At 37.0% G+C, this 144179-nt stretch overlaps 2 protein-coding genes and 1 pseudogene across 2 annotated transcripts in view; 1 reads left to right on the top strand and 2 right to left on the bottom strand.

The window, feature by feature from the left end:
• Positions 1 to 38185: 38185 nt before the first annotated feature.
• FAM171B (family with sequence similarity 171 member B) lies at positions 38186 to 102614 on the bottom strand. Its single transcript, XM_049615374.1, has 8 exons — positions 102278 to 102614; positions 62943 to 63176; positions 56950 to 57042; positions 53398 to 53556; positions 49372 to 49542; positions 45919 to 46035; positions 40368 to 40491; positions 38186 to 40107 (listed from the first exon to the last, which is right to left on the bottom strand). The coding sequence occupies exons 1-8, from the start codon at positions 102489 to 102491 to the stop codon at positions 38763 to 38765; spliced, it is 2457 nt and encodes an 818-aa protein (XP_049471331.1). The 5' UTR covers positions 102492 to 102614; the 3' UTR covers positions 38186 to 38762.
• Positions 102615 to 112181: 9567 nt separating this feature from the next.
• LOC125911387 (tRNA selenocysteine 1-associated protein 1-like) lies at positions 112182 to 113056 on the top strand (annotated as a pseudogene).
• Positions 113057 to 119815: 6759 nt separating this feature from the next.
• Positions 119816 to 144179, bottom strand: part of ITGAV (integrin subunit alpha V) — a 97646-nt gene continuing 73282 nt past the window's right edge. The window contains exons 17-30 of the mRNA XM_049615373.1: positions 143404 to 143558; positions 141556 to 141693; positions 137622 to 137689; positions 135660 to 135807; positions 135039 to 135131; positions 132644 to 132723; positions 132185 to 132265; positions 131370 to 131475; positions 130594 to 130752; positions 129788 to 129898; positions 125231 to 125344; positions 125022 to 125129; positions 124302 to 124424; positions 119816 to 123576 (exon numbers count right to left, since the gene is read on the bottom strand). Of these exons, the coding sequence (XP_049471330.1) occupies positions 123481 to 123576; positions 124302 to 124424; positions 125022 to 125129; positions 125231 to 125344; positions 129788 to 129898; positions 130594 to 130752; positions 131370 to 131475; positions 132185 to 132265; positions 132644 to 132723; positions 135039 to 135131; positions 135660 to 135807; positions 137622 to 137689; positions 141556 to 141693; positions 143404 to 143558 (1580 nt within the window). The 3' untranslated portion in view covers positions 119816 to 123480. The remainder of the gene's footprint in view (positions 123577 to 124301; positions 124425 to 125021; positions 125130 to 125230; positions 125345 to 129787; positions 129899 to 130593; positions 130753 to 131369; positions 131476 to 132184; positions 132266 to 132643; positions 132724 to 135038; positions 135132 to 135659; positions 135808 to 137621; positions 137690 to 141555; positions 141694 to 143403; positions 143559 to 144179) is intronic.

Raw genomic sequence — 144179 nt, forward strand, 5'->3', positions numbered from 1 at the left:
AGCACTGCTATAAACATTGGGTTACAAGTGCCTCTATTAATCAACACTCCTGTATCCTTTGAATAAATTCCTAGTAGTGGTATTGCTGGGTCGTAGGGTAGTTCTATTTTTAATTTTTTGAGGAACCTCTACACTGTTTCCAGAGCAGCTGCACCAGGTTGCATTCCCACCAACAGTGCAAGAGGTTCACGTTTCTCTACATCCTTGCCAACATCCATTGTTTCCTGAGTTGTTAATTTTAGCCACTCTGACTGGTGTGAGGTGGTATCTCAGTGTGGTTTTGATTTGTATTTCCCTGGTGATGAGTGATGTTGAGCATCTTTTCATGTGTCTGTTGGCCATCTGGATGTCTTCTTTAGAAAAGGATCTATTCATGTCTTCTGCCCATGTCTTCACTGGATTATTTGTTTTTCTGGTGTTGAGTTTGGTAATTTATAGATTTTGGATACTAACCCTTTATCCAACATGCCATTTGCAAATATCTTCTTCCATTCTGTCCGTTGCCTTTTAGTTTTGTTGATTGTTTCCTTTGCTATGCAGAAGCTTATTTTGATGAGGTCCCAATAGTTCATTTTTACTTTTATTTCCGTTGCCTTTAGAGATGTGTCAAGCAAGAAATCGCTGTGGCTAAGGTCAAAGAGGTTGTTGCCTGTTTTCTCTTCTAGAGTTTTGGTGGTTTCCTGTCTCACATATAGGTCTTTCTTCCATTTTGAGTTTATTTTTGTGTTTGGTGTAATAAAGTGGTCCAGTTTCATTCTTTATGTTGCTGTCCAGTTCTCCCAGCACCATTTGGTAAAGAGACTGTCTTTTTTCCATTGGATACTCTTTCCTGCTTTGTCAGAGATTAGTTGGCCATACATTTGTGGGTCCAATTCTGGGTTCTCTATTCTACTCCATTGGTCTATGTGTCTGTTTTTGTGCCAATACCATATTGTCTTGATGATTACAGCTTTGTAGTAGAAGCTAAAGTCCGGAATTGTGATGCCTCCCACTTTGGTTTTCTTTTTCAACATTACTTTGGCTATTTGGGGTCTTTTCTGGTTCCATACAAAATTTAAGATTGTTAGTTCTAGCTTTAAAAAGAATGTCGGTGCAATTTTGATTGGGATTGCATTGAATGTGTAGATTGCTTTGGGTAATATGGACATTTTAACAATATTTGTTCTTCCAATCCATGAGTATGGAATGTTTTTCCATTTCTTTGTGTATTCTTTAATTTCTTTCATAAGCTTTCTATAGTTGTCAGCATACAGATCGTTTACATCTTTGATTAAGTTTATTCCTAGGTATTTTATGGTTCTTGGTGCAATTGTAAATGTGATCTATTTCTTGATTTCTATTTCTATTGCTTCATTATTGGCGTATAGAAATGCAACCAATTTCTGTACATTGATTTTGTATCCTGTGACTTTGCTGAATTCATGGATCAGTTCTAGAAGCTATTTGGTGCAAATCTTTCAGGTTTATTATGTAGAGTATCATGTCATCTGCAAAAAGTGAAAGTTTGACTTCTTCTTTGCCGATTTGGATGCCTCTTATTTCATTTTGTTGTCTGATTTCTGAGGCTAGGACTTCTAACACTATGTTAAACAACAGTGGTGAGAGCGGACATCCCCGCTGTGTTCCTGATCTCAGGGGGAAAGATCTCAGTTTTTCCCCATTGAAGATGATATTAGCTATGAGCTTTCCACATATGGCTTTTATGGTGTTTAAGTATGTTCCTTCTATCCCAACTTTCTTGAGGGTTTTTATTAAGAAAGGATGCGGAATTTTGTCAAATACTTTTTCTGCATCTATTGACAGGATCATATGGTTCTTATTCTTTCTTCTGTTATTGTGATGTATCACATTGATTTGAAAATATTGAACCAGCACTGCAGCCCAGGAATGAATCTCACTTGATTGTGGTGAATAATTCTTTTGATATACTGTTGAATTATATTTGCTAGTCCCTTGTTGAGAATTTTCGCATCCATGTTCATCAGGGATATTGGCCTGTAATTCTCCTTTTTTGTGGGGTCTCTGTCTAGTTTGGGAATCAAGGTAATTCTGGTTTCATAGAATGAGTCCAGAATTTTTCCTTCATCTTCTAGTTTTTGGAACAGCTTGAGAAAGATAGATATTAACTCTGCTTTAAATGTCTCGTAGAATTCCCCTGGGAAGACATCTAGCCCAGGACTCTTATTTGTTGGGAGACTTTTGATAACTGATTCACTTTCTTCACTGGTTATGGGTCTGTTCAAATTTTCTATTTCTTCCCATTTGAGTTTTGGTAGTGTGTGGGTGTCTAGGAATTTGTCTATTTTCTCCAAGTTGTCCAGTTTGTTGGCATATATTTTTTCATAGTATTCTCTGATAATTGTTTGTATTTCTGTGATATTGGTTGGGATATCTCCTCTTTCATTTGTGATTTTTATCTATTCAGGTCCTCTCTCTTTTGTTTTTGAGAAGTCTGGCTAGGGGTTTATCAATTTTGTTTACTTTTTCAAAAAAACAGCTCTTAGGTTCAATGGTCTGTTCTACTGTTTTTTTTTTTAATTCTATATGTTTTATTTCTGTTCTAATCTCTATTATTTCCCTTCTTCTTGCTTTGGGGCTTCTTTGCTGTTCTACTTCTATTTCCTTTAAGTGTGCGGTTAGGTTTTGTATTTGGGATTTTTCTTGTTTCTTGAGATAGGCCTGGATTGCAATGTATTTCCACTTAGGACTACCTTTGCTGCATCCCAAAAGGTTTGGACTGTCATGTTTTCATTTTCATTTTGTTTTCATATATTTTTTAATTTCTTCTTTAACTACCTGGTTGACCCATTAATTCTTTAGTAGGATGTTCTTTAACCTCCATGCATTTGTAGGCTTTCCAAATTTTTTCTTATGGTTGATTTCAAGTTTCATAGCATTATTATCTGAAAGTGTGCATGGTATGATCTCAATTCTTTTGAGGGCTCAAAAGGTTTTGAGCCCTCAATTTATTGAGGGCTGTTATGTGATCTATCTTGGAGAATGTTCCATGTGCACTCGAGAGAATGTGTATTCTACTGCTTTTGGATGAAAAGTTCTGAATATGTCTGTCAAGTCCATCTGGTACAGTGTATCATTCAAGGCCATTGTTTCTTTATTGATTTTCTGCCTAGATGATCTGTCCATTGTTGTAAGTGGAGTATTAAAGTCCCCTGCAATTACCGTATTTTTGCCAATAAGATTGCTTATGTTTGTGATTAATTTATATATTTGGGTATACCAAGTTGGAGGCATAAACATTTACAATTGTTAGCTCTTCTTGGTGGATAGATCCTGTAATTATGATATAATGCCCTTCTCCATCTCTTGTTACAGCCTTTGGTTTAAAATCTAGTTTGTCTGGTAGAAGTATGGCTACTCCAGCTTTCTTTTGACTTCCAGCAGCATGATAGATGGTTCTCCATTCCCTCACTTTCAATCTGAAGGTGTCCTCAGGTCTAAAATGAGTCTCTTGTATGTAGCATACAGATGGATCTTGGGTTTTTTTGTTTTTATTTTTTTTAATTCATTCTGATACCCTGTGTCTTTTGATTGGAACACTCAATCCATTTACATTCAGATTATTATTGAAAGATATGGGTTTAGAGTCATTGTGATGTCTGTAGGTTTCATGCTTGTGGTGATGTCTCTGGTCGTTTGTATTCTTTTCAGCATTCTACTCACAGAGTCCCCGTTAGGATTTCTTGCAGGGTTGGTTTAGTGGTCATAAACTCCTTCAGTTTTTATTTGTCTGGGAAAGTCTTTATCTCTCCTTCTATTTTGAATGACAACTTTGCTGGGTAAAGGATTCTTGGCTGAATATTTTTCCTATTCATCACATTGAATATTTCCTGCCACTCCCTTTGGCCTGCCAAGTTTCAGGTCTGCTACTACCCTTATGTGTGTACCCTTGTAGGTTAAGGCCTGTTTGTCTCTAGCTGCTTTCAGAATTCTCTTTATCTTTGTATTTTGCCAGTTTCACCATGATATGCCATGGAGAATACCTATTGTTGTTAAATCTGAAGATGGCGTTTTCTGTGCCTCCTGGATTTGGATGTTTGTCCCTTCCTCAAATTAGAGAAGTTCTCAACTATAATTTGTTCAAATAAATCTTCTGCCCCTTTCTCTCTCTCTGAGAGTTCTTCTGGAACTCCTATGATATGGATATTATTACATTTCATTGAATCACTTAATTCTCTAATTCTCCCCTCGTGGTCTAGTATTTTCTTATCTCTTTTTTCTTGGCTTCATTGTTTTCCATAATTGTATCTTCTATTTCATTCATTCTGTCCTCTGCCTCCTCTATCTTTGATGTCACTGCATCTAGTTTATTTTATACCTCATTTACAACATTTCTTAATTCATCGTGGCTATTTCTCAGTTCCTTGATCTCTGTAGCATTAGATTCTCTGCTGTCTTCTATGCTTTATCCAAGCCCAGCTATTAATCTTATGATTATTATTCTAAATTCTTGCTCATATATATTGTTTATATTTTTTAAAGCAATTCTCTGGTTGTCATTTCTTCCTGGAATTTCTTTTGGGGAGAATTCTTCCATTTCATCATTTTGGCTAGTTTTCTGTCCCTTGTGTGTTTTACTAGCTTATTGTGTGTACTGCACCTGCGAGCACTATTATATTAAAAAGGGGTCATACACTGTCCAGGGCGTGGCCCCTCAAGAGGTGTTTTTGGAGTGTGTTGCATGCTCTTTGATGTTGTGACTCTGGTTCTTTATCTCCCTACTCGTAGTGGTGGTTTGGGCCTTCAACCAGGTGTGCTTTGATTTGTTCTTTGAAGTAACCATTGAAAAAAAATTTTTTACGTTGGGGGGGAGAGTGGTAGAAGAAGCCTTATCCCGTACAAAGAGAGAAATGGCAGGGGTGGGGAAAAAGGGAAGAAAAAAATTCACCAGGCAGAAAATCAGAAAATCTATACAGTTTAATCCAGAGAGAGAGTGGGAAAAATAAAGAAGGAGATACAGAAGAGGTATAAAAAGAATAGATTAAAAATATCTGCTTAAACAAACCAACACTCAGAATAACCAGAACATAGAAAGGGAGGAAGAGGAGGAAGAGGAGGAGGAGGAGGAAGAAGAGGAGGAGGAGGAAGAAAATATATATATTTGTATATATATATAAGAACTGACCAAGAATCAAATCAGAAAATGCAAAACCACTGGACTGATACCTGATGGTGCCTTGGAACCAGTGGCTGTGCTGGTCTGGAGGAGGGGCTGTCTGGCTTGGCCGGTTTCTATCTTGCTCTGGTAGATATGCAGTTACCAGGTGTGGGGGGCGTGGTTTGGTGTAGTGGGTCCTCCCTGCACTGTAGGCCCTTTGTCCATTCCCTGAAGCCCCACCTTGTTGGTGATGGGGAGAAAAATGGTGACACCCAGTCTCTCCCCCGCCAGACCGGGTGTCCCACACCACTGTTCAGGGAGTCAGTCCTCACAGTGCTGTGTGGACGCAACAGTGCTGGCTTGTTCTGTTCCACAGTCTATGGTGCCTCCCAGGTACTCAGCTGAGATTCAAACCCTGATGTCTTAAAGGGTCCCGCTCCACATGCCCCAGTTCTGGGGAAGTGCCATTCCACGCAGCCCACTAAGAGTCTCTGGCTGGTGGGCATCTGCAAGGTCTTCTGTCCTTGAAGGCTATGTGCTTCTTCCCACAGCACTCAAGGGAGAGAACTGCTCTTTCCAACTGTACCTCTGAGCTGCCTACCAAGCCCAGAGCTGGCTCCCCACCTCCCCACCTCCCCAGGCATGGGACCAGGGTGGCTGGGCCCAGTCTGGAGAAAGCCCCACAACCCTAGAATGAGGTAGAAATTGGTTCTTTCTCCATTTTTTCTGTTCCCCGGTCCATGGTTTTTCTCTTGTCCAAATTCAGTCCTACACTTCCATAGCCTCTCTTTCTTTTCCTTTTTTCTCTCCACAGAAGGGGATCCTTCCCCTCTGTGCCTACACTGCCTGTTTTATCTTTCCCAGTTCACAGTCACACACCTATGGCCCAACAAGTTGTCCCCATGGGCCCCTGGAGATGTTTCACTCTGTAACTGTGATTGCTGAAATTCCAAGTCTTCTGGCCTCAATCCTGCTGTGTTTGAGGGATGAGGGAAATTCAGGTCCCCCTACTTCTCTACCATGTTGACTCCACACCCTTTAGGGTTTTTTTTATGTTTATTTATTCTTAAGAGAGAGACAGCATGAGCAAGGGAGGGGCAGAGAGAGAGGGAGACACAGAATCTGAAGCAGGCTCCAGGCTCTGAGCTGTCAGCACAGAGCTTGACATGGGGCTCAAACCCACAAACCGTGAGATCATGACCTGAGCTAAAGTCGGATGCTTAACCAGCTGAGCCACATGGGCACCTGAATTTTACTTCAGTTTTAATTGTGATGCATTTTTTCTTGCCAGATTTCTCTGTATAGGACTTCCAGTACTATGTTAAATAGCAGGGGTGAGAGTAGGCATCTTTGTCTTGTTCCTGATCTTTGAGGGAAACTTTTCAACCTTTCACCACTGAGTATGTTAGCTGTGGGCTTGTCATATATGACTTCTGTTATATTGAGGTACATTCCTTCTATATGTATATTTAAATGTTTTCTCCATGAATTGGTTGGATTTTGTCGAATGCTTTTTCTGCCTCTACTGAAAGGTTCATATGATATTTTCTTTTATTCTATTAATTTTTTTGAGCATTTTTACATCCATATACATCAAGGATATTGGGTGTAGTTTTCTGGTGGTGCTCTTTTCTGGCTTTGGCATCAGAGTAATGCTTGCTTCATAAAATGAGTTTTGAAGTGCTTCTTCGTCTTTAATTTTTTTGAAAGAGTTTGAGATGGATTGTTGCTAATTCCTTAAATGTTTTATAAAACTCACCAGTAAATCATTGGGAGATTTTTTTATTACTAATTCAATCTTCTTACTAGTAATTGGTCTATTCAGATTTTCTATTTCTTCCTTTTTCAGTCTAAGAATTTTTCCATTTATTCTAAGTTGTTCAATTCATTGTTGTATAGTTTTTCATAGTAGCTTCTTATGATCCTTTATATTTCTGTGATATCAGTTTGTAATGTCTCCATTTTATTTGTAATATTTTTGAGTCCTCTGTTTTTTCCATGGTTAGTGTAGCTAAAAGTCTGTCATTTTTTTTTATCTTTTCAAAGAATCACATCACATTGTAGTTTTATGTTTTCTATTTTTTTCTTGTTCTTTATATTGTTTTTTGCTCTAATCTGTATTACTTCTCTCTGCTAACTTAGGGCTATTTTGTTTTATTTTTTTACTCTTTTTCTAGTTTCTTAAATGTTGAGTTATGTTGTTTGAAATCTTATTTGTTTCTTAAGTAGGTGTTTATTGCTATAAACCTCCCTCTTAGAACTACTTTTGCTGCATTCCATAGTTTTGGCATGTTGTATTTTTATTTTCATTTGTCTCAAGATACTTTTTTACTTTTTTTTACATTTTTTCTCCATTTGTTATTCATGAGAATGTTATTTAATTACATGTATTTGTGACTTTTCCAGTTTTCCTCCTGTTAATTTCCAGTTTCTTATCATTGTGGTCAGAAAAGAGATTTGGTATGATTTCAATCTTCTTTTTTTCCCAGTTTTACTGAAAAACTATTGACACACATCACTGTATAAATTTAAGGCATACAGCATAATGGTTTGACTTCCATATACTGTGAAATGATAAACACAGTAGCTTCAGCTAACTTCCAGTCTCATCTAGAGACAATGAAAAGAAAGAACAAGGAAAAAAAATTTCCCTTTGTAATGAGAACTCAGGATTTAATCTCTAAACAACTTTCCTATATATCATACAGCAATGTTAGCTATAATCATTATGTACATGACATCACAAATACTTATAACTAGGAGTTTGTACTTTTGAGAACCCTCCTCCACCTCCCCCTTTCCCACTGCCTGCCTCTGTCAACCACAAGTCTAATCTTTTCTTCTATGTGTTTGGGGTGGGATTTTTTTGGGTTTTTTGTTTGTTTGTTTTTGTTCGTTTTTAGATTCCACATATGAGTGAAACCATACAGTATTTGTCTTTCTCTAACTTATTTCACTAAGCATAGTGCCCTCAAGCTCCTTCCATGTGGTTGCCAATGGTAGGAATTTTTCATTTTTGTGGTTGAATAATATTCCATTGTATATATATACAAAAACTTCCTTATCCATTCATTCATTGAGGGAAGCTTAGATTGTTTCCTTGTTTGAGCTATTGTAAATAATGTTTCTATGAACATGGAAGGACAGATATCTTTTTAAATTAGTGTTTTTGTTACATTTGCCTATATTCTTAGAAGTAGAATTGCTTGGATTCTGTTTTTAATTACAGTTCTGTTTTTAATTTTTTGAGGATCCTCCATATTTTTTTTCATATTTTTTCACAAAAATCATTTTTTTTCACATTTTTAATATACATTTCTGCAAACAGAGCACAAGTGTTCCTTTTTCCACAACCATGTAAGCATTTGTCATCTCTTGTCCTTTTGGTGGTGTCCATTCCAACAGGCATAAGGCGATATCTCATAGTAGGTTTTTGGTTTAATTTTGTTTTGTTTTATTTTATTATTAAAGCTTATTTATTTATTTATTTTGATAGAGAATAAGCTGGGGAGGGGTGGGGAGGGGGGACAAAGGATCCAAAATGGGCTCCATGCTGACAGCAGAGAGCCCAATGTGGGGCTCAGACTCACAAACCCTGAGATCATGACCTGAGCTGAAGTCAGATGCTTAACTGACTGAGCCATCCAGCACCCCGATTTTATTTTATTTATTTATTTTTTAATTTTAGATTGATGACTTTGCTATTGGTATGCTTTAACTTCTTTATCATGTTCTTTTGTGTAATTACTACAAATTTTTTCCTTGTCGTTTCCATGAGGACTATATAAAATATCTTAAAATTGGGGGTGCCTGGGTGGCTTAGTTGGTTAAGTGCCCAACTTCAGCTCAGGTCATGGTCTCATGACTTGTGAGTTCGAGCCCCACATTGGGCTGAGAGCTGAGAGCCCTGGAGCCTGCTTTGGATCTGTGTCTCCCTCTCTTTCTGCTCCTTCCCCACCCCCTCTCAAAAATAAACATTAAAATTTTTTTTTAATTTAAGAATTTAAAAATATATATCTTAAAATTGTAACACCCTACTTTAAACTGATAACAACTTAAATTCAATACAGTGCCTGAACTTGACACTTTTACTTCTCCTCCAGCTCACATTTTAGGTTGTTGATATTACAGTTTCTATATTTTTTATATTGTGTAACAACAGATTATTGTAGCTAGGGTTATTTTTACTACATTTGTTCCTTACCTTTTAAACTAGAGTTTTAAGTGAACTGCACACCACCCTTACTATATTAGAGAATTTAATGTCGACTATATATTTACCATTACCAGTATATTTTGCACTACTTTCTTAAGTTTTTGTGATGTGACTTAGCATACTTTTACTTCCACTCAAAGAAGTTCCTTTAGTGTTTCTTATAAGACAAGTCTAGTGGTATAAACTTCTTCAGCTTTTGTTTGTTCAAGAAAGTCTTTATCTCTTCTTCATTCCTGGATAACAGCTTTAATGGTATAGAATCCATATTGATAGGGGCGCCTGGGTGGCTCAGTCGGTTAAGTGTTCAACTTCGGCTCAGGTCTTGATCTCACAATACATGGGTTTGAGCCCTGCCTAGGGCACTATGCTGACAGCTCAGAGCCTGGAACCTGCTTTGGATTCTGTGTCTCCCTCTCTCTCTGCTCCTCCCCTACTCGCAATCTTTCTCTTTCTCAAAAATAAATAAACATTAAAAAAATTTAGAATCTATATTGATTGTTGTTTTCAAAATTTTGAACTTCTCATCACAATCTCTTCTAGACTGAAACATCTCTGTTGAGAAACCCACTGATTGTCTTATGTGGGTTTCCTTGTGTGTAATTACTTTTTTTCTTACTACTTTCAAAATTCTGTCCTTGTCTTTGACTTTTAACAATTTAATTATAACATGTCTCAGTGTAGCCCTTTTTGGGTGCAACATATTTGAGGTCATTTTTGCATCATGGATCCAGACAGATGTCTATCTCTCTCCCTAGGTTAGGTAAATTTTCAGCATTAAACATATTTCTGTCTCTTTCTCTTCTCCTGGAATTAATAATGTGGATATTGCTTCTTTTAATTGTGCCCCATATGTCTCATTGGCTTTCTTCATTCTTTTTCATACTTTTTTCTTTTTGCTCCTTTGACTAGATAATTTCAGGTATCTTCTAGATTATTGATTCTTCTGCAGGTTGAGTCCCCATATGAAGCTCTACGGAATTCTTCCTTTCAATCGTTGTATTTTTCAGCTCAAGAATGTGTGCTTCTTTGCTTTTGATCCTCTTTCTTTGGTGAACTCATTTCTGTCTATGCATTGTTTTCCTTATTTTGTTTAGTTCTTGCCTTTCACTAAACTTCTTTAAAAGGATTATTCTAAATTTTTTGACAGTTCACAGATCTCCATTTCTTTAGGGTCAGTTATTGGAGCTTTATTGGTTTTTTTTTAGTGCTCATGTTTACCAGATATTTCATGGTACTTGACTCCTTACATTAGTATCTGCCTATATGAGTAAGTGGTCTTCTCATCCAGACTTTACAAGTTCACGGTGGCAGAGACAGTTCTTCATCAGTCAGCTCAGTGTGGGTTTCTGGATATACCTGCTAATAATATCCTTGGTCACGTGGGGCTTGCTAATCTGGGTATATTTGGGAACAAGGTAACTGTCCAAGTTCTGAGGTTGGAGGAGTACCACTGGCCTAGAGCAGTTGAACACTTTCCAGACTATGTGAGGCTATAGGATAGGCTCTGTCATTGCCTGGGTTCTTTAAATTCCCTACCAGCATCACTGACTTTGGGCTGCATTATCAGCTCTGCCTGCTGGGCTCTGTTTCAAGTTTGCTAGGCTATGTAACTTTCTAGGCATTGTGGTCAGGCTTTCTGGTTGGGTGGGGCTATGAATTAGCTTCTTCACCTGGGTGGGGCTGAGAAATTCTCCATGCCTGCCACTGGCTTATTCCTGATCAGCTCTGCCTACCATACTCTACTTGAGGTTTGCTTGGCTATGCTGCTTCCAGATGTTCTTGCTTGCCTTTCTAGTTAATTAAGGCTGGGAGCTTTACTCAGCAGTATATGGAGTTATGATTCAGCTCCTCTGTGTGTGCTGGAGCAGACCAGGCTACAGGAACAACAAAACTCTTCATTTGAGGATCTGATTCAGGGAGAACTGTATTCAACTATTCTCTGGTCAAACTGTGCTACCAACTTGGTTCTGCTGATAAGCAAAGCTGCTGGTTATGAGTACTACTTGGGTGCTGTAGGTAGGAATTCAGTCTACCAAGATCTGAGTGCTGGTTACTGCAAGCCCCTTCCCTTTCTCCATCACAATCGGTGTTTAAGCCCTGCAGACTCCTCTACATTCTCTGTGGAGGAGATCAGAATTGGGACTCCCAAGAAGTAAACAACAATGCTGAAGGATCTAGTCCACCATGAAATCCCTTTTCTCAGAGGAGATCTCTCAGGGTGTTGCTGCACCAGCCTGGGGAAAAGGAATGTAGTCAGCATGTAGCCACTTCCCTTGCCTTTCTAATGCAGTCTGTCTTGGTCTTTGTGGTACAGGGAGGTGCTTCAGCCTCACCTTTGTGTTCTAAGATTCTCTTGGTGTTTCGTCCATGAATAGTTATTAGTTGTTCTTGTGAGGGTGGATGAAGTTAGGAACAACCTATTTTGCCATCTTGGTGACAGCACTTTCCTGTTGAGGATTTTTTTATCAGTGTTCGTTAGGGATATTGGCCCGTAATTTTCTTTCTTGTGGGATCCTTGACTGGCTTTTGTAACAGGGTATTGCTGGCCTGGTAAAATGAGTTTGGAAGTATTTCTTTCTCCTCTATGTTTTGAAAAAGTTTGAGAAGAATTGGCTTTGTTTCTTCTTTGAATGTTTGGTAGAATTTACCAGTGAAGCTGTCTGATCCTGGACTTTTGTTTGTTTTGGAGGTTTTCAGTTACTAATTAAATCTCCTTACTGGAAATCAGACTGTTCAGATTTTCTAGTATTTCATGATGTAGTCTTATGGCTGTATGTTTCTAATAATTTGTTCATTTCTTTTAGGTTGCCCAGTTAGTTGGTGTATATTTGTTCATTGTAGTCTCTTATGATCCTTTGTATATCTATGTTATCAGTTATAAATTCTTCTTTTTTTTTTTTAATTTTTTTTAACGTTTATTTTTGAGACAGAGAGAGACAGAGCATGAATGGGGGAGGGTCAGATAGAGAGGGAGACACAGAATCTGAAACAGGCTCCAGGCTCTGAGCTGTCAGCACAGAGCCCGACGCGGGGCTCAAACTCACGGACCGCGAGATCATGACCTGAGCCGAAGTCGGACGCTTAACCAACTGAGCCACCCAGGCACCCCAGTTATAAATTCTTTAACTACTAAGTTTATTTATTTCAGTCATCTCTCTCTCTCTCTTTTTTTTATCTTGGTAAGAGTAGCTAAAAATGTTTCTATTTTGTTTATCTTTTCAAAAACCCAGCTCTATTTAGTCTTTTAGTCTATTTCATTTATTTCCACTCTGATATTTGCTATTTCCTTCCCGCTACTAACATTGGGCTTAGTTGGGTCTTTTTCTAGTTCTTTGAGGTGAAAAGTTGTTTATTTGAGATGCTTCTTGTGTCTTAATGTAGGCATTTATCACTACAAACTTTGCTCTTAGAACTGCTTTTACTGGATCCCGTAAGTTTTGGTATGTTGCCTTTCCATTTTCATTTCTCTCAAGGTATTTTTTTTTCACTTCTCTTGTGATTTTTCTTTGGCCCATTCATTGGTTGTTCAGTGGCATGTTGCTTAATCTCCACATACTTGTGAGTTTTCAATTTTTTTTTCATGTAAGCGATTTCTAGTTTCATACCACTATTGTCAGAAAAGAAGGTTGATATGATTCCAATCTTCTTAAATAATATGTTTTGTGGCCGAACATATGATCTAACCTGGAGATCCCACCATGTGTACTTGAGAAGAATATATGTTCTGCTCCTGTTGAATAGAATGTTCTATAAATGACTATTAAGTCCATCTGGTCTAATATGTCATTTAAGTCTGATATTTTCTCATTGATTTTTTTGGCTTGTTTGGATAAACTGTCCATTGATAAAAGTATGGAATTAAAGTCCCCTACTATAATTGTATTACTGTCTATTTCTGACTCCTACTGTGTTAATATTTGCTTAATATATTTAGGTTCTCCTGTGTTGGGTGCATAAATGTATATAAGTATTGTATACTTTTATTGGATTGACATGTATTTATCATTGTATATTGACCTTCTTTATCTCTTATAAAAATTTTTGACAGGTAGTCTATTGCATCTAATATATATATCTTTTCTTTAGGTTCCCATTTGCATAAACTATCTTTTTACTTTTACTTTTTTCTTTTACTTTTTACTTTCACTTGTGTGTTCTTAAAGCTGAAGTGAGTCTCTTGTAGGCAGCAAATAGTTTTGTTTTTTTTTTTTAATCCATTCAGCTGCTCTATGCCTTTGGATTGGAGAATTTAGTCCTGTTTAAAATAATTATTAAGAGGTATGGACTTACTATTGCCATTTAAAGTTGTTTTCTGGCTGTTTTATAATTAATTTTTTCATTTTCCTTTCTTGATCTCTTTCTCTGGGATTTAATGATTTTGTGGTTATATGCTTAGATTCCTTTCTCTTCACATTTTGTGTATCAATTATAGGTTTTTGCTTTGTGATTGCCATGAGGCTTTTGTAAAGCATTTTATAACATTTTGTGTGTCTATTATAGGTTTTTGCTTTGTGATTGCCATGAGGCTTATGTAAAACATTTTATAACAGTCAATTTTAAGGGGATAAAAACTAAATTTTAAAGGGATACTAAAGCTCTACATTTTTCACTCCTCACATTTTGTTTTCAATGTCACATTTTACATGTTTTTAGCTTGTTTAACATTAACAAATTATTGTAGTTATTTGTAATGATTTTGTCTTTTAACCTTTATACCTGAGTTATAAGTGATTTATCCATCATCATTATATCATTGCACTATTCTGAATTTAACTGTATATTTTCCTCTACTAGTGAGATTTATTCTGTTCTGTGTTTTCCTGCTACTAATATTCTTCCTTCAGCTTGAAAAACTCCCTTTAACATTTCTTCTAAATCTAGTTTAGTGATGGTGAACTCCTTCTACTCTTGCTTCTGGAAAACTTCTTATCTCTCCTTCAATTCTGAATGACAGCTTTTCCAGGCAAAATATTCTTGGTTGACAGTTGTTTTTTTTTCCTTTTAGCACTATGAATATGTCATGTCACTCCTTTTTTGCAAAATTTCTGCAGAAAACTCTTCTGATAGTCTTATGGGGTTTTCCCTTGTACATAGGTTTTTCTCTTTGATTTTGATATTCTTTCCTTGCCTTTAATGTTTGACAGTTTAAATATAACCTGTTTTGGTATGAGTCTCTAGATTCATCTTTTTGGATTTCTATTGGCTTTATAAATCTGGATATCTGTTTCATTCCCAGATTAAGGATGATTTCAGCCACTATTTCTTTAAATAAATTTTCTGCCCCTTTCTCTCATTTCTTCTTCATCTTGGATCCCTATAATGAAAATACTGTTCCTCTTGATGTTGTCCCATAAAGTCCCTCCCTCCCTCCCTTTTATTCTTTTTTCTTTTCACTGCTCTGACTGTATGAATTCCACTGCCCTGTATTCAAGTTCACTGACCTCCTTCTTCTGCTTTATCTAGCTTGATGTTGGACACCTCTATTGAATTTTTCAGTTCAATCATTGAATACTTCAGCTGAGTGATTTCTGTTTGGTGCTTGTCTTATATTTGCTTTTTATTGAAATCCTCATTTTGTTCATGCATTGTTTCCTGAGCTCTGTAAGCATAGCTTTATGACTGTTATTTGAACTCTATCAGATATATCACTGTCTCCATTTCACTAAGGTCTGTTTCTATAGTTTTAGCTTGTTCTCTTGTTTGGAACATATTCCTCTGTTTATTCATTTTCCTTGAATCTCTGTGTTGGTTTCTGCACATTAAATAACATAGTCACATTTCCCAGTTTTGAGGAGTAGTCCTGAGTGTAAGATGAAACTTATTGTTCGCCTGTGTCTGAGCTCTTGGCTGTCTCTCAATTTTTTTGTGATTGTTCAGGTTGCTTCTTTGTTCTTAGTGGCTCACAGTACTTGACAGTGTACCAAGACTGTCAGTGTCCCAAAGGAGAGGATCACAGCACCTGAATGAAACCTGTTGGCAGCAGGACCCTCAGAGAGCAGCTGGGAAAGTATGTCATGGGGTGACCTCCATGGAGAAACTAAGGGATGGGTTTTTTATCTGCTCCCTCCCTTATCTATACCTTGGGGTATAGCTGTGGGGGGCGGAGAATGCTCCTACACCCATTAAGAACTGTTTCATTGTTTGCTACTGTCCTGTAGGTTTGTGAATGCAACCCCTGGGAGAACAGTCAGTTAAGAACTATTTCTTTGCTATAGTCAGGTGTGAATCCTCATGAATATAAGCCTTCTTGGCCACAAGAGTCAGATGATCTAGGTGTCTGTCCCTTGGTTAGCAGCCCCAACAGCTGGGGTACTAGACATGTGTGCAAGTTCCTTCCTTGGAGATATTGGTTACTTGGAGTGGGCTAGAGGAAGAGGTCAGGGGAAATATCCATGGACTTCCCTGGCTGTGGGGGAGGATCACACATCATCCTCTATATGAATGTTAAATTAGAAGTCTGAACTTTGGCAGCAACTTTCAAGGTTATACAAATAGGCCTCTGTCAGGGAAAGATGCAAGTGGCATTTTTTGCCCACTGCCTCTGTGCTGAGTCCCGGGGGAATAGCCACAGTGAATTCTTGTGAGTTCCTTAAGAACTATTTCTTTGCTTGCTACAGTCTTATTGATCCTTCTGGATGTGTGCCTCATTGGTTTTCAGAGCTAGTTATCTTGGGGCCTGTCCCACAGTTGGAACTCTTAAAATTTGGAGCATCATATTTGGAGTCCAAACATTTTGCTTCTCAGAGAGAAGCTGGGAGTTGGGAGTTCCTTCCTGATTGCATGGCTCTATGCTAGTAGTGAAGTTCATGATAAAAGTGTGTCTCCGCCTTGCCTGCCCATTTCAGTGTAGGTGATGTGGGTATTTTCTTGTTTTCCTGAATATAGGATTCACTCAACGAGTCTCTGGATTTCCTTCAGAGGGACTTGCCCCATGTGTAACTGTTGATTCAGTTGTGTGCTTGGGAGAAGGTTAATTCACAAGGCTTCTATGTTACCATCTTGGATCAAAAATCTAAGAAGTTTTTGTCTCCTTTTTTTAAGACTTTATTTTCTTAGGCAGTTTCAATTTTACAATAAAACTGAGAGACAGATACAGAGTACCATATGCCTCTTGCTCCCATACATGTATAGCCTCCACCATTATCAACATCACTCACCAGAATGGTTCCTGTTTTACCAGAGGTGAATCTATATTGACACATCATAAGCACCCAAAGTCCACAAATCACCAAAACCAATAAAGAGTGAACTTTAGGGTTCATTCTTAGTAGTGTATAGTCTTTGGGTTTGGACAAATGTAATAACATATATCCATTATTATCATACAGAATATTTTCACTGCCCTAAAATCTTCTGTGCTCTGCATGTTTATCCCCCCCACCACAACTGATATTTTTACTGTCTCCATAGTTTTGCCTTTTCTAGAAGGCCATATTGTTGGAATCGTATGTAGCATTTTTAGATTGGAATCTCATTTAGTAATGTGCATTTAAGTTTCTGTCATGTCTTTTCATGTCCTGATAGCTCCTTTCATTTTCGCTCTGAATAATATTCGATTGTATGGATATACCACAAGTTTATCCATTCCCCTACTGAAGCCATGTAGGATATCTTGGTTGCTTCCCAAACTTCCACTTTATGGGAGGAGATATTTCCAAGGATTATTTTAATTACAAAATGGGTTATGTATGTTTACTTTGTTTCTTTTAATTTTACAAAATTTTTGTTGTGGTTAGTCCCCTACTATAAATTCTGAAAGTTTAAAGAGTTCCTCTACTACAAATATTATTCCATTGAGGATCTATTCTCTTTTTCTTTTGAAAAGTCAACTTAAATCAGAAGAAATATTTCTTTTCAAAAATGATTCTTATTCAATATATCTCCCTGAGATCCTATGTTTTTGACACTGAGAACCCAAAAGACTGTGTGTGTGTGTGTGTGTGTGTGTGTGTGTGTGTGTGTATACACAGATATGTATCTTTTGAAAACTTTACTTTGAGCTCTCAGGAAATTATTAATTTCAAAAAGTAAATGAATATAGAACAATTCAAATTTGACATAATTGTTCAGAAAATAAATAAACTACTCGCCATATTATGGAATCTCTATTTCAAGGGACAGAGCAGGTCCTTATCCTCCAGAAGCTTAATATCTACCAGGGAAGGGAGAGAAGTATGATGAGGAGCATAAGGCAGACTGAGGGAAAAGTATAAGCTAGCACACCCCCCCCCCACCAGGTGGGATATATATGATATTCCTTGGACACTCCAGGCTCCCCCAAAACAGAAGGGGACCAAAAAAAATGGTTAAGTTGATAAGAGTCTTCACCAGTTTACAAGAAAAAGCCAATCCCATCAATAGCCTAAATCCAGGAACTCCCTACTGTCTTAATGTTAATGCCTTGCAAAAGAGAAAAACAACTTTAGCTTGACAATAGCTAGGCCTCCAGTAATCTATGAGTCTTTAGCATTTGAAAATCTCTTTGGAAACTTCCCTTTTGACTTTACCTCTTCCAAGTCCATGGTATATTACCAGTCATTCTTTACAACCCCAGTGCCCATGGGTCCCATCCCCATGCTTTAATAAAATCATCTTTTTTTGCACCAAAGATGTCTTCAAGAATTCTTTCTTGGCCATCAGCTCCAAACCCCACCATCACACCAAAACTTCATCAAGTAGACAACCTAGGTAATTTCAAACAGTGAGAATGAACAGAAAGCATAAGAGCAAGATAATATGATAGGGAATGTCTAGGGATTAGGGGTCAGAAGCCAATTTAGACAGGGTGGGAGGAGGTCTAAGGAATTCATCAGAGACCTTAATAACAACAATCAGAAATAGGCAGGAGCATTCCAAAGAGGGAAGGGCAAATGCAACATCCCAAGCCCAGAAATATCTTAGAAATTTCAAGGACTTAGAAAAATAAAAACAAAAACCAGTGGGTTTAGAATGCACTGTTCCAGTAGAAAGAAATGTTTTTGTATATGGGCCAAAGAAAGAATGGACCAGGGGGTTTTCCTGATAGTCCGTGAGATTTCCATAGCATGTAAGTCAGATCCTAAAAGACTTTACTTGCAGAGATGAGGATTAGAGTTGTGCTTCTCAAACTGTATTGCCCACAAATCACTTGGGAGATCTTACTAAAATCTGAATGTGAATGAAATGTGTGTGGGAGCAGCCCCTAAGAGTCTGCATTTGTAACAAGTTCACAGGTGATGCTGATATTGCTGGTCTAAGGACCACATTTACATTAGAAAAGTATTAGGTATTAGATTTACAAATCTTGCTCATCATCAAAATCACCTGTTTATCTTCTAGTAAATATATTTTGTTGTGGGCCGACCTACTTGGAATTTCTGGAAATAGGACCCAAGAATGTTAAAACAAAAACAAAGCACCTTAGGTGGCACAGCTACCAAGTTTGAAGAGTACTGACAAAACACTACAGGCCAGGGAAATAAAATATGGGAAGTAGGAAGGTGTAATCTGTAAATATAAGTTAGCTACTCTTTCTTGTTTAGAAAGATATTTTACTTTTATGAACTTCAGAAAATATTGTGTAGTTGGAATCAATTAAAGATTACTTTAAAGTGAGATAACATAATGATCTCTGGATTAAAAGATCAAGAGAGAAGGAGTTCAAGTTGCTGGGAGAAAGAAAGAATAAAGTAGGACTGAAACTAGGGACTTTTGATCCCTATAAGATTTCAGCTTCTAATGGGTTTTGTGGCCTGGTGTCAACCACTGGAACTCTCTAACTCACACTTCTCATAAATAAGATCTCTGAAGTTTTTTTAGTCCTTACACCCTAGGCCTCTTTGGTAAAGGAGTAATTCTTCCCACCTGATCAGAATCACAATGCCATTTCCCCTAATGCTCTTTCCCCACTTGTACTAGGACAGGGCAGGAATCCTTTTGTAATCAAACTAATCTGGGTTTACTCCTTGGTGAGTTACTGTCAGGGAGTAGGAATTCCTGTCCCCTCAAAGATCCTTCTAGCTGGACTAAGAATCAAGTTGACATGAGACAGATTAACAGGAGAAAATCAAATTTAATAGCATATGTACAGGGAATCTGCACAGACTTGGGAATTCTAAAAATAGGCAAAATGAGGTATATATGTCATCCTGAACTAAGGAGAAGAGGGTGGGGGTCTGGGACTTCAGAGGAAAGGAATGCAATTCACAGGGTAATAAGAAGAGCAAATGTTTGGTAATTAGATGTTTGCCCTGCCATACACATGGGTCATTCAGATAAAATTTATCTCTGTTAATAACCCTTATTCTGGGGAAGGCCACCAGTTTAGCTGTTTCTGTATGGTTAAGGGAGGGACAAAAGTTTCTTTTGAGCCCATAGAGATTCAACTGCTTTCAGCTCAAAATACTTCATATGCCAAAGTGGCACATTCGCAGCAGGGGGAGGAGGGAGATGGGAAGAGGAAGGGAGAGCTGTCCTGAACCCAGTCATTACAGATAGAGACTGCACCAGGTGGAGGTGTCAAACAAAGGAAACTTTATTTGCAGCAAATAAGGCGATAACACGGAATAACTTCCAAAGCCATGACTCCCCATGTGGGAATGAGTGGATTTCTTTTATTTAGGTAGGATGAATATTCAGAAAGGGGAGTTTTGTCATCATATGTAGAGGTGGGCATAAGGTTGCACAGGCATACTTAGAAAACATACCTAGGCATGCATCCTATGTTAACGAAGCTTGTGTCTCTCACTGGGTGGAGATTCTAACATTATAAAGAGGTAGAAGTAACTGCTAGACACTCCAGGGTCCATCTGCATAGTTGTGAGTTGCTGGTCAGGCTCAAACTGGTTTGGGCCAGCAGGGGCTCTTCCTGTTTGACTCTAAAAGATAAGGTTAATATTCCTGTGAAGAAAAAGGGAGATCAGGGGGGTTCTTGCTGGTGATTGTTTTAGTCTCATTAACCCTCTGGGGCACATTTTCACTATCACGGGAAAAGGTATCTATGTCCCCTTATTGTGGAAACCCCCAAACTTCACCAGTGACCTTCTTATTCCCCACCCAAGGTTCTGGAAGAAATACCACTAAGGTGTTCTCTTCACCACCATAGAAGGTGAGGTGAAGGGGATAGCTCCCTTTATAAACACGCCTCTCCAGAAAAGGTACTTCTCAGCTTCCTGGTGTTCCTCCTACATTAATAAGATGGGGGTAGGAAATGTGAAGTGAGTACCAGTTCTGCAAAAGGGTAGGTCTCAATAAACCCTTTGAAGAAATGGTTGGCCTGATAACTGAGCATTCTCTATACTTAAAACACATTTTTCTTCTATGGACTTGAGTCTTCAGGCTAAGGGGAAATTTCCTATATTTTGGTATGGTCTCTTAAAAGTTTAGAATATATTCAAACTATGAGTGAAAAGATCAAGAAAAAAAACTTTTCTAAAAGCATTTTTTTCTGAAGAAAACTGTATAATTAAATACTTTAAAATTGTGTTACTTATACTTTGACTTAATAAAAAATTACAGAAAAATACTGAGGTGGCAGATGTTAAAAATAAGCCATTTTCCTTCAATTCATGAATCACTGAATAACAGGCCCATTAAAACATTCTTCGTAATGCCTTTTCAACAGTTATTGCTAAATCATTCTAGATAGCTGAGCAATTATTACAGTTATATGAGATTTAGTATGAAGTATGGGAAGCAAACTATGCATGAGAGCATCTGAGCTGTATTACCCCATCCTATTAAATCCCCTAATTGACCTACAATATTATATTAGTTTCAGGTATGTAACACAGTGATTCGTATTTTTATACATTATGAAATGATCACCACCACAGGCCCAGTTACTATTTGCCACTATACAAAGTTGCTACAATATTATTGACTATATTCCCTATGCTATATATTACATCCATGAGACTTAATTTATTTTGTAACTGGAAGTTTGTACCTATAATCCTCTTCACCTATTTTGCCCATTCCCTGAACCCCCCTCCCCTCTGGCAACTGTAAGTTTATTCTCTGTATCTATGAACTGCTTCTATTCTGTTTGTTTTATTTTTTAGATTCCAAGTATAAATCAAAGCATATGGTATTTGTCTTATTTCACTTAGTATAATACCCTTTAGGTTCATTCGTGTTATCACAAATGGCAAGATTTGATTCTTTTTTATGGCTGAGTAATATATCACACACACACACACACACACACACACACACACACATATGTCTCACATCTTCTTTATTCATTCACCTATTGATGGACAAAGATTGCTTTCATATCATGGCTATTGAAAAAAATGCTGCAAAGAACATGGGGTGCATATATCTTTTTGAATTATTATTTTCATTTTTGTTGAATAAACACCCAAAAGTAGAATTTCTGGATCATATGGTATTTCTATTTTAAAATTTTGAGGATCCTCCATACCGTTTTCCAAGTGACTGCACCAATTTACATTCCCACCTACAGTGCACAAGTGTTCCATTTTCTGCACATCATCAGCACTTGTTATATCTTGTTCTTTTGATAATAGCCATTTTGATTGGTATGAGGTAATATCTCATTATAGTTTTGATTTGCATTTCTCTGATGATTATTGATGTTGAGCATCTTTTCATGTGCCTATTGGCCATCCATATGTCTACTTTGGAAAATGCCTATTCAGGTCTTCTGCCCGTGTTTTAATTGTGTTCATTTTTTGTTGTTATTGAAGTGTATGAGTTCTTTATATATTTTGGATATCGACCCTTATTGGATATATCATTTACAAATATCTCTTCCCATTCCATAGGTTGCTTTTTGAGTTTGTTGATTTTTTTTCCTCTGCTTTTTATTTTTGGCATAGTCCCATTTGTTTATTTTTGCTATTGTTGCACTTGCCTGAGAAGACCTGTCCAAAAAAAATATTGCTGTGAACAGTGTTCTATAGCTTACCCTCTATGTTTTCTTCTAGGAGCTTTATGTCTCATATTTAGGTCTTTAATCCATTTTGAGTTTATTTTTGTGTATAGTATAAGAAAGTGGTCCAGTTTCATGCTTTTCTAGGTAGCTGTCCAGTTTTCCCAGCCTCATTTGCAGAGACTATCTTTTCCCCATTTTATATTCTTGCCTCCTCTGTCATAGATTAATTGACCATATAAGTGGGGGGTTATTTCTGGTCTCTCTATTCTGTTTCATTGGTCTGTGTGTCTGTTTTTGTGCCAATACCATGATTAGTACAGCTAATTTGATCAGTGCAGCTTTTATAGTGTATCTTGAAATCTGTGATGGTAATACTTCCAGCTTTGTTTTTTTCATCATGATTGCTTTGTCTATTGGGATCTTTTGTGGTTCCATGTAAACTTTAGGATTATATGTTCTAATTCTGTAAAACATGTTGGCACTTTGACAGGGATTACGTTAAATCTGTAGATTACCTTGGGTATTGTAAACATTAAAAATATTATTTTTTCCAAACCGTGAGTATAGAATATCTTTCCATTCACTTGTGTTGTCTTCAATTTCTTTCATCAGTATCTTATGGATTTCAGAGTACAGGTCTTTCACCTCTTTGGTTAAATGTATTCATAAGTATTCTATTCTTTATGATTCAATTGTAAATTTGATTGTTTTCTTAATTTCTTTCTCATAGTTGATTATTGGTGTATAAAAACAGATTCCTATGTATTATTTTTATATCCTGAAATTTTATTGAATTCATTTATTCTGACAGTTTTTTGGTAGGATCTTTAGGGTTTTCTATATATAGTATCATGTCATCTGCAAATAGTGACAGATTTACTACCTTTTTTTTCAAATTGGATGACTTTTGTTTTTTTTATTGTTTGGGGATTTTTTTGTTTCATTTTGTTTTGGTTTGCTTTTGGCTTTGGTTTTGGGTTTTGTTTGTTTGTTGTGTTTGTTTTTGTTTTTGCCTAATTGCTCTGGTTAGGACTTCCAGTACTATTGAATAAAAGTGGCAAGAGTGGGCATCCTTTCCTTGTTCCTTATCTTAGAGGAAACGCTTTCAGTTTTTCACCATTGCATATGATATTACCTGTGGGTTTGTCCTATACAACCTTGATTATGTTGAGATATATTCTCTCTAAATGCTCTTTGTTGAGAGTTTTTATCATAAGTGGATGCTGAATTTTGTCAAATGTTTTTTCTGCATCTACTGAAATGATCATATGACTTTTATTTCTCATTGTGGTAAGTGGTACATTGTGTTGATTGATTTGTGGTGTTAAACCATTCTTCCATCCTTGAAGTGAATCCCACTTGGTTATGGTATATGATGTTCTTTAATGTGTTGTTGAGGATTTGTATTTATGTTTATCGGGGATATCAGCCTGTAATTTTCTTTCTTTTTTCTTTTTGGAGTGTCTTTGTCTGGTTTTAATCATAGGGTAATGTTGGCCTTGTAAAATGAATTTGGTAGCATTCTTTCCTCTTCAATTTTTGGAATAATTTGAGGAGTTTAGGTATTAACTAATCTTTAAATATTTGGTAGAAATCACTTGTAAAGCCACCTGGACCTGGACTTTTGTCTGGGGGAAGTTTTTGATTAATGTCTCAATTCCATTCCTAGTAGTCAGTCTGTTCAGATTTTCTATTTCTTCATGATTCAGTCTTTGAAGACTGTATGTTTCTAGGGATTTATCCATTTTTTCTAGATTGTCTAATTTGTTAGCATATAATTATTTATAATATTTTTATGATTTGTATTTCTGTGGTATTGGTTGTAATTTCTCCTTTTTTGTTTCTGATTTTATTTACTTGACTCCATTCTCATTTTTTTGTGATGAGTCTAGCTAAAGCTTTGTCAATTTTATCTTTTCAAAGAACCAGCCCTTGGTTTCACTGATCTTTTCTATTTTATTTTTTAGTCTCTATTTATTTCTGTTCTGATCTTTATTATTTTCTTCCTTCTACTCACCTTGGGTTTTCTTTGTTCTTTTTTTAGACCCTTTTGGCATAAGGTTAGATTGAGATTTTTCTTGTTTCTTGAGGTAGGCCTATATCACTATATAAATTTACCTCTTAGAACTGCTTTAACTGCCTCCTACAGATTTAGACCACTGTTTCATTTCCATTCATTTCTACATATTTTTTTAAATTTCCTCTTCGATTTCTTCATTGACCCATTGGTTGCTCAGTTGCATGTTGTTTATCCTCCATATGTTTGTGTTTTTGCCAGTCTTTTTTCTTATGATTGATTTCTAGTTTCATAAGGTTATAGTTAGAAAAGATGCATGATAGGGATCCCTGGATGGCTCAGCCAGTTAAGCAACCAACTTTGGCCCAGGTCATGATCTCATGGTTCATGAGTTCGAGCCTCACGCCAGGCTCTGTGCTAACAGCTCAGATCCTGGAGCCTGCTTCAGATTCTGTGTCTCCCTGTCTCTCTGCCCCTCCCCTGCTCACACTCGTACACTCTCTCTTTCAAAACTAAATAAACTTTAAAAAAATTTTTTAAAGGTAAACATTTTTTAAAAATTAAAAAAAAAAAGATGAATGATATTATTTCAGTTTTCTTAAATTTATTGGGAATTGTTTTGTGGCCTAACATATGATCTATGCTGGAGAATGTTTCATGTGCCCTTGAAAAGAATGTATATTCTGCTGATTTTGAATGGAATGTTCTGCATGTATGTTAAGTCTATCTAGTCTAACGGAGTGTTCAAAGACCCTGTTTTCTTTAATTTTTTAATGTTTTTATTTATTTTTGAGACAGAGGGAGACAGAGCATGAGCAGGGGAGGGACAGAGAGAGAGGGAGACACAGAATCTGAAGCAGGCTCCAGGCTCTGAGCTGTCAGCACAGAGCCCGGCATGGGGCTCAAACTCATGGAGTGTGAGATTATGACCTGAGCTGAAGTTGGATGCTCAACTGACTGAGCTACCCAGGCGCCCAAAAGACACTGTTTTCTTACTGATTTTCTGCCTAGATGATTTATCCGTTGATGTAAGTGGGGTGTTAAAGTCCCCTACTATTATTTTATAACTGTCAATTTCTCCCTTTATGTCTGTTAATATTTACTTTATGTATTTAGATGCTTTCACGCTGGGTGCATAGATATTTACAATTGTTATACCTTCTTGTTGAATTGATTCCTTCTTTTTCTCATATTACAGCCTGCTTTAAAGTCTTATTTTTTTCTGATATAAGTATTGCTACCCAGCTTCTTTTTTTTCCTTCCATTTTTATGGAATATCTTTTTCCATCCTTTATTTTCAGTCTGTGAGTCTGAAGTGAGTCTCTTATAGGCAGCATATTAGATGGGTCTCATTTATTTATTCATTCACCAACCTATATTTTTTGATTATTTAGATCATTTATTGATTACTGATAGATATACAGTTATTGCCAGTTTTAAAATTTGTTTTCTGGTTGTTTCTGTGGTTCTTCTCTGTCCTTTTCTTCTTGCCCTCTTTTTTTTGTAATTGATGACTTTCTGTAATGTTATGTTTTTCTTTCTTTCTCTTTTTTGTATATTTGTTAAAAGTTTTGGGTTTGTGGTTACCATGAGGTGCATATATAACATCCTAAGTGTATAACTGTCTATATTATGATCACTTATGTTTGAGCACATTCTTAAAAATCTTTTTTATTCCCTCCATCATGTTTTATATATATGTTGTCATATTTTACATCTTTTTATTCATAATTTTCTTCTAATTATGTTATTTTCACTTAAGGAAGTCCTTTTAACATTTCTTATAAGACTGTTTAGTAATGATGACCTCCTTTAACTTTTGTTTGCCTGGGAAACTATCTCTCCTTCCATTTTGAATGACAGTCTTGCTGAATAGAGTATTCTCAGTTGTGGGCCTTTTTCTGTTAGCAATTGGAATGGATTATGGTATTCCCTTTTGGACTGTAAAGTTTCTGATGAAAAATCAGGTGATAGCCTTATGGGGTTTCCTGTATATAAACTTTTGCTTCTCTCTTGCTTCTTTTCACCTCTATCTTAAATCTTTGACATTTTAATTATGTGTCACAGTGTGGACCTCCTTGGGTTCACCTTGTTTGGAGCTCTATCTGCTTCCTGAAACTGGATTTCTGTTTTCTTCCCCATGTTAGAGAAGTTTTCAATTATTATTTTTTTCAAATAAGTTTTCTGCTTCTTTCTCTTTTGATCATTTCAGTTGTGTTCTTCAACTCTAATTGCTTCTTTTTTATATTTTCTATCTCTCTGTTGAAGTTCTCACTGAGTTCTTCTATTCTTCTCTCCAGCCCAGTAAGCATCATTATGATCATTACTTTAAACTATCTATCAGGCATATTTCTTATCTCCATTTCATTTAGTTACTTTTCTAACATTTTATCTTGTTCTTTTATTTGCAGCATATTCCTCTGTCTCATTTTTCTTGACTTTCTGTGTTTATTTCTATCAATTAGGTAAAACAGCCACTTCTCCTAAATTTGAAGAAATGGTTTCCTGTATGGTCACCCCTGTGTGTAGAGTGTGTGCCTGGGGACTTTGGCTGGCTGGCTGGCTGGTGCTGTGGCTGATGTGGACAGGATGTCCCAGAGCACTCCATGCTGGGGTTGCTGTGGCAGGATGGCTGGAGCTGAAGTAGACATGTCCCAGGTGATGCTGGGGCTCTTTGCATAGAAAATGCCCTATTAGTACAGCTAAAGCTAAATTTGGAGGCAAATTTTTGATGCAAGCCAGAGGGCCTTAGGGTGTTCCACACAGGGAGTAGACTGGCAGAGTGGCGGGAGCCAAGCTGGGGTGCAGGCCAGGGGGTGACAGAGTGCTCTGTGCAGGGGTTGCTCTGGTATGGTAGCTGGAGCCTAGGTGGGGCTCTTGTAAGACAGCTCTAGCTGAAGTGGGTGCAAGGCAGGGTATCCCGGGGTACTCTGTGCAGGGGGTGCCTTGACACAGCAGCTGGAGCCAAGGTGGAGTGTGGACCAGGGTGTCCCAAAATGCTCTATGCAGGGCATGCTCTGGTGGGACAGTTGGAACAGAGCACAGGCTGTGGTTCATGGGGTGATCCATGCAAGAAGCACCCTGGCAAGGTAGCTGGATCCCAAACAGGCATGAACTAGAAGGGCTCAAAGGACTCTGCACTGGGGGTGCCCTAGGAGCCAAATTGGGGTGGGCCTGGAGTGTTCCAGGGTGATTGGCACCCGTGTCACCTTGGCAAGATGCCTGGAGCTGTATTGTCCCGGTGCATGCCATGCTGAAGTCACCTTGTGGGGCTCACCAAGGCAGCAAGCCAGCTCGAACATCTGGACCCTGTTTCTGTCCATACTATCAAGGTAGAGAGGGAACATAAACTATGGTATTTGCCAACCTCTCTGACCTGGAAAGAGTTCCAGCAACTCCCTTGCCATTTGAGAGGGTTCTAGGGGCTAGTTCCTTTATATTCTAGGTGTTTAAACCATGGCTATTTTTTTTCCTGTAGCCAGGGCATCCAGGGCCAGAGTAGACTAGGGTCCCAAGGCTCACTGAGGCACCAGGCCAGCTATGGTTCCCATCTGTGCTATCAAGATGGAGGGGGCGTATAAACCATGGCTCACCAGCCCCTTGAACCTGGAGAGTTCTAGCAGCAACCCCACTGTTTGGCAGGGTTTTAGAGCTGGTTTCTTTATATTCTAGTTGCCTTTTTAGACCATTGCTTTTTTTCTGTGTTCCAGAGCAAATGAATCTGTTCATGGTCCTGTAGTACTATTTCTCCCCACTGTAGTTCACAGCAGGAGGTTGGTTTTTTTCCTTACTGTGTCTTTGTCTTTCTTGCCATTCTCTATCTCTGTGTGGTCTGTATTTTGTTGTGCAGAAACTGTCCAGTCAGTCCTCAGTTCTTCTTCAAGAGGAATTATTCTATAAACAGGTGTAGATTTGGTATGTCCAGTGGGGAGGTGAGTTCAGGGTCTTCCTACATCACCATCTTGGATTGGAACCCACATCTTGTATCTTTTATTTTATGGACTTCATGTATTCCTTAATTATTATACAGTAAAACCTTGGATTGTGAGTAACTTGTTCTGCAAATGTTCTACAAGACAAACATTTGTAATAAATTTTAACATGATAATCGAGTGATGTCTTGCAATACAAGTAGAACGTGACACTGAATGTCACATGATCACAAGTAAGAAATTCGCTTTGATATATGAGTCCTTTGAATTTCAAGCATGTTTCCAGAACAAATTATGCTTGCAAGCCAACTTTTTAGCTTTTACTGCATTTTTTTAAAATTAATTTTACTACTATCTTTTATCCTTCATACTTTTATAAGTAGTTGATCTACCACCTTTATTTATAAACCTCTTATGGTGACACATCTAGTCTCCTATATTTTCTTATTATTTATTAGTGCCTTTTCTTTTTAGCTCAGAGAGGTCCCTTTAACATTTCTTGCAAGGCTGGTTTAGTGGTGAAGAACTTTGGCTTTTGCTTGTCTGGACAATTCTTAATCTCTCCTTCAATTCTGAATGATAACCTTGCCTCCATAGAGATTTCTTGGTTGGTGGTTATTCCCTCTCAACACTTTGGATATCTCATGCCACTACCTTCTGGCCTGTAAATTTTCTGAGACATCTGCTGACACCCATATGAAAATTCTTTTATCCATATGTTGCTTATCTCTTGCTGATTTTAAGATTCTCTTTATCCTTAAATTTTATCATTTTAACTACAATGTGTTTCAATGTGTTTCTCTTTGGGTTCATCTTGTTTGGAATTCTCTGGGCTTCCTGGATCTGGATGTCTGTTTCCTTCCCCAGGTTAGGGAAATTTTCAGGTATTATTTCTTCAAATAATTTTTCTGGCACTTTTTTTCTCTCTTCCTTCTGAGATATCTATAATGTGAAAGTTATTTCCCTTTGATGTTGTCCCTGAGCTCCCTTAAGTTATCCTCACTTTTTTTTTAACTCTTTTTTTCATTCTGCTGCTCTGTGTGGATGTTTTCTGTTGCTTTGTCTTCCAGCTTCTTGATTTGTGCTTCTATTTCATCAATAATGCTGCTGTACCCCAATAGTGTATTTTTCAGTCCAGTTATGACTTTTGTTTGGTACTTTCTTTTATTTTCTAACGCGTTGTTGAAGTTCTTGCTGTCTGTGTTCATCTAATTCTCCCAAGTTCAGTGAGTGTCTTCATGACCATTACTTTGAATTCTGTATTACATAGGTTGCTTGTCTCCATTTTATTACAGTCTTTTTCTGGGGACTTGCCATGTTTTTATCTTGGAACATTTTCCTCTGTCTCATTTTGCCTGTTTGTTTGTCTATGTGTATTAGGCAAAACAGCTACCTCCCTTAGTCTCGAAGGACTGGTCTTGTATAGGAGCTGTTCCATGTGGGCCAGAAGTACAATCTCCCTTGGTAACCAGAACTAGGCTTGGTCACCAGAGCCAGGAACTATATGAGCATCCCTCATATAGGCTATTGCCCAGCAGCTGTGATAGGGCTACAGCTGCTGTGCAAAGCCCAGGGCACTCATCCAACCCACTTCTGTGCAGAATAGCCATGGTTCAGGGTGCTCACCTAACCCAGTTGTATCTTAGGTGCTGAATAGGGAGGGAAGGGCTCAGGGTACTCCCTTGGCCAGTTGTAGCTTGGTATCTGTGAGGGCTGGGCAGGACCTGATGCTCTAACTCAGTCTGTCTCTCCACTGCTGAGCAAGGAGCATGGGGCTCAGAACTCTGACTTGGCCCTGTTGGGGGTTGGGTGTTATGATTTATGAGTGGGGTCTTGATTCTCACCCAGTTCAGTTATGGCACAGGGTAGGTAGATCATTCCCTCTGGTGCTCGCAGGTTAGAGGGAGGGCACCAAAAATTGTGCCCTTTGGCTCTGTTACTAGCACGTTAAGAATGAGATTGTAAAAATAGTGTCTGTGAGGACTTCCATCCCTGGATAAAGTCCCTGAAGATTTCTGCCTCTCCAGAAACTGCTTTAAAATTAGTAAGTGTGTAGGGGTGCCTGGATGGCTCAGTCAGCTGAGCGTCCGACTTCAGCTCGGGTCATGATCTCACACTCCATGAGTTCGAGCCCTGCGTCAGGCTCTGGGCTGACAGCTTGGAGCCTAGAGCCTGCTTCAGATTCTGTGTCTCCCTCTTTCTCTGCCCCTCACCTGCTCATGCTCTGACTCTCTGTCAAAAATTAATAAACATTAAAAAAATTTTTTAAATAAAATAAAATTAGTAAGTGTGTCTCCCTTGCTTATGGCTTAGTCTTAGATCTCAGGGCAAATGAGTTTGTGTGCAAGCCCTATGAGAGTGGGATTTCTGTTCCCTATAGCTCTACGATTCTACTGATTTTTATTGCCCAGATTTTCTTTTTTTTTTTTTTTTTATTTAAAAAAAATTTTTTTTTTCAACGTTTTTTATTTATTTTTGGGACAGAGAGAGACAGAGCATGAACGGGGGAGGGGCAGAGAGAGAGGGAGACACAGAATCGGAAACATGCTCCAGGCTCCGAGCCATCAGCCCAGAGCCTGACGCGGGGCTCTAACTCACGGACCGCGAGATCGTGACCTGGCTGAAGTCGGATGCTTAACCGACTGCGCCACCCAGGCGCCCCATATTGCCCAGATTTTCAATGCCAGATATTTTGGGAGTTCATCTTTCCAGTGCCAGCTCCAAGTGTTGTGATGCCTAGTGTGGGAATAGTCCCTTCACTTCTCAAAAGAGAGTCCCATATTTTGGAGATCCTTCCTGATTGTGGGGTCACCACATCTTCAGTGGGATCCATAACAAGGTCATGTCTTTGCCTCTTTTATTCTTCTCAGTGCATCTCTTTGTTGTGAATATGTTGAATTGTTGTGAATACATCGTTCATCTAACTCTCTGGTTCCTCCCTTTCAGAGGAAAATTATTCTATATATAGCTGTAAGTTTGTTGTGTTCCTGAGAGGAGGGTCTTCCTACACCACCATCTTGGATCCCCTTCCCCCTAATTTTAGTGATTCTCTTTTTTTCCCCCAATATCTAGTGGTCCTGATGGAAAACACAATAATGGCTGTAAGAACTCAGTCAATTATCAAAGTGTAGCCTTCAAATACCAATTCGTTTGCAGTGATGCTAATGAAATCTTAAATGAGATAATGTTGGTTAACAAGGTTGAACCACAAAAAGCAACCCCTTATAATTTGAATTCATCAAATGTAGTGTCAAAAAACAATAACCAAGAGTACCTAGGTGGCTCAGTCAGGTAAGCGTCAGGCTCTTGATTTCGGCTCAGGTCATATCTCACAGTTCATGAAATAGAGCCCCATGTTGGGCTCCGTGCTGGGCATGGAGCCTGCTTACGATTCTCTCTCCCTCTCCTCTGTCCCATCCCCCACCACGTGCACATGTCCTTGCTCTCTTGCAAAACAAACAAACAATAACTAATATTTGCCTAGCCTGTGCTTTTCCTCTATACCACCTTATTTAAGTTTTCCATCAGCCATGTAAAGGAGGTATTACCGTTGTGGGCGTAGCTAGATGGCTATAACATGAGGAAATTGAAATTTGCTAGAAATGTGAATCACCATGATTTGAACCCAGATCCTCCTGACTTTTGTTCCTATGTTTGTCAAATGTTTACTGAAAATCTACATTGTGAAAATGCTATACAGAAAAAAATTTCAGTGAAGAGGATAGAAATTAACATAAAAATAGTTATTCATCACTTTTTCTTAAAGTTTATTTTCAGAGAGAGAGAGAAAGAGAGTGTGCACATGAGTGGGAGAGGGACAGAAAAGAAGGGAGAAAGAGAGCTCTGCACTGTCAGTGAGGAAGGAGCTCAATGTGTGGCTCAGTCTCACAAACCATGGGACCATGACCTGAGCCAAGACCAAGAGTCAGACACTTAACTGACTGAGACACCTAAGCTCCCCGCCACTTATTTTTAAATAAAATTCTACTTACAAAAATTGAATTTATACCCAATGAGATATAAAGTGAAAGTCACATTCATAAAATTTAAGAGGAGACACTGAAGTCACTCTTTTTTCCAACTTAAATACATGTTTATTTATAAAAGTTAATATTATTGATATTTTATTTATATTTTTAAGTTATTTATTACACAAATAATTTAATGATTTCAGTGGAAATCTTTTCTCACCTTACACACTCTTTCTGAGACATCTCCCCTTCACCTTTAATTCCAAACAATCATCTGGAATTTTCCAAATCTCTACTATCTGCATAAGAACTAACATCTGATGTTACCTGAGTAGCTAACCCAAGATGGATTCAAAGATGCAGTGGAAATCTAGATGCCCCACCAAACCTTATAACTCAGAACATCTGAAAGAAAAGGACTAATCTCCCCCCCAGACACCCCCAAAAATCTGTAATAAACACTAAATGAAAAAAAATTAGTAACAAGAACTAAGTATCTATAAAAGTACATGTTAATAATGAAACATTTCTGTATCTAATTTACACAAATCTTTCAGAAGTTATCTAAATTAGAAGCCAGGGTTTCAAAATAGCATTTATAACAGAAAGCTGGATATTGGAGGCAAATTTAAGCTGAATAAATATACTTGAAAGAAATATTTCCTACGTAAAACAAAAATCTACATTTTCTGGACTGAACTATAGAAATATATAAAATAAAAATTATTTTCAGCCAAATACTCTATGTTGCTTAATAGCCACAATTATGCTTTTCAATACAGTATTTAGGAAAGGTTTTTAACAAAGCTGTTCAAGTGTAATAAGCCCAGAGACTCCTGGGAATGTAATTATCTGGTTTGTTTTGAATTAGACTGTCTGCGGTTAGTCGAGTGTTTTAATAAGGTCTATAAGGATTAGAATCAGTCAACATATGAATTATGAAACTTCTAGTTTCAGGCTGAAGTACAGACAAAAAAAAACTAAATCATGTGGGAAATTGGGTATCCCTACAGGACTATGAAGTATTATTTGCAACCATAGCAAGTATAGGTTTGAAAACCAGGAAATAAAAACTTCAATCAAGAAAGGTTTTGTCAAAGGGAAAAAAAATATCATATATTTCTCAACATGTAAACTTTCCCAACAGAAGCAGGTAGGTATTTATCTACTATAGCTAACAAAGTGAAAAGAAGTGTTATTGCAATGTTTTGATAAACAACTCAAGTAATTTTAAAATATGATCCTTAAGTTTATCTAATTTAGAAAGAAAATAATTATCACAACTTTTTCCCTAAGAAAATTGCCATATATATTAAGTGAAAATGTTTTTCTATCATTTGAATTGATTTTATTACCTTTTTGGTATTTAACATTATAAATTGATTAAAATCAATATGGTTTATTTCTAGATGACTTTTTTTCTAGTCAAATTCTGAAAATGTTTTTATAAAAAAAAAAAACAATGGACATAAATCCATAATCCTAAAATAAGCAGAGGTTCAAAATAAAGGATAAAGAAAGTAAGCAAATCAAGGATTTTGATGGAGCAAATAAATCCAAATCTAGGGACAATAGAGCAGAGTTCTTGAATTAACCCCACAATTGATTCAGAGAGAGCTAACTGATAGAATTAGTTTATTTCACTGTAAACCATAATAGAGAAATCTACCTATAAAAAGAAGTCCAAAAAGTGATTTTAAGCAGTCTGGATAAAAGAACACTGTGGTATAATTTTAATGGGCACTATATTAACAGCATGTAGTTTAGGGAAATGTCCTTAATTAGCTGTCACGATTATCAAGTACTAATAGATTTTTTTTTTAATGTTTATTTATTTTTGACAGAGAGAGACAGAGCATTAGCAGGGGAGAGGCAGAGAGAGAGGGAAACACAGAATCCGAAGCAGTCTCCAGGCTCTGAGCTGTCAGCACAGAGCCCAACGCAGGGCTCGAACTCACAAACCGCGAGATCATGACCTGAGCTGAAGTCCGAGGCTTAACCGACTGAGCCACCCAGGCACCCCAGTGTTTATTTACTTTTTGAGAAAGACAGAGCGTGAGTGGGGGAGGAGCAGAGAGAAAGAGAGACAGAGACACAGAATCCGAAGCAGGCTCCAGGCTCTGAGCTGTCAGCACAGTGCCCAATGCAGGGCTCGAACTCACAGACAGCGAGATCATGACCTGAGCCAAAGTCGGACTCTCAACCGACTGAGCCACCCAGGCACCTGTGATAGGAGATTTTTTTAGTGAATTTATCAGAAGTGATTAACCTAACTTCATCCAACTACCTCTCCTATAGTTCTTACATACTAGTCGTCCCATATTAATTTCCCTTCTGAGATGAGCCTGTGATGACCAGCTCATGAACATCATCTGTTTGGCAGCTATGTTTGTGATTTATGAAATCTATTTTCTATTACAATCCATTCCCTGTGAGCTTGGGTCTTCCATGACTCCTCCAGAAACTGCATTATTTCTGTTAAGACTCTATACTATCCAGTGGGAGATCAGGCCTTGGAAAAAAGGTAACCACAGCCTGGCTTATACTCTGCAGGGATCCAAATGGAAGTGTCTGTCTCAAACAATAGTGCTGGGTCATAATCTCCACTATAAATGTAAATGGATTCAGAGCCCAATTCCCATTAGAACTAACCAAAGGTATTTCTACTACAATATTAACTTATATAAGTTATACAAAATGTCTGAAAACATGGCAGCCAAGATAAGGATTCTAAAAGATATTCTAGGTGTCCCTGGCTGGCTCAGTAAGTAGAGAATTTGCCTCTTGATCTCAGGGTTGTAAATTTGAGCCCCATGCTGGGTATAGAGGTTATATAAAAAAATCATACATACTAAAACCCCGAAGTGCAAACTGCCTGAACTTAAGTATGGTTCAACTAGGTGAGCAGAAGACCTCTTGAAGTTCTAACACTCTTAATTGTGAACAACCTTTGTGTTAGTATCTTGTATCTGCTCTTATGTTTAAAGTCCAAATAATTTTTTAAGTGGAGAGGTGATATTGTATCTTGTTCTCACTTAGGAATTTTGGGTACTGCAATTTAGTTTATATTCTATCACACAATCTTAAGAACTCTTCTCATTGAATGGAAAAATAATTTCTCTATACTTAGCTTTAACAGTAAAAACGTGAACTTTGGAAAACATGAAATATAAAGAGAAATCAAGTTCATTATATAACAAAATGGTATTCAAATATATAATATTTATTGTTCCATAGGGAGTGTAATAATGGGTGAAGTAATAACTGAATTATTATTCATTATTAAATGACAGTTTAGGGAGAAATGTTTTGTAGTTTACCCAAAATTAAAGAATGAATCAAGTACATTTTTATATTTATTATCTTTAATGAACTATGTTTAACATTTTACAAATCTTCAGATTGTTACAGTTTTCAGCAGTAAATATAGTAATAATGGCAATAAACACAGTGAAATGTGAGATTTCTCTGTTGAAATACAAAAGATAGAAATACTTGGAAACAAGAGGGCAAAATGTCAACTTAAGATTCGAGATGGAAATTAAAATGGTCAAATTCTTTACAATGTCAATACATTTTGAGGGACATTATTTGACCCACAGATTCCTAAAATTCTATATGTATTGATATCAGAGGATTCAAACACAGAGAGTGATCTGAAAACGATTGCCAAAGCAAAGAAGTGCTTTTATTCCTCAACATTTGTGACCTTCGTGGTATACTGTGTATTATATAAAAGGGCATAAACCCTAAACTGCATAAATGTCGTAAAAATTGATTTTATAAAGTCTCAAGATCATAATATGTATTCAAAAATACACACAGCTGTGCTTTCATAAACGAATCCATCAGTTAATTGAGGGATAATTTTGCTTTTAAGATATAGCCAAAGTATATACAAAGGATACACAAATGTTAACAATTTGTGATCAAAATTCTCTAGAGTTACATTTGCAAAAAACTGTGTTGGTTTTCAATTTAAAAATTTAAGAAATGTGAATATTGTAGGCTTATTATTACTTGGGTTAAGAAAAAGTAGATGGCTTCAGCTTTTTTAACAGGAAATTTGTGAACTACTCAAAATGAGAAGTTACACATTTTTGATCATTAGAAAAGGTAAATTGCCTATACTTCCCCACTGAGAACAGAATGTGCAGTGTATTAAAAAAAAATAAGGTTTTATTCTGAAACCAAAGAAAAGGTATTTCTAGAAAAGCCCCTGGGGATACGTCTTCTCATTTCCTTTACATAAGAATGAATAAGTGGCATACTTCAATGGTGTACCATTATGTCAACATGTGTATTCCATTACCAAACTAAAAGATGAAATATTTTTATTTAAAGGTAGAGAAAATATAAACTTAAGATATTGAAGTGCAACATCTTACTATATAGTTTCTAACTTCATTCCAGCACAACATAATTTATCAATATAACCTGGATTCAAAGAAACACACAAAAGAGAGAAATGTTACTTGCATGCAAAATTCATTGTTCCAACATGAAACACTAGGTCTATATTTTTTAATTAAAACCTGCACATCTGTTTAATTTGGCTAACAAAGAAAATGCACATTAAAGAAAGATGTTCTCATATCCTTCCAATAAAGCAAGTCTATATCAAAGGCACTTCAGCAGAGCACTAACTCCTTAACCTTTTCCAAGTCCTTTTCATTTATGCCGCTTTTAATGCATCTTTCTGTAGACCAAGAAACCTCCTCCTCAAAAAACTAGACCTAGGTATTACCCCAAATATTTAGCTCCTCTGTGGATTGGGTAAAAAATGGGTTTTTAAGTTCTTTGGGTTAATACAGAATGGGAGGAGTGTGATCTGACAGGTTAGGTGTTACAGGAAAAACTGAAGTAATTGTAGGAAAAAACTGGCTGAAGTCTATCTTGGGGAAAAAAAAGCTGTTGTCTTTCACTGGATATCCATCTGTAATTTGACTACAGCTAATATGGCTAATTTTGCTTCTTTCAACTTGTTTATGTGCCTTGCGTGTCTATGTTGCTCCCATGTTGAGTAGACACGAATGAGAAATAAAGCAATTTAGTTTTATTTTTCCCCCAAGGGACAGGGGAAGCTGCTTCAGACATTTGCCTTCATGGGGATTTTTAGAAAATTGGATGAGTTGATTTTAATTAACAAGGAGCTTTATTTTTAGGACATATGAATGACAATTCAGAGTTGAAGACACTTATAATTAAAAATAGCTATTGAGTGTGTTCATACTGAACTCTCTGCTATGATGAAAATAATATGGATATATTACTTCCAAAACTAGAAAAAGAATTGTAAATTCTATAAGTGATTTAAGAAGAGACCATATGGATATATACCTAAATTCTGGAGATATTTTTGAGTCTTAGGGAAATAGAATTTCTTCTCCTGTTTATCAAAATTTCAGAAAAAAATGAAATATTTTAATAAGTTAATATTTAGGTGTTCATAAGAAACTTAATTTTTTAACCAAGTTTAAAAGGTTTAAGTGAATGAATTAAAAAATATCTTAAAGCTGCCTACATGTATCAATGAATCTTAAACTAAAGATATGGGTTGTTTTTTTGTTTTGTTTTGTTTTGTTTTATGTTCAGACTGGTAAGAAGTTTTCCTTGACAGCTAAGCTCATTTCTCTTTAGAAACAGGGGGAAATTTTTTTAAATAAAAATGAAAGTATCAGAGCATTCATTTTCCATATTTCTAAATAACAAATTAACACCTTATTATTCTGTGAGGTTATATCTAAAAACAACCAAAGAGCTGGCATTTTCCTCTCTAACCACCAAGTAGCTTCTTGCCCATCTTAAAAGTAAGATTTAGGGGCGCCTGGGTGGCGCAGTCGGTTAAGCGTCCGACTTCAGCCAGGTCACGATCTCGCGGTCCGTGAGTTCGAGCCCCGCGTCAGGCTCTGGGCTGATGGCTCGGAGCCTGGAGCCTGTTTCCGATTCTGTGTCTCCCTCTCTCTCTGCCCCTCCCCCATTCATGCTCTGTCTCTCTCTGTCCCAAAAATAAATAAAAAACGTTGAAAAAAAAAATTTTTTTAAAAAAAAGTAAGATTTATTTTTGGGTTGACACAGTACACATGCTGTTGACTGCAAAAAAAGAAAATATTGTTTGGCCTTTATGTTCTAGAATAACATCAATTCCCTATATTTGTCCTTATTTTCAGGGACAGGCAGAGGAGAACATAATAGTAACATTTCACAAGACTATGATGCCTGAACAATACAGTTTCATTCCTAAATGTTTCACAGGGGCAGTCATCAAAGCAGAAGCAACATTTTTTGAAAGCAACTTTAGGAGTACACATTTCACTGTTGTTCTTTAGAGAGGACTAAAGTGGCTGAACATTTTCAGATAAATTACATCTTGAAACTATTTTACATTTTGAACTCTTGGATACTTCAAATTCATCACCCAAAAATAAATGAAAAGAATAGGCCAGAAAAAGCATTCCTTGGTATCTTTCTCTTTTGTTAGTGAATTGCCATTTTACTATTTACTCTGCTTGAGACATGTCCAGGGACCATGAGATTGCTCAGTCTCAACTTCTTAGAAAGTTCATACAGCAATTTACACGAAGCAAGAATAAACAACACGAGAGAGCAGAGACACAACCACCCTTGATGTTAATTTATGGGAATCAGTGGACGTTCCTCTCGCTTCTTCCAGATACTAGTCTTGCTATCTTTTTTGGCTAGTGGTGGTCTGCCCCTTTTTTTAGTGGGGGACATATTGGCTTCAAAATCTTCAACAGTGCTTTTTCTTCCTGGAGACTCTTCCCCAGGGTGTTCCATGATAGCTCCACTCCCTCCATCTAGAATGTGTCTTAAAGCTGGGTCCTCGGGGGAGCAGACAGTGGTTCCACTCTCACTGCTGCTCAGGTCTAAATCTTCTAAGTAAAGGATCTTAGGCTGATGCATGCTTTTGATGAAAGTTTTCTCCCTCTCGAGTTTTCTACTTGAGTGGTGCTCATTCATGTCCACCCCAGAGTCCAAACTCGTGTCATTGCTCTGGGCTCTCTTGCCCTTTTTCAGGTCTATGAAGGAATGTCTCACTTGTGCGACTGGTTTTCCATCAAGAGATACAAACCATGCTCTGGGATGGGGGGAAGGCTTTCCTTTGGACAACTCCAGGAGGGTCTGTTCTGAAATTCCTTGAAGCTCTGATGAAAAGGGAGTCATTACAACAGCTTCATTTAGTGTTCCAGGAACAGAAACAGATTCTAGTAAGCTGTTTGAATACCGGCTCCAGTCTGAAGTTTGGGATGGCAGGCTCTGTTGACCTTCGAGTGGAATATTCTCTTCCCTCGCATCTGGGGGCTGTGTGTGAGAATGCACTGGCATTTTGGGCAACGTCTGTGTAAAGTTCTCTCTACTAACTGGTTCCATCAATTGGCCATAGACTAACTGTCCCTTTCTTGGCAAAGTAGCTGACTTAGCAGCATGTAACTGCTCTGGAGTGGAGAAAAGGTCAGATGTTTGAAGGATGGCGATGGGCTGGCTATAGATGTGCATAAGCTGTTCAGGAATGTGGGAATGTCCATATACCTCTTCGTTACCTGTGAGATACCTCTTTTCCTCTTGTGCATCACCTAGAGATGAAGATGGTTTGTTGTTAATGTGTTTAGGTTGTTTGGACCCTACATTGGGCTCCAAAGACTGTGTTGGGTTTCTTGAGTAATTATTTGGATTGGCTGATAGAAATGAAACCTCTTCATTGTAGACTTTAAAACTGTCCCGAGTTTTTACCATGGAAACTCTTTCTTCTGCTTCTGCCTTTGATGGTTCCTTTTTCTGAGGGCTATATGAGGAGTTTTTGGCATTAAATAACTGTGACTTGTCCTCGGCTTTTAATGCAACTTTGACTGAACTGATGTGGTTTATGTGTGTTGTTGAAGTTGTCTGGTCTCTCTTGAGGACCTCGAGTTTAGTGATATTTCTTTCTCTCTTCTGCGGAGTACCACACTTGTCCCTAAAGGAGAAGAGATAGCAGAAAGTGTTCAAAACTTATGACCTAGAAAATTCATTTTTAAAAACCATCCCATGATATATTATATATATATAATTATATATATTATATATGCAGTGCTCTTAGACTGTATCCAGTTTTATTTTAATCAACATATTTTAAAGGTCACACTGATTTTTATAAACTGTCATACCCAGAACACACTGACATGATACTATGATCAGATAGTTTTCTGTGTTTATACATGTTAATATTCTTCTTACCTGCAATAACAAAGAAGCACAGCAAAAAATCCAATGACAATGACTATTGTTCCTCCTAATATGGCTGTAAGAAACACTGTGTGGTAGGCAGTTATATCCCTTGAGTCTCCATTTATACCTGAACCTAAATGGTTCAATAGAAACAAGTAAAACAGAGAATTTATTATTTTAGGTAGATCAGATTTTCAATCATGTCCTATCCTGGGTAAAGCAGATTAAGTGTGTGTACACAGCTATACTTGTTTGCTCCCATCCAATGGCGGCTTCCCTGTGGGTAGAACATAACTCCCTATGTGTTGGGCTTAATCAGTTCTTGTTCTGTTCAATGAAATGTGAGCACCTTAAATGAAGTGGCATGAAATGGCCCTGCCCTCTTGCTAAGATTTTCTAGTATCCAGACAGAATATCCAAAAGTGCTGCTATTCCTTCAACCTAGGTTCTGGAATGAAAACAAATGCTGAGCTGAACCAAGCCAGGCCCAAAAGTCATGAGGCCCTGCTGCTGGGCCAGTGAGGAAATCTGCTTCAAGAGGCAGTAAAACTGACTCCTGTTGTGTGGTAGCAAGATATGTAGTGGAATAAACTAGGGGAAAATATTTCTGTGCAGAGAGGTTTGGGGATAGAATGTTGGTAGCGAGGGTTGACTTAGTAGCTATATTCAATTATAAACGAAAATCTAAAGATAAATTCAAAAAGGAATTTGCCAAGGTAAATAGGTATGAAAGTTTTCTAGAGAGAATCTAAAAATTGGGCACTCGAAGGATTCAGAGTTGCAACTTTCAATCTGGCCTTTAGAATAAGACACCATGCAGAGGCACAAGATACCCACCGTCTTTCTTTATGAGAGCACAGATATACACTGCTGTTGTAATCACCTTAACTGCAGTAAAAGTAGATTAATGCACTAGGATGATCAGTGTAGGCTATTAAGATTCTACATGAGGGGTGCCTGGGTGGCTCAGTTGGTTGAGCCCCCAACTCTTGACTTCAGCTCAGGTCATGATCCCACGGTTGTGGGATTAAACCCCACACTGGGCTCCACACTGAGCATGGAGCCCGCTGAAGATTCTCTCTCTCTCCCCTGCATGTACTCTCTCTCAAAAAAAAAAAAAAAAAAAAAAAAAAGGAAAAAAAAGATTCTGCATGAGCATAAATGCAATTAATTTTGAGGTAATCTGTTTTAATATCACTAAGATTTCACTTTGTTAAAAAATGCATATAGGGGCACCTAGGTGGCTCAGTTGGTTAATCGTCCGACTATGGCTCAGATCACGATCTCATGGTTCAAGAGTTTGAGCCCCTCATCAGGCTCTGTGCTGCCAGCTCAGATCCTGGAGCCTGCTTTGGATTCTGTGTCTCCCTCTCTCTCTGCCCTTCCCCTGCTAGTACTCTGTCTCTGTCTCTCTCAAAAATAAACGAAATGTTAAGAAAACTTTTTAAAATACATATAACAAGTCTACTGATCATTATCAACTAGAGTCTAATATGAATTCAGGGTGATAAAGTGATAAGACTGGTCAGACAGGTGGTTCTCTGGCAATCTCTACCACGAGAAACATCCAGAATGAGGCTTTCAGCTTCACCAAGGACCCTAGAAAAGACTGAGGATGACAGACTTTAGATCCTTTAACTTTTGCATCATCTTATTTGATAAAAATAAAATAATAATAATGGTAGTAAGAAAGGTTTTGGAGAAGTAGTATTGTGGTTATGCATACAAACTTTGGAGCCAGAGTGCCTCAATTAGAATCCCAGTATCACTATTTCTTTTTTCTTTTCAGAGAAACTTATTATCAAAATGTAATTTCTTGGGGCGCTTGGGTGGCTCAGTCAGTTAAGCATCCCAGTTCAGCTCAGGTCAAGATCTCACGGTTCATGGGTTCAATGATTCTGTGCTGACAGCTCAGAGCCTGGAGCCTGCTTTGGATACTGTGTCTTCCTCTCTCTCTCTCTCTGCCTCTCCCCCACTCACGCCCTGCCTCTTTCTCTCAAAAATAAAATAAACATTAAAAAAACTTTATTAATGTAATTTCTTTAAATATATACCCTTCTCCCACCCTCTACCCTCTCTGGGGAGGAACAGAATATCCCCAGGAGATTCCATGTATAAAGTCTTATATGGTGAGGATGAAGTATAAAAATACTATTAAAAAAAGGGAAGAAGGTACCTGTTGCTACCTTAACCTTCAGAAACCCCCAGCCCGCATTACCACATGCCCCTTTTGCTCCTTTAGATTTGAGTGTAGAATAAGCCCTTCCTCTAGAGGAGGACTCAAACCCAACATCATCACTTATTTGTAACATTCTCATTTAGTTTTGGGGCAACTTTCATTACTTTGTGTCTCATTTCATATCTATAAGATCTCACCTATATGGCTTGTTACGAGGATTAAGAGAGTTAATACTTATTAGGGGCATCTGGTTAAGTATCCAACTCTTGATTTGGGTTCAGGTCATGATCTCATGGTTCCTGGGTTTGAGCCCTGAGTCGGGCTCTATGCTGACAGCACGGAACCTGCTAGGGATTCTCTCTCTCCCTCTCTCTCTCTGCCCCTCCCCCACTTGCCCTTTCTCTCAGAATAAATAAATAAACTTAAAAAAAAAAAGAGTTAAGTACTTATTAAAACACTTAGTGCTTGGCACATGATAAGCACTCAGTGTACAACATCATTGTTATTAAATGAAACTTCACTGGCACTCCAGTATTAGCCACACTTTCCTATATATATGGTAAGTGTTAACAAAGTATTTATCATATCTGATAGACAACCAAGTACAGCACTCACAACATGAAATTTCTTCAGAAAGAAAAGAAATAAAAGTAACATTTCTATCTGCAGATTCTTATTTAGGATCCAGGGTTGCAATGGAGTAAAGTTTGATTATAACTGGGTGAAATTCAACTTCTCTAAAAGTCTATGTTTCCACAATACAGTAACACTTTTCATAGCACACAATTCCAACAGAACTCCCTTTTGGGCACACGAGGCTGATACTTTTGGGTTTCTCCCAAATTTTATATACATGACAACACCAAAAAGTATGCATCTGTGTGTTTGTGTGTATGCCTAAAAAGAGTCAAAAAGGCAGGAAATTATATTTTCATTTAAATATATTTGAAACTGCATATTTAAAAACTGTCATAAGTACTTGTTTATTAAACTCTACTCAGCTGTCTACTTGCCTATAGCAATCACTTGATTTTAATTTCTTGCACTTATTTTCCAAGGAATTCTAGAATTCCATTCAAAATGTATTTAAAAAACAGATTTAGTATGTTATTGGCTAAACTTTAAGTAGCTCCAGCACCTAGTCCATCAGAAGACCAATGTTGATTTTACAAAATGTGATTTTACTCACAATCTAAAATTTTAGGGGGCATTAAGGATCATCATATCCAACTCCTACCATTTAGAAATAAGAAAACACTCAGGCAAGTACGTATTTCAAACTCAGCTGGATAAATTATCAGCAAAGCCAGAGCTACAATCAAGCTATCCATATTTCTAGTAGAGTGTTCCTCTGTGATGGGCTCGCAGAATGGATTTTTCAAAAGCATCACTAGAAGGTATCTAATTCAAACTAAATGGGAATCCCACATTTCTATTTTCATACTCTGATTCACACAAAATCTTCTCTGAACTATAAGCTAAAACAAAACTGCCACCTACTTTGGAAAATTTGGCTTTTGTAATTCATAGTCATCTTCTATAAATTGATTTCAGGTATATTTTTAATGGAAGGTACACTTCTCTATAAAACTCAAGTGTTCCCTGGGTTATTTTTATTGGAAATGAAATAACTGGGATTTAGTTGAGCTGAGTATTAAATATTAATTGTTCTTTTTCATCAATATTTCATTATAGTTGCAAATCTAGAATGAAATATGGCCAGACAGCTGGCAAGACTGCAGGATATTTTGCATCATGAAGAACAAAAGTAACCACCCTCTGGTTTCTGAATAAATAATCTCATAAGTACTAAGTTCAATCAAAAACAGAGAGAACATCCCCCTTGATCATAATGGTTAAATGGCTCATATTTCTTCTATTGGAATATTACATGTTAGCTTCATTGAAAAAAAAAAAAAAGTCTTGTTACCTTGCATGGTTTAAAATTCAAAGGCTGTCAATATAAAATGATAAAAATTAAACTATCGAAAAAGACATCTTCAGAAAGAACTGAGAGCCTTCGAATTATTAACAGGCCGCCATAACAAAGTTAGGTGATAGAAGGCTGCAGAGAAATGTACAATGTCATCCACATCCTGGGTCAGGGTGTGCACTGGGGCTGTGCCTGACTAGCGTGAAATAGCCAGGTTGCAGCTGCCTCTCAGCTGGGAGCCAAAACACTCAACAAACCAAAAGAATTCTCTGACACATGATTAAAGATGTAGGAACGACATATGCATTCAACCTTCACACTCCCCCAAAGCTTCACTAAAATGACCCTGATGGTTTTGCTTGGTTTTGCTTTTATAAACAAACCCACAGGTTAAAGGAGAATGTCGTAAGAGACCAGAGCAAGAAGATGATGAAGGCTGGAAGCTGACTTAGCAAAGCTGGCGACAGGCAAAGCCACGAAGCAATTCAATTGATACGGTGAGCACCCAAAAGGCCCAGAAAATGATACTAAGCCCGTGGTGCAATCAGACTACACTACAGCAGGTTAGAAGACTTTAAGAAGATTTCATGGATAAAACATGCAATGTTTGAGTATTTTGAGAGATTTACACAACTCAAGATGCATGTATAGGATTTCCTTACTTTAAATCATATAAATAATCTGATAGCATGTCCAATCTAGGAAAAATAAAATACTCATTTGACCTAGAACATGAATAGATCATTCCTAGTGGACAAGACTTAGTTTTTGTCCACCCTCAGCTCCTATGTCAGGCCAACCTTCATTTGGGGTATCACATGTCTTATATTGAGAAAATCTGGGGACACTATTTTTCAATAGCCCTCACCCCAGGGGTGTGCTCATGACCCATGTCCGGGCAAACCAAACTCTTTATCTCTAGAATGAAGGAACAGTGTGAGGAAAAGATCACAAAGGGTTGGAGTCAGCTGTACGTGGAGCAGCAATTCTGCAAAGACAGTCAAGTAGGCCTGGTAACCGGGTGCCCTAGGATTCCTGCCTTTTAGAACCTAGTTCTTCAGCCTTCCCTGGGATCCTATGAACTCCCTGCATCCTAATACATCTTATGTAATTATCTGAGGTCTGTTCCTGTTGCTTGCAACCCAACGCTTTAACTGATCTGGGTAAAATTTATTCGTGAAAAGTAAACGCTTTATTGAACAAACTTTACACTTTACAGATTCATCAGACATCATGCTATAAAAGCCTCAGAGTTCACAGAGCTTAATCTTTTCTTATACACATGGAAAAAATTAAAAGAAAGCGGAGATCAACAGACTAGAAGCTTTTTCCAACATCATACAGTCTGTAAGTGGCAAAGTTTAGAATAAAATTGAGATCTAGTGATATCAATTCCAGTTTGACTATTTGGATTTTTTCAAATGCCTTTTGTTTCACTTTTACAATACCTCTAGTTCCTGGAAGTGGAGCAGCTATCCAGTAGCCCAAACGTGGTGCATCATATGTCCAGACGAAGTGATTGTTATGTTCCTTGACCATTCCCTGGCCATGATTTACCCAAGCACCTAAAAAGGTAAGTAAAAAATCCCAATCAGTTAGTGTATAGATCTTTAAGGCTGATAGGAGTTTGCTGACAGTCATGTATAGACTGTTTTTGCAGAACTCTTTCAAAAATTATGAAGACTCTGGCAATATATTATCATGAGATAATACATATTATATCAAAATACAGTTGACATTATAATATATACAATAGGATGATTTGAATGATTGTTATGACTAAAGGAAAGAAAATCATTATAAATAAACTAAGAATGTACACATATTTACAGAAATCACAACTCTCCGAATAATGTTTAAATTGTACATATTGAGATAGGTTTTAAGGGTGTGAATAGTGAAATTCAAATTTATCAATAGGTGGCTATTTGTCACCTGTTCCAGGATTCTGATTAAACACTTGTAATATATGTTTTATGGCCTCATTAATTTTTTTATTAAACACTGTTTTGGTCTATTACTGTTGGCATAGCTCTTTTAGAATGAAATTTTTAAGAATGTTTTTAAAAATACTATCTAATAAAATGCCATCCATAGAAAAAAATTCAGTAAAACCCAGATCTTTTATAAAGTTCAGCATAACAAAGTTTTTTGTAAGTTCAGTGTATATTTGTACTTGGTTTATTAATTCACTGTAATGATATACCTACAGCATGTAAAACAGTATTTAATAAGGTAGACAAACTTGAAATGACAGAAATGGATCAACTTACTGGTTTTTAAATAGTCATACAATTAAGCATTATATATCGAATATATGAATTTAAAAATTTTGTTACTGGAGGGTACAAAGCCTCTGTCAGGACGAATAATCAGAAATCAGAACTCAAAACAGATATTCTTTAAAATGTTGTTTTAAAACAATTCTTTCATTCAACAATTTAGGAAATTCAGGCCCAAATAAGTGATTAGTTCAAAATCACACGGCTGGTGGGGTGCCTGGGTGGCTCAGATGGTTAAGCACTGGACTCTTGATTTCGGCTCAGGTCATTATCTCATGGGTTCGTGATCGAGCCCCGCCTTAGGCTCTGTGCTGACGTACAGAGTCTGCTTGGGATTCTCTCTCTCTACCCCTCCCCTGCTTGTGCTCTCTTTCTCTCGCTCACGCTCATAGTAAATAAATCTCTCTCACTCTCATAATAAACATTTTTTTAAAAAATCACACTGCTGGTGAATGGACTAGAATCTAGGGCTTAGAGCTCTTAATCCAATGATTACAATATATTATATTTGGTTTTAGTCCCCAGTCCTTACACAGAGCTTTGGAAATCCTTGGAGTTATCTATGTAATAAAATGCAATGTTACCTATGGAAAGAGTACCTCTTGTAGTTCCTAACAAGCCACTTTCAACCACACCTGAGTTCATGTTAATGAGGTGATTTTTGGAAAGTCCCTGTGGATTGGGCTGGTTGCCAGGGAAACCCACCAAGTGATTAGAAGGTTGGAATTTTCAGCTTCACCCTACTCCTGCAGAAAGGGGAGATGGGCTGAAGATTAAGTTCAATCACCAATGGTCAATGACAATCATGCCTACATAAAAATACCTGAACTACAGGGTTCAAAGAACAGAGCTGGTGAACACATGGAGGTGGTGGGAGGGGATGCACCCAGAGGAGAGGATATTCTTCTATAATAAACTGATAATATAGCAAGTAAACTGTTTTCCTGTGAGCTGTTCTAGCAACTATCAACGTTGAGGAGAAGATCATGGGAACCTCCAGTTTATAGCCAGTTGGTCAGAAGCACAGATGATAAACTGGACTTGTAATTGGCCTCTGAGGTGGGGGTTAGGGGACACTCTTGGAAGACTGAGCCTTTAACCTGTGGAATCTGATGCTAATTCTAGGTAGGTAGTGTCTGAATTGAATTTTAGGATACCCAGCTGGTAGAGAACTGCTTGGTGTGAGAAAAACACCCCCACATTTGGTGACAGAAGTGCAGTACTGAGTATAGAATCACATTGAGAGACTTTCTCTTACAACTATCCTTTTTACTTATATACATGTTTTTAAAAACAGTGGCAACTATATATTATTGTTTACATTTTGTAGTAAACAGGTATTTGGATTTTTTTTTTTTTTTTTTTTTTTTTTTGCCTAACTACCCTTCCAATCCAACTGCAGTGAAATCTCATTCCAAATCTCTTTTGAAGGTTAACTGCTCCATATTCTCAGTCCACATGATTAGTTTGGGCCTCCAACACAGAATCTTAAGCCTAAATAAATCTGTACATTCTATTTGCAGACCACAAAGGCTGGTTCGGAGATGGGCATGAAAATTCTATAATTGCAGTGAATCCAAGAGCTTGCACAATTGCTACTGGGAAAAGAATCTCTTTCCATTGGACTTCAACCTGTGTGTCAAGTCAGAGCACCTATACTCTCTTCTTGCCACTCTGAAGGTAAATCTTATCCCAGAAAGGTATTAACACAGAGAAAACATGAGAGAAATCAAATCCTGTGAAACTGTCTTGGCTCTGTATCTTGACTCATCCAAAACAATTGCGGATCATATCCCCCGCCCCCTCCCCCCTTTTTTAGTAATTTAAAGACACTCCTCTTATTTACTTGGAAACACAAGAACAAAACCAAGGGAAGCAGAGAAGGAAAAAGTACTTCTACTTAGGAGACTAAACTCAGGACCAAAACTGGTACCTGAGATTTTTTTTTTTTTTTTTTAATAACCACTCTGTATCTTAATAGCACAATGTCATTTATTTTCATGAAATTAACATACATTTCTTAATTGCCTTAACCAACCTTTTAGATATAAGTTCATATTGCTTATCAAAACAAAAACCTAGAAGAGTAGAAATAGTTTTTTAAAAATTTATTTATACTTTTCTGTTAAAGATCTTGGGAAATATAAAAGGCAAGGGAGGGGTGACTGGGTGGTTCATCCAGTAGAGCACACGACTCTTGATCTAGGTTATGAGTTCAAGCCCTATGTTGGGCATAGTGCTTACTTTAATAAAAAAGGAATGTGAATAAATAATACTATTCTTTACATGTAACATATTGGCATCATTTTCCCCACAATTGTATTATATTAATCAAAGTGGGGCCAAATTCTGGTCATTGATAAAGTGCTTAAATTGTAACATTACTGATTTAGTGCTCTACTAAAGATAAATCATTCAAATATAAATGATATATTTTAATGTTTTAAATAAGACACATTAATTTTTAATTATTCTATAGTCAGCATATAAAAATTTGCCAATTATACCTCAATAAAGCTGAAAAAATCTTTAATAGTAATATGGAAACCTGTCTTTAAGATCAAACATTCAAACACCCAAAAGGAAAATATTCAGAGTATTTTCACGTAGTTCACATACCTATGTTCATATCAAATGTCCAGGCAGGTATCTGATCCCCTGCACTTACATCATTTGTATGTATAAGGGGAAGAGAAACTTGAATAGAGCCATCCACCTTTAATTCTTTTCCTCCAGAATATATTTTCACGCATATTGCAGCAAGAGGAGTCAATTCAGTACTTTCAAAACCTGAAAAAGAAGATAGTTTATTAAAACCATATGTAAAATACACGTTGTAGTTACATATTAATAACAAAGTAATATGGGCCTAAAATATCTAATTCATTTATTTCACCTATGGTTATCCACTTTAATATTAAATAGATACTGGGTCCTCATGAAAGAATTGTAAAATATATCATAAATATAGGTTATACTCATGTAACTTGACAAATCAACATGAGCCCAGAGATCTAATTCTTTCAGAGTCATGTGATTTAAGGTCACCAGAACCTAATTCAATGTTTTAAAAACCTACAAAACAACAGCAAAAAAATACAGTTCACAAGTGTCCTACCCAAATAAAGGTTCTACCACCTCAAGTCATCAATGCAGATTTGGGTCTATAAGCCAGTTTCTCCTGTCCCCAAGAGTGTCTGTTTCAAGTACAAGAACCAACAGACTGAGCTGTGTTTCTTGAAGTTACCTCGTGGAAAAAACATTCTGATTCAAAATGCAAATTTTCACAGGTTTGACAAACATGAAACAAAATCAGCAATATTGTTTGCTGATAAAAGTAATAAGCTTTGATATATATTTGATTAATAGCATAACTGAAGGAATATAAACAGACTAAATATTAATAATACAATATTACTTAGACTTCAAAGCTTGAAAGGAGGGAAATGAGATTAAGAGAAGAATTGGTTATAGTGTTTTGCCTAAGGTTTTAAAGTATAATTATACATACAATTTATAATATGCCTTCTTAAACACCAGGAGCTACCTATATTTCTCTATTACTGACAGGAAAAGAGTAGAAAATGCCTTTGTTTTGTTTTTAAATATTAGCGATGCCAAAAATAATCTATACCAGAATAATTATAATGAATAAAGTAATATAGTTACAGATGTTAAAATTTAATATAAATTTTTTACAAATAATTTGATAATTTTAGATTTTCCAAGTAATTTACTAACACATTAGGAAGAGTTGACTCTAGTGTATTTATTATATATAATTTGCTCTTTGTAGATAAACCTGAATCTTTGAATAAAAGCTAGAGTTTTGTTCATCATTTAACAAATATTTATAACAGAGCCCCTATTGGCACCACCTACTCATCTTGGTTCCAAAGACACAGTGAGTACATGATCTCTTGAGATATGTTTTTCACAATCTGCATTACCATCAAGAATGCTTTTTTTCCATTTCTTTGCTCATTGTCAATTTTTCCTCCACCGGAATGTAAATGTATGGTAGAAGCTGCTTTATCAGTGCTTTAAGGAAAATCTGGAAAGGCAATGTAATTGCATGGTCATAAAAGTTGCCTCTCTAAGGAGGGGATGTTTGAGCTGCGGCCAAATGATAAGATGCCATCCATACAAAGACCTCAGAGAAGAGCTTTCCAGGAAGAAGAAACAAGTGAAAAACCTCCAAATCAGAGGTGATCTTGGCATGTTTAAGAATGAAAGAAGGTTGGAGGGCAGAGAGGTAGAAATAACAGAGGGCCTTCCAGGCCCTGGAAAGGAATTCTCATTATCACTACTACTATATCTGGTGTGTATCTTCACCTGTCAGAGCAATTACTGGCTTAATGAAAAACTTCAATGAAATAGAAGACAATTAGCCTTGGTAAACTTCCTGAAACACTAATATAAGATAAGCAAAGTAATGGCATACATATTTTGTAGACCAGTTACACTAGTACAAATCCAATGTAAGCACAAATAAATTACTATGTAATCTGTAAGTAGTTATAATTTCTTATGTCAAACTGTTTAGTAAAGCCAGCTGGCTTTCTGAGGTGCCTGCTCTTCACTCCACTCCCACCCCTTGGTTCTGTGCATCGGTGGCTTTACATCCTAAATGCAGCTGAAATTATGAGATCAATTCCCTACCATGTGAGATAAGGCCAACTCAACTCAAAAAAGAAGGAAAAGAGAATGGTACAAGAGAAAAAGAGACTAAAAGGTAATGATAAGGACGCAACTTGAAAAAAACTTTTACTCACAGACCACTAGAACTATACAATACAATAGCCAATCCAATACAGTAGCCACCCGCAACATGCTGCAATTTAAAGGACGTTAGTGCTTTAGTTCCTCAGTGTACTAGTTATATTTCAAGAGCTCAACAGACACATGTGGCTAGTAGCTACCATATTGGATAGAGCAGAAGAACATTGCCATTGGCGGCACTGCTGTAGAACTTTTAAAATGTTAGCAGCACTCTCAGGATAACTGAAACAGTGAATGAATAGTCTCAAAAGCAGGTGGTAGAGGAATGCTGGAAGGAAGCACCCATTATGTCCCCTTCCCACTGGGCCTAATGAGTCTTGACCATAAAAACTCCTCAGGACCACATGAGCTTCATTTGTGATATGGTAGACTGGTCCCATCCTTGTAAATGTTTTTATTTTGAGCATCCTATAACTTCCATCTGGAAAATTTTGGCAGGTGTCTTAGAATGGCTTCTTGAAGAAGCTAAGCCTGAGATATCAATTTGGGAGGAAGTACCCACCATTGAGGGAGTGGAGACATATAAAGAAGAAGAAGACAAAAAAAGATTATTAAGGAATAGATATGTACTCTCTTTGTACTCTTGTCTATTAGTTGAGAGCTTGCCCTAGTGAGGGCCTCGCCTGCTTGCTGGACCACGGAATGCCTTTAGGCAGAGTCACAGATGTGTGCAGCAGGAAACACAGGCCCATAACAGAGGAGGGACAGTCATCTTGCTGGAGTACCAATAGCATCGGCTACAATAGGTAAGAAAAAAAAAACAAAACTAACCAAAACATCTATACGCTTATTACTCTAATTTCTGGTTGTTCCCCAAATGAAATGGAACAAAATTTGACCTAAATGAAATCCTCAAAATTATAGACTGAGGTGATTTTTAAAAACAGTGGAGTTTCAGTTATATGTTGCCACAGGTGGTAGAAATAGTGGAACAAAGGTGGATGTACAGAGAAGAGAGATTTTACAGGGTTTATTCATGGGTATATTAAATAAAATGTAAAAGCCCATCATCCTCTTACCTGTTAGGCTGTGACAGCCCTATACTGTGTGTGTATATATATAGAGAGAGAAATATATATATATATATATATATATATATATATATATATATATATGCTGCTGAATCTGGAATACAGCTGACCCTTGAATAACATGGGTTTGAACTGCACAGGTGCACTTATGTGCATTGTTTTTGATAAATGCAGTACCGTAAATGTATTTTCTCTTTCTTAGGATTTTCTTAACACTTTCCTTCCTCTAGCTTATTGTAAGAATACAGTAAATAACACATATAATATACAAAATATGTGTTAATTGACAGTTATTGGTAAGGCTTCTGGTCAACAGTAGGCAATCAGTAGTTACATTTCTGGAGAATCAAAATGTTATGTGAGTTTTTTAACTGGGGGGAGGCAATCTCTACATTGTTCAAGGGTCAACTGTATATGTTTTTTAAAAACTTATAATTTTACTAACTTAGAATATCAAATTTATTTAAGAAAAACTTCCAGTTGGTTACTCCCATCTATAAACTTTTTATGTCTAACAATTATTGACAGTTCTGATTAATTTGATAACAATAATTGAAGGTCAAATTCTAAAAACACGTATAAACTTCTTTAAGTCAAATTTTCATTTTTATGTATTTTTTTAACCTGCAAAGTTATACAGTATCATTACTATTTTCTTTGGATAGAAATATCCTGTACATTAAATTTTTCATTAATTTAATATAATGTATGCAGAAGATTATGGTATAATTTTTCTTTCACTGGATAAAAGGAAATTGCCTTATAACATTTTAATAACTAGCTTTATATACTGTTTCTTTTAAGTATTATTTATATAAAAGCTAGATAGTACCTGATTTATTGAGCATAATTCCAGTTGTATACAGGAAATTGTCCACTTTCAAAAATTGTTGTAGAACTGTAAGATAGCCTGTTACGTTGCTAATATGATGGTTGTCAGGTAGTTTAATTAAGGCTTTTGAAAACTGAACACTTGGTTGAGATTTGGCATCTGGAAAAAGGAAACTTCATTAACAAATGGACAAAACAAATGCATATTAGGCATAACATCATTACTCAGGACATTTTACGTTAACATCTCCTTATAATTAATATTTTAAATTCTGAATTGAAATAAGAAATCTTCCTTTCTTTAGGTCACACAAGGCACCTTTATCCTGGAGACCACTTGATTCTACTGCCGAGAATTTCTTCATCCTTTTTGGGTTTTACTCTAGGAAACCACATACCGACCATTTTAGCCCATTTGATTCACTTGGGGTTTCATTTCTGTAACACAAGCTAATGGTGCATGCCAGAATGGGCTGGAACCAATCCAAATGTCAGGTATTCAATTGATAAATGTTATCTCATGTTAATAACTTTGAATTGACTATCCTTCAATATAACTTACAAAGTGAAAATTCAGTGATAGTATTGATATTTCTGTAATCAATGTATTTTTAACAATTTAAGGGTCAACTCTTAAATCCTTGAAACTTATCAGAAATATCAGCTATTGCTTTGGACTTTAAGGTTGCTGACAAAGACAAAAGCAATCAGTTCAATTATTAGAATTTTTTAAGTGTCAGTTTCTAAATAGTTACATCACAAAACATGACAAAGATGTAACGTAATTTTCAAAATCAGTGTATTGTTTACATATGAAGCTAGAAAAACTAATACCTGGAAAGTAAGAGATATAACTAAAAACAACACATTTATATTATTCTTATTTGGTTAAATTGAGGGTATAATCTAATACCTTCTGATCACTTTACAAGTACTATCTACACCTTACTCTGTTAAAATACCTGCCTTAAAAAAGTGCTGTGGAAATATTTCACATTAATAGAGGCTGAGACATGAAAACTGAATGTAATATTTGACCCTAAACCGGAGTGACAAAAAAAAAAAAAAAAAAAAAAAAAAAAAAGGCGCCAGTGGACAAAACTGGAATTTGGATGGTAAGTTATCCTATCAACATTAAATTGGCTGAACTGTGTTGTGGCCACTTAATATCCCAAATCTTAGGAAGTGCATGCTTAAGTATTTAGAGGTAAAAGGCCACGATGCATGTAACTTACCTTCAAATGGTTCAGAAAAAAAGTATGCATACCCAGAGCACAAATACACATATAGTAAAGCAAATGGAATAAAATGTTATCAATAGCTAAATTTGAGTAGAGGGTATACAGGAGTTGTCTCTTATCCTTGCAACTTTTCTATATTTTGAAATTATTTCTGCATTTGAAGTTATTTTCAAATATAAAGTTAAAAATATACATGTGCTTTAATTATGCTGAAACCCAAATTTCTTATAACTGCAAACATGTACACTAAGTAAAATGTCTGTCTGAGCCTCTGTAAGGTTTTGTACATTCCTGAAGTTTCTAATTTCTCCTGCTCCCTTTTTATCACAAACACACACAAACCTAACACATTTTCATTGTACAAACTGAACACCTTTCTGATCAAATCCTGGAAGAAAAAATATCAATGTTTTATGGAAGTTGAGAAGTGAGGATGTGTATCTTCCAAGGAAGGATTTATCATCTGCAGAAACACCCCTCCTTTCCTGCTTAGCTTTTCAATGGGTCAACTCTTAGGACACTGAGGTAGTAAAAGGAAGCTATCTGAGAACTCAAGAGAGCCCACAGTGTTCTCATGGAGATATAGACAGTATCTCCCAGATAAATGAGTGCTCACCATTGCTTGGTAAAATGCAAAGGAGTGGCATATGGACATGTTCACACTAATCTATTTCATATGTTCTGGAGGAAATTACAATTTGTAATGGGGTTTGAAGAAGACAGTATGAAGTAGGAATGTGTCAAAACACAACCTTAACAAGAAGGTGCTGCTGAAGAGGGACTGTTTTTTTTTTTTTTTTTCAACGTTTATTTTATTTTTGGGACAGAGAGAGACAGAGCATGAACGGGGGAGGGACAGAGAGAGAGGGAGACACAGAATCGGAAACAGGCTCCAGGCTCCGAGCCATCAGCCCAGAGCCCGACGCGGGGCTCGAACTCACGGACCGTGAGATCGTGACCTGGCTGAAGTCGGACGCTTAACCGACTGCGCCACCCAGGCGCCCCGAAGAGGGACTGTTTTTACTAAGGTCCCAGCAGCATAACGTGTACCCTTTCTCTATGGTAAATGGTTCCTATTTACTTTTTATCCTTCTGCACACCATGCCACATGCACCCATCCTGCCAGGCAGAGCAAACTTGCAACTCAAAATTCTATTAAATCTATTAGATTTCAAGAGTAAGATTCTGGTAATTTCCTCAGTAAATTAATCACACCCTGGTTTAATTTTTTTCCAAATATTTTCTTTAATATTTTTGAAATAAGATAACTTCCGAGGGGCGCCTGGGTGGCTCAGTCGATTAGCAGACTTTGGCTCAGGTTGTGATCTCACGGTGAGTTCAAGCCCCACATTGGGCTGTGTGCTGACAGCTCAGAGCCTGGAGCCTGATTTGGATTCTCTTTCTCTCTCTCTTTCTATTCCCTCTCCCACTTGTACTCTCTCTCTCTCTCTCTCTGTCTCTCTCTCTGCCCCTCCTCCTGTCAAAAATAAACATTAAAAAAAAAGATAGCTTCTGAAAATGAACTTTCACAAACAATTTCTTTTTACCATGACTCTTATTGGACTCTTACTTTGAGGATTTTCTGCCTTTACCAATCAGTCATTACTATTATGCTTTAGTCTTAAACATTGATTCCCCAATACAAAAAAATAATTTTTTTGTCATCGATAGAGGTTTTATATAACATGCAGTAAAAGAGTGCAAAATGTGGGGGTTCCCCTAAGAACTAGTTAAGGAAGATGGCAGGGGGGTAAAGGTCATGCTGGAACTGTCATTCTCAGGGTTGGTAAAGCAGAACTAGAGGTCATAGTTTAAATCAGACTCCAAATAAAGCTTCCTGTATTCTGGCCCATGGGATATGCAAGTGGGGTAAATTCCACCTGCTATGGAAAGACCTTACCCACTCTCAGGCCCTTCCCACTCAGGGATGGAAGTGCCTGCAAATTAGAGAGTCCCAAAGTTCCAACCTTTTCCTAATTTCACTGACCACTAAAGCTCAGTGAGAGATGTGATTTGGAAAGAAGCTCAGAATCTCAGTGCAGTCTTTCGGAAACTCAAATGTTCCTACTGGGGCCAGGATGCTAAAATAGTAGAGAATGATTCCCACTATACAAACCCCCATATTGTTGTTTGACAGTGAAATAAGAATCAGTTAAGATCAACTTACAGCAGTACTAATCATCCTTGAGCAATTTAGACTTTTCTCCAAGTTACAACTAACATGAATTCATTAGTGAAGAACTACAGTAACATAATTAAAGTGATTATCACTAAGTTTTTACCTACAAGTTGAGAAGAAGTGTTGTACTTACCAGCTAATTTTCCAGTAATTAAAACAGTGTCTTCAAATAGCCATATATTTGCTTGGCTTTGCGGGAACAGCGAAAGTGTAACTGATGAATATACTGTGAAATATAGAACAATTAAAATATTTTATTAAACGTGGGGAAAAACTAGGTTAAATATAGTCTGTTCCAGCAGGCCCTAAAAAGTGGGAAGGGGGGGGACTGTGGAAAAAAAGGAAAAATAAATGTAAAATACGATGAAGGGGGAAAAAAGAGTATCACAGTAAAGTCAGGGGGGAAAAGGTCAGGCATCACTATTTTACTAATCCTTTCTATTTCCAATAGTTTGTACCAAAATTGCTAATGATGTTCTATAACCCCAGACATGTATAGTCAGATTAAATGCTTGAATAATCCTCTGTTTTCTCTATACAATTGTTACTTGTTATTTCCTTATGATTAAAATAAATAAATAAAACTTTGGCTCCACAATTCAAGGTTCTCTAAGATAGAGACTACATGCACTGATGTTTTTTTCACTTCCTGCATAAGGGCACAACTCTCTTCACCACACAGTATGGTTTGCCAGTTCTAAGTTGGCAGAAGAGGAAACAGTTTAATGCATTACAGAACAAATTATCCACAGTCATTGGTAGCAATGCAGGATGAGGCCAAATCTGCCTACAAGAGTAGGTACCTTAAATAACGGGTGGGATCAGTAAGTGCAGATGGCCTGAAAGATAACAAAATTATTTCAAGATCAGAAGTGTGTGGGGGAGGGGAGACCATTTTATAAGCAAGAACAGATCAAATAAACTTACTAAAAATGAGTTCTCATTTGATAGCTCTCTTCTATTCGATACAAGCACTTAACAGAAATAACAAAATCCTAAATCACTTAGGACAGGATAAAATACATTTGCATGGAAATATGTTTTAAGATATTTCAAAGAGCTGTAAAGACTGATAGGATAAAACACAAAAATATATGAATGGGTGTAAAATGAAATACACCATTTTCCTACAATAGGAAAAGAAATACCAAACAAAAGTATAATTTCAATTCAGAATACATTGATAGCTAGACTAATTAGTGGCTTTATGAAATTAGAAAGTGTCAGGGTAGTAGCTTGGACCTTGAGATGATAAGTAGGGCACTTTCCCACATTTGGATACTTTGTTAAAAGGGAGGGGGGCAGCCCTCACAGCTGAAGGTTATTAAACCCGAGGAGAATCTTTTGAACTTCACTAAAACTTATATGTGGATTTCCTTTCACTTAAAAAAAAGGTTTCTCATTATAAAAGGGATGAATATCCACTCTAGAAAAGTTGAGAAATACAGAAAAAAAGAATAAAGTGATGGCCCTCCCAATCCCATGACAAAGACAATCACTATTAATAATTCAGTATATTCTTCCTGGCTTTTTCCTGTGATTTTTTTTAAAATAGGGAGTACAGGGGCGCCTGGGTGGCTCAGTCAGTTAAGCGGCTGACTTCAGCTCAGGTCACGATCTCGAGGTCCGTGAGTTCGAGCCCTGCGTCAGGCTCTGTGCTGACTGCTCAGAGCCTGGAGCCTGTTTCAGATTCTGTGTCTCCCTCTCTCTCTGACCCTCCCCCATTCATGCTCTGTCTCTGTCTCAAAAATAAATAAACGTTAAAAAAATAAATAAATAAAATAGTACAATATTATATGTGGAATATTTTTACCCTGTTTTTTTCATTTAAGATAAAATAAGCATTTCCATCCCTGATTAGAAACTCTTCCTAACATTGTCAAGGTCACTTATGTCCTTTCTTGAAATATCAAGACTTAACCACTGTACTAGTATCACATAGTTTTCATTTTTACCATTATTGCAAAAAATAACATTTGAATCAACATTCTTATGTACAAAGATCTGTCAACTTTAGTTATTTATATATCTATTTTTAAGATAGACTCTTAGCAGTGGAATACTGGGTCAAAGGTGAAGATTTTGAAGACTTTTGACACACATATTTCAAAATTGCTAACCAGATAATTTTGCTGACTTGTACACCCACCAACCATGTTCAAGAAAGCTCACTATACCTCACTCTCTCAGTACTATGTTCACTTTTAAAAAACTTAGTTCTAAGGTGAAAAATCTAAGAAATGTGTATGTCTTTGGTACAGCAAATCTGAGACTATCAGGAAAATAAAAGTTTGTCACATCTAGTAATCTTTTGTTTTTCTGGTTTTGAAAAATTCCAGGTAAGGATTTTGCCCATTTACCTTATTTAGTTAGGACCTGAGTGTTTTCTAACTAATTTGTATGAATTATTTACATATTGAGGCTATTACTCTTTATTGTCTAATATTTTCCTATTTTTAGACATTTTTTGAAATATAATTGATGTATGACTTATTAACTGCAGGTGTCAACATCATGATTCAATATTTATATATATTGCAAAATGATTACCACAGTAAGTCTGGTGAATATCCACCACCTTACATACATTTTTCCCCCTGTGATAAGAACTTTTAAGATATACTCTCTTAGCAACTTTCAAATATAGAATACAGTATTATTACCTATAGTCACATGCTGTATAATACCTTTGTTAAAAATAGTGCAATCTACCTTTTACGACATCTTTCATTGCTTTTAGGTTTAAACAGGCCTTCCTTATAAAAAAAAATCATTTTTGGGGCACCTGGGTGGCTCAGTCAAACGTCTGACTTCAGCTCAGGTCATGATCTCACAGCTTGTGGGTTCGAGCCCCATGTCGGGCTCTGTGCTGACAGCTCAGAGCCTGGAGCCTGCTTTGGATTCTGTGTATCCCTCTCTCTCTTCCCCCCCCCCCCCCCCCACACACACTGTCTCTCTCTCTCTCAAAAATAAACATTAAAAAAATTTTTTAATCATTTTTATTTTCTTGTATTTAACATAATTTGATTTTCCACATTTGAACTCTATGAGCAATATATCTGGAATATGAATCCAAAATATCCTAATACTACTTTTTTTCAGCCTTTTCTTAATGATTTATACTGGTACCTTATCATAGATTACATTTTCTTATACATGCTACTTAGTATCTAATTTGTATCACAGTATTACAAAATTTTAATTGTGTGGCTACATATTATTTTAGTTATATGAAATGGCAAATCACCTCTAGTAAATCTTCTTTTAAAATGATTTCCAGGTTTTTATTCTCCAAGAATTATTTTGCCAAGTTTTTTAATGCATTAAATCTATAAATTAGGAAGAAGTGAAATCTTTACAATATTCAGGCTTTCTAAAGAAATACAATGCATTCCATTTATCCAGGGTTTTAGTTTTTTCTTTTTTAAGGTCAATCAGTAACATTTGTAGTTCTGTTTTCCCCAATATATGGTTATTTCACACTTTTTGTAGGTTTCCTGCATATTTTGTTTGTCCTTGTTGTTTTGAATAATGTTGTTTCATTATTTTTCATAACTGGTCACTACTTCTGGTATATAAGAATATGTATTGACTTGTACCAATGCTAATTCTATACTTAGTAGTTCTGTCAAATTCCATTAATTCCATTAATTTTGAGATTTTTAAGATTCATGCTTTGTAATTTTCCAGGGATATGATAACTGGAAATAGTAATGTCTTTGATTCTTTCTTATACTTATCCTCCTTTTTGGTCTGTTGATATATTTTTGCTCTGATAAGAATCTATAATGTAAAATAATATGGACATCTGTGTTCTGTTTCTTATTTTCATAGGATCACCTCTACTATTTTATAGTCAGGTATGAATTCGAGATATTTATCATGTTAAAGATATCTTTATGGTCCTAGTTTTTAAAGAGCTTGTTCTTAGTTGGGCATGGATGGTCAACTTGTAACATGCATTTCAGAAAATTATTGATGCTGATACTTCTAAAGTGTTCCACTAATATGATATGTAAAATTGACAGAGTGACACATTTCACATCCTTATAATCCTGCAAAGAAGAAAAATCCTACTTGGTCTTAACAGAATGCTATATTTAAACAATGGTGAAACTCTTTTGTATTATTCTGTTTAGGATTTTTGTATTTAGAGTTATAAGTAAGATTGGTCTATAAAGGAGTACATGTGTATATGAGAGAGAGCACATATGAAGGCATTTAATTTTTCATTACCTTTGTTAGATCTCATAATCAAGGCTGCACTGGTTTTATAAGATGATTTGGAGTATCTTTTTTTAAAATAGCCTTTTGCGGGGGGCACTTGGGTGACTCAGCCAGTTGGGCGTCTGACCGGCTCAGGTCACAATCTTACAGTTCATAGGTTCAGGCCCTGCATCGGGCTCTGTGCTGACAACTCATAGCCCGGAGCCTGTTTCAGATTCTGTGTCTCCCTCTCTCTGCCCCTCGCCTGCTCACACCCTGACTCTCTCAAAACTAAACATTAAAAAAATTTTAAATAGCCTTTGAATCAAGCTATTTTTATTCAGAACGTTTATCCATGGTTATGGTCTACCTCATCTAAAATCAATATAGTCATTTATATTATCACAAAATTATTAGATTTTTTAAGATTATTGCTTTGATACAGAACATTTGATTTTTTAAAGATTTTATATATTTTTTCTTATCTTTTATTTCCTATTTGTTTAGATTACAGATGCATGTATAATTTATTTTGAAGAATTAGCATTTTGTCAATTCTCTCTACATTTTCTAATTAATGTCCATCTACTTTCATCTTTATTTCCTTTTTCCCATCTTTTAGTTTCTTTCATTATTTTTCTAATTCTAATTTAATTAATAAGTGTGCTTCATCTCCGTCTTCTAAAAAAAACTAAAGTGGGGCGCCTTGGTGGCTCAGTCAGTTAAGCGGCCGACTTCGGCTCAGGTCATGATTTTGTGGTCCGTGAGTTCGAGCCCCGCGTCGGGCTCTGTGCTGACAGCTCAGAGCCTGGAGCCTGCTTCGGATTCTGTGTCTCCCTCTCTCTGACCCTCCCCTGTTCATGCTCTGTCTCAAAAATAAATAAACGTTAAAAAAAATTTTTTTATAAAAAAAACTAAAGTATATAAGACCAAGAATTCACCTCAGACTTTTATATCCCTAGTCAGATTTTTGAGTCATGATTTTATTAAATCTCATTCACATGAGTCCTTATTTATCTAATTCATTTTTCATTTTCTTTCTCATTCTAAACTTGAATAAGAGTTCAAGAATTCAAATGTTTCCAGTATGAAACCAAATTAAGTATCTAAATTCTAATAACCATCACACACACACAAAAAAAAGATTGATTACCCAAGTATCATCCTTCCAATGAGACTTGCATTCTAGTATCTTCTATGGCTTGTACTTCTCAATATCCAATTAGTCACACTAAGTCTTATCCACTTATTTTTTTTCCTCAGATTTATTGAGCTATACCTGATATAACTGTAAGTTTAAGGTTTATATGATGATTGGCACAGTAATTACCAATTCTTCCTTCAGTATGCCTCTTATATTTACCTCCTCCCTTTCATTCCCTCGCTTACATCAGACTGTTACTGTCCACCAGGAGCACAACCACAGCTTTGTAGCAAGGCTCCCTGAATCCATTCTAGCCCTGTTTTTGGCCTAAACATCATACACTGTTAAGTAAATTCAGTTTCCAAACAACTTACAGTTATTGTACTCAAGAATTTGCACTGCCTTATGATTCACATAAATCTAAACTTTTTGCCTCTGCTTTCAAGAACGTCCTTGCACCATCTGGCCCACCCTGCTCCTCACTAATCCTCTGGGCATGCCAAGCCTCTCAACACCACCTGCAGACAAGCTCTGTACCAGAGCAGAGCTCTTGCTCAGGACTCTTTCAAGCCTCTGTGAGGAAAAGAAAAAAAAAAAAAAAAAAGACTTTCATGTTTTCTTCCAACTGGCACTCCTTTCTAACCTCTCTGTATTGACTTCACATGGGTTGTCTCATTGTCAGTTTACCAGAACAAGAGATTCCCAAAGCAGGAAAAAAAAAAAAAAAAGTCATGTACATTTAAGTAAAGGCTTTTACACTGTTGTTAAGTGCTTACTTGGCATTTTTCCAGTCTTCCAAGGCAGAGGTGTCAACACGTAGCCATCCTTGTAAGCAACAATGGTTAAGCTGAGCCCTAATTTATAGGGTACTTTTATCAACACTGCTCCATTGTTCTTAGTTACTGTGGAATTTGTTTTCGTGTAGTTTACAAACACTTCTACAACTGCTTGACTCAGGTACTGACGACTGATGATGTCATTCACCTGTACTTTCAGCATAAATACAGACGCTGGAAGAGAAAGAAGCCAGAAATAACAGCAAGTCAGATCCTAGGGTGCATATGTCACTATACCTGAAAATGTCATTCAAGACAGCTGAATAACCATACAAAACTGATAAAATCTGGAAATACATATGTATGGATGCATTGACACAGGGGGAGAAACATTCCAACAAATTCATTATTCTTTCTAAAACTGAATAAATTTTTATTATTAATAAGGCACAGTGTTATTATCCCAATTTTTTTCTGCCAGTAAAAAGAAGAAAAGGAAGCAGTGAATAAGAGGAAGACAGAGGTTCTGTCTTCAGAAAAACCCATTTTCACTTGGCCTCACGAATTCTAATGCTATCAAGTAACTAATTCAAAATATAGTCAAAGTTCCTAGAATAAAATGCAATCTCACTAAACCTTAGTGCATGACTAGCTCCTTTATTTTGTTCTGTTGTCTGGAAAGCATGGGATGTGTTTCAGTTCCAAATTACCAAATATCAAAATAAAATCTTTAAAATACCAAAAAGTATATTATCTGTTAAATATGTAAGAAAGCACAGTAAGATAATAAATTGAGGAAAATAAGAATTAACTGGTTTGTAACTTAAACCTACAGCTTTATAGATCTTTGACAATATGTTCATGGATATACCAATGTTAATGTCTCATAAAAAAAACTTGTATCACCATGGAAATGCCTTTGTAAAGCCTGTATCACAACTTTACCACCTTTGCCAAAGATGCCTTCTCTTCCACTATTAATGGGCTTTGGAGTCAGTCGATGCCCATCTCTGCCGTTCCCTAGATGTGTGACTTTGGGGAAGTTACCTCTCAAAGTCCATTTGCTCATCTGTAAAATTAGAATAGTAACTACTTTGAGGTAATAAAATGAAATAATGCAAATAATGTGTTCAGCACAGAGGTTAGCTGTCACTTAATATCATTAATAATAAAAATTATTTCTCCACAGTTGGAGACCATTTCACAAACATTAGAGTCATCTGTAAGAAATAACTCATGAGGACTGATGTTGTGGGTATACATTTGCAAAAACCCATTTCACTCCAAATATTTTTTCACAAGAATAGCACGTCAGGTAAAAAATCCTTGTCACCATTGCCTGAGCTGCAATATTACTACCAAACTATTCTTACACCTTATATACTCTAACTTTGTTAAAAATAAACTAGATTTTAAATTGCTTTTGGACCATAACAAAGACATTTTAAATACAAATCGAACTACTGCAGTAATCACCCAGTCCTAGAAAAGATGCAATCTAGCAGGCTAGAAAAGAGCTCTGATCCTTTCAAGACTCTAAAATTCAAGTTAAATGTTATTCAAACACTATTATCTATTTAGACACAAAGATTTTTTAGTATATTTCCTCTTCTGTATGATAATAAAATGTTAATAATATATAGAATAATAATTATAACCACAAGAACTAAAATGTGTTGAGGGTTAATGAGTCAGGCATTGTGTTCATTTTTAAGTGCATCATTCCATTTACTCTTCAAAATCCTAATTACAGAGACATTATTGTTTCCTTCATCATATATATTGGTAACTGTGGGCTAGGTTTGTAAATCATCCATGGCCAACCCTCAGTAGATGGAAGTAACAGGACACAAACTTGGGACCATCTCTCCTCAAAGTGTGTGCTCTTAAGCCACTGCATTACAACTGCCTGATTTAACTCTTTTCTTTTTAAGTTTATTTATTAAGTGTGAGAGAGAGCACAAGCAGGGGAGGTGCCGAGAGAGAGGGGGGGAGACAGAGAGACAGAGAGAGATTCCCAAGCAGGCTCTGCACAGCAGTGCAGTGTGGAGCCTGATGCAGGGCTCGAACTCACAAAGCTAGAGATCATGAGCCAAAACCAAGAGTCCCATGCTTAACCGACTGAGCCACCCAGGCACCCTGCCTGATTCAACTCTTAAAAGCAATCCTAACCCCAGTTTAGAGTGAAGAGATGGGAAGAATGAATTGGGAAAAAGGAAAGAAAAGGGAGGATTATATTCTGGATAGCTATACCTTAAAATGAGGTTCCATTAGTCTGTCTAAAAAGCTGTTAATTTCCAGGACAACAATCTCTATACATTCAAATGTATATATGGAGAATAGAAAACAAAGCAAAATATATATTACTGATATTTATCCATACCTATGCCCTCTCAGCATTTTTAATAATAGGCAGCTTTGTGGGAGATTAAATTATTTGTGACTAGTCATTACTATCATTGCTTTTAATAAATTCAGGAGCATCAGGTACTAAAAGGTCAACGAAGCCTTGGTTTTTAGCACCTACTGTTCCTCAAATTATTTATTTTCCCATCATTTTATAAGTTCAGCCCATTACTCTAAAATTAAAAAAAAAATCATGTAACATTTAAAATCAAAATATGAAGAAGGGCTGTGGATAAACACATGTTCCTAATGCCAAGCCTTGAATGTATATTATCACAAAAATCTCAATATACTTTTATAAAATATGTGATATCAAGTCTACTTTACCAATGAAAAAATGAGAATTCAGGTAAGTAATGTGAACTGCTCCAATTCTCGCTCATTTTAAGAGGTCTTGTTAGCTGAAACACGTCCCTGTGAATGACTGCAAAGCCATCTTTACACCATGTAACAGGGAGTCTTGGGATCATGCTACTAAAATTAATTCAAGGAATATATTGTTGCAATTACTGAGAAATGCTTATATAACATGAACTAAAAAGAAAAAAAGGCGGGGGGGGGGGGCGTCTGAGTGGCTCAGTCGGTTAAGCGTCCAACTCTTGGCTTCCATCCAGGTCATGATCTCATGACTCATGAATTCATGCCCTGCATCAGGCTCTGTGCTGACAGTGCAAAGCCTGCTTGGGATTCTCTGTCTCCTTCCCTTTCTGCCTCTCCCCCACTTGCACTCTCTTGGTCTCAAAAATCAATCAATCATTAAAAAAAAAAAAAAGAAAGAAAAAGGAAAAAGGAGCTCCCCAACAGACAAACACATTAAACCATGGCCTTAAACTCATATGGGAAATATAACTCTTGTATAAAAAACAAGTAAGACATGTGACATGATGGCCTCCTAAACTAAACGTCCTTGAACAGGTCCACCTAGAATAAAAGCTATGTGTAGAAGACAAATAGTTGCCCCATTCAAAATAATTTCTCCAACTGCCCAGCTCCTAATCCCCTAGATGAAATTTACTGAGCCGCTGGCACAAAGTACCTCACTAACGGGGGCCAGAAAGATTCTGTCAGGACCTCAAAATGTGGCTGAAGATACACAGAAGCAAATGGTTGCGGAAGCTGAAACATCTTAGAAAGTCTAGGAGCACCTACCCACTGAGCTTTCCAAAGTCTCCCTGCCCTTTGTCCTTCCAGAGGTGGGTTGTACAGCTCCTCCTGCTGATCTGTGAGCTGTAGCATCATCCCTCCCCAGAGGCCCTTTATTCCTTGTAGCCAGAGGCAGATTCTGTTGCTTCCAAAGCAAGCACCTTGGATGATATAGGATACAACTGTAAACGCAGCATGTGTTATTTAATGGGCTACTCTATCTTTCGTAAGAGAAGATACAGGAAGGAAGGATAATGTTATGTACCAAAAACAGGATAAAGCATATAAGACGGAGACTGCACATAACTAAAAGGGAATTAAGATTCGCTAATAAAATTTAATAATGGGTCTTATTCAAATCAAATGTACCCACAATGGCTCCTTCAACAGCATCTTCAGGAGTAGGAATTCTGATTAATTCCTTTGCCATAACGATTAATTTCAGAAATTCTGAGAGTCTTTGATTTATAGACAAACTCCAGTGTGTAGTAAGATCTTAAGCGAAATTCATAAAAAAACCAAACCTGTGTCTTCTGTCTCCTCCTGTAAAAGTACAGTTGTCAAAATAAGACACACTAAAGGCTCCTGACATTCTGAGGCTGGATTTGATTCTTAATGTTTTCCAAAACATTTTTTAATCCAGAATGGATGGTTTTATTTTTCCACATGTAATAATTATGTTAAAGAATAAATTTGATGAGAAAGTGATTATCAAGTTCAGGAAAAAAATGATTTGCAAAGGTCAAATATCGCCGATCAAAATCAGTGTTCCTCTGAAGAGATCCCGTATTTCTGCTCCTTAGATCTATTAGACTCAGGACATAATGTAGCCCTGACCAGCAGGGTCCTCTCTAGCTCAATTTGGAAAAAAAACTAATGCTATTTATGACATGCACACACACACACACACACACACACACACACACCCCAAGCTGAGTGCGAGAAACTTTATCCGTGTTGTCCAATTTCATCCTGATACAAACCTGCAAGACTTTCCCCCCATTTTAAGGCAAGGAATCTAAGGCTAGAATTGCACAATTAAGGCAGGATTCACAGACAGGTTCATCTGACTCCGAGTTCTATGCATTCTACTCCCCACATCTCTTCTTGAAAACCAGTAGGGATTTGGTTTTTACCATATTCAGTAGCTTACTTGTTTCCTTCCAACTAATGCAGAGAAGAAAGTGCAGAGAAGAATTTGCTGGTCCTATGAGTCTTTCACCCCATCCCTAGGCTGGGTTTGTGTGGCCCCAGCATAAGCAACAGCAAAAATAGCATTAAAAAAAAACAAAAAGTCTCAGCTGGAAGCCTGCTTGCTGCTATTAAAGGGGCATAAACAATTCTTTCTCCTACAAATAAAAGGACAAGAATAAAGAATTGCCTGCCCAAGACTTAAATAGGACACTTCTGATTTCCATGGTGTTAACATTTTGATTAAGCAAACAGGGCTGGCAACCAGATGTTATAGATGTATATATAATCTCCATAACAATCCCCCTACTAATTATCCAACAAAAATACTTTGGCATTTAAATGGGACAGATTCCGCGATTAAACATATAATTTTCAACCACAGGTGCTTTTGTCTCCATAATCTATCCACTCTTCTCCGTTGCATTTTTCAGCTTTTCATGCACTTATTATTTTCTCTGTCACTTAATTATAATCATTATGTCTTGCCCACATAATCTTCTTTTCAATATGTCACGATTAGTTTAAAAATGGTTCAATATCAAATGATTTCAACTGCACCCTTAGAAAACATATAATCTAGATGTTGAGAGAAACAAGTAAAAATAAAATACACATCAATGAGCACAGTCCTAAGGTTGCTGGGGAAAAAATTAACTACCATATAATTAAAAGCATTGTTAAGTAATGAGAATAACTAAAATTCAAAAGAGTATACATAAAGAAGTGCTCTTGAAAAAGCATATTAGAACCAACACTATATTATGATTTTGCTATAAGATATAGATGAGTGAGTCAGTCTAATAGGGGTTTTAGAAAAATAAAGCTAGCTATTTGTTTGGGTGACATCTAGAGCTTGAAGTGGGTGGGCTGATAAATTATAACCCCACTTCTTTTCAAAAGAACTTGACATCATCTTATTATGTTGTTACCATTATGTAGGTTACAACTGTATCCATAGAGTTGTACCTTATTTTCAGATTTCTACTGTACAAAAACTAGCCCCCTTCTTTTCTATTTCAAACATCTACAATAATTTCATTTAATATGCAACATTTTTCTCTCTATGAATGTAATGCTAAAAACACAGTAGGTTTATAAAGCTTTTATAAATCACAGATCAAATTTTAAGTATAAGATACTCTGACAATAAAATAAATTTAAAACTTTACTGAGGTTTAAGCATTCAAATGAGAACTAGACTAAAAATGAAGAGCACAAAAATATAGTGGAATAAAATGGTTGGGAACAATTAGAAATATTCACCTACATTAATTCATCAAATGTTTATTGACTGCTCACTTTGGGCCAGATCTGCAGTAGCTAGGTATTAGGGACAAAAACATTAAGAAGAAACAGTCTTGCCTTGAGGATTAATTTAGAATCTATGTAGATGACAATCTGTATGATAAGTATCCACCTCAAAGAGATACCTTCATTCCCAGGTTCACTGCATTATTCACAACAACCAAGATATGGAAACAACCTAAATGCATATCACTGCATAAACGGATAAAGAAAATGTGGTATATACATACAGTGGGCTACTACTCAACCTTAAAGAAAGAAGGAAATCCTGCCATTTGCAACAATACGGATGGACCTGGAAGACATTATGCTAAGTGAAATAAGCTAGACACATAAAGACAAATGTTATGATCTCACTTATGTGTGGAATCCAGAATAATCAAACTCATAGAAGCAGAGAATAGAATGGTGATTGCCACGGGGTGAGTGGAGGGGGAGGTGATGGTCAAAGTGTACTAAGCTTCAATTATAAGATAAATAAGTTCTGAAGATCTATACAGCATAGCGCCTATTGCTAATAATATGTATTATATATTTAAAAATTGCTAAAAGGGTAAATCTTTAAGTGCTTACCACAAAAAAAATTCATTGTTAATAGGGATGGGAGGAAACTTTGCAAGGTGATGAGTACATCTATGGTCTTGATGCCTTGATGGTGATGATGGTTTCATGAGTATAACTCCAAACTCATGGAGTATATACATTAAATATGTACAACTTTTTACATGTCAATCATACATTGATAAAGTAGTTTTAAAAAGTATCGAAAACTGTGGATTTAGTATTTACTTTAGGATCAGTTCACACTATCATTTTTTGAACAGGGAGAATGTTGATATTTTGAGTTCAGATCTCTAAAGGGCCTGCCCATTCATTCTTGCTTGTTTTCCATAATCTGACTTTTTGGTCCATTATAATAGAGACTTTGTGGTGAGAACCCAAAAGATGACAAACTTCTGGCTATGACGCAAATCAGGCTTTATTTGTACTTTGCCATTTTCATACAAGATATCCAGTCACAGAAATTTTAATTTAGCGCTAACTATATAAATATCTTAAAATGTACACAGAAAACATCTGGTCCCAAATTCCAATGTCTGGGTATTTGAAACCTTTAGTAGAGACGTAACAATCATGATTTCACTAAAAAGAATATAAATTAATTCCCAACTCTTTAGCCTGGCATTCAAAATCTAAGATCTGGCCATCACCTTCCTTTCGAGCCTTATCTAATTAGGGGTTGACAAATGACAGCCTACAGGCCAACTCTGACCCACCACTTACTACTGTAAATAAAGTTTTCTTGGAATACTGCCACAGTATTCATTTATGTATTGCCTACAGCTGCTTTTGTTACAACAGCTGAGTTGATAGTTGCACCAGAGGCCATATGGCCTAAAATGATCTATCTGGCACATTACAGAAAAACTTTGCAGACCTCTGCTCTACTGTCACATAAATGGGTCAAGGGTCACTATCCAAGACCAACCCACTTTCTTGCTACATTATTCATTTCTTTCTTTCTACTGAAAAGTCTCCCTTTTTTTTTTCCATCTCTCCCTGCCAAAATCCTACTCCATTCTTTAACATTTAGCTCAAACACCCCCTCTTCAAATAAATTTACTCTTATTTCAGTCAGATGGGAACTTCTCTTCTGTACCTGCTAGTCTAATGGCACATGATATATTCTGGCCTTTGCTTTGCTTTCTGTTTATTTGTCTTCTCTGTGAGAATAAGTTTCTCCACAATCAATGCATTTCAAACTCAGCCTTGTGTTTTGCCGGAGTTTAGTAAGGGATTTAGAATATGTATTCTGAATGGAATAAAGGTCAGGAGGAAAAGTGGGGAGAAGGAGAGTAGGAGAAAGAAGAGAAATAAAGGAAGAGAGGTAGAGGGAGGAGGACACAGAAGATCAAAAGTGGCCAAACACCAGGGAAAGAATGATAACTGTAGAATTTCCACAGAGGCCACCTGAAGTTACAGCCAGCTTTCTAACCCCACTATTTGGTAAAATTTTGAGTTTAATCTCAGTTACCCAGTGAGAAATATATTACTGCAACGATCACAGCAACAAATAAATATTAAGATTCCTTTTCCTTTTCGAAACTAATATTTTTCCTTCTTTTTCAAAAGAATATTTGACTGGGAAATTTTGACTACAGAATAATATAGAAGTAGCAAAACTTGCTTAATAAATATAATGCAACTGTATTACAGCAAAGATTAAAATTAAAATTTTTACTTCTGTTACAGAATAATACCAACATAGTTTGACAACTCTTTCTCCCAGGGTACCAGCACAATTTCCCTATTTGAGTTGGAAGGAGGGTTGAAAGTTCAGCAAAAAAGCAAGGACAACAAAGAAGCTCGTAAAGAGAAAGGAGCATATGATTCCACATTCTGTAATGCAGAGTGGAAAGGGCTGCAACAGTTTACTCTTTCTGGCATTTCAAATGTGGACACATAGCCTTCTTTTAAAGGAACAAAAGGGTGCTGAATTAAAAAAAAAAAAAAAAAACTCGCTAAAATAAAAAAGTCTCCTTTTCACTGATTGTTTAAGTACCAGATTGGATCCAAAATTCTTACTGGCTCTGGAGTTTAACAAACAAACAAAAATCTGTTCCTGTTTGAAACAGAAACAAATTTATTTGCAGTAAATTAATATTACAGAGGAAATGTCAAATCTAAAAAGAAATCAAAGAGTTAGATTAAGAACATTATCTCCGAAGGTGAAACATGCTATAAAGCAAATAAAATACATATTTTCTTCATTTCAATCAGGGGCTTCAATGAGTATGATTCACCAAAACTAATGAAAAGAATGACATAAAAAGAATCCTTATAATTTAAGAATAAGCACATTGCAGACGACTCAATAGGGAACAAATGAGAGGGCTGGGCCATTAGCACTTGGACTCTGTTCCTTCTTATCATGCAAAAGACCTTTTCCTCAAGGCAAATAAGTCAGTCTGACTCCAGCTCCTAAAACATACTGTCCAACTCACTCCACAGGTATTTCTCATCCTGACTTTTATCTTTTCTTCCCAATTTTTCATCCTGCTTCTTAATCACTTACAATTACTCCCTCACTCACTCACAAATTCACTCATAAACTATGGTATACAGGGCTGCCTGCGTGGCTCAGTTAGTTAAGCCTCTTACTGGAGATCAGCTCAGGTCATGATCTTGCAGCCGTGAGATCGAGCCTCACATTGGGCTAAGTGTGTAGCCTGCTTGGGATTCTCTCTCTCCCTCTCGCTCTCTGCCCCTCCCCTGCTCACACATGCTGTCTCCCTCTCGCTCTCTCTCTCTCAAAATAAATAAACAGTTAAAAAAATTTTTTAAATAAAGTATGCCATATATGGAGGCACTAAATGTGGAGCAACAGAACCTAGAATCCAGAGAGGAAAGGTTAGGGATCAGTTTTTCACTTGTTTGAAAAGGCATTGGTCCCAGCTGCCACAGAAGTACTGGGTACCTAACACAGACTGAGGTGGAGAAAGGGGCTTGCTTGACAAGCTAAAAGAGCATGCCCCATTGCTCCAGGCATATACAGGAGCATTCATCAGTAACACAAACAACATCACAAGGGCCGCATTCCCAGAATCTAGCCAAGGAGCAATCGTGGTCACAGGCCCCACTGGACACATGCAAGGACTGAGCAACCAACTCTGCTGTGTTAACACTCTCCTCGCACCCTATTTTTCCATAATACCTTCTTTACATACTATATAATTTACTCATTATGTTCATTTTGTTTCCCCTACCAGACTGTTAGCTCTATGAGGGGTGCCTGGGTGGCTCAGTTGGTTAAGCACCCGACTTCGGCTCAGGTCATGATCTCACAGTTTGTGAGTTCAAGCCCTGCATCAGACTCTGTGTTGACAGCTCAGAGCCTGGAGCCTGCTTCGGATTCTGTGTCTCCCTCTCTCTCTGCCCCTCCCCAACTTGCACTCTAACTCTCTCTCTCAAAAATAAATTTAGAACATTAGCTCTATAACATGGACTTTTTCATTTTATTTACTCCTGTATCCTCAAATAACAATCCTTACTTTTGAATGAATGATTGAGTTAGTGAATGAATTCCTTCCTCTGATACCATTAAGTAAGATCACTGGCTCAGAACTACTTAACTGCAAGGGAGGATGCAAATGTGTAAAGTGAGGTAGATAAGCCTTGAAGTAGAGGGCAGGACAAGGAGATGGGTAAGCAATATTTTCTGCACACAGACTATTTGTAAGTGATGTACTTCAAGCTAAGTGCACGGTCTTTGATTCATTACCACTTCTTCCTTCGGTAATTTCTTTCAACAGATACATTCATTCTCATGATATTGAGAAAGAACTTCAAAACACAAGTTTTTTGTTAGGGCAACCATTGTTGCTTTAAGCAATTATATGAGGATCAGTCTCCACCAATTATTACTCAACTTTAATTTGTAGGATAATACTCCAGTAGATTACCAAGAAACCAGAATTGAAGTTGGAAGTAAAAATGGAACAAAGTAATTTACGTGAAAAAAAAAAAAAAAAAGACTACTAGAAAAACCCCATTTGGGAAAATAATAAAATAAATAAGAATATTTTTAATATAAAGTTTTTATTATATATATTTCACAATGACTTATGTTTCTTAATACATTGCTACTGAAAAGGAATAACCGTTAGGAATCTTTGAGTAGCTCATGTTTTCCCCTAGGTGTTTCAAATATATGGGAGAGACAAGAACAACTTTAGAGAAACATTATGAGAGGGAAGAGTGATGAAACAATGGAAATCGGGTTGGATGTGTTAGCTTGGGTACAATACCCTGCTGGGGATGATCTAAGTATAAATTGCTTAAATTGAACACAAAGTACTATAGCCTCCTTTGCAATTTAATGATGCAGTGTTCTTCAGTACTCCCAATTAGTATAATTTATGAAATCTAGAGAAGACTATGTCATGCATGCCAAAAAGAAATCAAATTATTGCTATTTATATACCATCCTGAAAAAGGATTTAGTATACCAAACCGACAATGTCCCCCCAAAATTACCCCCCCCACCAAGTTTCTAGAAAGGATGTAAAATCTCCAAACTAAATAATTGTAGAGTGTGATTATTATTTTCAGCTGCACAACTCTGACTCAGGAGACCTGGAGTAAGAGAGAAGTCATCGCTAAAATCCCTGTTAACACCTTTCTCTAGACTGGGCTTTAAGGTAGGTCAACTGTCTGTACCAACTGGGACAGCCAGCAGCCTTCATCTCCTGCCAGGGGATCTGTCCAGTACTGCCCAAAGACCGGCCTATCTATCCCTCCTGCAAACAGGAAAATTTTCTTTACCATTGTGTATAAAATGAATTAAAACTTTAAAGACAACTCAGAATCAAAGAATACAGTACTGTAAAGTACTTATTAGTACAGTGCCTTGAATCTAGTTAAGCACTTTTTTTAAAGTACCTCTTTTTAATGGTTCCATATCTTAATGCTACAAAGAAATAGTGTGATTAATCTCCTCTCTTAGAATGTATGCAGAGGTTTAGCACCTGAATATCTAAAGCCAATGACATAATCAACAAATATTTAGGAAACAAATCTTCCGTGATACCTAAAACAAAACAAAAACATCAAAAGCCCGAGATTTGGGGCCACAGTTCCCAAACTGTGCTCAAAGCCAACAGAGGGGACATAAATTCAGAGGGGTAAAATTCCACGCAGGCACGATAATAACATCCTCTGGACATCGCAGAAACTGGAGACCGCCCACGATTCAATGTACTACACTCAAATCAAGGCCATTCCATTTTGTGAAGTTGGGTGTTCAGTGACTGCTCTGATAAAATGCAAATACTGCATGAAAACGAATGTCAAACAGGAAATGAAGAATGCAGTGTTCAATCTCATTCCAAAGTCTGAGAAGTTGTGCCATGTCTAACAAATACATCCCATTAAGTAATTAGCAAGTATTTTTTTCTTGAAATGACTACTAAGTTGTTAGGTCACACACACAAAAAATTACTGAGACACTAAAGGATCTGTGAACAAAGAAAATTTAGGAGTCTTTGTATTTGTTTGCTACACAGTTTTATTAAGTACCTACTATATGTAAGGTCTATACTGGTCACTGTGAGAGATAAAAGGAAATTAGTTGCCCTCAAATAAGTACATGAAAGAGTCAAATGGAAAGAGTGAGGGTACCAAGAAAAGTGCATGCAGAGTGTTTGAGTTCAGAGAACTGTAGAATTACACTATTCTGGTTAACAATGTTATGAAGCAAGAAATGAGTCATATGTGAATTCTGAATGTACATCTTTCTACAAAGTGCCTGTTCACACTTTATTGTCTTACTATAAATATTCCAGGAAACAACTGTTCTTTGAAAACACATGTGTTATTGTAAACACATATGTGTCTACTTAACTCTTTTTTGAATGCCTAATTGTTTAAATGAACAAATAAGTGAAATATTAAATGAAAATCTTACAAAACCTCAAGATTATCAGTTTGCATAAAGTGTCACTATTGTTACCGTTTCTAGTACACTCGACTCCCTTGACCTAAGACATGGTTTCTCAACCTGGGTAAACATTAAAATCATCTGGGGGAACTTTTGCTGTATTCCCAGGCCCCACTCTAGTCCAATTAAGTCAGAATCATTGCAGATGGGGTCCAGGGAGTCACAGTTTTAAAAGGTCCCAGATGATTCTAATGCATAGCCAAGATTGAAACCACTGACCTAGGATAAAGGATAAGTATATCCCAAAGGGGCAGGGATATGACCTAAAGCCATCCTCTTCAGTTCAATTGTTCTGTCTCTTTTAATATAAAAGAATTTAAATTACTTATCTGGGATTGAAATGGGCATGCCCATTTACTCCAGGGCTTGCTGGTGGTTCCTGTTGCACACCCCTAAAGGCGTGAGCACCCCAGAGAATCGGAGATATAGGACACAGATGTGAAAAAAACCTAACCTTAGTGGCTGCGTCTGCTGATAGTTATTGTTAGTTGTTTAGGTTTTGTGTGTGTGTTTTTAATCACCGATAGCTGCCATTTTCTAATCCCTTATCTCTGGGTCCTCATATTTATTTATTTAAGTAGACTCCATGTGCATCATGGAACACAACATGGGTCTTGAACTCATGACCCTGAGATCAAGACCTGAGCTGCTATCAAGAGTAAGCTGCTTAACTGATTGAGTCACCTCTGTGTCCTCATATTTAAAAGGGTTTGGCACCACTCAATATTTTCCATTAGTTTTCTTCTTTTTTAATGTTGTATATAGAAAATACAGAAAAAACAGAGGAAAATAAGTTATTTCCTAATTCAACCTCTCAGAAGTAACTTGGATTCCACCCAGTACTTTGAAAATACTTAATCCAGTACTTAAAAAAATAGATTTACAAAATTAAGATTACATTGTGTATATGTGTGTAACTGTGTATATGGTTATATAAGCATGAAGTAAGGTATGAAAAAAACTCACCACATTAATATTAACTATATCAATTGGGTCACTGAGGGAACAGAATACCATTTCACTTGCTACAACATGTGACATGACTTACTACAGTGAGCTTGCATTATACGTAGGAAAGAAAAAAAAATAAGCCAATAAAGAATGTTATAAGCTGGGTTTTTCAGTTAAGATTGTATTGTGAACATGTATCAATAGTATTAAATATTTTTCAAAATTACCACATTTCACTACTGAAGAACATTCTATAGGTTATTATTCATTTAACTTTCTCCTATTAGTGTATGTTCAGTCATTTCTATTTTTCACATTTGCAAATAATGTTTTAATTAAAAATCCATGTACACAAATGTTCATCTGAATTTTCAATTATTGCCTTGGTAGGAGAAATAATAGGTCAAAGTATAAACTGTTTAAAGCTTCTTGATTTGTATTACTAAAATGCTTTCCAGAAAGTTACATCCATTTATACTGTAAATGTAGAGTATTCATATTTTATTTTACCATAGTTGATATATCATCAACATGACTGCTCCCTTACCCCAGGGAGTTAAGGTGAAAACCAACATTCAGTAAAGTTTCAAAATCATTCTATTGTCCTTTAAGTTTACCTTTTATTCCCAACATTGTTAGTTGCTTTGTCCTGTTTTTTCTTCATACCTCTTGATAGGGTGAGAGAGCCTCTTATGAAGAAAATTAAATATACGAACAACAGCGTAAGAATAACAAGAGCCCATCATACCCTCTTTGGTTGTTTTGGGATTGCATTGGTGAATTCATGGACTTTATTCACAGTAAAATCAAATGAAAAGGATTTAATAAAACATCCATTTTCCCTTTTACAGAGTCTTTCTTTCTTCTTTCTATATGCAAAGTATGTTGAAATCAATAAAGAGAAAATGGAATTTATTTAGAACCTGCCAGACACATGCTTCAGCGTGTCTTTTAGAAAGGGTTTGAAACCTACTATCAGCATTTCGTTAAAGCAGATGGGACCCACCCTGCTGGGAGAGTGGTTAGATTTACACAGAATGAGTCCAGCATTTTCTCCAATGCTTCTCTGACACTCTAGTAGCCTTTTCCTGGTAATTAGACATCTGAGAGGAATACTGACCAGTAAATGGAAATTCAGGTGCTACACCAAAAACATCGAGTGCCTAAAGCATTAGCCCAGCATGAATTCTACAACATATACAAGATGCAGCCTAGTATTAGTAGATAGCCAATATACTGCCAGACCTGGAAATTTTAAGCAAAACGAATCATTCATTAATTTATTTTTTCAGTGAAAAACTAACATGAAATTGAAAGATCTTAAAAGACAAAGCAGATATGACAATGCGCATGCAGTATGAATTTTGTGTGAAAGAAAGGCCTATAGGTAGCATGGCAATATTTTTGAACTTCAGATATCAATTAAACTCACTTGAGTAAACATTCATTGCATCCTGACCAGGCATCAGATGAAATGCCAAGTCCAGAGGGAGCATATACCATAACTTCTATTTATTCAACACCTTCTTTGTGCAGAAACTGTGCCAAATTTTTATGTATGTTATTATATTTAATATTACACAGTTTCAAGTCTGAGGTAGTTGAAAATCCAGTGGGAAAAGTATACAAAAATAATATAAACAAATTATATACAGAAAAGGGAAATATGAATTCTAAATGAGGGATGTTTTCAAGTAGGAATGAATTGAGGCTGAACTTGAAGGAAGAGATAAATTTTATTTTTTTAATGTTGTATTTATTTATTTATTTACAGAGCATGAGCAAGCATGCAGACAGAGGGAGACAGAGAATCCCAAGCAGGCTCTGCACTCTCAGTGCAGAGCTCGATGCAGGGCTCAATCCCACAAACTATGAGATTGTGACCTGAGCCAAATCCAAGTCAGACGCTTAACGAAATGAGCCAACAAGGCATCCCGGAAGAGATAAATTTTGAAGTACAGGGTTGAAGTATGGACATGTAAGTAACATGGAACAGCGTGAGAAAGGGCACCCAAGTTTCCAAAAAAAAAAAAAAAAAAAAGTAAGTAAATGCAATGTTAAGGGAATAACAGTCAGTTGTAGCAAGTAAGAAAAAAGGAATCTGGGAACAATGGGAAATGACTGAATCTCATTCTATTCTCTGTGTAATGACAGGTTGAGAAGCATGTGACAAGATCAGGAGAGACATGCACGATCTCCCTGGGAGCAATCTGTAAAATGGACTTGGATAGTGAGAAACCGGAGGTAGCTATTGAAATACTTTAGGATCAAATGAAGAAAGTCAAAATTAGAGTAGAAGCAGTATAAAGAAGGATCAGAAGCAAAAACATCATCTGGCAACTGATACGATATTGCAATTGAGGTCAACTTAGAATAATAAACTTTTGAGTTTCAATGACTAAGGGAACAGAAAAAATACTCTTTTATTCAACAATTATTGAGTAGCTGATACTTGTTGATCAAGGTGATAGGCATTGATGTTTAGCCAAATAGCACAAGATCTTGACAGTGTGCCAGGAAGTTCAGTAGGAGGCCACAGGCAAGCCGACAGGCCATTTCAACTGAGCACCCGAAGTGTTCCAATACCTCAAATGCTATGGAAACAAAGAGCAGGGACACCATGCCAGATCCCGAGGGTCCATTATGGTTCCTGACAGAAGTGAGAGTTAAGCTGATATCAGAAAGCACCTGTGACCTTAACAAAAGAAACCATGCAGACAGGAGAAAATTCTAGATGGACTGGGCCAAAATGCTGAGTCATAAGCCAGCAGAGGGCAGGAACTACAGACAAGAGAGCATAGAATGGAACCAAAAGGGGATGGAGAAGAACAGAAGCACCCATTACAGTAGATTCATCTACTGTCCTTCTGGAAAGAAATATAAATTAAATGAGCTTTCAAATTTGCCCATCCTGGTCATTATGATCTAACTCCACTTAAGAGATTTCCCCCTCTTTATACCAGAGCAGCGATTTTTTAATCCCTTTGACAATCTGATGGATCTATGATCTCTCTTTACTACCACCCCCACAACACACACATACACAAATACATGTACCCATAAATACACAAAAACGTTGCTTGTGATTTCACTGAGCTCAAAGATTCCCATAAACTAAATTTCTAAATGTTGCTAAGGACATCAACAGGTTCCCTGTGTCACATTTTTTGAAAACAGAAATGACTGTTAGAACTATCACTGCTAACTTCAAAACTGTGCTTTAACTTTATGGATACACATGGGTCATTTTTCCCAGAGAGATAGTACAGTTCATTTTAAGTTTTTTATTTGGAGAGAGAGAGAGAGAGAGCGAGCGAGCGCACATGTGGGGTAGAGACAGAGAGAGAGGGGAGAGAGAGAATCCAAGCAGGCTCCATGCTGTCAGCACAGAACCTGATGCAGGGCTCAAACTCACAAACCATGAGATCATGACCTGAGCTGAAATCAAGAGTTAAGACACTTACCCGACTGAGCTACCCAGGTGCCCCAGTATGGTCTATTTTAAAAGCCAAACAGCCAGAGTACCAATCCCAGCTCCATCTCTTACTACTTAAAGTGATTGTGACAAGTTACACAGCCAATCTGTGCCAATCTCATCTGTGAAATGAGAACAATAACAGCACCTGACTATAGATATGCCTCATTGGGTTAATGGGGGATTAAATGAAATAATATACAGTACTTAAGACAGCACCTGACCATGAACATTATACTAGTGTTTAGTATTATTTGTCCATACTTGTAAATATTTTTTTAAGCTTCTGAAAATATCTCTAAGGAATGCTCTGACTTCACTAAAACCTCCCCAGAAAAGCTAACACATATTTTATACACATTTTAGCTTGTATAATTTGGCATTTCTGGACATTTTTCTTTTACTTTAAGAAATTGGTAAGGCTATTTACTTCTGTGAAACTAAACAACCTCAATAAGATACTTTTGCATGAAAGACAAATTATATAAGTATAATGCAATAGAATAATTAGTATTTACAAAAATATTAAGTCAATTTTGATAAATGATTCACATTTGTGAATTACCAATGAGAAAAAGACTTCATTTGTCTTTATTACTTCTGTTAGGCAAAGGTATTAATCATACATTTTAACCTTCATTTAATCTATCTGGAATGAACTGGATAAAAAAGAAGTCTAGTTCAAATAAGAAATGTTATGTATTCAACAAACATTTATTAAGCAAGAAAGGTTAACACTGGGTGGATAAGAACACTTTGCCCAGGGAGTTACATTGTTTTCATTGTCTTGTATCTATTAACTCATCTCAAGTCTCATAAACCCAATTTACAAATGAGGAAACAGGATTCAAAAAGTAAACCACTCACATCTCATTGCTACAAAAGTAGTGAAGATAGTGTGTTGCTCAATTAAAGACATTATTCTTTCTCAAGCAGAAAATTCAGGCATCCAAAAGGTGATATCAGCCATTATGGAATATTGTAGAACATTAGATGAACTTCTATATAATTCTTTTCCCCATCTCAAGCAATGCCAAAACTGTATATATAGAGAGACATATTTATTACTGAACAAGATACACTCCTTTTTTCCACTCCCAAATCTGAATACAGGTTTCTCTATACAAGCTGTATAATTCAATTTCTGAAGCAGTCAACTCTAGAAACAAATCATATATGCAAGAATAAAAGAAGGCACCCTCACTCCTAAGACAGACTGTTCTGCAACCATGGTAATAGGTAGCCACAAGAACAAGCATTAAATTTCCTTAATCAATATAGAGTTCTATATAGCCTTAGAACCACAGAACGGGTTTGAAGCTCCTTTAACCAACAAATCATTGACAACTTGGCTCACTGAACTTATTCCTGTAAGGCAACCAATCAATAACCAACGGTCTCAAACATCAGCCAATGAGGAAAGGACTCACTCCGATAACAGTGCCTCTGTATGCCAACCAAACAGCAAAAATCTCAGAGAAGCCAGCTTCTACTGACGTTATCCCATCACCACCTCTGAAAGTTCCCCAACCTCTGAATCCAATATTTCCCCAGAAACATTATGTGAGTTCAGTTTCTTGCTTTGCTGAGAAAATCTGTGCCTGACTAGCATGGCTCCCTCTCTCAGTAAGCAATAAATTTAGCACTTTTTGTTTGTTTGTTTCAGACATCAAAGGGTAGCCTCATCCATTGACACATAGATGCTGTTTCAGGCCTTAGCAGACACTAAACACAATATTTCCCACGTGAAAAAATAATTTCACTAACATTCTTCGAAGCCTAATACTGCTTGCTGCATCTTTCACACCAGTACTAGGTATGACATGAGATCATTTTCCATAAGTATCATTTTCACTTTGAAAGCTTTGAAAGCAAGATTACTTCATAAATAAAGTAATTTAGGAGAAAATACATATGTAATTCTAATATTTATTGAAGCTTACTGGGAACTAAAAACAGAATAAAGTATGTAATACATACGGGTTTTGAAGAACTTGAAAGATTTAAATTATTTCATCTTACGCCTGTACACAAAAATAAATTCCAGATGGATTAAACACTTAAATATGAACTGAAAAGCCTTTAGAATTAAATACAGAGGGTTTTTTAAATTACATCAGATTAGGGAAAGAATTCTTAAGCTGGATACATAAATATGATTAAGAAATTTTGCTACATCAAAATGTTTAAAAATTTCCACAAAAGACTCTAAAAAGCACTGTTAAAAGACAAGCTAGACACTGGAAAAAGGAATCTTCAAAAAATATATATAAACTATAAAGACTACTATTCAAAAGATACAGAAAACTACAAAATCAATAAGAAAAAAGAAGACACAAAGAGACAATGCATATAAGAAAGACAACTCACAGAGAATAAAAGTAGAAAATTTTGGAAAAAAAAATGTTTGGCACCTATCTATAACCAGGAAAATGCAAGTTATACAATTACTTAATTGGACAGACCCAGAAACATTAAAAATGTACACAGCATATGATGTGGCAATTCCATTTCTCTGTATGAACACCATATAAATTCTTAAAGTCATCTAGGAGACACCTGCTAGATTGACCACTATCCACTACATAATAGCAAATTGCTAGTTAAAACCTAATTGTACATCAATGTGCCTTATTTATATCATGGAATACTATGCAGTAATTAAACCAAATTAATGAAATGCGAATGTATCAACAAGTCCCCCAAACACGATGTTGAATGAAAAACATCAAACTGCAATATGTATAATATGTACATACATTTCTTACAGATTTTCAAACAAAAAGATTGACACCCACTTCAGAATAATTATTATATAACATATAATAATATAATAATTCTGGATAATGTAGGGTAAAGGAATGAATCTTCAATCTTTATTTCCTAAAGAGGGAATGAGAAATCTGAAGCAAATACAGCAAAAAGCTAATATTTGATTAACTTCAGTGGTGAGTACATGGATGTCCAATATATATAGATCATATTTTTATGTTTGAAATATTTCATAATTAAGATGAAAATGTTTTAAATAAAAGCAGAAGTACAGGAATTTATTCCTACAGTGAAGATACGAGTAATTCTAAAAATACAAACCAAAATCTTAGTTTCTATTTCCTGCCTTAAGTTCTACCAGCTAGTCTTCTTTTTAGACACAATAGGAAAAAAAATTCTATTTCTTTCCAGCCACCCTGCCTTACATAAGTTCTAAAGCTGTGGTGATCAAAAAGCAGGTAATTAAGCTATAAACAATCAGAAAATCAGCCCCTTAATAATTGAAAGTCTGTCTCCTCATCCTCCTGTTCCCACAGCACTTTAAAACTCTTGGGGCGCCTGGGTGGCTCAGTCGGTTGAGCGTCCGACTTCGGCTCAGGTCATGATCTCACAGTTCGTGGGTTTGAGCCCCTCATGGGGCTCTGTGCTGACAGCTCGGAGCCTGGAGCCTGCTTCTGATTCTGTGTCCTCCTCTTTCTCTGCCCCTCCCCAGCTCATCCTGTTTCTCTCTGTCTCTCAAAAATAAATAAATGCAAAAAACAATTTTTTTAAACTCTAATGGGCATATTATAACATCCTGCCTTGTATTGTATTTATATATGCTTATGTCCTCTCCCCCTATAAACATTAGATATCTTGAGAGTAGAAAACTTGCTCTCCAATGTTCTACTATATGCCCATCTCTATTTGACTGTTTGAATAATTTTCCATCTTAGAATCTCCATATATCATATTTAATTTTTCACTATTGGACTTTATAGACTAAGAAATTACCATCTCTAAAGTTTTCTAATTCTTTCTCTTATGACAAAGACTAAGAGAATAGCATAAGCTGCTGTATGTTAAAAATTGAGTGATAGAGGTGGGGCCACCTGGGTGGCTCAGTTGGTTGAGTGACCAACTCTTGGTTTCAGCTTAGGTCATGATCCCAGGGGTTGTGAGATCTAGCCCAACATCGGGGCTCCATGCTCACTGCTTAAGATTCTCTCTCTCTCCCCATCTGCGCCTCTCCCAGGCTCGCATCTTCTCACTTGTGCTCTATCTAAAATAAAAAAAAATTTTTTTAATGAGTGATAAAATCTTATAGTTAGCCAGCCATCAGTTTAGACATAGCTCTCTTATTAGCCTTTGCCACACCTGTCAATCAGTTTCATCTAACCAATCAAGAAGCACACATTTATTCATTGATCCAACCATTCAGGAAGCTATTACTGTGAACCCCACACAAGCCCAAGGTTAATACTGCATTCCTGCCATTTGCCAGGCTCTGGTAGTTTAGAGAAAAAGAGATCAGTTTGACATGGCTCATTGCTTTGTTTTCAGTTATATTCAAAGAGGACAAAAAATAATTCCTACACTACTTGCTCTGGTTTATTTTTGTCCTATCAGCTTTCCAAACCTTTGTCTGGTTTATTACTTTAATTTAGACACAAACCATATATATATATATATATATATATATATATATATGTGTGTGTGTGTGTGTGTGTGTGTGTGTGTGTGTGTGTGTCTAAATTATATATCATGATATATATATCTCATGGCTAGGAATTTTTAATAAATTCCTGATGAATTCTATTTGGCCTTTATAATTCATGACTTTCTCCTGCTTCCTACTTAGAGAAATAAGAATAGCAAATCATTTCTGAACACTTTTCTCATAATGTATAGTTTATAATTCTATCCCATTCTTTCATCCCATCTTTTAATGAAAACTGCTGAAATTTGTTTTGTTTGTGAATACTGTTAACATTAGAAAATTTTTAAACTGGTTAGGTGCAAATGCCATACCAATTTGAGAATTCAATCAGCCTGGAATTTCACAGAACACAATCCTCTAGATCTAATCAATATGTTAATCAATCAGCTGCCTCCATTAGGATGTGAATGTCCCTCTCTGCTGTGGAGCAGTAACTGAGTACTGGAGACAAACATGATTTACTGCTCCTCTGAGGTATGCATTCAAAAATAAATAAGATTTCATCTGCTTTGCAGAATTCTTTTCTAAGGAGAGTGTTTCAAGACGCACTATTTTAATGGACAAATAATACTCCCCAGCATAATGCCAAGGCTAGCAAAAAGAAGGGAGAACTGCAAAACATTCTTGTTTCTTCCATAAAAAAGAAACACTATCCTTTGAATACAAAGTCTTCCAAAGGACCAGAGCCAGTATTCCTTGGCTCATTTGCATGCTGAGGATATTCCCGCTCATGTTAAGATTTTCTGGACAGAAAAAGAATAATAAGAACTACTGTTTGAATTCAGTCTTTCTTAAAAGCCAATTTGTCTTCTTAGCAAAACAAAAGGAATCGATATAATAGTGAAAACTTGAAGCTCAGGGATGAATACCTCACTGTTTTTTGGCTTTCAGGTAGATTTTGTTTGCTTGAGGTAACATTCCAAAAACAATGTTGTTTCTAGATTGTTTTAAAAGAAAAACAGTAATTTTATTCCAAATATACTTTAATATTTCTTATTACAGAAACACATATGCACTTTTAGAGTCTAATTTACAAAGAAACATAATAAAACAATGAAAACAGATTCAGCCTCATTTACTAGAAAGTTGTAAAACTGGCACATTTACCTTTCCTGTCTACCTAGTCAAAACCCTTACGAACATACTATCAAGAACATGAACCAAGACAGAATATTTGTACTGAAATATTTCATTTCCTAAAAATAATCTCTATTAATAACAGTAATTGGCAAGCATCTGTTAAGTTCCAGGTATTTCACATATATCAACTTAATGCTTAATAACAATTCCACAAGGTACCCCAGTTCCCAAGAGCATACCTAAGGAGGCAGAGCAGATTTCTGAAGTCCAGTTGCCTGAACCCCCAAGCCCATGGTCTAACCACCAAGCCATGCAGCCCTAGAATGATGCCTCTCTTGGTAAGGAAATTAACCACAGATACAGGGGTGAATACAGAGAACCCTATACTCTGCCCTACCCAACAACACCTAAACCGTGCTTCATCTCACGCTCTCCGGGGCAGCCATACTGGCCCTCTCATAGGTCTCAAATTCACGAAGGCCCCTTCCTCCCAACATTACAACCATAAGCTAATATTCAGCTAAGCATCCAGTTCTTGAAAGTGCCAGTAAAAAAGTTTGCCCTCTTTTATTATGCTTTCTGTGAGAAAGAGGACTTTTGTTTGATAATTATTGAAGACTGATTAATTAAATGTACTTGTTTGCAATGTAGATTTAGAAATTTGTTCTTATAATTCAGAGGCCCTAGGGCAGGATTTTGAGAAGATAAAAAGGTTGTCGTCAGCAATCCCACATCTAAATTAGCACCTTGAAGTGATAGGAAAATGAAGGTGGGAAAAGGAGGGGAGCAGAGAGTGAGAGGCACGAGCTTATCATCATGGACCAAAAAGTGACAAAACTAAGTGTTGATAAGAGACAAAAATAAATAAATAAAAGTAAAAATGGAACGAAACAAAAATGTAGGGCAGGGAAAGGGAAGGACTCTGAAAAGCACTCCAGGTTTAAGCCATCAACTCTGGTATAACATCATGACTGACTGACAGTTCTCAATCTTAAAGCACCATATAGTATTATTCAATTCATCATCTTTAAAAAAAACTTAAAAAAATGAATTTTAAGATTTTATGTTATTTTTTAATTTAAATCCAAGTTAGTTAACATATAGCATAATAATGATTTCAGGAGTAGAATTGAGTGATTCATCACTTACATACAACACCCAGTGCTCATCCCAAGTGCCCTCCTTAATGCCCATCATGAATTTAGCCCATCCCCCGCACCCAACACCCTTCCAGTAACCCACACTTTGTTGTCTGTATTTAGGAGTCTTTTATGGTTTATCCCCCTCTCTGTTTTTATCTTATTTTCTGTTTCCCCTCTCCTATGTTCATCTGTTTTGTTTCTTAAATTCATTTCAATACTGTCAGCATCTGTCGCAAACTCATAAGTCTAAGAACACATATTTTTTTTTAATTACCATGTGTTTGGAGTACGTAGTATATGCCCAGCACTGTGATAGGCATGAGGAGTAAATACATAAATAATAAAAGATACTGAGAGTTCCATAGATATTTCTAAGGATATGGTCATAACATGCTATGAATCAACACACTTTTATTGAGAACTTACTGGATATTAGGCATCCACATGTAAAATGAGTAAATGAATAGATCTATGATCTGAAGGAATTCAGAAGCTCAAGAGAAAGACAAAAACCACACCAGAAAGCTAAAATTAGACACTAATTTAAAACACCATGTTATCAAATACAGAATCACCAGATAGAGATTGTAAGTGGTCTAGTAAGACAGAAATAATTATGGCCTGGGAAAGCTTCACAGAGAAAGTAGAACAAAGTTGGGTTCTGCTGGAGTTAGGGGTAAGACAGAGGTAGGCCAGTGCCAGTGAGGAAAGAAAATATCTACAATTTTAAATTTTTCCTGGAGTTAGAACTTAGTGCAGGAAATAACATATTGAGCTAGCTATGGGGCTTTTTAGTTAACAGAAATCCAACCAGAATTTGCTGAGGTAAGAATGAGAATTTATCAACTCATTCAAGGAAAGGCTGTACGAGCAAAACATGAGGATAACAATTATCTGACTGGATCTTGGGAATGACTGAAACCAGTAACCCCATCTCTCTCTGTATACTGGCTTCTTCCTTCCCATTCACAGGCTACTGGCTCTGTCCACATAGTAGCAAGCAAGGCTGATGATAACTCTCAGGTTTTATAGGTTACCATTTCCAACCACCAAACATGGATGGATGGGGGCAGCAAAGGAAAGGGTAACTAAGGGTCCAGACATTCTGCATATGACCGCATAGAAGTTACACGTAAAACAGCTGACCTAGATTGGTGGAAAATGACCAAAGAACAAAATAAATTCGAAGCCTAGCAGAACATCTCATTTTGGAGAGCCACATAACTGACTAAAATGCTCCCTTTATACAAAGCACAGTCCTACCATAACATGGTATACGTGTAATATAAATAAAATGTTATTTGCATAAATATAGAAGCCAAAGTGAAACCTTAAGAATTTGTCACATACAATCTATAAGGTTTCTTTATTCATTTGTTACTTGAATCTCCACCTTTTCCTCATTTTTTATACAGCTCACTAAAAAGTTCTTAATAATTATTTTACCATTTCAGAAGAATTATTACTTACCCACAGAAAGTTACCTAGCTGTTAAGAGAGGCATGCTAAAGCTTTCAGGGATGAAAAGTCAGGATGCACAGGACTGGTTCTGCAACATTGAGTGTTTGGGTGTGTGTGTGTGTGTGTGTGTGTGTGTGTGTGTGTGTGTAGAAAGATAGATCGTAATAGAGATAAAACAAATACAACAAAATTTTGACAACTGCTGCATCCTGGTGAAGGATATGTGGATAGTCATTGTATTATTTTTTTCAATTTTTCAGTATATTTCAAAACATTCATTATAAAAAGTTGGAGGGAAGCAGAAGGCTGACAGAAGACTTCAAATTTTAATGACAATATAATGAAAGCTTAAGAAAAGAAAGCAATGTTGCAGAAAGACGTATGCAGTAAGGGCATATGGTCTGACTTAGAGGGAGGAAAAATAGGGAGACCTAACAGATTATTGTAACAGACCAAACAAATGGAGTGTGGGCTCGGACAGAGAACGTGGCTGTAAAAATAAAACAGAAGGAATGGACACTGAAGACATGGTGATAGATACTTAACAGAACTCATTGAGTGACCGACCGGTAATGGTAAGAGAGGGAGAAGGCAGAATCAATGATGATTCCAGGTTCTGCAGGTCAGATAGTTAGAGAAAGGATTGAGTAAATATAATGGGCAGAGGGCAGATCTGCTGGGTTAAGACAATGTCTTCCATTAAACAGATTTATATACTGCCTCTTCCATGTAAATACAGTTCACATTTTGAATGGTGGGGTATGAGGTAGTCTCTTCCTTAGTCTCTGAAAGCCATGAAAGACAACACAACACACAAGTACCCTGAGAAACAAACACACTGGGGCTAGAGCCCAAGGGAGAACAGCCACAGGCAGCCCATATGCTTTCCCTGGTAAGCCACCTGCTTCAGGGTCTCAATTCCCCTAGCTTGGAAGACTTACAAGACTTCAGGAGTTTAAAGAAATTTAAAAACTGCATTATAGAATGTTTTAAGTGGTAAGAGCAAACTTCAATTATATCCACAAAAAATATATCAATGTATATAGCTGAAAGTAAGTGTGATGCCCTTTCTCTTGCTTTGGTAATTTTCAGCTAAATGGCCTCTTGCTAGGAGTACGTCTCTAGATTAAGTTTCATGGAGAAAAACTTCATGAATACATAATATCCCTACCTATTAGGTTTCATAAACTTTCTGATTTAGCAAAAAACCAGGTAACTGCTTTGTACAATTACCTTTCTTAAAAGTCTCATTTCAGATGGTCAACCACAATCATTAACAAAATATACTTTAAATCACTCACTTTTTTCTGGTGGGGTGTGGATATGAAATTTAGGGTCACTGAAGGGGAAAGAAGAGAAGCCAAGTTGTTTTCATGACAGATTTGGGTTATGGCCACCGGGCTGGTACAGATGAAAGAGAAAGAGGTAGGAGACATCAAGAAACAACTGGTCTGTGTTGTGTTCATGTTGAGGACTAACATATGAAGAAAACAGCACAGGAGAGCCTGGGTCGCTCAGTCGGTTAAGCGTCTGACTTCAGCTCAGGTCATAATCTCGTGATCTGTGGGTTCGAGCCCCCCATGTTGGGCTTTCCACTCTCAGCAAGGAGCCTACTTCAGATCCTCTGTCTCCCTCTCTCTGCCCCTTTCCCCACTCACTCTCTCACTCTCAAAAATAAACAAGCATTAAAAAAATGTAAAAAGAGAACAGCACAGTTTGGTCATGATACCCCAACTGGTTTAATGGCAAAATATTTCACTATAAACGCAAAAGGTACTGATTGCTAGGTCACAGCAGATCTACACTGAAAGAAATGGCTTATGTTTGAATTCCTTTAAGAGAAGAGTATGCATCATCAATCTGGTGTCTTCAAGAAATATGGGCACTGTGGAAGAAGCTACGTTATTTTTTTTTCTTTTCTAAAAACCTCAAAACAATGAGCCATAAAAGTAAGAAATAAAAAAAATTCTAGAGAATACCAAAGATAAAAGGGAATAGAATTATTGTATTGTTATATTATTACATATTATATTGTTCTATTATTATGTTGTTATCAAAGAAGTGGAAAAAATCTAAATCAAAAATAAGAAAACAATTTCCTTCTTTTGTTTTTTACATCACTTTGAAACTCACCTTACGTGTGCTGTCTTCCAGGAAACAGGCCCAATTATTTCCCCCCAACCTGTGTATCTCCACAGTATCCTATACACTCCGGCACCATAGCTCTTACCATACTCTATTATCATTTATGGTCTCTTTATCTATGTCCCCACCGGGTGTACTCTGTAATCAGTCATGATGCAGTGCCTGGCAAATAGTAGAAATTCAGCGAGTTTTGTTTAAAAAAAATAAGTAAAAAAAAGATGAATGAAATCAGTCACTGTAGGAATCTTATATGTTATCTCTGGCCCCATATATAAATGAGCATATGTTATATTGAATTCAAGTAAATACATCCCTCTTCCCATGTATTTCTTTCAAACCAAGCATACTCTTGACCCAAAACATATATACTTTGGCCACTTCATTCTGAAAGTCCTACAGCCTTTTCTCTATATTATATCCTTTTTCTATATACACTCTCTAGAAAAGCCAACTCAAGCATGGGTATGAAAGAAGGTATTCAATAAGCTATTTCTCTATTTGGAGTCATTCACTTATTCAATAAATATTTATACAGGATACAACCCCAACCAAAATAATTATTGCACCTGGCCTCATCTGGCCTCTAATCTAGAGAAGACAAATATGGAAATATGGACTGGGTGCCTAGCTACAAATCAATTACATACCTTGAACAAGTAGGAGGTGCTTATGAGAGCACATAACAGAGGAACCTAGCTCAGTTTGAAAAGCCAAAGAAAACCTGTTTAAAAGAAGTAGCATTTAAGCTAATATCTAAAGTTTGAATGCAATAACCCAGGTGAACTGTGTGTGTGTGTGTGTGTGTGTGTGTGTGTGTGTGTATCAAAGATCATGAGGTACAAAACCTATCACACTCAAGGCACAGAGAACTGAAGCATAGTAATAAAGAGAAAACGAAGCGAAGACTGGAATCATACATCCTGCAAAGCCTTATAGGTGAGGTTAAGACCTTTGACTTGGTTCTAAAGGTCATGGGAAGCTTGATCAGATCTCTCCTTAAAAATAAAATAACCAGGGGTGCCTGGGTGGCTCAGTCGGTTAAGTGTCCTACTCTTGATTTTGGCTCAGGTCATGATCTCAGGGTTCATGGGATCGAGCCCAGCTTCAGGCTCCGTGCTGAGCTTGGAGCCTGCCTAAGATTCTCTCTTGCTCACTCTCTACCCCTCCCTTGTTCGCAAGCACTTTCTCCCTCTCTCGCTCTCTCTCTCTCTCTCTCTCTCAATAAATAAATAAATAAATAAATAAACAAATAAATAAAATAACTACTATTGTGGGGGAGGAAATGATATCCATGGTTGCTCCAGGAAATATGGATTTTCAAGCACTGAGAACAGACTGAAGGTGGCCATTACTATGCTAACCTGAACCAGAGTATAAGAATACCCTCAGCCAGAGCAGGGGCAGTGAAGATGGAGAAAACTTAACAGATGAGGAATACTTGGGAGATCGACTCGGGATTTGGTGACTGACTAGAGGAAGGGGAAGGTGGAGAAAATGGCAAGCTTTCCTTCCCTTCATCTTTCCTTCGTAGGCTAGTGAGATACTTCACTGGTTCTTAGTAACAATAAGGAATGGAAGGAAGTTTGAAGAAGGTGGTCAAAAGGTAAAAACTCCCAGTGATAAGACACATAAATTCTGAGGATTATATTTCATTGGTTTTGAAAATTTTTAAAAATATTTTATTCATTTTTGAAAGGGGGGGAGGGGTGGAGAGACAGGGAGACACAGAATATAGAGCAGTCTCCAAGCCCTAAGCTGTCAGCGCAGAGCCTGAACCCACACACAAACCGTGAGATCACGACCAACTGACTGAGCCACCCAGGCACCCCTGAGGATTATAGTTAAAAAGAACAAAAGAATAAAGGAGATTTTTCTATTCTGGAAGTTGTGGTGAAAAATCAAGAGTCTGGTTTTAGACATGCTTAAACTGAAATACCTATGATATATCCACATAAAGATGTCAAAATAATTGGTGGATATATTCAGGAGCGAGCTCTAGGGAGTCTTAGCATATAGATGGTATTTAAAGCATCTTAAGTGGATGAGATCACCTCATGAGAGGCAAGAGTGGGAAGAGAGTCAGAGAATGTTAAATTAAACGAAAAAATAAACTATTTTTCAATTTTTATGTTTTAGAATATAAAGATATTTTAGCTACCTATATATTACAGTATCAAACATTTGATGGTTGGAATATTAATACTTAAGCATAACTTTTTAAAAAATAACATAATTATTGCATAGCAAACTATTCAAGTCTACAGACTTGAGATTGTATTATTTATAAGAAATACTGAAAGGCACCTGGGTGGCTCAGTCGGTTAAGCATCCGACTTCAGCTCAGGTCATGATCTCGCAGTTCGTGAATTTGAGCCCTGGGTCGGGCTCTGTGCTGACAGCCCAGAGCCTGGAGCCTGCTTCAGATTCTGGGTCTCCCTCTCTTCTCTGTCCCTCCCCTGCTCATGCTCTGTCTCTGTCTCTCAAAAATAACAAATAAAAACGTTTTCAAAAAATTAAGAAATATTGAGAAGGAAGAAAGGGGAGTACATTGGGCCAGCAGATTTTCATCTGCCTTTGTTAGATCTCTATCTTTAAGCTGCTGGATCCATGATGGGCCCCATGTACAGTCCCTGCATAGAGTTCTGGACTGTGAACCAGTCCTTATGTACATGAAGCACAATGATCACAGTAAGACTTGGATTTGTCAGGGGCGCCTATTCCTTTTCTACCTCCATGTCTGTGCCCCATGCTGTTTTCTGAAGCTACAACATTCCAAGTCACAACACATGCTATTATTTATCTTTGGAACATCAGAATGTGTTGAAATACAAATTTCTCCATTTGGATTTTCAAATGAAAGAATTCTGCAATACAAAGTTATTCCTCAAAACAAAGACAATTCTTCACTCTGCCATTCATCTTCATAGCATCTAACTCTTCCAATGTAATCAGTTATTAATGAAACTGGGAAAGGCATGAATCAAAAAAGTGAGTAGAAAAATATGGGTTTCAGTGAGTTTAGAAACAATATTAATTTTCAAAGCCCAGAACAGCACTGGTAATGAAAACAGCAAGTTTAATTGCTAGCAGATTTAAATCACTGTAAGCTGAAATTACTATTTTGACCCCAAAACTGTTTAAAGACCAAATATTAATGCATGTTTCAGTGGGTGAGGAAAGGCTTAGGTTTTTATAAATGCCTTCTTGGGGAATTAATAACAACCAGTGTACATCCTCATCTGCTAAAACTGATTGAGGTATATAATCAGACCTGGAGGGATTAGATGACTCACAAAATCATCAGAGCCCTTGTTAACTGAATCTCAGTGACCCTACCCTTCAGTGGAAGAGCCAAGAGCCAAGACGCAGAGAGTTTCTGTGTTGACTGCCAAAGAATTCTGAACAGAGGGTATTTTCAGGTATAAGGTATCCTACCAGTTCATTATATAATGAAAACTGGATATAAAACAATTCGAAGTCATGTGATTTACCAAAAGATATATGTTGCATATTGGTAGTCATTCTACAAATGGAATGGCAGCCATTCCTCAAATGGAATTGAAAACCCAGAGAATGAAAGAATTGACCAAGGCACATGCATCCTAAGCAACCAGTTCTTTAAGGGTTAAAGCCTTTTGTCAGAATTAGTTATGCTGCGGTCACACTTACTAATTTTACCCATCACGTGTGCACAATAACAGAGAAACTCCACATGTTAAGAACATACAAAACTGTTATTTGAGTATGAATGTTGCCTTTGTTCTTTTCTTGAGTCCACTTACAAAGGCCTAATTAACCATAGCAGGTTTTCTTAACATTTCTGGGGTCAAGGATTCCTTTGAAAATCTTACAGATACTCCGAATACAAGATAATTGCAGACTACATAACTAGTTTCAGGGTGTTCATAAACACCCCACACCCTTCCACTGGCTGCCTAGAACCTCTATCTTAAAAGGTAAAAAGGACAGTGAGTCCCTTATACATACAGGAAGGAAAAAACATTCACAACTTGTAAGTGCTTTTCACTCCCATGAAATTGCTTACTTGACCCCCTCTCCTACTCGTCACAGTGAGCTCTATTACTTCTGACTTCTTTTCTCTTCAGCCTCAGCCTCCAGGCTTCACTTCCTACATTTTTACATCCCACACCTACCAAGCTTTATTAATTCACAAGACTTCTTCCCTACTTGAAATATTATGATTCAGAAGCAATTTTAAAATACACATCCTTTTGATTTCTCATTCACAAACTTAAGTCAATTGATAGAGAAAGTTTAGATTATAACAAGGATCACTCGACTTAGTCATATTTACTATGAAAGAAATCATCAAATCATTAACTATCAGTTTTTATCAGACTTTGTAACTGCCAGGTGGTACCACAACATCTAAGATGTGGAAGTCTTCTAGCTTATGTCATATACTTTTCAAACATTGCCAGGGCAAAGCACTTAGGGCAAGGTCATTTCTACCATTCTAGTTCTAAGAGCATGGGATTTCAAGAAGACTTATTATAATCTACAAAGTGAAAAATTTTTAATTTTTAATTATTACATATTTTCATAGATATTAGACACTGCTCCATTATAAACAGCACTGGAAGATCAGATTAGTTGTTTCATACATTACTATCAAATATTTTTCTTGTTTGTGATCATGAATGAGAGTTAAACTCTGATTTAGGAAGTATTAAGACAAAGCTTTTCTGCTAAAAGTCCAGAGTCTAATAGATATATATCATACACTGTACTTTGGAAGGTACTTGTTTTATGAAGAGAAGTTATCTGTCTTTAAATGTAAATACTTGGAATACACTAATTCATTTAATATAAATAAGTAGGTGGACTTTTTTTTAACTTCAGGTATATAAATTGAATTGAATATCATCCGTGTTTCATGACACACTCTCATCACTGATCCATGCCTAGTTCCTTTTACTTAGTGAAATATTTTTTAAAAATACAACTATACCCATTACTCTTGGGGGCATTTTTCCCCCTTACATAAAAAGCACAGCCTCCCTGTATTTTATTTTTACAATAAATTCATTTTACAATTCTTTTAATTGTAAAGTGTTATTGTAATCATTTTAAATTCTTGTGGTACCTTTGGTAATCTTGTCTCAGTCACCCAGACATTTACAAACAAACTCTACTCGTACAAACATGCAGCATGTTTAAAGTTCTGAAGAAACATAATCCATTTAACTATATAGAGTCATATTTTGACAACTTAATTTCTACCCTTTCCAAAAACATGAGAGCAAGCATGAGCGGAATGGGTGACAAAATCCAGTAAGTCACAAACCCCAAGACACTTCTATTCAATTCCTGGTTATAGTTAACCTGGTAGGAAAAACAAATCATCCATCTATCCATCCTGTTTCTATTTCTGTTGTAATAAAAGAGAGGAATAGGTAGGTGGGAATAAAACTATGGATGGTGGCTTTATTTTAGTTTAGAAAAGCCAATCGATATAGGATTATACAATATCCCTAGAGGACTTACCCCAGAGATAACCCAGGGCCCTCAACGCATGAGCTCTGTCTGGTTTGAGCTGGACATTCTACCAGCTTCCAACTAACTGGTCACCTAAAACCCAACTAGCATTTAGGTCCATAGATATGAATCGGTATTGGCTTGGCTATAGAAGTGTTTTACATTTCAACAGAGCTAACAAGTGAATTAAAACTACATACTTTTTAAGTAATTCTCTACTGACAGAAACAAAACTGGACTAAGTACAATAACTGATAATGCGAATGAATGTTTAATTTTTCAATTATTCTCTAACTTGTTATGATATAGAAACTTACTTCAGAAAGAAAGCACACTAAATGGAAATTGAAATCTCAGTCATATATAAACGAAATTCATTTTAAATCTTAATTTCTGTGCAAGACATAGAGCCCTAACATGGAGATCTTAACAGGCATCATCAACTGAAGCTTTCGAGAAGCATTAATACAGTATCAAGGCATGATACAGTCTGGGTTCACTAGACCAAAGAAGCAGATTCGACATGTTAGTAATGGTGGCAAATGATTACCACTTCCTTGACACACTCTACCCTACATGAAATGAAATCACACATTTCAGGGGCGCCTGGGTGGCTCAGTCGGTTGGGCGTCCGACTTCGGCTCAGGTCCTGATCTCACGGTCCACGAGTTCGAGCCCCGCGTCGGGCTCTGTGCTGACAGCTCAGAGCCTGGAGCCTGTTTCAGATTCTGTGTCTCCCTCTCTCTCTGACCCTCCCCTGTTCATGCTCTGTCTCTCTCTGTCTCACAAATAAATAAACGTTAAAAAAAAATTAAAAAAAAAAAGAAATCACACATTTCAGGCCCAAGTAAAGTGGCCTTTATACTCACAGACATCATCGGCAAGTACTTTAAGAATACTGTCTGGTCCCGATGACACAAACAGTCATAAGAGAATTTAAAACGCAAAGAATCTTACATGTTTTAGACATATGGATTATGTGTACACAAAGGCCAATTAAAGAGACCTCTCCAAACAATCTTCAGAGCAAACAGAAGCTATTTCTTAAGCTTATGATGTATTGCATTACAACACATAGTTTTCAAAGTTTTAGAATTTTCCAGGTAACTACTATAAAGTATACTTTTTAACAATAGCAGATGGAACATATTGTATCCATTTCCAACCTAAGGCAATTTGGACAAAAAGAAATTAAAGGCACATTACACTAAGCCAAGTGAATGAATGACAATACTGTAGCTAACCTAGTCAGACAGAACATTGAAAGAGAATCCAGTTCACTATTTACACACTTGGCTGTGGAGGTGTGGCGGGAAGAGAGTTTCGTTTCAGAAAAATATTTGGTAGTTTTTGTTCAGTCACATTAAAAACATTAGAAAACCACCACTAAAACAAACTGGACTCAAATTCAACACAATGGCCTGTGTTTTTCAACCAGTAATCAACACCAAGATATAGCCTTGGTTACTAAACCCTTTGGTTTACTAAAATCCTGGAAAGAAATCATAATTACCCCATCTGGGAACATGGCCTTTAAGGCATGAGTACTTTAGATAGAACAGTCAATTTCTAATCCCATTTCTCCTACTGATTTTTAAATTCATTGGAAGAGAAAAAAGTAAATAAATGCTTTCACGGATAGATTTCCATCAGGTTGTTTAAGTCAATAAGTTTTAAATCAAGTTATTGAATTTAATAGAAAGTATATAGTAATAGTCTATATCAAAGTTCAACATTTTTAAGTTGATTGTTATTAAGTGTGAGAGTGCCTGGGTGGCTCAGTCGGTTAAGCATCTGACTTCAGGTCAGGTCATGATCTCGCGATTTGTGGGTTTGAGCCCTGCATCGGGCTCTGTGCTGACAGCTCAGAGCCTGGAGCCTGCTTTGGATTCTGTGTTTCCCTCTCTCTCTGACCCTCCCCTGCTTGCTTGCTCTGTCTCTCTCTCTCTCTCCCTCAAAAATAAATAAACATTAAAAAAAGGTTAAGTGTGGTGGGTTCCAGCTATACAGAAGTGTGCTGGGTTTCAGCAATTCCACTCTGAGGCATTTACATAAGTGATATGAAGACATACCCACACAAAGATTTGTCCAAGAATGTAGCAGCTTCATTTACAATGGCTAAAACTGGAAATAACCCAAATAGCCATCAATAGAAAGAAGCAATAAACCAAAGTGGAGTAATTCATACAATGGAATAAGGCCCAGCAGTAAAAAGAAATAAGCTATTGAACATTCAACAATATTGGATGAAACCGATGGAAATTAGACTGAGCTAAAGAAGCCAGACACAAAAGAGTGCCTGCTATATGACTCTGTTTTATGAAGCTCTAGAAAATGCAGAATTGATCTATAAAAATAATTAGAACAGTAGTTGTCTTGGGGTGCCTGGGTGGTGCAGTTAGTTAAGCGTCTGACTCTTGGTTTTGGCTCAGGTCATGATCTCCTGATTCATGGATTTGAGCCCCTCTAGGGCTCTGCACTGAGGGTGTGGAATCTGCTTGGAATTCTCTCCCTCTCCCTCTCTCTCTCCCACTCTCCCCACTCGTATTCTCTAAATAAATAAGCAAACAAACAAAAAAAGAACAGTAATTGTCTCTGGATAAGGGGCAGGGATTGCCTGGGAGGTGGGCAGGAGGGAACTTTCTATGGTGATGTCAAGGTTCTATATCTTCACAGGGGTGATGATGGTTACATGGGCCTATCCATATACCAAAAATACAAAATAGTACAGTTAAGGTATGTACATTTTAATGTATGTACATCCCCCCCCCAAAAAAAATCCCACATAGTGGAAATGGGTGGAGGTGTGGGTGAAACAATAACAGCAGAACTCAATCACTGTTAAAGCTAGGAGACAGGTATGGGCTTTTTTTTAATGCTAGTCTGTTTACTTTCTATATATTTAACATTTTCCAAAATAAAAAAAAAGGCTAGAAATATATATCAGTGAAATGTACAATCAAAATTTTATACCATGAAAATATATCTCTCAAGAAGCTTTTTCTGTATGCAGAAGACATTTATAAAAATTCACAGAGGTGCCCTGTGTCTGTGCTTCACGTGGAGAATTTGAAATGGAGCTCATTATTTTCTCCAGCTCACCTCGTCCCCACCCCCAGCATGTCTCCCATCTAATGGACCATCAGAGTGAATATGATATGGTTTCTCAGCTACCACCAGCCCCCAAATTAATTCTCCACTGGTCTCTCAAATATTTATTTCTAACAAATACTGGTGCAGATGGAGAAATTCGAGCTGCTGCATACACTGGAGAAAACAATGGATGTGACAGACCTCGACCTCAGTCTTTATTCTCACTACTCTCTGAAGATGGTGTTTCAGAAGTCAATGAGAAAATGAAAATTCAGGTTTTTTACATCCTGATTATTTCAATCTCATATTCAACTTCTTTAACCTTACTTCCTAATTTCTCAGCAACACAAAGAGACATAAATTTTCAGAATAACAAAATCCAGAGAATACTAATCAAGGACAATGCTTAATTTCTCTATTATGGACTGACAAGGCTCAGTCATATACCAGTCACTAACTATGCCTTATTAGATTTCCAAATGTTGCCTGTAACAAGTTCTATAGTCCCAAGAATCAGAAGCACCAGAGGCAAAGAATAAACTCAAGCTCAATCACAGCTATATAAAGGTATATAAATACCCTCCTAGGTCATAAGAGGATTATAAGTGCACTTGGGTAAAGAATCTTGAGTCCTCTTATTATGTCTTGTCAAGTATTAGTATCAAACAGTTCTCTATGGTCAGAATAAGATAAACACTGAAATTAGCTAAAGATCTAAATTTCATAACCTCTACTTACAAATATTTCTACCTAACATTCCTTTATTTTTACATATCCCCTGCTAAATTCCAGTGAAGAATTTCACAAGGAAATTAAATAGCAAAACACTCAAAAGATCCTTGATGCCAGCATTTTTGTTTATTCATTCATTCATTCATTCATTTAACAAATTTATCTATGCCTGTGGGCAACAGATGCTCTTCCAGGTACTAGAAACGTGTATAATAATTTAATAGCAAACAAAACAAGGTTGATGCCCTCACAGAACTTATGTTCTAGTAAGAGGAGGCAAGCTTATAAGAAGGGTTGAGGGTAATAAGTGCACGGAGAAGGATCAATACAACAGGGCATGCAGATTACTACTTAATATAGCTGGTTAGGAAAGGCTTCTTTGTTACAGCGATGTGCAGCAAACCTGAGGAATGTGAAGTTCCAGAATTCCGGGCAGAGAAAATGGCAAGTGCAAAGGCCCTATCCCAGAGTGGCACTTGGAAAATGAAGAAACAGAGAGCCGGTGTGGCTACAGTGGAGTGAGTTAGGGTCAGAGATGTGAGAGATAGGAGGGGGAGGGGCACCGAGAGGATCTAAGCCTTCCTGGGCAATTTTCAGGGTCTGGGCATCTAGTGTGAAAGAGATGGGAAGCCACTGGAGCACTGTGAGCAGAAAACAGTCCTATTTAATGTTTTTAAAAAGATCAGGAGTTGCGAGAGGAGAACAGGCAGTAGCGGAACAAAGGTTGAAACAGCAAGACCAGTTCGATCCAGAGATCACAACGCGCTCAGAGGAATATTTTAACTCATTTGTTTTTTGGTTGTATTTCGTTATACTCAATATTCCAGTAACTAAAACTGCAATCAACTGGACTGCTCTCGTTTGCCACTGGCTTTGGGGAGTTAGTTTTTGAGGGAAAAGCAAAAGTTAAAAGAGACTACTTTTCAGGCTCTCATTTGACCTACTAGTGATTCCTTTATTTCAATGGACCTAACAATAGGTAAGTAAGACAAAAACTGCTAGTTTGCAAAATAACCTTTTTCAAAAATATTTTCAAAAATATCAGGAAACAGATTTTAATTTGCAGCTACACACAAAAGTTCTCATATTATTGCAGTTTTTCATAACCTTTATCACAACATATATCATAGTAGTCAAAACCCCTTTAACTAATTAATATTCCTGAAATAAATATATAATTTCAATAAATATATCGAAATAAAAATACGTGTCAAACCACGGAGTCCATCAACGCTTTCTCAGAATTCTGTTTTGTGGTTAGTTTGTGAAATGACCCTCATAATGAAGACAAGCTCTCAACTGTGCTTCTACATCTAATTTCTGTAAGTTTAGCAAACAGCATGTTTAACAGCCTCGCCCAAACCCTGTTGGTGGCACTTTCAGTTATAAAAAGCTAGGTAGGAAAACCATCATACAATGCATACCCTTCAGGACTTCTAGCCACGCTTGAGTGTTATTAATTGGTTTAAGAGGGTGTGAGAAACACAAGCTTTCCTGCACACTTCGGTGATTTCATCCTATGTTCCCAGCACTCTGATAAATTAAATCATCCTGTCTGTCATGAATCGCAGCTGGCATGCCTGAGTATTGCTCTTTGATGATGAGCAAGCAGTACAAAATAAGATGCTGATTCCACTCTTCAAAATCTCATTTTCAGCATTTCATAGGTTACCAAGCAGGATTTTAAAAACAAAAACAAATGTCAAAATACGGTTCACTTTGGTTTTGTGGGAACCTAGGCCCACTTGCCAAAAATATCGATAGCTTTTTTCCTTTCTAAATAGCAGGCAGCATCTACAGCAGGGAAGAGCACTGGGGTGGGGGGTGGGGAGAGGCTATTAAAATGGATAATCCAGCTTTCTGTTTACCCATCGAGCTTTAATGGGGGGAAACCAGCCAGGAACTGAGGGATTGTTAGAGCCACACAAACTAGAGTGCATTTCCTCACCCTCATGAATAGTGTCAAGAATCTGCCTCCTTAAGTTCCACTAACAAGTAAGGAGATTCCCCTCTCTGGAGGCAGGCTTTGCTGTAATCACATCACTACTGACTTATCGTATCGTTCCACCTCCCCTTTACCCTTTTCCTTCAACTACAAACTCCTATTCCATTTTGTTTTATTTCATCCTAGTATATTGAAGGCATTCTTGCAAACTGACTTAAACCATTCCTGGGCTAAGAAGAGACAGAAATAATAAAATAAATCAAGATTTCTTTCTCCAGATCTAAATTTAAATAAACCAGGCGGGGCGAGATGATGAAAAGCCGTGTGGGTGTCTATTGCAAGATTTTCCCGTCTCTAGGAAAGAAAAGAATAAAGAACAGAATGCTAAATGGATTTGGGAACGGAGTGTGTGTGTGTGTGTGTGTGTGTGTGTGTGTGTGCGCGCGCGCGCGCGTGCAGTCATTCTCAGGGCAAAAGGAAGAATTCAGGAAGAAGGAAGAGAAAAGAAAAAAATCAATCGAGGCAGTCATTCACCCCTACCCCCTCCCGACCCCTCCCCACCCTACTGCAGTGCTCTGCGCTTCCCAGAAAGCTCAGCACCCCAAAGGGCAGTTTCCCGAAACCGGAGCATAGCTCGAGTCCTGGACAGACAGTCTGGGGAGATCGGGGAGGTGGGGATGGGTAGGGACAAGCGATTGGAAGTGAGCCGGCCACGGGAGAAGCGAGGAGGCCAGCGACGCCAGCTGAGATCCCCCGCGGCGATGGAAAGGCAGGGCCGGGCTACCGGGACCTACCTGGAACAGTGAGGGTGGAGGATGCCCCCGGCACCTCTGGCCTCTCCTCCTCAGCCTCCTCCCGCTGCCTTTGCTGCTGCTGCTGCTGGATGAGGCTGAGGTCGGATCGGCCGAGCTCGGCTCGAGCGGCCGCGGGGACCAGCCGCGCCTTCAGCAGCACCGCGGCCAGGCCGAGCAGCAGGGTACAAGAGACGCGCCGGCTGAGCCTCGCCATGGCCGAGAGCCAGAGGGCAGCGGCGGCATATTGCGGGGCTCCCGGCGGCGACGGACGCCAGGGCTGCGGGCTCCGGCGGCGCCCGCTCGCTCGCTCCCGCTCGCGCGGTCTGCCTCGCACGCCCTCGCCGGGAGGAGGAGGCCTGGGAGGCGGAGGGGACGGGGGTGGAGGAGGAGGGGAAGTTAGCATCCTCGCGCACGTGATGCGCAGGGCGGGGCGAGCCGGGAGCCGGCGGCCGCGGCTCAGCTGTCACCGGCGGCGGAGCAGCTCGGAGGGCCGGGGCCGCGCGCAGCGCTGGGGCTCGGGGCCGGGCGGCGGCCTCCGAGGGGAAAGGAGCGAGAAGAGCCTTTCTGGGGGCTGGTCGGCCTTCAGATCCTCCAGCCTTACGGAAACACCGGGGAATTTTGCAGAAATGGGAATAAAATTGCCCCCACCTGGACCCGAAGTAGAGGAAAAGGTGGTGTATTGATTACTCTCCTAAAACACTTAACGCAGCACCCACCCATCAATTAGCCAGGATCTGTGGCCATTCGGGCTTTGCCGCATCACAGCCATCATTGGTTATCCAACACTTAAACTACAGTTCTACCAATTTTAACTGAACTTCCTCTTTCTGCTCAAGTGGGAATTTCTTTCTTTATTACAAAATATTCCTGATTACATTTTGTGTGATTGTAGCCTACACTTCTCGCTTACTAAAAAAACATTTATTAAATAAATGCACACTAGGTGCTTACTATGTGTCAGCATTCACTCAGGTGCTTGAAATAAGCAAGATACAGTCTTCCTTGCATTCTAAGGTTCGCTACCTGTTAGGGCAGGGGAAAATACAAGCAAATTATAATCCAAGGTGGTGGTTACCACTGGAGACGGACGTGCAGAAGGTTGCGCTGAGTTTGGAAGAAATTAACTATGTGGTATATGGAAGTCGGCTATGAAACACCAGAGGACCTGGGGTTTTAAGAAGAATAAGAGTTCCATACGTAGATGGGTACAACCAGGAAGTCTTAAAAACAACGGGGCAGAGGCGCCTGGGTGGCTCAGTCTGTTAAGTGTTGGGCTTCGGGTCAGGTCTTGATCTCATGGCTTGTGAGTCTGAGACCCCACCCGGCTCTGTGCTGACAGCTCAGAACCTGGAGCCTGCTTCGGATTCTGTGTCTCCCTCACTCTCTGCCTCTCCCCCGTTCATGCTCTGTCTCTGTCTCTCAAAAATAAATAAACGTTAAAAAAAATTTTTTTTAATGGAGCACCATCTACGTGTGTGAAGCCCAGAGATGTGTAATAGTACCATGTGTTTGGAAATTTGAGCAATGATTGTGACAGAGTGGCAGTGTTTTAGATTGAAAAGGAGAGTGAAGATCAGGTCATTAAAAAAAATAATAGCAGACACCTCTATAATATTTACTGTGTCCACGCACTGTTTAAGCACTTCATATGTGCTAACTCCTGTAATAACCCTCCAGATGTACATAAGGACATTGACATATACTGCAAGTGATTAGGAAGTAGTGAAAGAAATTAATCAGGGAAGGGACTTGACACCAGTCTATCTAGCAGGGTCACTTTGGTATCAGTATGAAAGTAGGATTACTGAAGGATAGATTGAAGGAGAAGAGGCCAGTTCAGAGGTGTTTCCAAAAGCCGGTGAGGAGATGCAGAAGTCTTGTGACACTGGAAGGGAGAGGAAAGGCATGGGAGATTCAGTTCTTAGGGCTAGAATCAACAGAGATAGTTGATTGGGTGGGGAAGGGAGATATGTTCAGTATGACACCCAGATTGTCAGACTGAGGATCTTGAGTGGCTGCTTATGTCATCATCAAGATTGACTGGTAATATAGGCTACAGAATAGATGATAGGCTGTGTGTTCAGCTGTGGTCTCTTTGCATTTGGAGATCTCCTAATATAATACAAATGTTATTTGATCGTGACATCATATCATTTTCCATCATAGTTGATTCAGCTGTTTTGGTTGATTGGATGTCCCTTTCCACCCTCACCATTTTTATATGTCTTCCTCCTAATGTTTCCAACTTCCTGGAAAAAAAAAAAAACAAACTCCTTGGTAGTGGAAAATTATTCTTTGCCCAAGGGCATGAAAATAATACCTGTTTAACCACAAAGATAATAATAATAATAATAATAGGCATGTTATATATATTATCTCACTGTATCTTTAGAGCAATCCTACGAATTAGTTTTCATTATCCTGTTTATCAAATGGAAACACTGAAGATCAGAGAGGCTACTTAACGTCTTGCTCAAGGCTGTACTAATAATATGTGACTTTGTCTTTCTGCACTTTTTGAAGCTACATGAGCTGTTTAGTGATTTCTAGACAAAAATAAACTATGTGAGCTATGTAAGTTTTGGAAAACAGATGTCAAAGTGAGGTCCCTCACATTAAACACTATTGTTCCACCCCTGCTTTGCCCTGCCTGTGTGAGCAGGAGCTACTGGTGGGGGGCAGGGTGGGGGGTGGAATGCAGGGAGCCTTTATCAGCCTCATCAAGCTGTTTTTGTTGCATTTTCTTCCAAGTTACCTCTGCTCCTGGAGAGAGGAAAGGAGAAAATGGAAACGGCTCCAAAAACCTGACTGGCAGATCAGAAGGGAAGGAAGACTGCCAGGATTTCTGTCATCTGCCTTATGGTGGCCAGATCTTCTTTAATATGTTAAAAGCTGACCTTCCAGAGGCAAAGCCACTGATTTCATGGCCCCAGTAGAGGGTGGACATCAAATCCTTCAATACTGTGGAGTGTTTAAAGAAAAGCTTTGCCTATCAAGATGGTTCTTAGAGGACTTTTTAAATGTTCCAATACTCATATAGTTTATGCCTAATTTCTGCGCAATATACAAAAACCATATTATCTCATGCGATCAGGGCTAGTATTTAGTGAATCAAAAAAAGTTGGTGAAGAGACAAATCAATAGATCTTAAATATGTTTTAAACTGTTTGTTTTATCTTAAAATAAGTAAATGTACATTTATTTACCACTCTTTTGATATAGGGCCAAGATATTTTTTAAGTATCTAACCACAACCTAGGGTTTGAAGTCATAAACCACAATTATAATGAACCTCTATGATTTGCAGTTTGAGTTTAAGTAGAAGGAGCTCTTAAAGACTCCTGACAAGCAAGCTGAGTGCCAATTCGTTCTATTTAATTTTTTCCCAATTTTTTACAATTTTTTCACCTACTTCGTGTTAAACTTTGTTTTCATAGAGAAATACACTTTGCTCAAATTTATATTTCATCCATTCCTTAAAATACATAGCAAAAATAAGTTTCAGAAAAGACATAACTGAATTTTTGGCACACACGCAGAAAGCAAAACCAAGCAGACTTTCTGGAAGGTGAATCCTGCTAACTCCATGTGGGTTACTTGTCAGTCAGTGTGTTTTACAGAGGAATGGAAGCTGCCAACTGACGTAGGAAGTTATTTTCAAGTTCATAATCTAGGATACTGTTCATGCTTGATACAATGTAACTATTAGTGTTAGAAATTCTTCATTTTTATTTAAAAAAAATACTGCCAGAGCCATCAAAAAGCAAATTATACTACCATACATATATTATATAACTTTTCACTGCCTAAGATCTACTGGTACCTCCCAATTGCTCTTAGCATAAAGTCCATAATCCCTAATAGACTTACAAAGCCATTTACAATCTATCCTCTGACTACCTAGGCTCATCTCTGAATATTTGCTACATAAACACACTTTGCTAGGCACATGTGCATACACACACAGACACACACACACGCACACACACACACAGAGCGTGTACAGAGAGAGACAGATAGCACCAGCGAAGAGACAAAGCATTTCTTTTACTCCCTGAAATTAGACTTATTTGAGTTGCCCCTAGACCTTCACATGTTGATTTCTTCTGCCTGGAACTCTAGTCCTTCACATCTTTAATTGGTAAGCTCCCATAGGGCCCAAAAGGTTAGTTTAGATATTCCTTCCTCCAGAATACATTTCCTAACACCCTTAGCTTTGATTATTAGGTGCCCCTCATATGAGCTTTCACATCACCTCATATTTCCCCTTAGAATTCTATCATTTAAAATGGATTGCTCCTAAGAAGAATAGGGTTAGATTCCTGTGAGTCTCTGGTTCACAACATTTTTATCAACTGATCAATGCATAACTTGTTTTATGTGTGTCTTTGTTTAAAGACACCTTATTTATTACATTTTGTTAGTTCATTAACATTGAGCTCACAGCCAATAATACTATAACTCATGCCTGAAAGAAGTTTTTCTAACACAGGTACTTTCTCTGTAAGAAACATCACAGCCTTCTTGGGCTTAGGAACACTAGACAGCACTTCAGCACTGTAATTAAGGGCCATTTTAAACAACAGAATAAATAATGGAAAGTACAAAACTGAAAAAAAAATTGGCACTGAGTAGACCACCAAAAGGACACTTATTATGAGAGCAGAAGGAAGAAGGAAGAGCATCACCTTGCTTGACTTCAGCTGGGAATGTGAATGCCGTGTAACTCAAATTTTTCACTGATCTGCACATTTCCGTGAATAACCATGAAAGTACTGATTTGGGGGTGACAAATACATTTCAGCAAACAGGCAAATTCAGAAACATGGAATCATGAATGAGGAGGAACTACTCCTGTGTGTGTAATCTATATAATACATTTCTTTTGGTGTAAGTAAGAAAGATTGGATAAAAGAAATTATAGGGAAGTCAAATGATTCTGAAAAAAAGATGAATGCTATCAAGAATTAAGAAAGAATCTGCCCCTGCAGTCCCAGAATCCAGGCATGCCCTAATGCAAGGCTAGCCCCCTATATACCAAGCCAACACTTTCAGACTCAGCGTCCAGTCTAGCTCCTATGGCCCCAAATTCCAGGCCTGCTCCACTGCCTGAATGGCCCCTATGGCCCTGGTCTCTAGGCCCACCACAGCACTAGACCAGCACCCATGCACCCAGGCTCAAGTGGACTCTGTGTCCAGGACTTCCTCCTCGATTCAGGCACCACGCTTGCCTCCATCAACATCCATCAACATCCAGAAATCAGTTGTGATACACCACAGTAACAAAATGAAGGATAAAAGTTTAATAGTTTAAAAGTTCTCAATAGTTTCAGAAAAAGCATTTGACAAAACTTAACACCCTTTCATGATAAAAAACATTCTCAACAAATCAGGTTGAAGAAATGTACCTCAACATGAAGGCAGATATGACAAGACCACAGCTAACATCATGCTCAATAGTGAAAACTGAGGAGCACCGGGGTGGCTCAGTCAGTGGAGCATCCGACTTCGGCTCAGGTCATGACCTCACAGTTTGTGGGTTTCGAGCTCTGCTTTAGGCTCTGTGCTGACAGCTCAGAGCCTGGAGCCTGCTTCAGATTCTATGTCTCCATCTCTCTCTGCCCCTCCCCAGCTCATGCTCTCGCTCGCTCTCTCTCTCTCTCTCTCTCAAAAGTAAATAAACTTAAAAAAAATCTTTTTTAAAAAGAGTGAAAACTGAAAGCTTTTCCTCCAAGATCAGGAAAAAAACAAAGATTCCCACTGTTACCACTTTTAATAAATATAGTACTAGAAGTTCTAGCCAAAGCAAATAGAGAAGAAAAAGAAATAAAAAGCATCGAAGCCATAGAGTAAGAAGTAAAATTGCAGATGACGTGATCTTATATATAGAAAATCCTTAAGACTCCATCAAACCTATTAGGACTATTAACAAATTTAGTAAGGTTGTAGGATACTAAATTAACATACAAAAATCAGTTGCATTTCTATACACTAATAATGCACGATTCAAAAAAAAAATTAAGAAAACAATTCCCTTTACAATAGCATCAAAAACAAAAGCAAACAAAAAAACCTTAGGAATAAATTTAACCAAGGAGGTGAAAGACCTGTACACTGAAAACTGTAAAACACTGATAAATTAAGACACAGAATTAATGAATAGAAATCCCTTGTTCATGAATTGAAAAAATAATATTGTTAAAATGTCCAACTCCCTATAGCCATCTATAATTCAATGCAATACCTATCAAAATTCTAGTGGCATTTTTCACAGAAATAGAAAAAATAAGACAACATAAATAAAAGGCATCCAAATTGGCAAGGAGGAGGTCAAACTTTCACTGTTAGCAGATGACATGCTACTCTATGTGGAAAACCCAAAAGACTCCATCAAAAAATTGTAGAATTGATCCATGATTTCAGTGAAATAGCAGGATATAAATCAATGTACAGAAATCGGTCACATTTCTATACACCAATAATGAAGCAGCAGAAAGAGAAATCAAGGAATCGATCCCATTTACAATTGCACCAAAAACCATGAAATACCTCGGAATAAACCTAAACAAAGAGGTGAAAAATCTATATGCTGAAAACCATAGGAACCTTATGACAAAAATTGAAAACGACACAAAAAAAATGGAAAAAACAATCCATGTTCATGGATTGAAAGAACAAATATTGTTAAAATGTTGATACCACCCAAAGCAATCTACATATCCAATGCAACTCCTATCAAAATAACACCAGTATTCTTCACAGAGCTAGAACAAACAATCCTAAAATCTGTATGGAACCAGAAAAGACCCTGAATAGCCAAAGCAATCCTGAAAAGGAAAACCAAAGCTGGAGGCATCACAATTCAAACTTCAAGCTTTATTAAAAGTTATAATCATCAAGACAATATGGTACTGGCACAAAAACAGAAACATAGGTCAATGGAACAGAATAATGAACCCAGAAATGAACCCACATGTATATGGTCAACCTGATCTTTGACAAAGAAGGAAAGAATATCCAATGGAAAAAAGACAGACTCTTTAGCAAATAGTGTTGGGAAAACTGGACAGTGACATGCAGAAGAATGAATCTGGACCCTTTCTTATTCCATACATAAAAATAAACCCAAAATGGATGAAAGACCTAAATATAAGACAAGAAACCATCAACATCCTAGAGGAGAACACAGGCAACAACCTCTTTGACCTTGGCCACAACTTCTTACTTGACATGTCTCCGGAGGCAAGGGAAACAAAAGCAAAAATGAACTATTGGGACCTCATCAAGATAAAAAGCTTCTGCTCAGCACCATCATTAGGAGCAGAAAAGAGTGAGTCTACATCATTCGTAAAAGCTTCTGCACAACAAAGGAAACAACAAACAGAGACAACCTATGGAATGGGAGCAAATATTTACAAACCATACATCTTATAAGGAATTTAAGCAACTCAATCGCAAGAAAACAAATAAACCAATTTTAAAATCGGCAAGTAGAATAGAGAGCCCAGGAATAAACCCATGCAAAAACTATTTATGACAAAGAGGCAAGAATATACAATGGGGAAATGACAGTCTCTTCAATAAACGGTGCTGGGAGAACTGAACAGCCACATGCAAAAGAAATGAAACAACTACTATTTTACACCAAATACAAAAAATAACTCAAAATGGATTAAAGGCCTGAGGAGCAGCTGGCTGGCTCAGTAGGCGAAGCATACAACTCCTGACCTCGGGGCTGTGAGTTCAAGCCCCACATTGGGTGTAGAGATTCCTTAAAAATAAAATCTAAAATAAAAAAAAAATGGATTAAAAACATGAGTGGAAGATTTAAGCTATAAACTTTTAGAAGAAAACATAAGCAATAAACTCCTTGACATCCACCTGTACAGTGAGTTTTTATTTTTATTTATTTTTCTCTAGAATTTTTTACTTTTGTACATTTGCCTGATTATTAATTTCCCATAATAGACTCTTAAAGACAGTGAGTTCTTAGATCAGACTCTAAAAGCAAAGGCGACAAAAGCAAAAACAAAGAAGTGCAACTACATCAAATTAAAGAGCATCAGCAAAACAAAGGAAACCATCAGCAAAATGAAAAGGCAAGCCAGGGCATCTGGGTGGCTCAGTCAGTTAAGTGTCCGACTTCAGCTCAGGTCACGATGTCACTGTTTGGTTTGTGGGTTCCAGCCCCGCATGGGGCTCTGGGTTGACAGCTCAGAACCTGGAGCTTGGAGCCTGCTTCAGATTCTCTGTCTCCCTCTCTGTCTCTCTCTCTGCCCCTCCCCTGCTTGTGCTCTGTCTCCTTCTCTCAAAAATAAATAAACATTAAAAAAAATTTTTTTCAAAAAAAATGAAAAGCCAATCCATGGAATGGGAGAACATATTTGTAAATAATATATCTGACAAGAGGTTAATATCCAAAATATATAAAGAACTCACACAACTGGACAATCTGATTAAAAACTGGGCAAAGGACTTTGGTGGGCATCTGATTGGTTCAGTCAGTTAACCATTCGACTTTTGGTTTTGACTAAGGTCATGACCTCATAATTCATGAGATTGAGCCCCAAGTCTGGCTCCATGCTGAGAGCATGGAACCTATTTGGGATTCTCTCTCCCCCTCTCTCTCTGCCCCTTTCTCTCTCTGCCCCTCTCTGTTCATGCTCCCTTTCTCTCTCTCTCTAAATAGCTAAGCTTATTTTTTAAATAAACTTTTTTAAAAAATTGGGCAGAGGATCTGAAATAGACATTTTTCCAAAGAAGACATGCCAGTGGTCAACAGACACATGAAAAGATGCTCAACATCACTCATCATCAGGGAAATGCAAATCAAAACCACAATGAGATACCACCTCACTCACACCTGTTACAATGACCAGAATCCAAAAACAAGAAATAACAAATGTCGATGAAGATGTGGAGAAAAGGGAACCCTTGAGTCCTGTGGTGGGAATGTAACTCTCCAGCAAGGAAAACAGTATGGAGGTTCTTCAAATAATAAAAAATATAAATTCCATACAATTTAACAATTCTTCTTCTGGATATTTATCCAAAGAAAATGAATAAACTAATTTAAAAAGATATCTGTACTCCCATGTTCTTTGAAGCGATTTTTTAAATAGCTAAGATATGAAAACAACATAAGTGTCCTTCAGTGGATGAATGGACAAAGAAAATGTGTTACACAGACACACACACACACACACACACACACACAATGGAATACTATTTAGCTGCAAAAAAGAATGAAATCTTGCCATTAGTGACAACATGGATGGAATTGAGGGCATTATGCTAAATGAAATAAGTCACACAGAGAAAAAAAATACCTATGATCTCATTTATATGTGAAATTAAACAACAACAATAACAACAAACCAAGCTCAGATACAGAGAATGGATCGGTGGTTTGCCAGAGGCAGGGAGTGGAGGGTGGTAGAAATAGGCAAAGGGTGTCAAAAGTTATAAACCTCCAGTTATAAAATAAATAAGATAAAATGTGTAGCATGGTAACTAATATGAAATGCTGTATTGTATATTTAAAAGTTGCTGAAGAGACCTTAAAAGTCCTTAAAATATATATATTATGTAAGTAAAATATATATATTTATGTAAGTAAAATATATAATATTTATGTAAATTATATATATATATATATATATAGTAACTGTGTATGGTGACAGAAGTTAACTAGACTTAGTGTGATGATCATTTTGCAATATATACAAATATCCAATCATTATATTTTACACCTGAAACTAATATAATGTTAAATGTTAATTACACCATAATTAAAAAAATATATTTTTGAATGTTTATTTATTTTTGAGAGAGAGAGAGAGAGAGAAGGGCAGAGAGGGAGACACAGAATCTGAAGCAGGCTCCAGGCTCTGAAGTGTCAGCACAGATGACTTCTTTGTAGAAATTGACACACTGATTCTAAAATTCATATGAAATTGCATGGGACCGCATATAGCCAAAACAATCTTGAAAAATAAGAACAAAGTAGATGGCCCTCACTGGTATCCCAGCTGGTTACTTCTCTGTAGAAAGCACAGATTTGGCCACAGCTAAGAAGGGTTTGCATAAACTTAATGGGATACTTCTCCAGGAGCCACACTTGCAAAACGTTTTAAACTAAACTATGCCACTTATGGGAAATAACCAGATAATAGCCCTGAGTACTCCCTTTTTTGAGGGGGGAGGGCTGACTCCAGATGTTGATTTTGGCAAGTTGTATGTATATGGTTGACTGTCAACATCTGCCCCTCCTGTTGAGGAGGCAAGGTGGTTTTGGACCAGGCAGGCAGGTGTGACTAAGGGTTTTGGTTTTATGGAATTCACAGATGAACTGGAACAGAAGCAAACCCTGATAGAATGCCAGGGAGCAGTGAGACTGGGGTCTAAACCAGTGCTTTTGAGCATGGCAATGGCTAAAGTGAGCCATATGAAGCCAGTGGAATATAATCAGATGTGTCTTCATAGCTACAGCCAGTGTTACTAGCAGTACCAGAATTACCATGCCTAGTGGAGCTATGACCAGAGAACACAGGCAGCAACAGCTATAGTTACTCCCAATATGGCTACACCCAGAGCACCACACAGACCTATGAAGAAGTTGGAGATAGTGCACTGAATGATCCCTCGCCATAGCTGGATGTGACTAAGGCCAACAAGGAGTTCATGGAGCAGAGGAAGGAGCTGTATGATGCACTAATGAACTGTCACTGGCAACCTCTGTACATGGTGTCTTCAGAGACCCCCCCCGCCCCGCCATGACACAGCCAAGACAAAGGAATAGCCAGAATGAACTATGTGAGGGAGAAGACAGAATATTTTGCTTATTTTTTTTTTCTTCCAAGATTTTATTTAAGTTCAAGTTAGTTAACATATAGTGTAGTACTGGTTTCAGGAGCAGAATTTAGTGATTCATCACTTATATATAACACCCAGTGCTCATCCCAACAAGTGCCCTTCTTAATGCCTATCACCCATTTTAGCCCCCATCCACCTCCTCTCCAGCAACCCTCAGTTTGTTCTCTGTAGTTATGAGTCTCTCATGGCTTGCCTTCCTCTCTGTTTTTATCTTATTTTAATTTTCCTTCCCTTCCCCTATGTTCATGTCTTGTGTTTCTTAAATTCCACATAGGAGTGAAATCATATGGTATTTGTCTTTCTCTGACTTATTTCATTTAGCATAATGCACTCTAGTTCCATCCACATCACTGTAAAAGGCAAGAGTTCATTGTTTTTGATGGCTGAGTTATATATATTTATATATACATATATATATATGAACATTTGGGCTCTTTCCATAATTTGGCTGTTGTTAATAGTGTGGCTATATATGTTAGGGTGTATATGCCCCTTCAAATCAGTATTTTTGTATCCTTTAGATAAATGCCTACTAGTACAATTGCTGGATCATAGGGTAGTTCTAGTTTCAACTTTCTGAGGAACCTCCATATTGTTTTTCCAGAGTGGCTGTACCAGTTTGCATTTCTATCAACATTGTAAGAGTGTTCCCCTTTCTTCTCATCCTCACCAACATCTGTTGTTTCCTGAGTTGTTAATTTTAGTCATTCTGATGGGTGTGAAATGGTATCTCATTGTGGTTTTGATTTGTATTTCCCTGATATTGAGTGAAGTTGAGCATTTTTTCATATGTCTGTTGGCCTTTTGTATGTTTTCTTTGGAGAAATGGCTGTTTATGTCTTCTGTCCATTTCTTCTTAACTGGATTATTTTTTTGGTGTTGAGTTTGAGAAGTTCTTTATAAATTCTGGATACTAATCCCTTACCTGATATGTCATTTACAAATATCTTCTCCTGTTCCCTAAGGTGTTTTTTAGTTTTGTTGATTGTTTCCTTTGCTGTGCAGAAGCTTTTTATTTTGATGAAGTCCCAATAGTTCATGTTTGCTTGTGTTTACTAGACGTGTCTAGTAAGAAGTTGCTACAGCCAAGGTCGAATAAGTTGTTTCTGTGTTCTCCTCTAGGAATTTTGATGGTTTCCTGTCTCACATTTCAGTCATTCCTCCATTTTAAGTTTATTTTTGTGTATGTTGTAAAAAAGTGGTTCAGTTTCATTTCTCTCCATGTCGCCATCCAGTTTTCCCAACACCATTTATTGAAGAGACTTTTTTCCATTGGATATTCTTTCCTGCTTTGTCAAAGATTAGTTGTGGATGTGGATTCATTTCTGGGTTTTCCATTCTGTTCCATTATTCTATGTGACTGTTTTTGTGTCAGTACCAAACTGTCTCAATGACTATAGACTCTTAAAATAGTTTGAAGTCCGGATGACTACAGGTTTGCTGTTCTTTTTCAAGATTGCTTTGGCTATTCAGGGTCTTTTCTGGTTCCATATAAATTTTAGAATTGTTTGTCCTAGCTCTGTGAAGAATGCTGGTGATATTTTGATAAGGATTGCATTAAATGTGTAGGTTGCTTTGGGTGGTATAGACATTTTAACAATATTTGTTCTTCCAATCCATGAGCATAGAATGTCTTTCCTTTTCTTTGTGTCATCTTCAATCTCCTTCGTAAGTGTTCTACCGTTTTCAGAGTACAGATCTTTTACTTCTTTGGTTAGGTTTATTCCTAGGTATCTTATGGTTTTTGGTGCAATTATAAATGGGATCAATTCTTTGATTCAGAAAGAATCCTTGGGTACCTGGGTGGCTCAGTCAGTTAAGTGTCTGACTCTTGGTTTCAGCTCAGGTCATGATCTCATGGTTCATGAGTTTGAGACCTACATCTGGCTCTATGCTAACAGCACGGAGCCTGCTTGAGATTCTCTCTGTTTCTCTCTCTGCTCCTCTCTTGCTCACTTATGCATGTGATCTCTCTCTCTCTCTCTCAAAATAAATAAATAAACTTTTAAAAATTTTTAGTTAAAAAAGACAGAATCCCTTTTAAACAAATTATTGCAAGAACTTTTACTTTTGGAAATACGATTTTTAAGATTTAGTAATCGACTATTTCCTTATATTATGAATATTCCTGCAATACTGCTGTCTTCATTTGACGGTGAACCATTTCATTTGAGTTTTAAAACCAAGGGACCAACTGTTGAAGAGGGCTGAACAAGGTTAACATTTGTATTTCTTTGAACAAAAATCATTTACTCAGGTAGGTCTATCCACACTCCTGGAGATAAGGACAGTTTGGGATTATTAACCAAAGCGGATCATATGATTCAAACAATTACTAAATCCCAGTTTTAGAGGTCTTCTTAGGTAACAGGCATGTAAATCACTGAGATTATAGTCAGAATATGTAGATTACCTGCTGTAGGTCAAAGAGTGGGCAATTTCATCTATGGCATTTCAGGTAACCCTCTCCACCCAACAAAGTTTTCCCAAGTCTGGTGGCTAGGTAGAAGAGAATTCATTAGCCATTCTAGCTGGGATGGCCCAATGTGTGGTAGGAAGTGATGGAGCCAGATAAATATAGACCAAAGTCTTAAGATATGGAGTTTGTTAAAAGACCGGGTCCAGATTTTCAAAAGCCTGCATTGTTTTAGGGGCAAACCTGTTGAAGAGCATTACTGGGCCATCTATGTGAAAGCGCTCCAACCTTGACCTTAATTATATAAATTCCATTAAATAGGTATACATTTTTTAAAAAGAGAACCCAGGAAACTAGGACTTTATGGTTTGGAAAATTGTCAACATATCTAGATTGCAAAAGATGCAAAAATTAAGAGATTCACTGTCAAAAGAGTTTGCAGTAAGGAGAACACAGAGATTGTGCAATCTTCTGCTAGTATCTCAGAAAGTTTTCTTTGAAGAGATTAAGCATGTGACTCATTGATCCCCTCAAAAATCTCAAAAGTAGCCAAAAATAGAGATAGGATCATTCAGCGAAGATATGTCTGGTATGATGGAGTGAGTCTTCTTGATGTACACAGGAGATCCACAAGGTTCTTGAAAATTTTACATCAGCAGAAGCACTGCCAGATTTGTCTAAAAGGGCTGAAGTACAGAGTGAAAAAACATATGGGGCCCACAAAGTGTTCCCAGCAGAAATAGGCTGATAACAATACAGTACTCAGCTGCAAACATTTGCTACATTTCATGGTGGTGGTTGGAGGGTGGGGCAGGGGACGGTAAGGACCACTCAGGGTGTTGGGGCCATGAGCCACAGAGTTTCACAGACTTTGAATTCACAGACTTTGAAACCAAATGGAGTTTCCCAGCTGGATTTTTAAGTTGCTTGGGACCAGTGACTTCTTGTTTTTCCTTCTACTTTTTTTCTTTTTTGAACCAAAATATCTCTGTTAGATGCTTGTTCCACCATGATATGTTGGGAACAGATAACTTTATTTCCTTAGTTTCACAGGCCCACACATAGGGAGAAATTGTATCCCAGGATGGACCATAACTCAAGCCTCATTCATACCTAATTTAGATGATTTAGATGACAAGATTCCAGACATTCAGGCTAATGAGATTAAGGAGGGATTGGGGACTTTGAGTTGCTGCTGTGCCAGTTTGGCTTTGGGTGACTTTGAGATGGGTTTAATGTATTTTGCATGTGAGACTGAAGTAAATCTTTGAGGCCAGAGGTGGACTGTTGTAGACATAATGCAGCACTCCTCCCCACCACCCACGAAAGATGTCCATGGCCTAATCCTTGGATGCTGTGTATATATTACCCTTCATGGCAGAAGGGCTTCACAGTAATTTAAAGCTAATTTATTGTCTAGGGCATGATAAAGGATTGATGTTCATCCAATGACCAAGATTGCATAGACCTATGAGAGGATACGGAGTGGGTAGGGTGAAGAACTAGATTTGGAAAATTAGAGGTGAGAAGAAGAGACCGTCTCTCCCATGGTGTGCAAACCAGATTCACAGGTCTGTTATTGAACCACTGCTATACTGCATGCAGCTGCTTTACGGTTCTCTCGAGAGACTAGGACTGTCCAATGGGAATAAGGTGAATTTAGTTACTGCTATGTCATGTCTGTTACTAGGAGTCACTGAGTACCTGTGAGATGATTGAGAAAAAAGGTTCATTTTTTGCTAGTAATTTAACACGACTTGGTGGTGAAATGCTTGGCTTTGGTTCAGGGGTAAAGTCAAAATCAAAAAGTCAAAGCCAAAATTGGTATTACTACAAAGTAGGAAATTTGCATATTCTTTAATAAACTCTTCCCTTTCGTTCCCTCACTAAAGTACACTGAGAAGTTCAAACTCATTTACTTGTCTTCTAATTAGGTGATAATATCTCTGAATTTTGAAGGTGTTTGTGTCACTTTTAATCTCAAAAACAACTTTGCACTGTTCAAAGATGAGAAAATTTATAAACCATCAACTTTTTATCTCTCGTGGGAAATTTAACACGTGTCCTACACAAGATTGAGAATAATTTCTATTACCCAGGTGGAGACCATAATTCTCCAAATTAAGTACTAATAATTATATACAGCATTTAGTACTTTTTATAACTTTGTAGTAACTAATTAATATTCTAACTACAAAATTGGCTAAAAAGTAATCCCTAAAGATTCCATTTTGATACCCTAATTTCTGAGAACTGGAACAGAACTTTGAAAGAAATTAGGGTTTTGTTTTGTTTTTTTAGTAACATGAAGGTAAATTACTGAGTAAAGCTCAAGTCCAAAATCTAAATGCTCCTTTTATTAAAACAACACCAATATATATTTGTTACTTTTCAGGAAATAGGGCTGATAAGGGAAGTGAAGCAGGGTGCAAAAGGAAATCTAACCATATAACTCTCTAGGCAATTCAGAACAGTTGAGAAAGTGAATAAAAATATTACTTGGAAAAATATTGGTGTCGCACCAGCTAATGTGCAGGCATCTCAGCCTATTCACTAGATAGTAACAAATCTATTTATAAATGGTGACTAGTAATCTAGGCATTGTGGCACAGCAGAAAGCATAGGGAACTAGGAGTTTGAATATATAAACTGTAGCCCCAATCCTGCCAGTAAAAATTTGGACATGAAATCAACTCTGGGCATCGTTAACAGTACGAAAGGGTGAGGTAAACCCACTCCAACTTGTGATTTTTAGCTGACCATGATGCACATAGTGTTTTTTTGTGATTGTACTGTTTGGGGTTCATTGAGCTTCCAGACTGTAGGTTGCTACATTTCATCAAATTTAGCAGCTTTTTGGTTTCAAGTTAGTCTACCCCATTTGCTCTCCTGACTCCTTTTCTTTTATGCCTAGATTGACTCATGGATCAGGAAGGCTATTTATTTTGTAATCCCTCCTCCCACCCACTGTCCACCTGCAGTGCTTCAGTTTAGATGAATCCTATTCATCTCCAAATTCAAGGAGTCTTTCTTCTTTTGTCCACTTTTAATCCCCCTGATTAAAAAATCCCCCTGAAATTCTGATTTCAGATATTGCATTTTTTAGTCCTAAGATTTCCACTTGAATCTCTCTTGTTAATTTCCAAATCTATTTTGAAATGCCCATAAACTTTCACGTTTTTCTAGAGTCTTTAACATATTTTTTATAGTTATTTAGTCATGTCTGCTAAACTGTTTGTGGGTCTCTTTCTACCGACCCATTTTTTTTTCCTTCAAACCATGGGTACATTTTCCTTTCTTCTCATTTACACACACATGTGACATTGCAGATAAGACATGGCAGTCTTTATAGGTTATCTTCCTCTCAAAGAAACTGCCTAAATGAGCAAATAACTCACAAGTGAGTCACCTCAAATTTGTGGAAGCTTGATTTTTATGCTTTGTTAGGGTCGGCCATTGGCTTTGCTCTTCCTCCTAGGGCCAATTAATCAATCTTGGGATGTAGTATTTATTCCTAAGGCATAGGAGTTTTCAATGAAAAGAATGGGTGTTTCAAAGTTCCTGTCACTGGGTAAGACATGAACTCCAATCTTGTTTCTCCTACAGCAGACAGAGCTAAAATAACTGTGTAGCTCTTTCAACCTTTTGTTTGTTGTTTCCTTTTGGGCTCCTTGGAGTTTCACTAGAGCAGGGTCAGAGTCAGGGTGGGAAAAGGATTTGAAGTGTGGCTCCTTCTTTTCCTGGATTTCCCCCTGCACCTTTTAGCCATGATGGCAATACCATAATTGCAGGAAATGAGAGGGCCCTTTTCTGCTTGCATTCTACCCACACAACAGAAAGTAACTTCCAGGAAAAAGGTGGTTCCCCACTTTAAGAGTCAAATCCCCTTCACTTTCTGCCAGCATTTGGTAACTTCAGTGTTTTCAAAAAGTTTTTTTTTTTTCCTTTTTCCTTTGTTCATCGTTTACCATTGTTATCTGATAAAAGCCACCCTGCCATTATTGGAATTCGAAACCCATTTTAAATGTTCAATGTCTATGATTCTGTGATCTGTAATAGGTGTCTTTTAACATTCAGTTCCTTTTGCTCTTTTGTGTTACTTTTCTTCAAATAAATAGCACTCTTATAGAATTCAGACTTTTAGAGATGTACCTCTTTGACGTCATCTTTTTAGTGCATTATTACTGGCTTATGTGATTAAAAAACAAAACGTCACAGAAGGAAAATATAAAGTCCATACACAAAAGTGGCACCATATGCTCAAGTTTATTGAACAGACACAAGTTACACATTGGAAACTAAGCAGAACACTGTACCAGTTTTCACTAACTCAAATCAAGTCAGCAAATGACAAATTTTAGAAGACGCTCATTTTATGTCTCACCCAATGTGGGTGATCATAAGAGAAGCTTAACAAAGAAAATTACATTCTATGTTATTAGATAGCAAGTTAATTTGATATACATAGCTTCCAAGTTACTTTGAGATATTTCAAAGAATTTCAAAACTAGTAGGGAATAGTTCATGCCCAGCTTGAAATAAAATGTAGAATGTACCTTTTAGGGGTAAATAACTTCATTTGTATATCCATAGCAGAATCACTCCTTCCTACTAATCAAAAAATTACTAAGTCTCTATTTAGATTAGGTTCACTAAATTAACAATGACTCTGAAATTATCTAGGTTTGGTTACATTGTTATATTGCACTTGAGATCAATAATTCAAAAATCCAGGACTTGGTACCTCTCCCAAGAAGTTCATTATCTATCAGAAATTACAATGAAATATACGCATATACGCATGCTACATGTCCATAGGTTCATTGTTCAACCTAGCCTACCAACAAGTTAAAAGGGATACTCTCCAAAAACCAGAGCATTAAGTTATTTCATTGGCCATTTTTGATCCTTTATTCAATTTCTGAATTTTACATTTTTTAATTTACCAAACTACCCCATATACACACTACCTAAGAGCACTTACAAAGTGGCATTAAGATCGGCAATGGTCCTACACACATATTCCAAGAATGACTTATTCTTCTCCAAGCCTGGTGTTACACTCTGCAACACAGAAATCTCTATCAACTTACAGATCGTTTGCTTTATAAAAAGCAGCTGAGGAATTACATACTGTACTTTTGCCACTTACATCTCTCTTAGGGTCATCATTAACCATCAAAAATCGTCCACAGTTCTCTTAAGGAAGCCATTATAATAAGTATAGTCTCTTTTCCTAACACTTTAATTTTCTCTTTATATGAAGTATTGATGAGAATTTACTATGAAGTAGTAGTTTCATAACACAGGTAAAATTGTGGCACTAATGTTTTAATTGTTTTACACTTCAGAATTATTAAGAAATGTATCAGAATTATTACCATAATGATTCAGCACAAGAGAAAGGGAAAGGGGAAAAAAGGAAAGGGGAAAAGAAAAAAGGAAAGAATGTCCCCCACGCAAAATGTTTCTCAAAGTATCAGTTCTAAAATAAATGCCTAAATAAGAAATCAACAACAGTATCAATATTTCTCACCAATATGAAATGCTTTAAATATCCTCTACCTCACTCATGTTTTTAAAAACTGATCAGATTATAAAAAATTTACACTCAAGATGGAAATCACAAACATAGCAGTATTTAAAATGCTTGCAAATTAAAACAGCTTTCATAGAACTATTGTTTGACACTTTAACCAAATACATTCACATGCTGCTTTAGGGTAAAAAGAATCCCAACATTTTCCCAAACATTTTCCTCGAAGAGTAAGCTTCCAAATTATACTTCTACCATATGTTTGTAAAGATATACACTTTCATTTTTTAAAATACTATTGCTTAAAACTACAATTCATAAAGGGAATTTAAAACATCATACTTCCAACAACAACATCCTTCAAGCTCCCATACAAGATTATACCTTGAGAAAGAGGCCATAAAAGGAACAGAATGTGCAAAAGTAAACAGTAACATTTTTTTTTTTTAAGAGTGAATTTCTATCCAACATATACTTTCAGGGATGACTATTATAAGGTGGGAAAACAGGTAAAGTGAAAGTTGTCACAGACCAACTTAGTGCCTGGTGGCAGACCCTAGGATAAAAATATTTTTTTTCTTAAAAAACTTTAGACTTACTGGCAATAAAAATACTTACTGAATATGACTATGACCTTTTAAGCTACTAATGAAATCTATACTACAAAACCTATTAATTTTGAAATTCATTAAAGCTAAATACAGGGTCTTGTCATGTTCTAACATATATAACTCACATACCTCTGTTTTATGAATATATTCTGGCTTAGCCACTTGTGTAGGGAATTGAACACAAGATAGGGCAAAGTAAACCTCAATTATATTTAAAGCATAGAAAAATATTCAATTATTTAAGGGAAATATTTATCATTGCCTAATGAAGACAGCAGTTAAAAACTTATTAAACTCACAATTTCTAAAGCACAACATGATGTAATTGCACAAAAATAGGTAAAATTAAGAGTCATTCCCAGACCTTGAGGAACTGTGAATAAATCACATATTCCTCTAGAAGAAATCATCACCCTAGAGGCATATAAAACTATAACATGCCACCTGTGCAGCTTTTATATAAAAATTCCTAGAAAAGTAATTTATGTTAATAAAACTACAAAAGTTTTAAAAGGCTCCCAATAATTTGAATTGCTTATAAAAGTAACTTTTAGAAGTCATTTCGATAGCGGAGACTGCTTTTACCCGTGATACCTTGCTTACATAAGGTAGTATCCACAGGAGTAGAATCATGCTGTTGCTAAAAGCAAACTAGTAAGCTACTTTAAGAATTTCAACTCCAAGCATTTCTCACGGGGTTGGGAGTTTAGATGCAGGTTCCTGCAAACTGTAAAAATCCCTCATTAATCTCAACCTATTCTTAGTAACAGTTTGGGAAATATAAGGAAAAATACATATATAGGAAGAAAATAAATTAATCCCAACTAAAAATTCTTGCTCTAAAAGCGTACCATTAATAAGTAACTCTACCAGAGAACTACAAACAGAATCTTATAATTTAAATGCTTTCTTTTGTTGTTGTATTGTAAATATCCAGGCATATACATTGGAACACATGTACTTTGGAAAGGATTCCCAACTGCATATGGCTTTAAGCATCATAAGATCAGGGACAATTAAACTATTACACAAAAGAGGCATTTTTGATTATAAACTTTTTAGTACAGATTGGCTTAAAGGATCTGAAATAGAACCTAAACTTCAACAAATTCAAATGTACTGAAATGGACTGTGGAATAAAACAAAAATAAAAATGTAATAGCATCTACCCAACTGTCGTATTAAAATACTATACTTTTGCTATTCCAGGAAAGAATTTTGATGGATCTGCTTTTTTTTTATTAAAGTTTATCATGTAGGTTTAATATTTTAAAATCCAAGTTCATGCAGTTATAAAGTTAGAAGCTTAAAAACTCAACTGTAGTGTAATGTATATTAACATTAAGTTCCTGCACAAAAGATGTGGATCCGAAGGTCCAAATATGGATTGCTTTGAAACAACAAAAACAACAACAAACAAAACCCAACATACAAAACCAGAAACACTAATTGTAGGAGGTACTATTTTGTATAAAGTGGTAACTCAGGCACTACCTGTCTTATGTACACAGAAGAAGAACTATCACTTGAAATTTTATTATTTAAATACCTAAAAAACACAAGTCAGTGGATGTGCATTAAATGTATGTCTGAACTTAATTATTAGAAAAAGGTTGACAAATATTGCTCTTGTTTTGTGGTTAATACCAACAGGCACCATCAGCAGTACAGTCTTGGAATTTTATTCCTTGTGAAGGAAACTGAAACCTATGATGAAGGTGGTAATTCTCATGGGTCAGGATGTAGCGTAACTTAAAAATCACAGTTAAGTTTCTGAGTTTCCTTCACCATTTTCATGAGGTTGAAGCTGTTCCCTTTCTTGCTCTTCCTGAGGTGGCCGGACACGTTTAAAAAAGCCCATCTGTCAGTTGAGGAAAAACTAACATTACTGCCACATCAGTGAAGAATATTACAAGTATTCTGAGTGACTATATTATCACCAAGAAAACTTAAATGGCACATCGTACAACTTTCTTAAGATATGCGGTGCTCCTCTCAACAATAGCCAAATTATGGAAAGAGCCTAAATGTCCATCAACTGATGAATGGATAAAGAAATTGAATTGTGGTTTATATACACAATGGAGTACTACATGGCAATGAGAAAGAACGAAATATGGCCCTTTGTAGCAACGTGGATGGAACTGGAGAGTGTGATGCTAAGGGAAATAAGCCATACAGAGAAAGACAGATACCATATGTTTTCACTCTTATGTGGATCCTGAGAAACTTAACAGAAACCCATGGGGGAGGGGAAGGGGAAAAAAAAAAAAAAGAGGTTAGAGTGGGAGAGAGCCAAAGCATAAGAGACTCTTAAAAACTGAGAACAAACTGAGGGTTGATGGGGAGTGGGAGGGAGGGGAGGGTGGGTGATGGGTATTGAGGAGGGCACCTTTTGGGATGAGCACTGGGTGTTGTATGGAAACCAATTTGACAATAAATTTCATATATTGAAAAAAAAAAAAAGATATGCGGTGCTCCTTATGTATCATTAAAGTTCCTTCTCTATTCTTCCTTCTTTCCCTTCTCCCTTGCCCTTTTCTTCTGCTTCTCCCCGCTCCTGCTCTTCCTAAGTCCATTACTTACCCTGTACATTACAAACACCAAAACAGCCAGCAACAGCAATCCTGCTAACACTGCTAAAATGATCACCCACACAGGCACGGGCATGGGTGCGGGCTGAATGCCCCATGTGACGTTAGTGGTAACCTGGTGGGGGCAAAAAGGTTTTGAGTTTTAAAAATAATTCACCGAATCATTCAACAAATGTCTAAATGCCTACTACATTTTGTTTTAATGATACTCACATTATTTTCTTTTGTTGTATATGATAATTTGTGATTGATTACATATTTGGTATCAATAGCATGCATATACACACATAAAATTCCCAACAACAGGTTAACTTCAGAAGTGATAAAGTGATTTTTAAATAGTTAAATCCATCTTTGATATATTAGTCCCATTTTTAATCCTTAAATTAAAGATCTTTATAATCTTTAGCCTTCACCTATTATAGTTAATTTCCGACTTTCTAACTTTGTGGGGAAAAATTCCCCAAATTTCCACCCATGAGATTTGTATAAGCTAAGAATCTCTTACACAGGACAAGATGCTAAAGTAAAAGGTCGACCTTTAATGTTCTGGGGTGCGGGAGTAAAATAATATTTAACTAGGTTATAGACCTATCAACCAACTTTTAAATCACCAAAACAGTGAAGGTGCCAATATTTAAAATAAGATAAAAAATATCTATGGCATTGGACTGGGTGCACTTAACTGCATTTCCCCAAATTGATGACTTACTAATGTGGAGTTGAAGATATCCTCAATTGGAAGGTTCTTATAAGGAAACTCAATGACATTAAAAGAAGCAGATGACTTCAGAGAGTATGAATGATTCTGGTTTTCTTTCTGTATGGAAATAACAATGAAATGATTTCCTAGATGGGAGGCCTTTTTCATGTCTTTGAGAAAATGGATAAACTGGCTGAATGCTGCATCTGTCCACTTACATTCATAAAGGTCTCAGTCCACAGCAGGGACTTTACATACAGGATTGCACTCTTTCCTCTGTCTAGTCGTCCAACCTGGCAGACAATCTTCAAGCACTCAGCAATTCCACAGCCCTGCCAAAACAAATTCTTTACTTATAAAAAAATGCCTATCATTTCTTCAGCATATGAAAATTGGACATTTTAGTTGTTTTATGTGAAAGCCAAAGAGATAATCCAGATTCTTTTGCATTATAAGAAAAATGTTTAAAATGCATAGGCTAATAGTGGAGTCTATGAATGCTTTTGCTAAAGGGGTTGGTTTACAGGACACCTGGGTGGCTTCGTCAGTTAAGCGACCAACTCTTGATTTCAGCTCAGGTCATGATCTCATGGTTTGTGAGTCTAAGCCCTGCATCGGTTTCTGCGCTGACAGCATGGAGCCTGCTTGGGATTCTCCCTCTCCCTCTCTGTCTGTTCCTCCCCTGCTCCTTCTCAAAAATAAATAACAAACAAACAAACAAACACAAACAAACAAACAAATACAGGGGTTGGTTTTAATGCAATGTGGCATAAAAGGATAAGACCTACAATATTATTAAAATATGTATTTTTTATGGCTAGTATTCAACATCCTTTAGGTAAACCCAGAGCATGATCATTTTAGTAAGACATGAAAATCAGATTAACAATACACCTGTAGAAAAGAAAAAGAAACGGAATGAATCTTGAGCAGCTATTCCACGTTTCTGCTACATTCAGTGTTTTTATCAGTAACTTGAAGGCAGGCAGTCAAAGATAGCAAATATTCACCACCTTCCATGTGCTGGTCAAATTGCATTAGACATGTCACACGCATAGTCACAACGCTACCCAGCAAGTGAACTTGCAGTCTATGACAAGGAATAGCTTCTTTGATCTGAGGAAGGACATCCGTGAAAAGCCTGTAACTCACATCACACTTAATGGGGAAAGAACAAATGCTTTCCCCTTAAGGTGACAAATAAGACAACAATGCCCACTCATTGACACTTTTATGAAAGTTGTTCAGAAGGTTCTAGCCAGTATAATTAAGCAAGAAAACAATCAAATAAAAGGCATCCAAATTGGAAAAAAAGAAGTAAACCTCTCTCTTTTCAAGATGACAGGATCTTGTATACAGAAAACACTAAAGAATCGACAATAAAATGATTATAGCTAATAAACAAGTACAGAAAAAGAACAGAATACAAGATTGACAATTAAGTTGCATTTCTATATACCAGCAATGAAAAATCTTAAAATGAAATGAAGAGAACAATTTTATTCAAAAGACCACCCCGAAAGAATAGAATACACAAAAGTAATTTAACCAGGAAAGTGCAACACTTAAACACTTACAAGTACAAAGTATTTTGAAAGAAATTAAACATTTAACTAAAATGGAAAGATATCTCATGTCCAAGAACTGAGAGACTTAATATTATTAACATGGCAATACTCCTATATTGATACAGATCCAATAAAATTGCTATCAAAATTCCAACTACCTTTTCTGTAGAAATCATCAAACTGATCTTAAAATTCATATGAAATTATAGAGGACCCTACATAGCTAAAACAATCTTCAAAAAGAAGAAACTGTTGGAGGGCTCACACTTCCAATTTCAAAACTTACTGAAGAGCTATAATAAACAATTTGGTACCGGCATAAGAATATGTATACAGACCAATATTAAGAGTCGAGAGTATAAAATTTAGAAAACCAAAAAACTTAGGTGTAAATTTTCAGGATGTCAGGTTTGGCAATGGTTTCTTGACTGTGACAGCAAAAGTACAGGTAATAAAAGAAGAAAGACTTGACAAATCTGAACTTCTTCAAATTTGAATACTTTTCACATCACAGGGATACTATCAAGAAAGTGAAAAGACAACTAACAGAACGAGAAAATATGTGCAATAACAGCTCTGAAAAGGGAAGTATCCTGAATATATAACGAACTCTTCATGACCTAACAACAAAGGCAAACAACCCAATTTAAAAATGGGCAAAGGATTTGAATAGACATCTCTCGAAAGAAGATATACAACAGAAAAGATGCTTGACATCATTAGTGATTATTGGGAAGTACAAATAAAACCACGATGAGATACCACTTCACATTGACAAGGATGACCATAAATAAAAAAAATAAAAAAAAAAAAATTAAGGCAATAGTAAGTGATGGCAAACGTGGAGAAGTTGAAAAATTCATATGTTGCTGGTTGGGAATGTAAAATGGCACAACGACTTTGGAAAAGTTTGGTAGTTTCTGAAAAGTTAAACAGAGTCCCCGTATGACCCAGTAATGGCATCTCTAGATTTACTCCCAAGAGAACTAAAAATATATGTTCACACAAAAATGTGTACAAGAATGTGCACAATGGCACTATTCAAAATAAACAAAAGGTAGAAATAATCTAAATGTTCATCAACTAATGAGGAAACAAACAAAATGCCCTATACCCATAGAACGGAGTATTATTCAGGCATAAAAAATGACTGAAGTATTACTGCATGCTGTACCATGGCGAACCTTAAAAACATTATGCTGAGTCAAAGAAGCCAGACACCAAGGCCACATATTTTATGACTGTCCAGAACAGACAAATCTTTAGACACACAAAGCAGATTAGTGCTTTCCAGAGACTGATAGCAGGGAAGAATACGTAGTGACTGTATAATGGGTACAGTATTTCTTTCTGAAAGTGATGAAAATATTCTGGAATTAGATAATGGTGGTGGTTGCACAATGTTGTGAGTATACCAAAAATCACTCCGTTGCATACTTTAAAATGGTTAAAATGGTGACTTTTATGTAAGTTTTATCATAAAGTTTTTTAATGTCGTTCTGTAGGGAGGATAGAACACACAGGATCAAAAGTAGGGTGGGGGTTAAAAGTAATTTCTATTTCACATGGGTTGGTCAGGGAAGTCTTGTCATAATCTGACATTTAAAGACATAGAAGGAGATGGGGAAATAAGCCACAGGGAAATCTGGACAAGGAGCATTCCAGGAAGATGGGAGAACAATTTTCAAAGCTTGGATGTAGAAACATACTTGGGGATGTCTATTCAATGAAAAGCAAGGTAGCAAAAACAGGAGGTAGAGAATAAGGAGAGGAGATGCAAATAGCAAGGTAGAAGGGCCTACATTTTGTTGGGCCTAAAGGCTTTGCATGCTCAGGCTTCCTCTCTGACTTAGCTGGGAAGGCACTGGAGTAACATGACCTGATCTCCATTTAAAAGGATCACTATGGCTCCTGTGTGGCTAACTGTAGTGGGGGAAAAGGCAGAAATATGGAGTCCAGCTAGAGGTTTGGCAACAGTCCACGTGAGACACAAAGGTGGCCTGGGTGAGGCTGTGGCAGAGGTAAAGTTGCTGAGAAAGGACCAAATTCAGGGTCTTTTGATAACAGATACTGAAAGAATTTGCTGATACCCAGGATGTGAGGTGTCCAGGTTTGGGACAAAGAAGGGAGTTGACACACTGTAGAAAGAGTAGAGTTGGGAAAACATTCTTAGAATTAAGTTTAAGATTCTTACTAAATATTTAAGAGAAATTCCAGTAGGCAGTTAGATAATGGAGCTTGGAGTTCAATGCATAGGATCAGCTTTGAAATGTAAATCAAAGTCATCCAGAGATAGTATTTATAGCCACGAGAGTGAATAACATCTCTCGTATAGCACTATCTGATTCGAACTTCCTACGATGATAGAAATGAGCAGTAATGGACATATCTCTACGTCCCAAAGTAGAGTAAAATGTGGCTGATGTCTATAATATTAGACAGCACAGATCTAATCAATGAATACATGCAGAGCAGACAAGAAATCTGAGGTGTAAGCCCTGGAATACTCTACAGAGGTAAAGGTCTGGAAACAGAGATTAGGAAGTAGCCAGTTGATGTAGGTGAAGTACTAAAAGAGCAGAGTCCTAGAAGAGAATGAGGAGTGTTCCACAAAGGAGGAAGTGATAAATTATGCCAAAAGCCACTGAACAGTTGAGGCAGATGAGAACTAAGAACTATGGAATTTGCTGATGTAAAAGTAACTGGTGTTCGCTATTGAACATAAACACTATACAAGGTTCTCTGCTAGTGGATGGTTTGAAGATCTGTTAAACTTCAAAAATTTAAATGATTAGCCCTTTATAACCTTATAGTCATTATACTGGCTGACTCAACAAAAGTTAATCATAGCGCTAATTATTCTTGTAATATATTTTTGTTGATGCCTCCTGGGTTCTTCTTCCAATATTGCATGAAAGCCTCCAAGATCAGCATGAGGTCAAGAAGGAGGTCAGTTAAAGGAGTAAGCCAGAAAAATAAGCTGGAACATGAAATATTTTTATTAGCAATTTATAAAGATAGATCATTTGAAGAAACTCTGGTGTTAATTTGAATAGGAACATGGAAAGTAAGAGGAGTGAATAGTATAAAAATATATGTAGTTCTTCCAAGCACAGCTGTTGTTATTTTTGAAATGTTCTTTGGCATCAGTTCTATAATCACATATTTTTAAATGTTTAAAGTGCTTGTTGTTGAAATGGCACTTACCAAAGTGTGAACATCTCCTTCACTGAGGGTGAGATCCCGCTTAGTGATGAGATGGTTCCGGTCACCTTGCCCAGCAATTGTGTCATTCTTTTCAGTTTGTGAACTTGAGATCTAGAGTTACAGAGAAACTGGTGGTACATAATACTGGAAAACATTCTGCACTGACATTTTGGCATAAACTGCTACATGTGATTAAAACATGATGACTAAAAATGTGGCATGACAAATTCACCACTTAATATATGGTGGAAAGTAAGCACAAAGAATAAAGATCAGAGATTCCCTAATATGTGGGAAAACGTTATCTCCACCGAGCAGTGATTTTCTCCCTTGCACAGCTAGAGGGGAAACTGATAAGACACATGGAAACAGCCTGAAATGTCACGGTACATATCTGTGATAAGTGTCAATCATGAGTATATATTTTTTTGTTCTGTTTTCTAGTTAAGAAAAGAGCCAGGGTAAGTAAAATGTTAGATCTTTCTCCAAAGACAAAAATTTCAACAACAAAACACCCCTGACACAATATTGTATGTGGATAAACCACAGTGCAATGGAACCACAGTCAAATTAGGTCACTACATAAATAGATGACTCATTAGGACTTCACAGAGGAATGAATCAATCCTTTCTCATTATACAAATAAACAATTTAATCCTTAGTATACTGGTTATGAGGTAAATTATTTCTGTGGAGTAGGTGTGTGTATTAAAATGGTTGTTTTATTTCATGCATTTCTTTCACAGATTTAGAAAGGAAAGCTTTAAATATCATCATAATAAAGAGTTGCTATTAAGCACATTACCTTAATTCTCAAAGGGTTGATCTCCATATCTGAAGTACAGTTCATAGGTCCATCAATATCGTATTGAAGGATGTATAACAGAGTGTTATTGTTATATTTGTAAGGCCACTGAAGATTTAGCATTGCCTTGCTGAATGAACTTGGACCATTGTTTCTCAGCTAATGGGGAAAAGAAAATGTAAATACTTTGAGCAAAAATCAATTCCATAATCCCCCTCCTACATCAACCTTAGGAATCATTAGTGATAGGATTTGAATAACGGCAGAGTTTCCAGTTATTCTGACGTTACAACATGATCATTACGAGGCAAAGGAGATCAAACTCAACATTTACCTCTAGTGTAGTGCAGTATGTGTCAGAATGAAAATATAAACAAAAGAGGAACGTATGGAAAAGTTTTTGATGAAAGATGGCATAGAAAATCTTGATGATCTGCTACAGGCACTTTCAATTTTTAGGTAGAGCTGCAAACCGCCCATCTGCAAATACTCAGCAATGACCTAACGGCTGTTATTCAAGTAGAAAATAATTGGTTTTGGACAACAATTTGTATGAAGTGCATTCTTTAATCACTTGAAGCTACTTGTCTTAAAAAGAGGAACTTCTGAATAGGGAACAAATTCAAATAAATCTCTGGTACATCCTTAAACTATGCAGAGTTTACATAAACACTAAACAAACTTGTTTTGTTTTGTTTTGTTTTAACAAGTAGCCTATCTGTTCTTCTCTTTAAAGGCTCTCCACCAGGTATCAGTTAAAGTCAACAACCGCAAACCTCATAGATGTGCTGAACAACTGGCCCAACATCTTCTTCAGTCTCCGGGTTCTCCTTATGCTCCCAGTTTGGAATTGGAAGAAAGATATGATCGGGACTTGAGACTCTAAACAATGACCAAAGAAAACCTACCATGAATACCAAAATGATATGGTCAGTTCATTTTCAAAAGTACCCTGTATCCACATGAATAAAATCAGAATCAACAAAATACATATATTTAAAAGGAAGAAAAAGCTGTATGTATGTGAACACGCACATCCACCTGCACATAAACTTCTCTGTATTGAATCTAATGTAACAGGTGTATTGATAAGTCAATCTGCATGCAAGTTCAATACACTTATTTTGTGCCTGCTGTTGCCATGTCTGATTTATTTCCAGAGGGTTACCAAGTAAATATTTGGAGCTTTGGAATAATACAGCTAGGTCCTTCTTTCTACAGAAGCTCCAGCTCTAGTAAAAGTATCATGAAATATGAGTGCTACTCCCCAAAAGAAGTTACTGGGCCTACTAGTTGCTTTTTAAAAGTAACTGCATTTTAAAGCAGTTTAGGGGCACCTGGGTGGCTAAGTCGCTTAAGTGTCTGACTTCAGCTCAGGTCATGATCCCACAGTTTGGGGGTTTGAGCCCCGCATAGGGCTCTGTGCTGAGAGCTCAGAGCCGGGAGCCTTCTTCAGATTCTGTGTCTCTCACTCTCTCTGCCCCTCCCCTGCTGTGCTCTCTCTCTCTCAAAAAATAAATAAACATAAAAAAAATTTAAGGCAGTTTAAATCTCGTAAGAATGTGACACTCAACTTGGTAATCATACTGACCCTCTTATCTCAACAGCAGCTAAGACAGCGAGGTCAACCTTGTAAGATACAACTGGGCTTACTTTGTCAAAGAGATTGGAGCTGAAAAAGAAAAAATATAGATATATTTAGGCCTGAACTGAGCATAATTTTCATCTAAGACATACAGGGGCAAATGCAGTGAAACTAAAAATGAACAAATTAAAAGTAAGAAAGAAAAAAACGTACAAAAATAATTTTCATTAGCATTTAATTCCAAAAAGATGATCAAATTTTACTTCTTTTACTTTTGTTTCACAAGCTCAAAACTAACAAAATTATTCTTGTGATAGGAATATTTATTTAAAAAATGGTATAGTCAAGTACTGGAATTTTAGCCAGTTTTATTCCATAACATTTAGAATATCTTACATAACATATTTATGACAAAGAATATTTCCTCAATGGTTAATATGAACTGAAAACAAGTTGTTTTCATACCTTTGGATTTGTAAATCAAATTTCACGGAAGTATCCATCTCTGATTGCTGGTGTACATTGAAACGAAGACCAGCTAGGAGCTGGAGGGGGAGGAAGGGATAGTAACGTTAATCAAAACAATGTCTCATCAGTGAAATTTAAATTCCAATGTCCAAATCAACGAGTTTTTCTAAAATAGGGTTTTTCTGAGCTTATAATAAAACTGAAAGTACTCTAACAAAGATAATTAAATCTGATCTTCTATTAAACCTTTTATTTCATATACATGGGCCAATCCACAAAGGAGCCTATTAAACAATTATTAACATAATTCTATCTCCTCATAATACCTGATATTAACTTCATAAAAATGCCAAAGTAAATATCTGTTGATTCAATGAAAATACACTGATTTGGTGACAGGAAGTTAACAACTGAACTTGTAATGGATCAGGAAGCAAGAAGTGAATGGGTTTTAAAGAGCAAGAAAACCTGGCCACCAAAGGCATGAGGGGCGGGGCCGGACCCAGAATTTCCCCACCTCTCTCACAACTCCATTGCAACCATTATCCTAAGTTTCGCAGGGGGGAAGCTGTTACCTTAAAGAAAACAACGGAGCTAATAAGGTAAGAGAAAGCAGACTTCTTAGGGAATCATTTATCATACATAAAAACAAGACTGGGGGACTTCCATCAAGCTGCCTTTCACCTTACAAAGCCTGACGCTGGCCACCTGAAATAACCTGAACTTATCCACACTGCATGAGCTGTGAGTGAGAAGGCCAGAGAGAGTGAGAACATAGAAAAATAAACACAGAAAGCACAGAAATAAACATAGAAAAATAAGCAAAGAAAAATAAAAAGCATTTCACTTGTTAAACATCATTATATACATGTGGAAAAATGCAACTCAGGGTACTTTGTTCGAGGCGTCTTCCCTAAGAGACCATATATTTAGAAATAATAATGACTTTTAATGTTAAATATTCTTAAAGAAATGTGGAACTTTTATTGAAATATATTTGACATATAACATTGTGTAAATGTAAGGTGTACAACATGTTGACTTGATACATTTATAAACTGTAATATGATTGCCACTGTAGCTATAGTTAGCATCTCTCCATGTCCCATAATTCCCATTCCTACTTTATGGTTATAAGGATCTAGTCTCTTAGCAAGATTGATGATTATAATCCAATATTGTTTTGTTTTTTTTTTTAATGTTTATTTATTTTTGAGAAAGAGAGTGAGTGCACGAGTTGGGGAGGGACAGAGAGAGGGAGACAGAGGACTGGAAGCAAGCTCTGCACTGACAGCAGAGAGCCCCATGCGGGGCTCGAACTCATGAACCTGCAAGATGAAGACCTGAGCCAAAGTTGGACACTTAACTGACTGAGCCACCCAGCATTGTTTATACAATATTGTTTATATTCGCTATGCTGTGCATTAGATCTCTAAGACTTATTTACCACTAGTTGCAAGTCTGTACCCTTATACAACATCTCTCCTGTTAGATGTTGTTTAAGGATAAATATGGAATATGTAGCCCCATATTATCACAGATCTTCAAATTACCAAAGTCTTCGTGCTATTAAAGTAAATCCTATTGAAAAAGTAACATGAAATACATTCCCATTTTCCTTTGATACTAGGAATTCTACAAGACACATTTTTGTTTACTTTTTAGAGCATTTGGGAAGCGACCCATTGAGCGCATCTTTTCAAGCTCCTGGGCTCCCTTCTCTACCACCTCAAGGGGAGCCTGATCCAACACTAAGGGCCTCTTTGATTCTATTCAGTTCAAAGATATAGGCTTCCAAATTCATGAGATAATTCTATCTCATGTAATAATGACAGTCTTAGTATTTGTCAGAGTAGTTAGGTTATGGGGGCGCCTGAGTGGCTCAGTCGGTTAAGCATCTGACTTCAGCTCAAGTCATGATCTGACAGTTCATGAGTTCGAGCCCCGCATCGGGCTCTGGGCTGACAGCTCAGAGCCTGGAGCCTGCTTCAGATTTTGTGTCTCCCTCTGTCTGCCCCTCTGTTGCTTGCACTCTGTCTCTCGCATGGTCTCAAAAATAAATAAACATTAAAAAAAAAAAAATTAAAGATCCGTTAGGTTAAAATACCAGAGTTACAATTTGAGTCCTTAGTTATTAACCCATGTTCTCATCCGTTTAGCAAACTGAAGGCACTGTAAACACGGCTTACTGACTACAGTGTAGCAGCACAATCCATTATTTTATTATCTTGCTCAAAACCTGACAAAACTCTGCTAATCATTACATTCTAAATCAAAACCCATTTAAAGATATTCTGAAATATTTATTAAAAATGTACTATGAACAAACCCATAGAAAATTTTGCTATTTTCTTTACAGGAAAATAAAATCCATTTAGCTAAATCATCTTACTTGAGTTCCAGCCTTCATTGGGTTTCCAAGGTCACATACCACCTGGCGGGTTTGGTTTTCTGTTTTAAATGCACAGGAAAGTCTAGCTAAGGCCTTTGATAGGTCAAAGAAAAAAAAAAAAAAGATTGGAAAGATTATAAATTAGTGACCAAAACAAACAACAAAAAAAGCAGAAGCCATAGACTATGGAGTTCCTAGATGACATCATACAATTGGATAGTTAAGTTTCTTGTTTCAAAAATATATCCATTTGAGCAAATGGGGGGTGGGTATTGTGTACAATTGCCACAGATGCATGTAAAGATGTTTCTGAAGGATCCGTAGAGGATTTAGATACATAACCTTATTATCCCTAGCAAATTATTTGATGAACAGTCTTAGATACTTTATCTATCTGACCTTGTTTCAGGCCTTTCGCTAGCAATTCTAAAAATGTCCTATCAGTGCCTTATGCAAAGTACTGGGCTTGAAAGGAATTATGTAAGACAGGCACTCTATTGCCTAGCAATGTAGCCTTAAGTAGAATGGCTAAGCTCGCACTACACTAAATAGGAGAGTAACTTATTAATGTTAATGAGACCTATGAGTGCATTTCGATTTTTAAAGAGGCAGTTTGCTTACTTCACTATTACGGACAACCCCGATGAAATCAGCCTGGGGTGGGATGGAAACGATGAGCTCAGCTTCATAGGCACCTTCTCCTTGATTCTGAGCCTTAACAATCAATGTCAGAGGATTGTCGTCTCCAATATAGATCTTCTTTTGATCACTACAAGTTAATACAAATATAGACAATGAAAAAAGACTGCACGGGGAGAATATGATTGTTCCAAGAAACAAGAGAAACACAAGACAGCACTGACATGTTCAACAGTGTCTCAAGATATTTTAAGACTCTTTCACAGCTCAATAGGAAACTGGAAATAGCACATTGGGTGCAAATCCAATGCTTCTCTCAGTAAAAGAAAGCATTAATGTCACTAGCATATTGCTACCAGTCATATCTGTTACTGAGGTAACTTTGTATCTCTTTGTAGTACTTTTTAATTCCCTGATTTTTTTCCTTAAAAGCTGAATAAGGGCCACTTGGATGGCTCAGTCAGCTAAGCATCCAATTCTTGATCTCCACCCAGGTCATGATCTCACGGTTCATGAGGTTGAACCCTGTGTTGGGCCTGAGCTGACAGCACAAAGCCTGTCTGGGATTCTCTTCCTCTCTCTCTGCCCCTCCTCAGCTCACTCACACACACTCTCTCAAAATAAATAAACTTTATAAATAAATAAATAAATAAATAAAGCCAAATTAATCACTGTCATGATTCTCACAATATTCTTTAAAATTTTGGGGCGCCTGGGTGGCTCAGTCGGTTAAACGTCCGACTTCGGCTCAGGTCGTGATCTCGCGGTCCGTGAGTTCAAGCCCCGTGTCGGGCTCTGTGCTGAGAGCTCAGAGCCTGGAGCCTGTTTCAGATTCTGTGTCTCCCTCTCTCTGACCCTCCCCTGTTCATGCTCTGTCTCTCCCTGTCTCAAAAATAAACATTAAAAAAAAAATAAAAAAAAAATAAAAATTTATATATCATTGGGGTGCCTGGGTGGTTCATTCAGTTGGCCATCCGACTTCTGCTCAGGTCATGATCTCATAGCTTATGAGTTTGAGCCCCGCATCAGGCTCTGTGCTGACGGCTCAGGGCCTGGAGCTGCTTCAGATTCCGTGTCTCCCTCTCTCTCTGCCCCTCTCCCACTTGCACTCTGTCTCTCTCAAAAATAAACATTAAAAAATTAAAATATAATAATAAAAAAATAAAATGTATATATCATTTAAAATACTAATCAGAGGGGCATCTGGGTGGCTCAGTTAGTTGAGCATCTGACTTCGGCTCAGGTAGATCTCACGGTTCGTGAGTTCGAACCCCGCATCAATTGGGCTCACTGCTGTCAGTGCAGAGCCTCCTCAAATCCTCTGTCCTCCTCTCTCTCTACCCCTCCCCTGCTCACACTCTCACTCTCTTTCTCTCTCTCTCTCAAAAATAAAATAAAACATTTTTTTAATGTTTGTTTACTTTTGAGAGAGATACACAGAGTGCAAGTGGGGGAGGGGCAGAGAGAGGGAGGGAGATACAGAATCTGAAACAGGCTCCAGGCTCTGAGCTGTCAGTATGAACTGAGAGATCATGACCTGAGTTGAAGTCAGATGCTTAACCTACTGAGCCACCCAGGTGCCCCCAAAATAAAATAAAACATTTAGAAACGTAATAATAATTTTTTTTTACTAATAATCAGAATCCTTTAGTTAACAGGGTATTTACAATGAAATATATCTTTAAGAAGATATACTGCTCCCTTGTAACACTTCTCATGCTGAATGGAAATAGATCTGTCAACCAAGGCAAGTAGTGAAAACAGTGCATATCTTTTTAAAGTTCAATACTGATAGTTTTACTATTAAAGAAAATCGTGAATTATCCTTCAACATAACTAGTTCATGTTAAAATATAGAATAGGATATTCTATATTTGGATAGAAGAGTGTGTTCTTCCATTTAAATTTCTTGTTAGGCTCTTTATTGTTTGGAGTAACACTTACCTATCTACAGAAACTTCCAACTTGGGTTTGCAGACATTGTCTTCCCCACAGTCAAGCAAAATATGGGCCTAGAAAAAAGCATTTTATTTTTTCTATGTGAAAAAACACCAATACAGGATACATCTGCAGTGTAGATCAATATACGTGGATGTATGTGAATATACACATACACACATATATTTATATACACTCATCAAGTTATTTGCATAAAAGGTGTCATGGCTGCTTATTTTTAAACAGGTCGGTGTAGGTAGTCAAAAATGAAAAAGAAGAAAAACATTCATAGGATATAATACAATTAGCTGGAACCTTTCAGTTCTATCTCAACTGAAGCTGTTATGGTGTGGGAAGGAAGTGTCGTGTAGAGAGAAAGTAACAGTCAAGAAGTGAGGATTCAAAAAAATGAGAAAGAAATGAAGATTCAGCGTGAACCTGCTGCTACTAGCTAACTTGTGTGATCGTGGGCAAAACAAATTTCCCTTTTAGAACTTCTTGTTGCAGACTATGCCTCTGCCAGCATCCTGGAAATATGGGGGCAGAGTGTCAAAGAATAAGGAGCTACGGGTGCATGGCAGCAATTCTGACAGGCAGATCAAAGGGAACAGAAACTGGACAAAATGAGGCCAGAATATGTGTGGCCACTTGGAAGGAGGTGAAGGAGAAGGGACTAGAAGCACTGAAGCCAATCCAGGAGGGGTGACATAAGCAAACACTGAATTTTCTCCTTTCAGATCTGGCTGTGAGAGTGTGGAGGCTAGAGCGGTACAGAACGGCACGGAACACCCAAAACACAAAAACAGTGGGAAGTAGCAGAAGAGACTGGGTAGAGTGTGAATGAAGGAAATACAAAAACTGTAAAAAGAAGAAAGAGAAAAAGATGAAGCCATTCTTGGTTTGTCTAGTGTTAATATTCAAAGAGCTTCAAGCCCAGGGGCAGACAAAAAGAAGAGAGAAAATGACTTAAAGGGGGAAAATAATGAGAGGCTTCCTCTTCCAAGTCACAAGGGATAAACAGCCACACAGAATAAAATTACATGATACAGATCTTAACTGCCAGTTTAATTGGAATGAAACAACAATATACGTGAATTAATTAAATGACACAGACGTAAGCAACTGCTATGCGCTTCAACAAAGGGGAAAAGGGGGAAGGGCTGGGACTATTACAAGAACTTTGTGGTGATTCCATAAGTCATACCAGATACAGTCATTGCCAAACTCGTTTAGGAATAAAAAGTAGATTTTGTAGATAATAACAGTAACTAGTGATATGGTGAGTATTAAGAGACCCAGTCAAAATGATGAGTATGTTAGGTCTGGAATAAGAAATATGTATGAAATATTAATAATACTGTGGCAAAGGGATATTTGCCTAACTGCTACCATACACTGAAGAGAAAGGATTTAGCTGGCATTGGTGTAACCACAGTATTAAAGCTATTAGAAAAATAAGTTTCAAAAATGGAAAAGCACACAGCAATGCCTTCCATTCATAGAGAACTAAATCTCTCTATATTTAACATCTTGCACAGGGTAAGAACTTAATCTACATTTGCACAAATAAATGGAGGGCAGGAAAAAAAAAAAGCCACTCTTCCTACAGAAAGCACTCTGGTCTCTTAACTGCAAAGGATTAGGCTACAGAAAGGGAAACTCAACAGCTGCCCTGTCCATTACAATAGCCACCAGTGAGCCACATGTGGCCTCTGAGCACTTGAAAGGGGTCTCGGGGGAGCTGAGAATTGATTTTCAAATTTTATTCAATTTTAATTAATTTAAATTTAAATTTAAAAACTGATACTTGATTCCATTACTGGAAAACTGTTAGTATGTTAAAACAACTTGGGTATGTGAATCTACTTCTTCAACTATAAACCATATGAATTCCAAATACAGAAAAAATATTTAGAATCTGAATTGAGATGTGCTATAATCATATAATACATTCTGGATTTTGAAGACAGCAAAAAATAGAATATAAAATATTTCACTAACAATTTTTAAATGGATTATGTGCTGGAATGACAATAACTTGGATATTGTTACGGGCTGATCTGTGTCCCCCCCCAAAATTCACATGCTGAAGTCCTGAGTGTGATTTTACCTGGAGATACGGTATTTAAAGAGGTAATTAACGTAAAATGATACCATCAGGGTGGACCCTAATGCAACACAATGTATAAGGAGATTGGGACAAGACACACGCAGAGGGAAGACCGTGTAAAGACGAAAGGAGAAGGTAACCATTTATAAGCTGATGAGAGAGACCTCAGAAGAAACCAACCCTGCCAGACACCTTGGTCTCAGACTTTAAGCCTCTAGAACCATCAGAAAATAAATTTCTATTGTTTAAAACAAGCCACCCAATCTGTGGTTTTTCATGACAGCAGTGCTAGCAAACTTTATATTATTAAGTTTAATTTCACCTGTTTTCTACCTTAAGAAAATGTTGCCAACTAACAAATTTAAAACCACAAATGTGGCTCATGTTAGTATTTGTATGGAACAGCAGTACTCTATGGAGAAAGTGTGGTAAAACAAGTCTGTAATGTGACCAGTGAAATGAAGGACCCATCTTAGAAAGAAGTAAATAATGGGAACAAAGGATGGATAATTAACATAGAAACAAGATTATATAATAAAGCTAAGCATGCATAGAGAGCATGCCTCTCTTGTGTACACAGGCACTGCTGAAACATACGTAGGACGCAAAGGACACAACAATGAAGGAGAGCAGGAAGAGAAGGAAAGGAAGCTAAATATTATTAAAGTTATTATTTCTCTCCAAGGGTTTTCAAAAGTTATCCTACTTACTTAGGTAACTTTAAAACTGGATTGGTATTAAAGAGACTGGTGATCTCAGTAAGCTACTCAAAAGTAATGTTAATGCTAACAATTCTATAATTATAAAGAGAAAATAATCATAACTCCTATATCAAAACACATAATGTAAAAGGTCAAGTCACAACTTTTTCAAAAAGTATAAAACTGAATGACAGATCCTAAAAGGCTCAGATGTTCATTATTAAATTGTTAATTAACAAAATACTGTATATCCATTAAAAATAAGAAATATACACAATATGAACTAATAAAGAACTACATTTTCAAGTTCTATATTGCTGGTGGCAGAAAGTATATATATACATTATATATGATACAATGTGTACAAAGTAAAAAATATAAATTGTTAAAATATAAAAATAATTGTTAAAATATAAAATATAATAAAAAATAAATATAAATATATAAAAATTGTTAAATAATAAAGACTTAAAATATATTTTAATTCGCTTTATGTTGCCTTACACAGTCTTCTCAAATTACAAATAAAAAAAAAGCATGAGACCTTAGTAACTTAGACAAAGAAGATATAACAACCTAAATTTAGGGTAAAGTATTCTGTGGGAGTAGAACTATTAATCTAACAGTATAAATATGCAATAAAAAAGCGGAAGAAATAGGAAATGCAATATCTGAATACATGGGTTTTACACAGGACTTTCTTAAAAATATTGTAATATAGTTTTTAAGAAATTTTGTTTGATCTGATGAAAAGAATGACTTCCATACTACATATACATATGTGTATACATATGCTATTTTTTACAATTAAAATGTAAATCAGAGAAAACATATATATAAAACTTACTCAGCAAAATGCTAAAAGAGTATGTAAATACATTGGCACTTTGTTTTCCTTGAACTATTTTACTGTTTTATGAATATGACCCTGTCTTTCTCTGCATATAACTAAGTTCTGAGTGGCTTCAAATATCTCTGACCTGAAAATTCAGATACCTTCCCCTCTGACTCTGACTAGAAACCAACATTTAAAAAGCCATCCCTTATGATATTTAAAAATATGAAGTGTAAGACTTTAAAAAAATTAAAGTATAAAATTAGTGATAAGTGAAGACAGTACATACAGTACCTGTCGACTAATGTTGGCAGGAGTGAACTGGTTAAGGATAGGTTGCAAGCCTGTCACATCAGCAGCTGTTCTGTAATCCAACCGATACTCCATAAAAACAGTAATCGGAGTGAGTTTGTCTCTAAATTCAGATTCATCCTAGAAACAGAAAAGCTTCCAATCAACGATAACATCAGTCTATGACATCAAAGTATCTGGAAAAATCTGTTAAGTGCACAGTACAAAGGCAGCCATGTCCGACCTTGATCCAATTCTACCAAAACTCTGAAAAACTACAAATATATAAGAGTAAGAATAGAATGTCCAAAAAGACTGGTTATTCAGCAAGGACGCTTAATCAATTTTTGTTTATAATACTTGATTCATACAAAAATATACAAGGGCATGTTAATAAAACAGGCACTCCACAGCCAATAGAATTAGAACATTACTAATAATTTTTCTAAGTTTATTTATTTATTTTGAGACAGAGAGGATGAGAAAGGAGGGAGAGAATCCCAGGCAGGCTCCACATGGCCAGTGCAGAGCCCAACACAGGGATCGAATCCATAAACCAGGAGATCGTGACCTGAGCCGAAACGAAGGGTCGCATGCTTAACTGCCTGAGCCACTCAAGGTGCCCCAAATATTACCAATAATTTTTAAGTTACCCATGTACTCCCTTCTCATTTCTTCCCTCGGCCTTTCTTCTCAGAGGTAACCACCATTCTAAATTTTAAGTACACCATTCTCATTTATTTTCAGTAGTTTTACTACACTGTATATGTCCTTAAACAATATGTTCTTCTGTTTGCTTTTCCTTTTTTGTTCACTTAAAAGTGAGGTCATATGCATTTTTCTGTAACTTGCTTTCTTTTTAATAAATTTTTTAAATGTTTTTATTTATTTTTGACACAGAGAGAGAGACACAGAGAGAGCCAGAGCATGATTGGGGGAGGAGCAGAGAGAGAAGGAGACACAGAATTCAAAGCAGGCTCCAGGCTCTGAGCTGTCAGCACAGAGCCCGACACGGGGCTTGAACTCACGAACCGCGAGATCATGACCTGGGCCGAAGTCGGACATTTAACCGACTGAGCCACCCAGGCGCCCCTCTGTAATGTGCTTTCTATTCAACATTCTTGTTAAGGTTTATCCATCCTGTTGCAAGTAGCTGAGGTTAATTTTTACTGTTGAGTAATATTCATCATATGATAATAAAACCATAATGTATTTATCTATTCTCCTATCAAAGGTTATTTGGATTGTTTTTGTTTTTGCTTTTACCAAAAAAACAATGAATATATATAGATATATTCACATATACGTGTGTGTGTGTGTGTGTGTGTGTGTGTGTGTGTGTGTGTGTGTTCTTCTATATAATGGCAAGTAGGAGGCTCAAGTCAGACCCCTGGCTTGCAAAAGTCCCAGATGAGTCTGAATTCCTGTGCCAGCGGTATCCGCAATTACTGTTCATCCTTCCCCAGACACTCTGGCTCACGTATCTGCACACAAGTCACAAGTCAAATTTTGCCAATGTAGTTTTTTAACTGATTTTTTATTTTTATTTTTTTGGACCGTGGAGATTTATTTTATGTTTTGAGAGTCTAGCAACATTTAAGAAATAGGTTTGTTATAATTTATTCAGTAGCAATGTCGCAGAAAGACCAGTTGAAATATCCAGTTTGTCAGGAACAAAAATCCATTACTCAGGTTTGATACATTAAAAAGCTAAACTTCCTCAAGTGTATTCTTCTGTGTTTTCCTTTCGATTTAATACCCAAAAATTCACACAAAGTGAGAATCATTTAGATGAAAAGGAAAAAAATTAGTAAAAAGTAAAAGACGATGAAGGAGAAAAGTATCTCTTACCCGCAGATATGCTATTAGTTCCTCACACTGCATCTGTCCCCCCCTTGAAATAGTCATGTTCTTGGAGTGACCTGGGGACCGGTTATGGAGAAATAGTGCTCGTCGAATTGCTCCTTTTTGCTTGAGTTTATCCAAAAGAAGCTCCACCTGGAAATCTATACAAAGGATTTATAACTAATATAATCGTTATGAACACCTATCTGTCCTAGATAGAGTTTTCATGTAAACAAAGATATTTACTCCTTAAGAAGCAATTTCCTTGTAATTCACTAAAAATGTGTATACATTGTAGTGAGACTACAACATATTAATCCTGAATATTTGCTAATTAATAATTAATCCAACTATCCCCAAAGTAAAGCCACATATTAATTCATACAATAGATAATGATGGTAGTAAAATAACTATCAGATGCAAGGGGAATTTTTTCTTTTAATTTAGGCAGAGAGGAAGAAGTTCAGAGCATGAAATATATGTGAATTACGACTCCCACCATTAACACAAGTAGCAGCAATTTCCCACTGACTGCGATTAATATTTACTAATATGCACCCATATTATTCTACTAAACACTATGACAAATAAACAGTTTGAATCACCTGCAACTACTACTTTTTTTTTTTTTTTTTTTTTTTTTTTAATTTTATTTTTGGGACAGAGAGAGACAGAGCATGAACTGGGGAGGGGCAGAGAGAGGGAGACACAGAATCGGAAACAGGCTCCAGGCTCCGAGCCATCAGCCCAGAGCCTGATGCGGGGCTCGAACTCACGGACC

This window comes from Panthera uncia (assembly GCF_023721935.1).
Source record: "Panthera uncia isolate 11264 chromosome C1 unlocalized genomic scaffold, Puncia_PCG_1.0 HiC_scaffold_3, whole genome shotgun sequence".
Lineage (NCBI taxonomy): Eukaryota > Metazoa > Chordata > Mammalia > Carnivora > Felidae > Panthera > Panthera uncia.

Bases quoted from the DNA above. Each gene is read 5' to 3' on its own strand.
- FAM171B (XM_049615374.1), bottom strand. From the start codon at position 102,491: ATGGCGAGGCTCAGCCGGCGCGTCTCTTGTACCCTGCTGCTCGGCCTG. The intron at 57,043-62,942 runs GTAAGCACTTAA...TATATTTCACAG, and splicing joins GAAGACTGGAAAAATGCCAA to TATATTCATCAGTTACACTT. The intron at 53,557-56,949 runs GTAAGTACAACA...TCCTTTTTCCAG, and splicing joins AATTACTGGAAAATTAGCTG to ATGCCAAATCTCAACCAAGT.